The sequence below is a fragment of the Cyrtonyx montezumae genome, unplaced genomic scaffold (assembly GCF_038088225.1).
Source record: "Cyrtonyx montezumae isolate F1298 unplaced genomic scaffold, pur_monq_1.0 scaffold_3, whole genome shotgun sequence".
NCBI lineage: Eukaryota > Metazoa > Chordata > Aves > Galliformes > Odontophoridae > Cyrtonyx > Cyrtonyx montezumae.
In genome coordinates, this window is record NW_027072034.1 from 74,762,514 (window position 1) to 74,906,692 (window position 144,179).

A 144,179-nucleotide genomic window follows, 5' to 3' on the forward strand; every position below is an offset into this window, starting at 1 on the left:
GGTATGTGGAAGCATGTTATTGCAGAAGTCCTCACAAAGAACACAGGAATGATCTCTCGCATGATGAATGCACTTCAGTGCCTAGCTTTGCTCTAAATCAAACTCTAACAGTTCTTTTTCATAAATTACTATACTACAGACAGCAGACAGAACCTCAGAACTGTACATTAAATTAAAATACTTAAAAATATCTTATACTTAAAAATTATCACTTATGCTTTTAAGATTCTCTCCATTTTATCAACACCTGTATGCATGGGTTTGTATTTTAGGCCAAAATCATACATTCACACACAACATACACATTCACTTTGGTTTTCCTCTCAGAATTCAAAAAGTTGGTTGCCTGTTTTTGAAAATTCCCTCAGAGTAAAAGAACCGAGAGCATGAGTTCCACTTGAGTTCCCTCTCCATATTTCTGGGGAGAAGAATGGGTTTTCAGACACTTGTCAAAACTGATCAGAGCAAATAAGAAGCATTTTAATAATTTGAGTATGGTAGGAACACCCTTTTGTATAGGAGTAAATGTTGCATTCAGAGAAATCTATCCACCCACCTTCAATCAGTGCTTCATTTATTCTGTTGTATCCTTCAATACGGAGAGCTGACTGAACACAACTGAATTACTCACCAGACACTTGCAATTCATTTCATAATTTTACAGATAGTGAGATTAATTCAACATCCCAAATGTAAATAACGATATAGTATCACATTGAAAACCATTAATCTTCAAAAGCAAAACATAGGTTATTATTTAAAATATAATCAAGATATTTCTTTAGCATTTTATGAGGACTTTCCCACCTGCATTATGTAGTTCTTCTAAAATGTGAAGAGTGCACAACTTAGTGACACCTAATTAGTTCTCAATATATGCAGTATGAAAATACTGTATTAGACTCAAGCAGCTGTCAAACTATCCTACCTGGCAGCCTGCAGCACTTCTTGCATGTGACGTAGCTAGATTAACTATTCTAAGAACAAAACATTAAACAATGAAGTAAAGATACATTTAACTAAAATAGGAGATTGCATGCAAGTTCATTGAGTTTCCTCTTCAGTTTTTTTTTTTTTTTTTTTTTGCTGTTGTTTTTGTTTAAGAGTAGTTGATATATCAACACATGATGTCTGAAATAAAGGATTCCATGTCCATTTAAGACCTAATCAAATGTCAGTTAACTGCCTGGCAGTGGTCAAAAACATTTCCACTTGTTTCTAACAAGGCACAAGCACAGCTATTTATCACTCAATATTCTTAGATACTACTTAGAGGAATTCCAGCATCTTATTCATGAATCACTACCTGCAATGCCTTAAGTGAAATCATTCTTTGAGTAGGGCTAGCAGGCATTATAGCACCGCAGAAGACTGATTCCTGTTCTAATGCCAAAAGGTCTGCTGTATGGCACTAGCTCCCTTGGGGGCAGAAGGGAGTGATAATAGGAACACTACCAGGGCTGATAATGGCAGTATTACTTGCAGATTCAGATCCTAATTTTCAATTGCAGAGGAAGATTACTAAGAATAGTAGAAAGCTGAAATAAAATGGATTTCTTGGTGTGTGTGAGTTAAGCAAAGAGTTGTAAAGGTGATTAAGGGGCTGAAGTGTGTGACTTATGAGGAGATGCTGAGACATCTGGAAAGACTCAGAGGGACCTTATCAATGTGTGTAAATGTCTGACAGGAGCTTGCAGATAAAATGAACCCAGGCTTTTTTTTTTGCAGTGAGACCCAGTTAAATTTATACAATCGATGCAAATTGAAACATAAAAGGGTGATCAAACAATCAAAAGTTACTCAGAGTGGTTCTGGAGCATCCATCCTTGAAGATGCTCAAAATCAGACTGACTACAGTCCTGCATAGTCTTGTCCAGATGAACATACTTTGAGCAAAACAATGAATTCAACAATCTCCAGAGTTTCTTTACTGTCCACTAATTTGAAATTATGTGAAATACCATAGACACAAGTACGTTTGAGACCTCTCACTGCTAATCCTGCTGTATCTTTCTCACATATAAATCAAAGCTTCATGCACAAAAGAACCAGACCGATGTCTTTCAGTGCTGCAGTCACAAATGGAAAACAAACAATTGATACAAAACCAAACACATTTAGGTGATATATTGATGACAGTTCAGTATTTAAGCACTAATATACAAAGGAGTAGAAAAAGCTCTGCTCAGTGATTCAGGCCATGACTCAGCAGACCCCATGCAAGAGGCAGGAAGCCTCTCTTGTACATTAAAGATGATACCCAATTAGATGTCCTGAATTCTCACACAGTCCAGTGGAAAAACCAAGACTCACTTAGAATAAACAGCAGTACAGAGATAAATGCTTTCAGTTAAGATTTCAAAAGTAGTAGATTTGAACGTCTGCATGCTTTTTCCTCTCCTTTTCTTCCTCTTTTCTTTTTTCCATCTTCTTTCCAAGCCAATTTTTATTTATTCTTCTTCAAAAAATAATAAATAAAGAAATGAATAAGGATTATCTGGGTGAAAAATAAAGTAAGGAATAAAGGGCAACAGAAGCTAAACACATCAGACAATCTAAACAGGACAAATTTTGAAATTCAATTTGATCTCAAAAAATTACTGTTCCCATTCTGGAACTATGTTCCAGACACTGCACTATGAAATTCTGTCCTGTCCAGGAACATCCCCGCCCTGCTATGGACTGCCAACCCTTTTCATTAGGAATCACACATTTGAGAACTAAACATCTCCCAGCTATTCTTCTGTCCCTTCCCAATTATGTAGTTATTTAAAGAAGAGGAAGAGGATTTAAAAACAACAATAACAAAAAACAATAAAAATGCACGCTCTGGAAGTTGTAGATATCCTTTAGAGACAACAGGAATTATCTACATCCAGTTTTCCATCATGATGAAGTGACCAAAGAAGTTTTTAAGTAATGTCAAAAATAGGAAAATTTCTTTTAAAGATGCTTTAAATAACTAAACCTGGCAGACTGCAAAATTGCTTCTTCAGCATTTGAGCAAAATCCTTTGTTAAATGCACCCACTTCCTCACACGTCTATTTCATACATCCTGAGCAATATCATGGAAGGTAAACCTTAGTATCACTTGTGAAGGGTTTTTTCTTATTAAAATAATTTTTATTTTAGTAAAAGAAGCTTTAAGACCTGGACATGAACCAAATTGTATTATGTTCAAAATCTGTGGATAAAAAAAAATAATAATCATGAACACACACAGTAAGAAGTTAAGATTTAAATTTGTGCATTTAGGAAATGTGGAAAAGAGTTCTGATAATAAGCATAAGAACAACAGCTTTCTAAGGTCTAGGCCAACATGTTGAGCCTTTCTTATTAGGAACATCCCTTTCTGTACTCCATAAGGGATACGATCATGATGACTATGTAGTGTGATTTTTTCATGAGTCCAGACTTCCTCACAGAAGAGAATCCTTTTTAGCAATCTGTTTAGTACGAAAGCTCATCCACGCATTGTCCATTGTTACTAGAAGTGTCGACCACTCCAGGTCCCTGAAGTTTTGTTCTGTTGCCAAAACTGTCAGAAGTAAAATTTGAAATACTAATCTAGCAGCAGTACATAAGTACGTGACAAGTCCCATTGATTCACTGCTATTCAAAGTGCTTAAAATTAAGCATTTACTAAAGCATACACTGCCTTTATTGGACTTCAAAACTGACTTCAGCTTTGTATGACCATAAACCTCTGTGCTCAGGATTTTCTACCACATTCTGTGCATTCAGAGGTGCTAAGGCACTAAACAGCATTAGACCCACAAACTTACGTAGGACTTAGTTTACAGAGATGTGAGCATTAAGAGCCATATGCCAAATCCTGATGTTTTAAATACTTCATCCCATTAAAAGATATAGATCCCACCCTTCGACACTGTTCTTTGCTGGGCCTGGAGGTGAATCTGTAAACAGAAATCTAGTTTTGATACAGCAGCCTGGGTAGTAATTATGGTCAAATAATGTGCATCTACTCTTTCTTCTATAGTAGGAATAGAGCCAATTTTCACTTGGAAATAAGATATTCAGAAAAACCCTGTTACCAAAGAAATATATGTCCATCAGTGAGGACATATTTACATCACCCAGGTCTTTGATGCGCTAAGTAAAAATAGCTGCAGTCATGCACAAGATATTTTGACTCCAATGTGAAACACTGTCCTTGTCAGGTACTGTCAGAGGCATGTTTATGGCCTTACTGTAAGGAAATACAACATTTGTATGGTGTACACCATGCATCCACTTTTGGCTAGAAATTTCAGCAATGCTCAATGGAGGCCTTCAATTAGTTCTTACCTAAAGTGACACCCTTGCTAAAAACATGTACTGAAAACACACTTTGACAGAGAAGTCCTTATTCTCTGACCTACTTCTATTCGCTCGCACCCTCTCTTCTCTACTATGGTTTCTTGCTGCTTATGTCTTGTTCCCTTGTTCTTGACAAATGTGGGAAGGAATCTCCTCCCTGGATCAAGGCAGGCCACCAGAAGATGCAGGTGGCAGTTGTGAGCATAGGATGAGAGAAACCCAAAAGAGAAAGCTGTTTTGGAAGTAACGAATACAAGCACTAATTTATATTTTAACGATTAAAGAGAGATTAAAGCCAACAGCAACATTTTAACTCTGCAGCTGGTGGATTTCTTTGTCTTCTGGTCAATGAGGCTGAATTAGAGGACTGAGGGAACTTTAAAAGTGTTAAAAGATATTATAATAATAATAATAAGATGAGTTCTATAATTATAGAGAGATTATTGCATATAATATATAAGTGGCTTGCACTTAAAGAGCCTCATCAAACCAATTTCTACTGCAACTCATTGATGCCACAGATGAGGACTTCAGGTGTGAGGATAAGCTATGGGAATGGATGCACACTTAAGAAACAAAGTCCTCGTTTTCATGCTAATGATCTTGTGCAGTTTAGAAGAAGGGGAGATAAACTGTCTTTTTAAAGCATTGTGATAACAACCCAGTGTGTGTGTGTGGGGAGGAGGGGGGAGGAGGAGGAGGAAACTCCTCTGGTGCAGTGATCAACTGTTTCAAATGCACACTTAATATAGTTGTTCAGGAGACAGCAGCTGTAACCCTCCTGCAATCCCAGCATATTTTATTATGATTGCACAAAATAAAAAAGTCAACGTCTTTATGGTATAACTAGAATGACAGAGTCAGTGGGGATTGGAAGATTTTCATGTTACTGTCTTTTCATTCTTCTCCTTTAAGGCTGCAAGAACAAAGTATATTCTCATGCTACTGTTCACAAAGACTTGTCTTTTCCCATGGGTAAACATTAGTTGAACTCACTGTAGTACTATGAGGTGATGTTTAAGCTTTATGTAAGAATACAAAATAAGTTCTCTCCTCAACAGCCTTCATGCTGAGCTTTGGATGCTCTCCACCACTGAAACACATCTTGGCTTGACTCCTCCTCCACATTACCTTGGTGAAACCACTCTGTCTGGCAAAGACAAAGGCAGGTTAAAGACTTCACTCCTTGTTGGAAATGACTGGATAGACTAATTGTCAATGTACAAAAGATCAGCTAGTCACAAAACAAATTCTGTATTCTGAACAAGGGGAAGAACAGGGGATTAAACATCTTGACTTCCCTCCCCACTTTTCAGAGCATTATGATACACTTTGAGCAAATACTTCAGCTTTCCTACTGAAAGGATAATGCTATTCCTCATGGTATTCCTCTTTGTTTTTGCTGCTGCGTGCTGCAGGCACACAAGTACTGGAGGTAAACACAAAGTAGAAGTAGTGTTGAACCACCCTATCACAAAAACCTCAGTAATTTTGAGCCTGGATCCAAAGAACAACACTTCGGTTTAAGATCTAGATTCAACCTGTAAGAAGACATTTTCTGACTTCAGGACATTTCTAGTCTAATATATTGTTATCTCAATTTCAAGATCTCATGAAATGCAGAGAGAGAAGCAAGTACCAGAAACAATCCAAAGTAATCACACTAAATAGTTGTCTTACTCTACTAGTTCTTGAGGATATCATTTACTTTCTTCATAACTCTGGAACAGGAGTTCAGAAAAATCAAGATTTCATTCTTCAGAGAAAATGCAGCATTTATTGTCCCACATAAGCTAAATTCTTCTTTTACATTTTTTAGTTATAGTAGAAGTGAGGTGAGTCTTTAATTATGATCGTGCTACAACTAATTATGCTTCGTATCATGTTTGGATCTGTGCAACTTTTATATGCTCAGAAACCACTTTCTGAAACCAAAGATCTCAACCTCATTCAGCAATTAAGCTAGACAATGCATACCACCACTGCTCCAGGTCAAATATCACCCAAGCTAGTGAGACTCCACATTGTAGATTTATTTTTACAGGAATGCAAGTAAAGTATTGGGATAAATTCTATTACTAGCTTTAGTCAAAATATGGGTTTAATAAGCAACTTTTGTTTTGTACATTGAGCAGGACACGCTTCTGTCCATCATAGCACACTAGTTTACTTTTATATTTTATATACCAGAGGTTTAGTTCACACCACAAAAACTCCCAGTTGAGATTTTAGATTTTTTTCTGCAGCCTCTTACCGAGTAACACTGATTGTTCTCATGAGAAAAATTACACGACCTCAGCTTCAGTAAAGGGACAAATTCTCAGCTGCCATAAACTGATACTATACCAAGGTCATTACAACTGCAAAGATTTACAGCATTGTAATCATTCAGATACAGGACTCAATCCCATCCATCAGTGTATTGTATCTGGCATCATCACTTAACACTCACTTCTGAAGACAAAATACAAAGATGAATTAAGCCCTCTGGGTTTAATAGCTACTAGAAGTTGCTCTACATAATGATGTAATTAATCTTTCCTATTGTTTGTCCCACACTGTCCCTCCTGCCCCCACCCTGAAATAAAGGAGTTGTTAAAGCATTAATTTCTGTTGCTAATTTTTTTCCTCTTTCTGTCTTGTCCTTTGTGTTTATTTTCTAGTTTAAACTTGATGTTCATTCCTCCCAATTTATTTCATGCTCTTGTTAACATGCTGTCTAAAGTCAAGCTTCAAATGTCAATAGCCATACTGAGACAGTCAGTTTAGTGGGCTGAAAGATAAATTTCAGCTTTTTGACAACAACCAGTAGAGTGGTTCTTAAAGACCACAACAATAGGCTGAACACTGTAACACAATCACATTCATTCAAATACTTTCTGACCTTACTTTTACTAAAAGACTGTAAAAAATCACTAGTCATAACAAGCATTTCAACTATTTCACTTCATATGGGGTGGATTGCAATCCACACCACAGTACTAGTCTCAAGGAGTTTTCTTTCCACTGCTCTGTACAACAACATCTCGAACAACAGTAATGTAAGAAAAGAACACAATCAGCTCAAGGTGGGCCTATTTTTGGCACCTTTTGGTCTTTAGATTGATTTTGAAACATCAGCTTTCCCTTCTCCTTCTATTTTATACTATTCAAAGAGATGCCAGATTCCGCTTGCAAGGAAGACAAAATGCAAAAAACACCCAAAAACCCTGCAAAATAACAGTCAAAACAATTTCCATCATCTAGCGATTCCAAGGGTCATATTCTTCAATATATTACCAGGCTTATCAGATTTTTACTGATGTTCACAGATAGACCTCTATCTCAGCAACGTTTATACATTTCCTTATACCAGTGCCCATCCATTAAACCCACAGTGATGCTGATAACACACACAGAATTAAGCCAATGCTTAAGTATTTGCAGCAGCTGGGCCTTAGAGCCAATTTCTCTCCCAAGGTATTTAAGCATCTCTCTTCCTTAATCATTTTTGGCAGCATACAAATATATGCAGATTTGCATATATTTACGAAAAGCATACAGCAGCCTGCAGCTACTGTAACTTTATTTGCAGAAAAGGTATACAATTTTTCAGAATTGCAAAGCATCTCAGCTACCAGATGCCTTCGTGTATTTAACAAAAGCTACGCTTGAATGAAGTATATATAGCAATTTGCAGCAACTCACTTGACACATACTGATGTATTGCCAATCAAAGCTATCTGTAATACCAGCTTAATCAGTTAGTCCCCAGCCTTGGAGAATAACTCATTAAGGAGAGGCACAAAAGAGAAGGCAGCTCAATAGTGTTTCTATGATACATAAATAAAGCTTCCCTGTCATGGTAAATTCCATGTAACAGGGAAAATGGTATAAAACCTGACATCGATCTAGAAGCTTGGTACCTCAGGGCACAGAAAGGGGAAAAGCCATTTAATCACTGATGCTGACTGTCTCCATGATCTGGCAAGAAGCTTGTGCCAGTAGCTATGACCCATCAAGTGACCTTAAGTCAAAGTGGATGAGCTCTACACCTGAGGGAGCATGGCTGAGCAATAATAAAACTGGTTTGATGGAAAATGGAAAAAGAAACCCAACGAGATTTAGCCTATATTCAAATACAGAGACATTAATTCTCTATCTGTGCTATTCAACCCTGTGGTTATAAACATTTCTGGGGGGGGGGGAACCAAGAACTTCATTGAGATTCTGTTTGCAATAATAAACTTCTGAGGCAAGTTCTTCGTGGACCACCTATGTTGCAAGTTCACTTTATGCTGAAAGTACATTCATTAGCATATTTACCAAATAGCCTATTTTGACTTTTCAAATGCTATTTATTTCCCAGAAAACTTCCAAACTTGGCATAGAGGTTTTGAAATATTACACGTACTGATTGATTTCTCTCCTATTCCAAAGCCTTCCTGACTAGCTTCTATGAACGTAGTTTCTACAGTTAAAGACAGTAGATAATTAAAACTAATTTTTGCTATTCTTAGTTAATGACACTTAGCTACTTATAGTTTTTTATTCATTTGATTTTAAAGTTACATATTTCTAACCATTGTCACATTCTTAATGTATTTGGTTTCCCTCACCTCAGGTATTTTATAAAGCATATAACAATAGTATTAAATTACAGCCACTATGACAGGATAGTAACAAGGGAACTGGAAATTCAAGAAAAAAAGAATCAGTGAAGAAATCTGCCATTCACTGGGCAGAAATATCAGTCCTGAAGCAACTATACTAAGCATTTATCTCCCCCCCTACATTAAAAACAAACAAACAAACAAACCACCATGCTATCCAGACAGAACAGCAGAGAGCCTCCTCTACAGGACTGGTCAAACATACAATGACTAATACAAGCCCTGCATGTCTAAAATAAGCACAAAAGAAGAATGCCATCTACACTCTGCAGAAAGACTCTTTATAAAATATGACATTCAGAACTGACAACTTCAGGTCCAGAACTATAAGGGAAAACAAGACCAAAATTAGAGTAAAAAACAAAAGCTTTGTAATGTGAAGGCTGAAGTTCATGCAGCATGTGTTGGTATCAATGCTGAGAATGAAAAAAACAAACAAACATGGCTCTGGGGTTCAATCTTATACATAGGTATATAACAAGACCAATGATATAAATTTTAGATTGACAAATCTAACCTCTACATGAAATGCAAATGTCATTTTTGTGAGGAAGAAAAATTGTCTTCCCCTTATTTGTTAAACCTTTACCCTCATTCAAAAGGATCAATTGATGTATACCTTCAGTTGATCTTCCCAGAAAAGTGGAAGATGGGAAGACAAGCACAACTATCTCCTATAACGTCAGAACATAAGTTGCACCAGCGTGGATTCTTGGTGCCTCAAGTCCAATTTTAAACTATCAAATAGTTTAATTCTCCTCCAATTCTGAATCAAATTCAAGTAAAAATAAATAAATAAATAAATCACATACTAACTTCTATGCAAGAAACAAGATAATTTTCTCATCACTGTAGGCAACAAAAAGCCTTAATTAGTGTAAGACTACTGTACCCCATTTGAGTGAAGGTCAGACTAGAAGCTACACAACAAATTAGCAAAGTCAAGGTACTCAGCACAACAGTGGGAACTTTGAGCTCTGAGCCTTAGAAAATCATTTGATAGCAGAATATTCCTGCAGTACAAAAGCTGTAAAAGTACTGGTTACTTCTTCAGACAAAAAAGAGAAGGTTCTTTCTTCCAGTCCAACCCCTCTAGATTCCTTGGTAAAAAAAAAAACAAACAACTCTTGCTTCAAATATAAAACTGGGAATTACACCTGAATTACTAACATAGTACGAAAAAATCACAGGATGCAGCCCACCAGGGTGCAGTCTAGAAGACAGATACTAACTTAGTGTTAAAAATGGAATTCCAAATGTTTTCTGTCATTAGCGCATACATGACTGGATACCAAGCAATATTGAAGACCAGGTATTGTAAAGTTTTTTTATTGCTTGTTTTTTTTTTTTTTTAATAATCGTAGAAAATATTCCCTTTTATTTTTGCTTGTAACAGAGCTGATTGATTAAATTTCATCTTGTAAACAGCTGACATAACATGCTGCACCTATCTGCCATAATATTTTAGGTGACTTATGAGTACACTTTCAAATCACGTCTGCTAGTCAACTGCATTCTCTGAATTTTGATTCACATTGCAGTGCCCATAAATAGGAAGGTATAATTAAATACCTTATCTAATGCAGTCTAATTTCAACGAGCAATCAGGTCAGCTAGTATGAAGCAGCTTCCTGAAATTGGTAGAGAACAGACTTCAAGTTGACAGCATCAAGTGTTTTGCTCTTCAGTAGATGCAGCTCAGTATGAGCAGCACTTACTAATGTACTTATACATGAACTGATGTATTTTCTTTCCAGAAATGCCCAACAGAAGTCAGCATGTAAGCAGTCTATGGTGCATTATACAAGTACTTCGTAAAGGCAAAAGCTCCAGTCACTCTTGTGACCTCTCATCCATTTTCTACAGAATATTATACAGAACCAAACCACTAAACTGCTTGAAAATGAAAGCACGCACTTTGAAGACTACAGGAGTCTGGGCATAGGGTTTGTTTTGCATCATGAATAAGCATGGTTAAGGAAAAAGTTTACCATACATTTAAAAGACAAGTTTGTGACAAACGAGAGAAAATAAAGAACATCAAAACAACGTAACTGATTGTGAGCTTTAGCTGTGATACTTAGAACACCCTCTCCAAATTTCATCTTGACTCAAGGAGGGGGAAGGAAAGAGAAAAGCTGTCTTTTTCCCACTATTATTTTTTGATTATGCTTTGGTCATTGAACAGAAGTTGCCAATAGCTGCTCTGTCAGAGGATGCATAAAAACAAACATATTTCTCAATCACCGTTTTCTAAATTTCTCATTACCCAGTTTGAAACTTATAGCAGTTCAGCTTTCTTTTCAAATATATCTTCAAGTTGGCTTTTCACTTCAAAAGGAGCACAATAGAATGCCAGATCTTTCTGAAAACTCATTTCACTGGATTATTTTCATTATACATCATGTTGGATTGCTTAAATGTCTAGTCTGATATCAATCTCACCAGAGCCCTGCACGGTACTGATTTGCTCCCTGACATTACCTACATCCCCAAGGCTTTTAGCAACAACAACAACAACAAAAAAACCATGCTGCTGTGTATATGGGAGAAAGTGACAGCCTAAGGATTAACCTGCTTGTTGATATTCATGTTCTAGCACATCCTCTGACAAACAGAATACTCCAGGGGTCAGGCTTCATCCTAATCAGAAAAGAGAGAATACAGATTGTTTTGATCAGAACTACATGTGTCTGGAAGGTTAATCCAAAATTAATTAGATATGGGCTGCACAATATTCATTTGGATTTGTAAACACGATGACAGGGGTATGAGGATTTTGCTGATAGAGAACAGATAAGGTAACTAATTTGTAGGTTGATGATACTTTAATAATGTCACAGATGTACTCCTTTGTCTTAATAACTGCTAAAAATAAGGGACATTTTTTTCTGTAAATTAGTGTGTAGATAGCAATTCAGTCAAAAATGAAGACATTTCAGCAGTAATAACATAGGAAATTCTTTCAGCAACAACGCTCAAATGTTTCCACTCTGTCACAGTAGTCAGTTTAGAGCAGTGCAGCCTTTTTGAAGACAGAAACCTTTGGCAAAAGGAGATAGATATTGAACTATTTTGAAGTTATTACTTTCTGCCTTTTAAAAACCACAAGGCTGACTTTCACATGCTGAAAGTTGACATAGAACTACTGATTTCAGCAATTACAAAATAGTTCAATTCTTAAGTGGCTTCCCCCCACCCCATAATCAATCTTCATGTACCAATAAAGAAAAAAAATGCAGTACAGTGTTTAATGATTTAAAAAAATTAAAAATACGCTCAGTTACAAGAGCACCAAGGTTGCCGACAATACTGTCCAGAGAAACAGACATTGCCTGCCTAATTTCACATTGACAGGGAGGGGTGGTAGGGAAAGAGGTCCTCTGCAGGACTCACCTGAGGAGATGAGATACGCTGCAGACAGGTTCACAGTCTACCTAACACAAAGAGTTGATCAATTTGGAAGGAAGGAATGGGAATGAGAATGCATGAAAATGGAAACTGGGAGCACTTACAAATTCATTAACTAAACTGCCTTTCTACAGACCAAGGTCATCCTTATTCAGCTCCTAGATTATACATCCTCCCCATTGCTATCAACGTGAGCTGAGCAGGATAACAATCTTCCCTCATGTTATGAGAATGTCACAAGCAGACCATTTCTCATTTTCCTTTTACAAATGGATTAGCACTGTGCCAATTCACGACCCTATTTCAATCTGTGCTGCAGGTGAAGACTTATCTTATTAAAACTAAACCGAGATTTTGTTATGTTTATACAGATATATTAACTTTCAGTTGTCCCACACATGGATTTTTTCAGTTGAAACTACAATTATTAATATTTCAGAGGGGAACGACTGGAAGCCACTTCAGAGAACTGCATGTTTGACAAAATGTCAGACAATGGCCTTGAAAGCTAAGAGAGAAGATGATATAGATAAAAATGCTTGCTTAATGAATAAACCCTCTGGAAAGGAATTTTTGCTGTAGCTGTTACAATCCTAGTGGTGCCACTGTGTCCCAGCTTGACTGCCTTCATCAGTATGAATGCAACAAACCATTATTTTAGAAGAAATCCAAGCGTCAAAGTTTCACATTAGGGAACTTGTATCAGAATAATAAGGAAGTGATAATATTAACATAGGAGGTGCTCCCTCCGCACTCCCTGCAGGGGAGAAGAACTGTAATTCGGAAACCATTTTCGGTATGTGACCACAGTTCCCCCACAGAATTTGCTTTTGGGAAAATGCATTCCTCAGCGTTGTTATACACATTGTCAAGAGGCCATTTCCTTCCTTTACTGCTTACTGGAGTTTGCTTCAGCACTATCTTTGTAACCAAACAGTTTGTAGCTGACCTCTGAAATACATGCTTTGGTTCATTGCAGGCTCCAGGCAGAAATTGTATAAGGTATGCTTAAAGCAGAACACTCTCAGAAATAAATAGAAAAAAGCTAGAACAAATATTTGCTATTTTAACATCAGCAAAGTCAAGAAAGTATGCTGCTGTGATATTTAATACTGCTCAACATAATCCAAAGGGGACTGTGCAGCATCTGAACAGACTGCTAACAATAAAAGGGATATTTGCAAAGGAGAAAAAAAGACTGGAGATGGAGGAGTGCTTACTGCGTACTTAAAAAGTGTTAGTCAAATTCTGTCAGAAAGAACAATTTTACAGTCTGTTTACACCCATTAATTTTACCCTCTGAAAGACAGTGGATATCAACTCTTAATTTACTTACAGCTTGCCACCCATTTGCATACAGTGTTTTCTGCCAAAGATGTTTAGAATCACACTCAATGTTGGAAAAGACCTCCAGGATCATCTAGTCCAGTCATTCACCTGTCGCTGATATTTTCCCACTAAACCATGTAGCCAGTACCCTCAGACACTACTCACAATGACTGTGCTCCAGATCCCACACAACTTCATTGCCCTTTTCTGGACAGGCTCCAGGGCCTGAATGTCTTTCTTGTAGTGAAGGGTCCAAAACTGAACAAAGCACTCAAGGTGCAGTCTCATCAGAGCTGAGTACAGCGGGACTATTCCTTCCCTGCTTCTGCTGGCAACACTATTTCTGATACAAGCCAGAATGCCATTGGCCTTCTTGGCCACCTGAGCACACTGCTGGCTCACATTTAAGTAAGCATAGACCAACAACCCCAGGTCCATTTCTTCCACGCAGTCTTCCAGCCACTCTGCCCCAAGCCTCTAGCATTGCCTGGGGTTGCTGTAGCCTGGCACTTGGTCTTGTTGAACTCTATCCCATTGGCCTCCGGCCAACTATCCAGCCTGTCCAGATCCCTCTCTAGGGCCTTCCTACCCTCAGTTCAACACTCCCTCTAACCTTGGTGTCATGTGCAAACTTACTGAGGGTACACTAAATTCCATCCTCCAGGTCATCAATAAAGATACTAAACAGAATGTGCCCCAATTCCAACCACTGGAGAACACCACTCATGACTGTTTGCCAGTTCAATTTAACTCCATTTATCACTACTCTCTGGGCCTGGCCATCCAGCCTGTTCTTTATTCAGCAAAGAGTGCATCTGTCCAAGCCACATACCACCAGTGTCACCAGAATACTGTGAGAGACAGAGTCAAAGGCTTTACTGAAGTCTAGGTAGACTTCAAGTCAACAGCTTTTCTCTCATCCACTAGGTGGGTCACTTGATCGTAGCAGGATATCAAATTGGTCAAGCTGGACCTGCCTTCCATGAACCCATGCTGGCTGGGCCTGATCCCCTGGGCGTTGCACACATGCTATGTGATCTCACTCAGGACAGTCTGTTCCATAACATTCCCTGGCACCAAGGTCAGGCTGACAGGCCTGTAGTTCCTTAGATCTTCCGTACAAACTTTCTTATCGCTGGAATCACATTGGTAAGCTTTCATTTCTATGGGGTCTGTCTGGTTGAACAAGGAACATGATAGATGGTAGAAAGCAGCATGGCAGCCATCTTCACCAGCTCCCTCAGCACCCTCAGGTGGATTCCGTCTGGATCCATGGGCTGGTAATTATCTCTTTTTCCAACCAAATTGTGGGTGGTTTATTCTGCTCCCCTTCCCAAACTTGGTAGAGTACCCCAAGGATGGTTGGATTTTTTAAAGACAGATATGAGGCACTTTTCCTTACCTTCAGTGGTCACAGTCCCTGCTATATCCAGTAAAGGAAGGAGATTCTCCCTAGCTCACCTCTTGCTGTTAATATATTTGTAAAAATAAAGGCTTTTAGTTCTCTTTTACTACAGTGACCAGGTTGAATTCAAGATTGGTGTCCACCTCTCTAATTTTCTTTCTGTGTATCCTAACAACTTCTTTGCGCTCTCCCTGAGCTGCCCATTTTTTCTTCTGCAGGAGGTAGACTCTATTTTTCTCCCGGAGCCTCAGAAAATGTTCCCTGTTCACCCATGCTGGTCTTATTCCGTGCTGGCACATCTTACAGCACAGGGGGATAGCCTGCTCCTGCACCTCTAAGATTTTCTTCTTGAGGAAGCATCCAGCCTTCCTAAAACCCTTTACCCTTCAGGACTGTATCCCAAGGGATCCTCTCTACCAGAGTCCTGAATAGTTGAAAGCCCTCCCTCTACAAGTCCAAGGTATGCTTACCTCCACGTGAAACTGCAAACAGAAGATCACAAAGCAGCTCTGACAACGACAAAGGCTGCAAAGTGCAGAAGCTTTGATTTGTGCTAGTGTTATTCTACATAGCTAGCAATACATAATGTAAAATTAATCCCAGCAGATATCCCCAAACATCCATACAGTTTGGAATAAAACTTAAAGATTCAGACAAGAACCTCAAAGCTCATCAGAAATATCAAAACCTTGGGGATCAAAATATGCTCAAAGTAATTAAAAATGTTTTGCCTCTTTGGCCTAGAAAAACTGCCAATTTAATGTCAAGCAAGTCAAAAGCAGGAAAAAATATGATGGGGATTCAGTGTCACATTCCTTCACTTAAACACAATAGCCCCAGATGGAGAGACAGGGTTCTGCTCTGAAACTGTGAACTTCTTTTGGGAAAGAAAAGACTTCTCATCACAAAGACTTTTACACTAGTCTAATGTGAAAGCTATAACATCCCTGTGAAAATGGAAACTAGTAGAGAAATAGTTCTTTAAAAGCGCAAGCCTTAATCACAGGTAGGACAAGCAGCTTAGGAAGATAAAACAGACAACAGCATTCCCTTTATATTTGGTGTAGGAGGAGATGGATCTTATGAAAGACTTTACTCTTCCTCTTGAGCAATAAGATTTAGCAACCCCAGATCCTACCACTGCAACTTTGGAATCTACTTTGGATACTGGCAAGTACTTGCTAAAAGGAGAAAAGAGGTCAGTAAAAACTACTGGTCTCCTTTGAGAAAACTGCCTCTGAGCAGGCAGCTGTCAACCTCCCCATCAAGCACTGACAGGTTTACTAAGGTTATGCTTATGCACTCTAGAGCATTTGCCCAGAAAACCCACAGAGTTGCTTTCTGGGCTGCTTACGCTTTCCAAGCCAAATCTATCTTCTAAACTTGCACTCTGCAAATCTAATAATATATGCGTAAAAATAGCCTAAACAAAAGAGATTTAAAAACAGCAACAACCCCACGGACAGCTGTGCTCTCCCAGCTGCACTGGCTTTTCCTCTGTGTCCACACCTCTCCACGTGCATGCAAGTGGAGCCAACTACCTAGCTGTTACAACACAAACAATGTGAGCTAGCTCTAATCTGGACAGTTGGGGAATAAAAAACTGTATGAACTTACTGCAGTTACACAGCCAAAGTAGCTGTGAAACCCCTCACTTTTCAAGAACCTCTATTTCCATAACATCACTGCTCTAAATACACTGCACTTAATAATCAATGAAAGCACAGACACACTTCAGAAAGCCACTCCCAGCCACCACTCTCACCAACAGAGAAACATCAGCTGTTACCTTAACTTGGGTAAGTGATAACAGCAATCATCTAATGCCAGTGAAATGGCATATATCAGTTTAAATAGAAGAAAAAGAAGCAAAAAGAGCACAAACAGACTTTACTGAGAAAAGTTCACAATTTTACTTGGAAAGTTGAAAATATAATAAGGGACAAAGTCATGTAGGACTGAATGTTGGTTTATGGCAAAACACAAGGATTAGAAAGAGAAAAGAATAAGGATTAGAAAGAAGTCATCAAGTAACAGAAATGATCCTGCTGAAAACCATGGAAATCCAGCACACTCGCAGAAAATCCAGAATTTAAACAAGATAAAGAAAATCTAGCCCCTAGGGAAGCCAGGTCGGTAGTCAAAGGTGAAGATTTAAAATAGGAAATCACATTACAAACAAGTGCTCTAACATAAAATTGCATTAAATACACAGTAACAGTGAGGAGGATATAGACTTCAGCGTGGTTTTCTTTCAGAAGCACAGTCTTTTGTTGGGAACATATGGGAATCAACATTTCCAGCGAACCTTGCCAACATATGACTAGATCTATCCAAATAGGATGCATTACTCCTACGTATCTTTTTCTAATGCAGCAACATTATAACAACGTGATAAAGTACTTTATGTATGCAAGTTAACTTGGAGAGTGTTATCCAGCAAAACAGTTTACCCTCAGATTTTGATTTTTTACTTGTTATATTACTTATTTTTTTCTGTATATATTGGGAAATAGAATTATACGACAATGAGTTCATTGCATTTGAGAAGGCTTGTGATCCTAGATCAACAAGCACCACTGAAAATTCAACAGGTAAGGAAAAATCACCTTCTTCAATGAAAAGCATGAATAAAAAAGGAAAACAAACAATACAAATGCTTAAACACCAAAGGTAGTGAAATGGAAAACCACTTCTGACTGAGTACTATGAACACCAATGAAAGTATTCCAAACGAAAACAAGGAAAAAACAGACTCATTACATATGCATTATGCACAACAGAACATAGTACTAATCTTCACCATTTTTTTTGAGACAGTGCAAAGTTTTGCATGATGTTATGTGCAGTATAACAGCTGTGAGCACACATTGGTTTTGGACTCTTTAAAAAGAGAAATAAGCAACACGGTACAGTAGAATTCTCAAAATTGCACAGTGTCACATTTAATAAATAAAAAATGTACTTTTTTCCTTTTTTAAAAAATAGAAAATCCTGATTGTCACAAGCAGTAGGTTGAAAATGGGGCTAAACAAATGATCCTGTTAAAATTTGATATTATAAAACAATTTACTCCTGAAATGCATTACAGGGTCCTCTAAAAGCAAAACAAAAATAAAAGTAAACCAATATAAACAAAATAAACCAAAGCAACTGAACAACGATAAGGAAAAACACACAGTTCAACAAGTGGGGGAAAAAAAAGACACCAATCACTCAAATACATCCAAGAAAAGAGAAACACTTCCCAGGGGAGATTGCCTTCACACTGTTTTATAGACAAATCTTAATAGCCTTATCTATTTCTCTTGAATACTTTCATAATCTCAACTGATGAATGCTACAAGAAAAAAAAAAGACACTTTACAAGTAACCCTCACTCCACCATCCTTCTATTATCAAAGTCTATGGTCATATACATACATATGATGTGATTGAGGAAAAAATACAACAGAGCAAAAATGGATTAAATCATTATGAGCAAAATTACATAACACTTTTTTCTTGTCCTCAGAATATTTTTAAGTTTCAAAAGTTATATATCTTACACCCTTGCACTGAGAGAATTGAGATATTTTTACAATATCTAGTTGAACCAGGACAGCCAGTTATCTAGTGCTACCAAAAATCCCAAAAGGGAAACATAAAAATATCTCCAAGCTTCAAATCATTTTTCTTCAATGTGATTTTTAGCAAGACTACCTACAGCTAGGCTAAACACAGAAGAACAAACTATAGTGAGAGAGGAAAACGTGCAAAAGATCACTTACAGTCCTTGTAGGAACAAGAATCCCATCAGTAGAAGAGGAATCAAGACCTTTGAGAGACTGCTGCTTGCATAATACAAAATTCAGGAGCACCTGGTGAGTCTGTCCATGTTAAAAAGATTCTCCTCAGAGCATTTTGGGCAATACCCTCAGAATCAACGTTCTCAGGAGTCTAGCTAACAGCTAGTGAGCTCTCCAAAGGGCTCAGAGTGGATTGAGCACTCAGACAAGATGCAGAAAACCTGAGTTCAGCTGCTTTCCTATAGGAAGGGTAGCTTATTCTCAGCTGGTAATCTGGATGGGTACTCCCAGTCAGCTGGTATGTCATCAATCAACAGCTTCTCTTCAAATCAGGAATACTACTGAAAAATCATTCTTGAGGAAGGATCTCATACTTCTACATGAAATTGAAATTATTTTCTCAGAGATTACTCTTGAACTGAGCAACTTATAAGCAATAAAAAGAACAAGATCTCTAGGGCAGCCTAGGACTGCTGGATGGGGACACCCAAAGTATGTATGAGGATGGGGTGGAGGGGCAGTACATATTACTTGACTTGAAGGCCACTATGAGAAACCTGTCCTGAAATCTCTGCCAGTCACTCTGCAGTGGTAAATGAAACATCTCCAGCTACAATGGTTACTATGAAATGGCTAATTAACTCTCAGTAAAGCTAAGACTCCAGTTCTCAAATTTCAGCAGAGATAAATAATTTATTAACAGATCAGGCTGTTTCCTCTAGCCTAAGGAAGAACTACTAAAGAACCTGCTGCTTTTCTGTTTGTAATTAATCAATTTTAAGTTTTATAGAAAACATGATATTGATAACCCAGAGAGGTAATGCTTATTATTCTTTTTTCTTAATATACTAACATAAAGCTTCCACTGCCACATAAACCAACTTATTTCACTTCTGCTTGTAAGCTTTCACTTCTACTGCAAATATAAAAGACACGGAGAAGAAAACTCACTTTCATTAATTTCTATACCATTAAAAATAATCGTGATATCTACTTTCAGTCTGTACTGGCAAATGAAATGGCATTCTGCATCAGTGAAAAGTAAAGTCTGTCTTCCAAGTGCTCACTTGTACTTTCTGTCCTTCTGTCACCACCCTGGCCTATCCCCAGGCCTCATCTGGTATAAATCGTGTTGCTTAGACATCAGTCTCCTCTTTCACCAGTAATGATACCGGGCATCATTTACTTTCTGAGGAGGAGTTTGCCATGTGGTACTTCTGTGAGAGGATTCATTGGAGGAGAGAGGTTTTGCACTTAGGCTCATAGCCAAGCAAAGTAACCAAGCTGGATTGCAAAGCAAGCCTCATGAAGGATAGGTTCTATGGCTGCCTCCTTCTGCTTGTAAAAATGATGACTGGAATTAGACTTTTAGGTAGAAACTGGTCCTGCATTTATATTGACCAAACATCTGATGGTGTCTTCAAGGGCTTTGCTCAGTGAGGATGCTCTGCCACACCGATAGGTAGGGGAGATGCACATCAAACTTGAAGGCGATGGAGATTTATGTAAGTCACTCCAAAAACAATGCTTTCAATTTATTTATATTGAAATAGAAAAAGCAGAATAATGCTATTTGTTAGAGTAACTTCTCAGCTAATAAGCAGTCTTTTTCAATGTAATCACCGCCTTTAACTACGTATTTTCACCAGCGATGAATCTGCATGCTGTACTTGTAAAAATTAGCACCAGTGAGGGTTATCCACAGTCACCACTGCTGAAATGCACTACCTCAGGGTGTTCATATCCACTATTTGCTCTCCGTAAACATTCAGCAATCATCAACGAATGTCAGTGCCATTTTTTCCACACAGAAGAATTAAACTCCGTACCTTTGCTTCATATAGACTTCCGCTTCAGACACTGCCTCTCCACTGCCATTTATCACATGGCAACAAAATGTAATGGAATACTGGTGGATAGCCGATATCCACCTCTAACATTGCGGGCAAATATAATAAAATAGGAGGCATTACTTTCAGAGCATCCCTCGTAGCTCCACTAGAGACAATTGCTGTTTCTGCCATTTATATTTCTCAAATTGTATGTCACTTGATCACAGGAAGAACAGCGCATTGACTTGGCTTTGAAATGAAATAGGTACAATAGCTTTAGGCTTAATTCTTTTATAAACCATGTCTGTGATTAAATTAAGTACCGGTTATGAATGAAAGAACAGTTGAGAGTATGTAAGTCAGTCTTTTCTAATTAATATTTGATTCATGTAAATTTATTTTACAGTCTCTATATGCAAACAACTTCTAAAGTCACAAGGTTTCATATAAAATAGGAGAGGAGTGGAAGAAAAGCACGAGGCAGAAAACATGCCTAGCAATTTTAATAATTTTATATAGAGACTGTAATTTGATTTGTTTTCATAACTGCTGCTTTGCTGCATAGTACCTGAATTACTGGAGTGAAATAGAAACGTTTTTCTGTCCTTGTCCAACAACGTTTTATTCTACTTAAAAACAACTGAAACAGTCAATTTCTAGCAGGGTATATTTCTATGTAAATGCTAATTTAGTTAAAATTACATCTTCCTGTGGCAGTTATTTTTAGATGACATATTTTTTGTTTACAGATAAACAGCTGGTTTTTGATCTCTATTTAACTGTGTGGGGTACACTATATCTCATAATTAAAAATAAAAAAAATAAAATGTTTTATTTATCTGAGTAGAGTAATTCAATTTATCCAAAAGCGATTATGATTTTTTTGAAACATTTTATGAAAAATAGACATTTTAGTTTAAATTCAGAATAAGAAGCCACACAATAATAGTGCATTTCCTGCGAACTGAAAGTCTGTTTCAGCTATTGGTAAAGTCCAAACTGGATTCTCTAACAATAAGATGAAAAAGCATATAAGATTCTATTAAAACAAACAAAAAAATCTTCTAAGTTACAAGAGTAGTGATGCTCTAAATACCTGGTCCCCACTTGTAGAAAAAAGAGCTATTTTGAGGCAGCCTTATTTATCTTTCTACCCAAGGTAAGTGCACCACAAGATCCAGAATACCTTTTCTCAGTCTTACATCAATATATACCCATTGATCACTCATGGTGATCTCCAGTGTGCATCAAGCATTCAGCTTTTCTCCAAGATTATTCCAGATGCAACACAGTATTACGAAATGAATAATTTAAGAAATCACGAACACATTATCTTTCCTCTTTTTTATTCACATAGAAAGTGGAAGAAAATTAGTTTGATTGACCAGAATTTCATAGACAAAGTCATAAAATGTCTGAGTCTTGCCTACTTAGATGGTGTTGAGAAAACCATATTGACTTCATTAATGAGATCAAACTTTGACCAATGGATTATTCAGTGCGAGGTTAATGACCTTCACTGTGAGTGGATATATACTGTGCATATCAGCAGAGTTACCAAGGGCACTCAGTCTACAAAGTAGACCTATTTTTTTTTCCAGATGTTTAAAAAAATCCATTCACCTCCATTCTGGTTCTGCCTTTTAAATATTAGTTACACAGACAAAGCTGGAAGTGGTCTCCTGGGTCACTGCAACTAGATTCTGATTACTCTGAGCCATGTTATAGAATTCCTTTCACAAATGAGCAATATCTTAAAACAATAAAGGTTTTTGCTTTTGATAATATTTATGCAGAATTTTAATTTAGCACTGAGGCTGGTATAAATAAAATAAAGACAGGTAAATAAAACTGCTTGAATTTTTCCTAGTATTTTGATTCGTATCTCCTTAAGCCTCTCTCAGCTACTTAAAACATATAATATTTTCTCAATTGTACGTATTCTTGCTGTTATTTTCATGAATTTCAAATATTTCTAAAATCCTTCTAAGCTCAGTAACACATACTAACAAATTCCATTAACTATGCTGAAGTAGGCTTTCTCTCTGTTTATTATGGAAATTGAAATGAAAAATAAAGAAACCTGCCGAAGTATGTGGCTCTATGTCACACAATCATTCATGGACAATAATCATTTAAAAACTTCAAAATTCAACTTTTTTTCAATCTATCTGTACTCCTTGTACATGATGGGGACATCATAACAAAGATTATTCCAAATTGTTTATAGAATTGACGTAGGTTCACAGAGGGAACTCAGGGAGGTGTATTACATTTAAAGACCCTGTAAATTCTTTACCCTAAAGCTACTGCAGGGCTATGAGGCTGATTTTAGCCTTATAGCTAGAATGAGTGCCAACTTTGAGTATTATAGCAGCAAACAAAAGACAATTAATTTTCAGTTTGTCTTCATAAAAAAAGGCAAAACAATCTTGGAAGACTTAGTGGATTAAAGGCCAGAAAATGAGAAAGTCCATGACATTTTAGCAGTTTTAGGCACAGCAAATTCTCATTCCTAGATATAACGAATCTTTAAATCAACTCCTCAGTATCCCTCAGAAGAATATTACTTAAGCCAGAAATTCAAGGAAAACCTTCCACAGCATTTTGGGGAACTTTCCTTTCTACTCCCAGAGGATTCAGTATTTGAAGTTGGGAATGAAGTACGAAGCAGTGTTTACAGAATGAGAACACATACTCTTCAGACAGTCATATGCTTTGTATTTCACAAGGGCAGAGCAGAATGTGCATTGAGAGTGTACATGTACACACACAAAAAAAGAAGAGCTAGACAAATAATTCACACCATTGCAAGTATTCAATCGATTAGTTTCATTTCATTATATATAAATTATATTACTATTATCTTGACATTTTTTTCACTTCATAACTAATGAATTTCAGAAAATCCTCTACTATTACCATCAGTTAACCCAGACTTCCAGGGATTTCTACAATACACTCTCTAAATCCAGCCAGACCTCCAATTCATTTAATTCAACTGGAGATAGAAGTGTAGTTTTTATATCCTGGTAGAAATAATAATTCCTTAAATTCCCAATTGTGTTCAGCCTGAGTTACTCCCAAACTCAACACTTCCTCTTACACAAAAGCAAAGAAAAACCCTTTGCTTGTCAGTTCAACCACTTAACATCCAAAACACCATATTCACAGCTAGACGAGACTTCCAGTTCTGTATTTTGTACACAAGAATCTAACCAGAATGGAGATAGATAGTTGCATAAGTTATTTGTTGAAAACAGAAATTTAAACAAATCATGCACATTCTAGACAGATACTCTTAGATTAAATGCACTTTTCTGGGGAGGTTAGAAATTTGTTCTATACAAACCTCAAAATTCTGAACATTTCCTTGATGTGGAACTTTGCCAAAACGGCTTTTATCAGATTAAAAATTTCATGCCTTCAATAACTTCATTCCTATTTATTTTTCTTATGCCATTTGTATAAAAATCAGATTGAATCCTCCACTTCAAAAAACACAAAGCTGACCTCAAGCTTTGATCAAATGACCTAGAAAATATTTGTGTATGATTAAATATTACAATATGACTAAAGCTTATCTATTTGATAGTGCTCTGTGCAGCTTCCAAAGCTTACAATTTTCCAGCTTCAGTAGTTGATGATAATTCTTTTGCTTTTAAATTCTCACCCGTAATGTTGTGTTGTTTCTTTTATTAAGAAAAGGATATGGCTTTTCTTTTTAATGTGCAATTGTATCATCATTTGGTAAACAAGGTGAGAGCAATACTCCAAAATCTGAAGAGCATTTCTTTGATGCTTCAGGAGCACTTAGAAGAAACTAGACAAACAGTAAAATGAAAGATGCTATTTCTTCTTACTTCTAAATTCAAATTCCTTTTTTATTTTAAACTTTATTATTTACATATTAAGTAATAAACTGGTATCTCTGCAAAAGACAAAAATGGTCCCAGAACTATGAACTAATATTTAATAGTTTCTGCAGAGTCCTCCAGTCACAGCTGTAACTGCCACTGCCATATCTCTGGTCCTTCAGTTAAATTCCTCTGAAGAGAGCTGAATGCTGAGACTTCTGTCTCTCACCCCTCACAGTTCCCCAGGATTTGGGTTGATAATGGAGGATATTAGAGGTGTCAGCACCTAATGTTCAACATGTTTTCTGTCCCTGCTTTTAAATGCCTTATTGAAAATAGTAACATTTTCTTTTTTATACTTCTTACTGCTTTATACGGTTAAATACATGCCCTTTTAGATATGAAATTAATGCTTTAGGCAAAGTGGAATGGACCAGTTTTATTCAATGTTAATACATAAAAGCTTTTTATGGCCTACACCTGAAGTTTGCAAGAGATAAAAAGATTTATTTCCTTGGTATTCACATAGCGAAAGAACTTCCCTTATCTTGTTCTTGTTTAGCCTTATATCTGGGTTTATAACATCACAAAAGAACAGGAATGGAAAAATGAAACTAGGATTATAGCCAGCTCATGGGACTATGGCAATACTGTGTTGGGAAAAAAAAGGAAAATTCCATTCTCCCCTTTGTCCTGGTGAATCAAAGACCCTCTGATTGCTGGTGTCATGTAATACTGATCAGAAAGGAATTAAGTGGCTAGTGAGAATGTGCTTTCTATCAAAGGGCTGGCAAATTGCAAAATGTAAAAGCCCAAAGGTCAGTGTTAATCTCCATATCAGAAACAGCAGAATGAAAAGAAGAAAAAAAAGGGTTGGGGGGAATTTATTACAGTGAGTCCAATCACTCACATTCCGATCTCTGTGAAAATAGACATTCATAATCCCCTCTCACTTTCCCGTTATACTGTTCTCCATTTACTGGTTTTTGGTGGATTTCTTCTTTTGGGGGGTGGGGGTTGTTTTTTTGGTTCTTGTTTTTATTTTGTTGTTCTGTTTCTCCAAAGACATCACTTATTTTTGTTGATTGTTTTGTTTTTATCTTGCAGTCCAGCTTGAAGATGAGCTAAATTCAGTAGGATAGTTACCTGTGTAGCTGACAGTTCTCTTAAAAAGATGACTCACAAAACCCTTTTAATGCAAGAAGTCTGTCACCTTCAGAGTTCACCAGCAATTCATTCCTTTTCCTTATCCTTGAGATAAAAGACATGCTGGGTCCAATAGGGAAAGTGTGGGTGAGAGTATGACTATGGGAGGACTGGATCTACAAGACTGTTAAATCCAGAGTACTGAATACAGAGTCAGAAGAGTCACTTTATACAGGTCACTTGTAACAACCAAAGGCATGTATCTATGTGACTAACTGCCCTTTTTCCATATGTAAGTACACAGCAAATTTAATATTTGATGACCTTCATCAACCAAGTTGGGAGGATGTGTCAAACTGCCTGAGGGTAGGGAGGCCCTTCAGAGGGATTTGGATAGGCTGAACAGCTGGGCTGAGCTCAATGGGATGAGGTTCAATAAGACCAAGTGCCGGGTCCTGCACTTTGGCCACAATAACCCCATGCAATGCTATAGGCTTGGGGCACAATGGCTTGAAGAATGTAGAGAGGAAAAGGACCTGGTGGTGTTGGTTGATGCTCGGCTCAACATGAGCCGGCAGTGTGCCCAGGTGGCCAAGAAGGCCAACAGCATCCTGGCCTGTATTAGAAATAGTGTAGCCAGCAGGAGCAGGGAGGTGATCATCCCCCTGTACTCAGCTCTGGTACGGCCGCACCTCGAGTACTGTGTTCAGTTTTGGGCCCCTCACTACAAGAAGGACATTGAGGCCCTGGAGCGTGTTCAGAGAAGGGCAACAAAACTGGTGAGCGGTCTGGAGCACAAGTCTTATGAGGAGCGGCTGAGGGAGCTGGGATTGTTTAGTCTGGAGAAGAGGAGGCTCAGAGGAGACCTTATTGCACTCTACCACTTCCTGAAGGGGGGTTGTGGTGAGGAGGGGGTGGGCCTCTTCTCCCTGATAAATAATGACAGGACGAGAGGGAATGGCCACAAGTTGCACCGGGGAAGATTTAGATTAGACCTGAGGAAGCATTTCTTTTCTGAAAGAGTGGTCAGGCACTGGAATGGCCTGCCTAGGGAGGTGGTTGAGGCACCATCCCTAGCGCTGTTCAAGAAGCGTTTAGATGAGGTGCTAAAGGATTTAATTTAGTAGTTGGGTAGGGATAGTGATAGGAGGATGGTTGGACTAGATGATCTTATAGGTCCTTTCCAACCTAATGAACTTATGAACAAAGTAGTTTCAGACACCATCAAGAAATCTCAATTATTTCAAGTATTCACAATTTAGGGGAATAACCAGCTAAGTGTACCTCAGATCCTGAGGAAGTTTTCTCCAGCGGAAGTAGCTGCTAAGACCAGATGAAAAATAACACTCCTTTGCTAAGTCGTTTCTCAGTTACAGACTGTTTAAAGCTCTTTAAGGAAACAGCAAAGCAATTCCTCGTATTGCAGAGAATAGAAGGATCCCCTATGACTTGAACACTTGGTCATTGGTTTATGTCCGAGATAACCAGCTTGCCTCAGTGGACCTTCATTTCCCAAAGATTAATTTTCTTATTCTTCTTTAAACTGAAGTCCACAGATCCTTTATGCTGAAATTTGCATAGCAGTGTGTTGTGTTCATGGCAAAAGAATTGGGCTTTGAATATGAGCATCTAAAATTACATACTGTCTGTCTAAATTGCTTCGGGGAAGAAAAAGATATCTTCTGCCAAAAAATAAAAAAAATAAAGAATAAAAGAAAAAGAAAATAAAAAAGAGAGAGAGAACTTACATTTGTTAAGACTGAGACTGGGTAACCAATATGCTGAAGTTGGCAAATGTATGTATCAAAGCTTCTTTCAGTAGGAGGCAATGATTATGTCCTGGAATGATTACTGCCCCCATTTTTGGGTTTGGACAGTAAAGATGGAAGGGGCACCACAAACATTTCCAGTTCCTCCCACAAACCCTGCCAAAGTATCTTTAGATTCTGCATGTTGGTATGTATTTTGCACGTGTTGCTAACAATACAGGCAGCCAAGCAAGATCATATCCATACATATGGAGCTTTGTTAAATGCAGATGGTGGAGTTTAAGTTGTTCATAATTAGGAGCTATGTCACTGTAACTTGTATGCCTTTCATAACGGAATATAAAGCTTTCCATCTGCTTTGAAGCTTACTAATGTAAATAACTTACTGGAACATCCATTTTGTTTGTTCCACTTCAGTAATAGTAAGAAATTAGCATGGATGCTTTGAAAGGATCTCTTCATAAACACACAACACATTTTCGTAATGATGTGGTCATCATTAGTGAGCTACAGCTTTGCACTTGTCTTTCACGCATCCCCATCTCAGCCTTTGTTTCAATTCAGTTGCTCACTGAGGACAAAGTTCATTCTCAGGAGGGAAACCCCATTTATTATAGGGAGCACATAGTCATAACTGCCCACTGGGAGCAGAGCTGAAGCAATAAAGGCTACACACATTTTTCAAAACTGCAACAATCACTAAAAGAACAAGGTTCCTACTGTAAACTGGAGAAGGATCTGATATCATCTTTAGAGATGACATCATTACCTCTGAGAGTGTGACTGCTTGGCTGGATTGTGTCCCTGCATTGTATCTACACTCACATTTGTTCCATTAACTTCAGTGGAGGCAATTATTATACTAATTTAATTGCATATAACATCCTGTTGAATAACCAGCCACTTGTAAAATCACTAAAATGCTGACTTTTTTTACACTCCTTAGGTGTTTTTCACTTCCTCTCTCACTGACTTCCTATAAGTTTCACACTTTTTGTCAAACAGCTGATGTTACTGGGACAGCCACAGTGTGAAAATCAAAAGTTCAGGCATTTTACTATGTTATTCTTACAAATATTGCAATTGGAAAGAGCAGGATTAGGCATGGTAGAGGGGGAACAGAGGAGAGCTAATGTGAAACACCTTAGGAATCAATATAATCTGTTTTTCACATTGGCAGGATCAGCTATTGGTGAAGGCAGTTCCCTTCTCTATAATTTAGCTTCAAACAGAACGAATAAAGTTTTGTAAAAATTCAATGCAATCCTCATAATCTTCCCAAACACATTTTTCTTTTAAATAAAGGTGGCCTTTCCAGACGTTAAAAAGTCTACATTCCGACATTCTGTTTTTTTGTTGTTGATAAAATCTTGTGGACCAGCCCGTATATTCTGCATAACCCTGCAACTAACTTCTGCCTCAGTAAAGTAATCACAGTGCCAATGTTCTTCTCAAACTCTAATGCCTTCAGTCAAGGCACTATTTTCAACACCGAATGTCAAGAACACCCTGTATTTTTACAAACGTGAGACAAAGGTATTTCAGACAATTTCCTCATTTCACTGTGTCATTAGCTGAATGACCAATAGTTCCAGATATCTCATCAGAGATCAGACCACAGCCTGCTAGCAAAATCTGGTTTGGGACCAGAATCATAGAGCATCACCTGAAAATAAGGCATACTCAGTGTGTGCCCAGATATCCTTAATAAAAAAACTGAAGACTGTCTCGATTTTGGACATCTGTAACCTATAAAATATTTTTCAACTGTAACATCACCACAGAGATGTGTAAGTGTGATGTTCGACAAGGAACAATAATCCAGCAGTTTTGCATAACTGGTCTTTCTTCCCATTCACATGTGATCATTTCCTTCCTCCACTTTGAAATCTGTGTGTAGGAGTGTATTTCTGCATTTGAAGGGAAAATCAAGTGCACGGAGTTCTATATCAGACTTCTGCATGGAGTAGTAAGTGAAGGGGGACTATGTACATTTATGAGGAGAACTAAGGGAAAAAGTCTCCTAATTCTGATTGTTGTAATATTCATCTTACACTGCATGAATATGTAATTTACAAAAGATCTCCATAAAGACAGCTACTCCTGTATGGTTATACACAAAACCCACAATAGAATATTGTATATATTTCTTAAAACGAAGGACTTAAGAATTCATATAATGCCAACCTACTATCCCTGATTTTGTTAGTCATTTCATAAATGTTTTGTTTCACAATGTAAGAAGAAACCTGGTACACTATCACAAGTGAAGTGGTAAACTTCTCATCATATGTGAGAGCATATTTTACATTCTTTCCTACAAATTTCGTCCTTATCAATTGATTCAAAGCAGAGAATGTTCCTTATGGAACAAAGAGAGTTAAGATCTCCATAACCTGTTATTCTGCTTCTATTTACAGACAACTATTGCATTTTTTTTCCTGTTAAAAAAAATTCTCATGCTCACTTAACCTCAAAATAATATGATAATTCTTCATCTGTCAAAGTAACATAAATGAACATCTTTCAAAACGGCTAAAATTCTCTGAAGTCAGTACCAGTGAAAGAAGCTGGACATGCTCTGTTAGAAAGCACATGCATGAGTGACATTAGGTCATCTCAAGCACTGGCCCATTTATATTTATGGCTACTTTCATTAGTTTTGATTGATGCAGTGTTTCCATGTACTTCTGGACTGTAACTTTTAAAGTTAATTACAGTAAACTGCTGTATGAACTTTTAATATCCAGTCATGTTACCAAATGGTTGAATTGTTCTAAAAGTGAGGGAATTAAATGTTGACCTACTTGTGTGAAACTGAGTAGGCGGTAGGAAGAGACTATTCAAACAACTGTGGAGTTTTAACAATAATAAATAAATTCTACTTCTAATGAAATAAATAAAATAAAATAATAATAATAAAAAAGAAAACATCTATCCTCTAAACCTAAAATAAAGAACGTAGGAGATGATGAAAGAATTTGCCCACTTGCACAGAAAATTTGTCAGATGTCTTCCCCTAGGTGCAGCAGATATTCTAATTAACAGTTCCCACAGAATAGAAAGAATGAGTTACATTCATTAGGAAGATGGTTAGATACTTTTTCCACACTGAAAATAAATGAGCATATAACAGCAGGGAGCAAATGGCAGTCGTTTGTTTTCAAGGTTTTCCTTTTTAAGCAAACAACTCTAGTGAAAATTAGCAATTTCATAGTCTTTTGTTAGCAACACCTGATCTGGGGACAAAGCACACTCAGAGCCAAACACATGACACCCCTTGTTGTGAAAGCTTCTAATCAGCAACAGAGATATGAAGGAATCTAAAAACTCTTCTAGGCCAACATGAATTCTTAGGTGTCAGATGCAGCTTTTATTCTATAAGTCAGCACCACTGAATATGCTAAAATTCAGATCCTAATATATGCTATCCTGAGATAGCACTGAGTGGAGGCTCAGGGAAGGAAGAAGGGCCTGCTAGTGCCCTTGGGCCCCTGCTGCTTTTTTATGCATCGTATCAGGACCATGCTAGGACATATGTCTCAACATCATCAGATTTGGACAAATACAATGGTGTTTACTCCTATTTTAAGTGCATCAAACCTCTTGCAGATAAGATTAAATATTTTTCCTGTCTCTACCTTTTTAAAGAAATACATATGTCCTTAAAAGAATATAATCTGGAATTTTAATACTTATTCTGAGGCTCAGGGGAATCTTTTATATCTTAGTTTCATACTGAGTAAATGCTGCTGTAGGAATTAATTTCTTGAGAATCTGATCTATCATTTTAAGAGAACTTATTAATAGCATGAGATGAATCATGAGATTCCCCACGTTTCTGAAACGATGTGTTCTAAAAGAGGTCAGATCTTCAGATTTGACCAACGACAAGCTGGGCCCCAAGGAAGATGATTCTTCTGGCATCATTAAAACAATATGGACAAGGCACCACATTGATCCAATCCTATCCCTTCTTTAGCTTTTCTGCTTATATGGTACAATTCTGCTGATTTACTGCTCTGTGCCTTACCGACCTGACAGCCCCTCATGGGGAGGTACTTGTTTCTATATGTAAAAATTCTCTTCCCTACAACTTAAATTTACAAACTGATAACTCCATTTAGACATACAGCACACCTATTATGACATGGAATAAAATATGCTTCCATTGTATGGAAACTGAAAGAAAAAAAATCCTATTTCTCAAAAGGAACAGATATTGAAGCAAACTGAATTTGAACGACAATATTACTGACATAAATCCACATGTACTGCAATCCAGTACAACCAATGGTTAAGAAACTTATACTTTTTGTCGCTGTACTGACAAAACCAGAATGTCTACCTTTCAAATATTGCCTAATTCATAAAATAATCCAATTTGCCCTGATACAGATTACCTTTTCCAAGGTAATGAAACTGAATTCTGTGAGACACCCAGTACACAGGGGATTTAATCCTTTACATACAAGTGGTAAGGGTCAATATGAATGACCTGAAGATCTGGCAGTAAAAGAGAAGAAAAATAAATGTACCTAAATAGTTAAGTTAGATCTGTGATGTTGTTCAGTTGAGGTCAGATGTTCTGAACTGAGATGGGCCTCCTGCAGTGGTTCATCAGCAGGGGAGTACCTGGGTGAAGGTCCTAGGTAAGGCTGCTCACAGTCAGCAAAGTCTTTCTGGTGTCTTCAGGGCTTTGTCACTGAGTTTACAATGTCATATGCTAGATATTTAAGGATTCTTGAATGGACATTAACACATCCCCCCAGACTACGTACATCACAACCTGGAAACTTTCCATTTCAGCTGTGATTGTTTCTATCCCCTCAAACTCTACTAACCTTACTTTTTTTCTTCTCATTTTCAATATTTCTACTGAAAGCCAATGTATTCATACTATTTCAGGGCTGCATTCAGAATATCTTTCTTCTCTTCTTTGTTCTTACTACACGGTTACCTCACTAATTTCCTTATTCTTTTTTACTTTATGTTTATTTTTATATGCAAGCTGAAATAATTATTTTCCCAATTTAGAAGCCTTTGTGATGTCTAGCTCAGCTTTATTTTCAGAAATTCTATTTTACTCATGAACCACTAACCTCTACTACATACCTGTACTTGCTGTTGCTTTTCCATCATTTGTCAGCTTTCTATTTATCCATTAATATTCTTCCAGGGGTGCTAAGACTCATAAGACTTTTCATCCTTTCTTTTTTCCTGAAAAAAGATAAAAAGTTTTGTACAGTTTTAATATCTTAGTTGAAAAACACACTCACAAAGAAATGCCACAAAACCCCTCAACAAAATATAACTCCAAACTTCCTCCACATAGATTAATTTACTCATAGTAAATTTAGTTAGCTTTTTTCTTTCCTTTTCAAACAGGAGCCTATAACAGACTTTCCTCTGTTCATCCTTCTATTAAAATTTATCCAGGGTTACCTGAAATGATTAACCCTCATATGGAATACAAATTGTTTCTGAAGCCAAGTATAAAGTAACACAACTTCAAATTAATTTAGATATGATTTGGTGAAGCTATTGTATCCAGGATTAACCAGATGCTCTCAGTTTAGAAATCTGTACACTCCTGAAACAAACTTGACACCTTTAGTAGTGACAGTCCCTGCTATTACCTCTACCTCACAATAATGAGATTACAGTGACTTCTTAAAATTTTAGCCAGAATTAAACAGCTTCTTAAAAGACTTCAGTTTCAACAGAGTAGAGCATTTTTGTTATCCACAGGAAAGCAACTTCAGCCCCCAGTACTTTTTTTTTTATCTTAGTTCTCCTTTTTTCTTTTTTTTTTCTTTTTTACAGTTTTCCTATCAGTGTAGAATGTTGCAACTTGTCCAGCTCTTGTGATGCCAAATGCACTTTTGATCATATAAATATAGAAGTACATACTGTACTAACAGATGTCCATCAGTCATGATTGGCAGTGTTGCATTTCTGCTAGTAGGCAGAAATGGCAGGCACTAGTAATTAGTTTCTCCATTTTGTTGTCCATACTCTTTTATTTAGGCTATAAACATTTCTCTGTTGTAGCTTTCTTGCTTACTTGTATTTAACCTCAGTGATTCAAAAGCTAACAAATCTTTTCTATATGCAGCGTTTTTGCTTCCTAAGAAGTATATAGAACTTTGATGCAAAAACTGTTCTGTTTGGAATGAAATATTTCATTTGTGTACAGTAAGTTAAATAATATCTGCTCACACTGTAGATGGGAAAAATAGTAAAATGCTACCTGAGATAAACAAAGACACCATGTAATTTTTTTTTTGCTGGTGCTTTCAGGAAACCTTTTTTTTTCCAAAACTATGAGTTTGTAAAACAGTATTTCCCTCATATGAAATTTAGGTGACTTGTTATTCTTTTGCAACCTCAAAATGGAAAGGAAAGATAAAGCAAAATCCCTTTGTTTCAGTATTGCTGCTGTCCATAACTCTGACATGGATTTTTGGTAATAAAAACTGCATTCCCACAGTACTTCATATTCATTCTAATAAATCCACAAAGCAGTGTTGAGTCTACATTGGCATAAGCACTATGAAAAGTCTCCAGCAAAAAAATATTTCTTTCTGAAGGGTTTTGTCTTGGCTACTGCTCATCATGCATCTTTAACATTTTTCTTTTTGTTTCTGTGTCATCTTGACACATATTATTACCTCAAATAAAATAATTCTGTGTTTTTCTATATTTCTCCTGGCTTTCTACATGCCAGTGCCTGTTTTCACTAGGAGCTTGATATAAGAAGGCTGACTGAAAACCCATTTATGCCTTCCAAAAGGGAACAATTTCTACAAGTACTGTGAAAGCACAAGTGATTCTGATAGCATTATTTTGTCAGGACTGAGGCAAAAAACTAAACAAAGAAAAATAAAAGTGGTAAATTTTTCTCAAACCAATTAAAAACAACAACAACAACAAAGTAAAACAACAAGAACTAAAAAGCAACCAATGAATCAGCCTAAATCAATCACATAATCAAATAGAAAATTCAGTAACAAAAAAATCACAAGTTTCTGCATACCAGAAGGGTGAATACATATCTGGAAGGTTCGTCAAGACGTTCAGTTTCAGACTATTGAACCAGGACTTTTGTTATGACTCAGCTTTTCTACTTTTAATATCACCTTATAGAGATAACAAAAGCAGAAAGAGTCGAAAGAACATTTCAAACATCACAATTTAAAGATATGAAATTTTTGCAAATTTTCAACTTTCTTTATTCATACTTCACTGTTTTTTATTTCATCTGTTTGTGATTCTTTTTAGTGCGTTCTTTTTAGTTATTGTATGCATGAGAGAAAAGTTATAGTGAGTGCATTCATGTGCTTTTGGAAAATCTGCCCCAGTATCAACATAACCATGGCTGTAAAGAAGGATGTGCACCTGCAGAAACAGGATATTGTGGTTAAACACAGAACGGGAAAAATGTATGGGGATGGGGAGCTTAAACTAATTGCATCTGATATAGGGAGAGGGAAAGGGAAATAGATGACAGTAAGGTAGTCGCTTGTAGCACTTTGTCATTTAGTCGTGTTTAGCTGACATGTCAGGCAGCAAACACGTTACGCTAAACTCAGTTCCACATAATCTGTAACATAAGGCAGAGTTTTATCTTCACCTGTTTACCACCCTCTACGGTCATGCTGGCACAAATATTTTTACAGCCATGCAGACAACTTAATCAGGGAACTGATCCAGGTTAAACTGAACCTTTTTAGTTGATAGGATGGAAAAAAAGGAGAAAAAAAAAGAGAGAAAGATGGCAAAGGGAAAAATGCGATCATTTCTTCTGACGACCACTATTTCAGTTTTGACCAGCTTATAGAGTTCAAGTAATTGATTCTTGAACACTGAAGGGAAAAATGACACCCAGTAATCCTAATTGCTGATATAAAAAGATGGATGATTTCTTCTGTCCCTGGAAAAGTAAAGGTGTATTGGATTCTGTAGTTATTCAATGGGTATAGGTCTATCAGTGCAGGAATGATAAAAGCAACCAAGGACGCTTTCTCACATTTTCTTTTATGGGGGAACCAGCTAAGCCTGTTTCTTCCTTACCTTTTCCATAAGAAGAGATACAATTCCAAAAATTTCATTAAATGTCACCTCTTTTTCTCGTGTTACAGCAAAAAATTGTTTTCTTATTATTGGTCAAGAAAAATATACCACTGTGTGTTAATATATTTTTCTCCTTTTTTCCTTCCAGCTATCAAAAATAACCTTTAAATTTTTCCAGGATTTGAAAGAAAGTTGGCTGTGACTTGAGCCCTTCCCTTTTCCCCCTTTTTAAACAGGTGAACCCAATTTTTGTCCCTTATAGCATTTTGAGCTTCCCCTAGCTTTCACAAAAATTAAAAATAAAAATTAAAAATTAAATGCAAAGTTTCTGTCATTGTTTCAGTCCATGGATTGTTATAGACAGCTTGACTCAGATTGCCTAAATAAATATTAATCCTTTCCTTTTTCCCATTGGCTTTATTTCCCACTTTCTTGTTAATGTGTTAGCTACATTAACGTTCTCATCCTATCCAACTCTTTAATGAAGACTGGAGAGTCTGGAGTACTTCTCATACTCATATAGCACAGAGTAGTTTTTTTCTTCTTTGTAGTAGAATCTAATGTATATATGCATGTACACACACACAGAATGAGACTGTCTACAGACAAAGATTGTTTTTCAAGCCCTTGCCTTGACCAACTATTAAAATAGGTTTCAACTTCCCAAAATAAGAGCACAGTGGTGCTCCAAGATTTTTAATCAAACTAGTTAACTACAGTTAAACACCAGGGCACAGTAAGAGCTAGCTGCTTCATCTGTGTAGGGAACCCTCGCCAGCTGGGGCCCATCCTAGCAACCCAGTGAGGTGAGTAAGGCAGCTTTGATGAGAGCACTCAGGGTTGCTTGCTCAGAAGTTATCACCATGTCTGTATTAAGCCAGGTTATCAAGTCAGTAAGGCAAGTTTCTGCCACAGCATGATATATTGCTGGAGGAAGGCAAATGCCAACACCAAAGCTGGCCTTAAGCACAGGCAGCCCAGCTTCTTGGGAAGTGGAAGGGACAAGAGAGACTTCAGGTGTTTTTGGATCCTGGATGAAACCAAGAATGAGCTGGCTCCAACAGGAATTGGTCAGATTTGGCAAAGCGTTACAGATGTCAACCCATACATGATAACGGGACAAGATTAGCTATTTCACAGTCTAGTTTTTAGAAGGTATAGAAACTTTACCACTACCATATTTTCAAATACCAGCTCCCATGAACTTGATCAAAGCCCATTTGAATTATATTATAATATATTAACTAAATTTAATCTCCTTTTATCAACAAAGGGCAAAATTTTACCCCACCTTTACTTGAGGCACAAGGTTTGTCTATAATGACCTTCCTTCCCCCCCTCACTTCCTCCTCATGAAGACATTTAACTTGGACTAGTTGAGAGACCTATTTCTCTTCTTTCACTTTGGAAAAATACTTGGACTCAGGCTTGGATGATATTGTCTTTTCTCTAGGAAAAACAGCCGAAACTAGAGAAGAGAAAGGGAGCGGGGCTCCAGCTCGTATGTCCTGTATGAATAATTTAGTCTGGGATAGCCTTGTATAGAAATTCAAGTACTGCCTGGACTATATCACCATTTTCACACTGGCTGTCAGAGAAGAATATGTATCAACACTTGAGGAAATAGTAAGACTCTGTAGGAGAGAGGTTCTGACAGTAGAAAGCACATACTTGGATAATATGCCAAAGTCAACTCTCTCACAGTGCACTGCATTGCAGCAAACTTTCAGAGAGGCTGTTCTGTCAGTGACTTATTTTCTCGAAATTTTCCCATTTCCTTCCCTTTTATAGGCATCTCAGGTGACATCCTTTATCTGTAACACATTCTTCTCTAATGTCAAACAATATTAAGCTTAACTAGATCCTACAGAAGATTCTCTTCCAGGATATTACTTTAATAGCAGTTCAATATTCATTAACATTATCTTATATGTCAGGGACCAAGTTATTTCATCAGGCAAATAAAGTTGGCTTGATTTAATCAAAATGTATCTAATGGTTGGAAGAGACGGAGCTTTTGAAATAATTTTTCAAGACATGAGCTCTCAGATATTCTGAATAAAGTTCAGCTTTCACAGTTCACAAAGCATGAGAGCTATCTGGCTGTTCAATGAGGAACACTCACAGTCTCTGGTAGAAGGCTTCCGAGGAGGAACTTGCCAAGGAGTCTACAGAGGCAGCTGTCATCAAAGAGTAGTCAGTCAGCTACCTCCTTTGCTGAGTTTTTAGAGTCTAGAGACCTGGAGTTTGCTATCCTCCCACTGGGCTTCATCTCTAGTAAGGAAACTTACAGAAAGAAATGTCATGAAACACAAAGATATCAAACACAGTTCCCCTCTTCCCTCCCACCATTTCAACTACACTCTTTCCTCCAGTATAATTCACACTTAAAATAAAGAAGAGCTCTCATCCCTCTCATGTTTTTGTTCTACCACTTTGGATCTGAAAAATAGCAAGTTGTAAGTATTTTTTCTCATGCTGAAAATGAGCTTCTACTCTTGCAGCTGCCAGAGATGTTACAAGCAGCATTTTATTTTAAACAAAATCAATACAGCAGTATTAAAACATTTCTAATAGTAGAACAAACAGAATTAAGTTAAATGACAATCTCATTACTGCTGTAAGAACTTCAATAAATGGTAACCTTTCTTGCTAACATATAAAACAGTGAAACCAAGACAAAACAAAACAAAAAAACAAATTGCCCAATTAAGAGCACTGCATCCTTAACACAACTGAAAGATCAATACCCCTTCGAATGTACAGATGCAATTGCCCCCTTCTGCCTGCATAAACAATTCATTATTCAAGATGTTATCTCATAGCAGGATTTTCAGGCACAATTAACTTATCATGGTTCTTCACTTTTAAAACTACAGTCCTCAATGCTGGGCCTGTTTACCAACAGGACCCTTTGATCCTAAATGAAATAATCTTATTCTTGCTCTACAAGAAAGAATCTTCACAAGTAATGTATTAAAACCCACATATTTTTATGTTACCTCACCATGTGAAATACAACATATTCTTGTGAAACAGTATTGATAATGACAAGTATGATAACTATGACAGTTATTCAGTTTTTCTTCTCACTTCTCCATTGTTTCCTAATTTGATGAAGATTTTTATTATATTAAATGTTTACTCACAAATCTTTTAACTGCAAAAAAATTAATGCAATTTTAACAGCTGAATTCAAGAACTAAAAAGTGAAGTGAAGCAGATTATCTGAAGAAAGATACTAAATCACTGTAAGTGTCACAGATTGCACTTAGCTTTGCAAGTCACTCTGGAAAATCTTGATTTAAAGACCTTTAAAGCCCACAGGGCTCTAGGACAGGGAAACAGACTTTGAGACTCTCTCTACATATTATCCATGTGAACGGTTCAATATTCAGGATAATATAAGCTCTCTCCACCGTATATATCATAGAAGGTATTACTACCTGTGATACACTCTGTCAAGACTGCATTTCTAAATAATTTCATAAATCACAGGGTATAAAACTAGAGGCCAAGCCCGAGCTCAACACCCTTTTCCCTCCTAAGCATCCTAATTCCCTAAGAGGTTTGTGCAACTTCTTGCAGTAACACACCTCTCATTTTCTGTATTAGCTGCAGCCAGATGGACATATATATTCCTTCTGAGGGAAAAACTGATCAAAGTTGGGTACTTTTTTTGAAAAGATTGGAGAAGTCAATGGAAAATGGGACTCTGCCTTAGCCAAAACCTTCAGCAAACTCAGGGTGGAAACAGTAAGTAACATCAGTTGAAAAATATGGATGGGAAACTCTTAAATATGCAAAAATATTTGCTTTTAACTTCTGAGGATGGACAGAGTATTAAAAGCATTTTGAAGTGCAATTTCTCCTTTGGAAACTAATCTTAATAAGAAAGAAAAGAACAAAAAGCAAATTTATTTTGGACTAATGGAAATTTTTTAGTCTAAACTGAAAATAAAACTATGTAATTTGTTTATGTCATAAAGCTCTCTTTTCCTCGTCATCTTGAATAGTTTCTCTTTCTACCTAAACCAATGTTTTCACTTATTTTTTTCTTTTCAACCAACAACCATGGAAAAAATAATCCTGTCCAGTTGTACTTGTCATACTACTAACTGGCCTCAAGATTTTTTGTGTAATTAAAAGGATAGCACCAAGTAATTGTTTTTGTAAGCCATCCCAGTAACTTCTCTGGAATAGTCAAATATTAACATGACTCACTGCTAGCATCCAGAATGAAAGTGGAGCTGGAGAATGTATACCCTTTCAAATTTTCCAAACCAGTACTCTCCAGGAATTGAATGACTTTTTATTATTCTTAAATTGATTAATATTTTTTTGCTGGTAGCATGCCATATTACTTTTTTTTTTTTTTGCTATTATTAAAATGTTTTTAAAGATTCAGTATTCAAAGAAATACAATAGTCTTGCTTAAACTGAAATTTAGCTGGAGAGGGTCTTGCAGGGAGGAAACATAAGGAAAGCTCAACCTTGCACAAGATAGCAGTGTGGCTGTTAGCTCTTTCTTCCATGGGGAAGAAAGCATCTAGCCATTCTACCACCTAAGAGAGATAGGATGGGATCAAAGTTTTGCTCTCCTTTCCTTGTTGCAGCAGTAACTGAATATGGACCACTGCTCATCAAGGGAACTGATCAATTTCTACATGATATGCATCAAACTTGATGAGCAAACACCTTTCCCAGCTTCCCTGTGAATATCATTTCCTTTTCTGCCATGTCTGGTAAACATTTAGGCATTGTATTCCTCTTGCAACAGCTCGTAACACTGTGAACACATGCATATCAGGGAGTGTAACCTTTCCTTGCTTTGTTTTTAGTGTTATTGCTGGTGTAGTCAGATTTTACAGGAGAAATACAAAACTGTACACAGACATGTCCCTTAAAACATCTTTGCTTCATATGTACTTCCACGTCAGACAACGTTTGTCAGACTGCCCCACTGCTGCTATCTATTGCATGGCAACATGTAACAGAATGTTGGTGGGAAGTTTCAACTTCTACCAACAACATCCGTGTCCAACGTTGTGGGCCAACATAATAAAACAAGAATCATTGCTTTTGGAACAGTCCTTGTATTTTGCTTTCAATGTGTATGTTTAACCATTAAAGCATATGAAATAAATAAGTCACATGTGGTCTGCTCATAATCACAAATCCTCAACCAGGCTGAGTAAGATCTGTCTTTTACCTGAGTGAAGACAAAAGGATGAATGCATCTTCTTTTTATTTTCTAATAAGGATTATCTTCCACTGGCAGTTTTCAGACTGGTGCTGACTGGCTATTTTATTCAGTAGCTGTAAAGCCAAAAACTGTCATTTCATTATACAGAAATGCAACAGACACCATTTGAAGAATTCAAGGTACAGACAGTGAAAAAGCGTAAGCAATTGTTGAACAACTGTTTTTTTCCTCTTGAATGTTTGCCCTAATATAAAAAAGGATTAAGATTTGACTTATTTCTTTAAAGTAGTACTTTGTTTACACTTTGTTTTGTGGGGATTCATTATTATCAGAAATGATACAGAAATTTGACACAGAGAATAGAATTAATTCTCAGAAACGAGAAGGCTCTGTGTTGATTTTCTGTGTCCTAAACTCCAAATTGTGTCTGTGCACATGACCTACATTTCCTCAAATTGAGTTTTTCTTGCTGATGTATAAATTCCAAAGGTTAATGTTGGAAACTGCATGTATTTAGACTGTCTATCTGAAAACAAGGTCATCATCTGCATATTTCTATTATTTTGTTTTGAACCCTTTTTGAACAGACAACATGTGTAGAATTATAACACCAAGGTTAACAATAGAAATAAAAAGAGTCAGGCTTTCAAAAGTAAAAAATTTAAATAGTCAAAAATAGTACATCCATTCCCAAAAACAGGAAGTAGTGATTGAAAGAATTAATTTCTGAGCATAGAAAAGAACAAGTTCTTCTCAGTCTTGAATATTAGAAAGTAGGGGAAAATGCAAATAAATAAAGAAAACAAATCTAAATCAGGTACTTCCTTTTTTCCAGAAATCCAGGAGTAAGGAAATGTGTTTACTATGTTAAGGTTTACAGTCAGGTCAGAAGATGTGGCATGCAAGAGTTCTCTAAGAAGGATAAACCTTTGACTTCACACATATTGGGGAATTTGTCTCTACCAATAAAGTTAAATCTACACATGCTCTAGGCAACTATGGTAGGTGAATGTTATTATAGGAACCACAGCATTCTCAAAATCTGTTTCAGTGTGCAATTTTGTTATATTTTTCAGTCTGCTTAATATTATTTAGTTTTGGGTTCACTAGCTGATGGATTTACAACCACATTCATGCGCTGTTAAATGTACTTAGAGTCCACAAACACAAATACAATCAAACGAAAATGAAATTTGGCTTTACATTTCTCTTGTTCCTTGCATTCCAACCTGACAGAAACCTGAGGCTACATTTCCTCACATAAACAAATCTGTTCTATTATGTCCAACACAATCGTAGATAGCAATGTTATTTCTGAATGTTGCTACTGTGTGGATATTTATGTTGGTAACTGTCTTGCAAGATTCCCTTTGGTTAAACTGAAATGCTGACACACAAATGTTAATATTCTAATGAGTGCATCCCTGTCCTGCCTTCTTTGCACACATAAACTTTCAGCAAAGCGAAAAAGAAAAAGAAATCCGAAACATTAAGTACAGACAATCTGTATTAAGGCTGATCTGGACCAACAGCTCTCTTGCACAGTCTCAGGATCTATCTATCTGTCTTGTTATTGCTGGTTCATTTTCCTACAAGCAATTGCAAGTCTGTTGCCAGAAATCAGTGCAAATCTGTTCCCAGAGAGAGTGCCCCTGAAATACAATTACACTACTGATAAAGAAACTCAATGCCAAGATCCATTAAATGCTTCAGAACAAACAAGTCAAGAAAGTCTCACCTGTAGAGAAAAAAAAGGTATGTCATTAAAAAAGGATAGGATAGTCTGACATCATCAACAAAGCATATAACCTATACCTAATCATTCATTTACAGTTATAAAGCTAATGAAAAAAAAAAAAAACTATTCTATTAATATGAATTGAAGTCTGAAGAACTATGTATCCTTGCCAATTTAAATTGTTGCTGTAGAGACATGAATAAAAGAATCCATAAACCTCTTCCTAACACAGGGGTACTAAATCATACTACAATCAATATCAGTGTTTTGGTTCAGTCATTGCTATTGGAGTTGAAGAAGGTTGGCATTTGTCTGCCAAGTCTGTGGCAGGCTAAGAGGTACAGCTTAAATAAAGTGGAACAGAAACTACGCCAGCTGCCCCCATATACATTTTTAAATCCTGACAAGAGTCAGTCTTGGAATGCAAGGATTATGCCAGGCTGAACAAATTAAAAAGAACGCTGCTTCTGGAGCATATGTTTCTTCTCAGTCTAGAGGTGGTCTCTGAGTGGGCCTGAATTTCTTTGTGCTTTATGTTTGGCATCAATAAGCAGACTCCTAAGGTATTTTTAACAGACAAAAAGAAAGTGATTGGGAAACATGCCTCCCACACAAGATGACACTCATACTGGCCACTCTCCTAGAGAATTTTCAGATCTGCTTTACATTTATAATATGGATGATTTCACACACAGTATTTTACATTTAAATTTCTACAAGCAGCAGAATTATTTTTGATATTTCAGAAGAAACAAAGAACAGTGCAAACACAATGATGTTATTAGTGGAAACATTTTTAAAAAGGAAAAGGGAACAGGGAGCATAGAATTTATGAGCTTTCTGAAAGGGAATGCAAAAGGAAAATATCATCAGTCTGAATACAGTTTTCCATTCAGCTGAAATGCAAAAAAAAAAAAAAATCAACTTTCATAAATAACGTAATAGCTAGTTTCAAAAGTGAAAAAACAAACATACAAACAATACTCCTCTTATGACACAAGACTCCAATATCTGACACCATTTGATATTGTCTTTCTATTCTACGTTAATCTATGTATTTGGAAGCAGTTAGCAAAACATTGGACTTCAATGGATTTAGTTTAATACAATTAAAAATTGAAAATTAATACAGAGTTTATGACCAAAACCATGAAAGTAAGATCAACTAAATACTGTACAGTGACTTACCAATACAGGGTATCTATCCTGTGTCCTTCACTCTTTGATTGAAGCTACATTATACTACTCAGAAGCTGTTGGATCTAAAATCTAGAATATTGTTGTCCAATGTATTCTCAACTTTTAAATCCAATAATAAATGCAAATCTAGAACCAATAAAAGCTGTGAACTGACGTCAGACTGCCAGTAAGGGCTGTTCCTACAATGCTTGTGAAGATATTAAAGAGAACTTTGGTGGGCTGACAGTTAGGACAACCCTCTCATTGGCCCAGAATCTCTTAAGGAAATTGGAAATCTAAAGTTTTCCTACCGCTGACTTCTATTTCTACTGGTCACCAGTCTTCATGTTAGCTGTGATTTTATGTGTCCTGAAGAAAAACCAAACTTGAATTAAGGTTTTGTAGAGCTAGAGAATTTGCCACAGACTTAAAAAAAAATACTTTATGTATGAGTTGATGAAAGACTCAACATGAGTCAGAAATGTGTGCTTGCATGCTGGAAGGCCTTGTATCCTGGGTTGCAGGAAAGCATGACTGCTAGGTCAAGGGAAGTTATTCTGCTCCTCTTCTCTGCTTTCATGAACCCCACCTGGGGTATTACATCCAGTTCTGGGGCCCCCAACACAAGAAGGAAATGGAGCTGTGAGAGTGAATCCAGAGGAGGGCCACAAAGAAGTTTAGAGGGCTGGAGCACCTCCCCTATGAGGAGAGGCTGAGAGAGCTGCGGCTCTTCAGCCTAGAGAAGGCTCTGAGGAGACCTTACAGTGGCCTTCCACTACCTGAAGGGGGCCTACAGGAAAGCAGAGGAAGGACTTCTTATAAGGGCAGGTAGTGACAGGAGGAGGGGAAATGGCTATGAACTGGAAGAGGGTAGATTTAGACTAGATGTTAGGAAGAAATTATTTACCGAGAGGTTGGTGAGACACTGGAACAGGTTATCCAGTGAGACTGTGGACCTCTCCTCCCTTGGAAACATTCAGAGCCAAGCTAGATGGAGTTTTGAGAAATTTGGTCTAGTGGATGGTGTCCCAGTTTATAACAGGGGGTTTGGAACTAGATGTTCTTAAAGGCCCCTTCCAATCCAAACTATTCTAAGATTCTCTCTCATTCCATTTTCTTTTCTCCTCAAAGGCTCACCTTCATATCTAAATTTTCTATGTGAAAACTATTTTGTCTTTTTATACAAATTGTATTATGCTACACACAGTTAAAAAACAAAAAAACAAAAAACAACCAAAAACCTTCAAAATGTTAGTCACATTTATATTCCATGCAACACATTGAGTTTTGGAACAGTCTCTCAGTTATGAAAGCACGCTAAAATATATCTATGACACTAGGTCAGTTATCAGTTCTGTCTTCTCGATAGTAATCGGACTTGCTCTGTATTCCAGCCTGATATCTACACTGCACTCAAGAATGCTGCATTTGAACACAGCCATAACATACACTTCATCTTCAATAGGTTTCATATTTCAGCTGTGGCACATTTTAATGTTGTTCATATTCAGGCTAATGGCCATAGCAAAAGGGTTGTTTGCCCTTATGAATAATGATATTTCAAACAGTAATTTGAGTTGAGAGTTTTCCATCATTTGCACTCATACTTACAGAAAGGTCTTTGAGAGAATTCCGTGTTTTTTTTAGTTTCTTTTACTGGTAGTTTATTGATTCCTAAAGATAACATGACTTGAAAGATCAGAAAAGGTTAGCTAGTAAAAGAAACATGCATCATTTAAAATGCCTCTGTGCATCTGGGAGTTCAACAAGATCTTTTAGTGTTACTTAGGACTTACAAGAAACAACTGCTTTTAGCGTGATTTTTAATCCAGATCTTTTTCTTGCAAAGCCAATTCTTGAGTACTAATTTGGCTATCTTTCTTATTAAAAGCTGGAAGGCAACTTGGACATGAAATAAGACATATCTGTTCAAAGTTAAGTAAAATAACAAATTTTGTTCAGCAACTGCAGAATGGGAAGATTGTCTGGAGTCTTCAGTATGGATTATTTTCAGTGTTTGAAATGAGGGGGAAAGGAATACAAAATCTCTCCTGCCTGCACTGTTTCTTCCACTGCAGAAGCAGAAGAATCATGACAGGCTCCACTGGCAGTGATTATTCCTTCCCTGGGTGCCATCAACAAGCTACAAACATCCCCATGTCCCTAGGGCGTTTCCTTCCTTGCACCTGATACGGTCCATCCCTATGTTACCAGTGGCTCACTGGGGCTTCCTACTAGCTCATGCTAGGAAGGGCTTGTAGGATTTTAGCAGTGCAGAGAAAGAGGTAAAGCAGCACTGAAGAGCCCTGTATGAGTGTGGTCATGTCAGAGAACCTGCAATACAGGACAGTCAAAAACAAACAGAAGACAATGGAGACAACTCAGCAGTCAGGGACAGCTTGCTGCCTTGTGGTGGGGACTCTGCAGAAACTGCCAGTTAGAACTAACTCTCTGGACAACCATGGAAAGATTTTTGTTTTTCCTTCTGTAACCCAGCAGTAAGGTGCTGCAAAGTGCCTTCCCTCTGCACTGAGTTTTGCTTTTCTTTCTTGCATACACTGGCAATAATGAAAAGAGCAACTCACTTTATAGGGTTGTTCATTGCAAAACACAGCACTTGGGCGTAAAGAAAACAAAGTATTGTGTGTGCCAACTGACTCAGGCCACAAAGAGGAGCATTTCTTCTTTTCGAACAGTTTTTGACAGAGCTTTAAGGAATTATATATGAGCAAGTGAACAAAAGAATTCAGTTTATCAGAAAGGTTTTTTTGCTTTTTTTTTTTTTTTTAACATGCCATTGACCATGTTAAGAGATCTTTACTACCTTGGCCTTCTGTGAGGTGGAGGGGCTGGTATTTTGCTTCCTGCTAGGAGGAAAAATCCATTAAACTTATTGAAGAGAACACAGAAAACTTGAAAAAGTGTTTCACTTATACAATCTTTAGTCAGAGCTGAATTATGTTCATGTCTAACAAGTATTCTATGTGTTCAGGGAAGCAGTATTTTTAAATCACAGATATACAAGGAAAATTGAGAATATTCATTTTGTTGTGACTGTTCTCTCACTGTTGTATCAGACTCATTTACTTCACATAACTCTCTCTCGTCTTCTCCTCACTACTCTTTCTGCAAGCCCCTGCAGTCATCCCGTGTGAAATTCAAACAGCACACATGTCTAAAATTGGCTTTCTTAGCTATGATATAGTTATTTTCTACCAGAAATGGTGCCTTTATGAATTCAACTTACAAACATAAGATGTAAATTTAGAAAATTGTACAATGCATACAGTATATATAGACAAAAGGCCATAAATATTCTCTTTACAAACATTAAAACATTCAGTACTTTACTAATGGGCTCACTTCCATTATCTATCAACCTATAGCAACCTTTGCAGTGCTATAATACCAGAGATAATTAGTGCAGGCTTGTTAATTTGATTTTGGTTAACTTTATGGCCTTTTTATTTTATTCTTTATTTTATTATTCCTATGGGAGATTGTAGCTTGTTCATTGGCCAAGCAAAAAACACACATATTCTGGGCTAAACAATGCCATTGTTTAATTAAGAGGTGTCATGCTATTTATTGTATACTTTGTGCTGTACCTTTGATGAGGGGCTATAAAAGCAGAAGGTTCGTCAGATTCAATTTCTCTGCTATAATTTCCTACCAGAGAAAATGTGACACAAGACAGAATCCAATTTCCCATTTCTATTTAGCATTTATATTGACAGAATTAATGATTTTATCATCATCTTTGGCCTGCTGCTAAATGGAACACATCTATTGCCTGGTGAGATTGTAATTCTTCCTCAAAATTGCATGTGTGTGTGTGTAAGTCCAACTTGATGGTTCTTGAATCACATCAGGACATGCATTTGCATGGCCAGCAACAGTTTAGACACAGATGGTGGAAAGCTGGGCAGCATAGCTTCTCTGACTTTTGGGGTTTAAGAGTCAAGATAGGAAAGGATACCCTTTAGAAAGATACAGCCATAATACGTGGGTTTGGTCCTCCTCCCTTGCTCCTACAGTAATATGTACACGTATATATATCTACACACACACAAATATAAATTATATAACTTATTATGTGGTGAGGAAACCACACCTTTTCTACTACACCCATGCTCAGAAATAAAGGGTTAGTGATAGGAAAAGTAGTTAGGAGGGATAATAAGAGTGATCTTAGACAATGTTTCTAAGCAGGCGATGATGATGAAAGAGTTCTTTGTATGTTTGCTATGCCAAATGATGCAGGAAGGCCTAAGCTGATGAACTCATGGCGTATCGACAGAACTAATTTCATTTCTGAAGTTCTCCCATGAGAATGCTCTACAAAATATATGCTGTACATTTGTCAAAGTTGCCATGGAAGAAATTTCAATTTCCTTTGCTGAAAATAATTGACCAAAGGATCACAAAGTTCAAAAGACTAGGGGGAAATGAATAAATATTATATAAAGATATAATGTATTGTAATCATATTGTATATGCTATTTTAATAGAAATCTAGAGAGCCCTGTTACAATTCTGGAACCTCTTAATGGGGCCAGAGAGAACTATTTTGTAGATTCAGCAGGCTGAAATAGGGCTGAATTCCCTCTCTGCTAATCTAACCATCTTTATAATTTTTTTAGATGTGACAAGCTTTAATTTACTACTAAAATAATACGAAGTGGATGATATTTTAAACCCTTTTTCATGATTTTTTTATACTCTGGATAGCTTCTTTTGGAATCTTTTCTAATTAAGAGTCGAGGGCAGCCTCACTTTGTTTTAGGAAATGTCTGCTCACTTACCTGACACAGAGCAAGGGCTCATGCAAGCTGAGAACCTCAAGCTTCACAGGGCATGCTGCACTTTAGCCTGCTTTTGATAACCCTTTACAGTTGTACTAGACAGCATATCTAACTCATACAAAATGTAGGTATATCTGTGTTTATTTATGTTTATATTTATGTATATACAAGTCACCAAGGTGTCAGAATTTCCATGTCTCATCTAAAAAAATTCTCTCTATCACCGAGTAAATGATGTGACATGTTTGAAATTTACATTTAAATGGAGTGGAAACAGTAAGTTTCATTTTTGCTATTTTTTGTTGTCAGTGTAGGGATGTCACTCAGAAGCCTTCAACCCATACATGCAGGTTTTCCATACCAAAGATTTTGTCACTTCATAAGTTAGTAAATCCACAGGCCTCAAGTAAACAACTTTCTTACGGGGTTTGCCATGCGTGGTCATATGCCTACAGTATCTTAAAACAGCTCCTGTATTCTCAGTAAGACTTTCTCCTGACTATGCACCTGAGGTTGCATTTGCCCTTAATTAGGGCACTTAGGTGCTCTTTCTCCTCTACCCTAATATACTAACATGACTGAAAGAGCTGCCTACTGGAGCTACCCTGATGCCCCAAACTCCTCTTTTTTTTTTTGTCCCAGGCCAAGCTAGACATCTGATCATGATCAGGCAGAGCAGGAATGAAATAAGTGTCCTGCTTCAATTGTCAGCCATTTACTTTTGTCAAGGTGAACACTGCTGCTGGAGCCCTCTGAGCACACAAGTGAGGCAATTTCATATCTTTTTTTTTTTTTTTTTTTTGCCCATAGGGAAGTGGCACTACAGTGACACAAAATCTGGAGGCAGTGGCAATCTGAACTGAAACTATTTTATTTCTCAGTGAACATCTGCAGATGGAAATATTTTCCTCAGCACTAGAAACTATTCTAATGCTTCAACATTTTCAAATTAGCCTATTGTTGAAGGCTTTTCTTTTATCTCTCATATTTATATATATATATATATATATTTATATACTTCACTGGAAATAAGCACTGAAGTACAGTATTTTTTGTGTTTTCATCTCTTATTTTAAATATCTTTTTCAAACTCCAAATCTGCTTGGGAAAGCTATGAGGAGTAAATCCCTTTTAATATGGGCCAGCGCCCTAGTCTGTGGATTTATAGGATACAGATGTGTTCTGACTAAAAACACTTAATTGGTGGTAAGCATTTTAACTTAAACATTTGGCATAAAAAAATTAGCTTGTGTTAAACATATTCTTATGGGAAGTAGTTACAGGCAAATATTTCTTTATACGGGAATACATTTTATGTACGTTTATAAAAATTCATACTGTATGTCATTCATCTGGCAATCGTATACATTGACAGCAGGTTAAAGGCATCAGAAAGGTACTGTTAGTTGTACCACACACATTGGTCTACCAAAGAACTCACTCACTAGGGCACAGAGTTTACAGGATTTGGGTTGGTTCATTTCTTGCCTTATTTATATGCATATACATTTATTTTTATTTTTTACTAAGGAAGTGCAATCAGCATGAGTTCCTTTGAAATACAAGACTACTTCTCTTAGGTTTTAAAACTGCTCAGTTCTCTGTTGTCACTCTGGGAGTGCTGACATCACTCAGTTGGCTCAAAAAAGGTAAAATGCCATTTGCCACAATGCTGATTTTTCAACTTTCTTTTTAAAATAAAAAGACGTTATCAAACTTAGCATTTATAATGAACAAATCAAACCAAAATGTTACCTGCAGGAAATTTCTGTGTAACCTACCCAGAAGAGGTTGAACAAGTTCATCCAAACTTCATGTGCTTATCTAACAACCAAACAACACTTTCTGTACACAACGAAGTACAGAGCCTGTCCAGCTAATGCCAGCATATACAGTTCAGCACTTCAGACACAATCTGTACATCACTTCAAAGGCAAGGCAGACATGAAATGGGATAAGCATAAAGCCCTCGTCTTACATGGTACGCAGGTAGGTTAGTGATACTTTTGAATGTTTCCTAAGTATGAAATTGGTGAATAAATTTTAAAAGAACTACCTTGCCTTTAAGATGGGAATATATGATTCACTTCAAAATGCAAGTGAGGACATTTTCTTCTCTGGAACAGCACAGTTTCACTAAGTTTTGTAATGGTGGTCCCATACTAGGCTCCTCCCAGATGTCAGTTCCTGGCAGGTTTTGAAAAATTACTACGAAATTGAAAACAGAGAATTAGCATCTGCAGTTAATTTTCTTTTTTGAAAACCTCTTAGTCATTTATATCAGTAAAACAAACAGCATACTTAAAATACAATTGAAGGAAATGAACATCATTAAAGTTAGTATTATAATGGGAAGTTTATAGAAAAATATAACACATTTTTATATGGTGAATGGAATAAGAATATGCAAGAACAGTAGAAATAAAATCACATTACTTTTATAATGTAACCTACTAAAATTTCATACTGTACAAATTATAAAGGAATCCTATTCAATGTACTATTAAGATCCACTTTCTTTGAGGACATGTAGAATTCAGAAAGATGGGTAGCACTACTGGATTCTGCTGTCTGTGAAGTCATTTGCAAAAGACAAAGATGCAGTGTTTTTTGCCTATCCAATGTATTATGGAATGGAAATATGATCACTTTAGCCATTTACTGTTGAAATTAACCATATGAATGAAACTTTCAGAAACGCTGTAATTACGTACGTTCTGGGGATCTGGATATAGTCTTAATCTGGAAGGGCTCTCAACTGCACCACAAAAGGGGACATGTAGATAGGATCACAGCATCACCTTCTCTTTCCTCTAAAAAGCTGTGAGGAACAAAAACCAACAGTGGAAGCTGTGTCTGGGTTACAGGCTCAGGACAGAAAATGCCTGCCTCTGTTAAGATGTTCTGTTTTATTTATAGGGCTTCCTATGCTCTAATTTGAAATGCAGAATAGCTCACAGACCTCCAGTTCCTCTGGCCACAAAAGAAGCTCCCATGAGGGCAGAGCTCACAGAATTGTCCCTGGTGCCAGCTCCTGCTGGGAATCTCCAGCTCTGCTGTTGCTTGAGAAAAATACAAAAATGTTCACATGAATTACTTTAATCAAGATAAGAGCTAAAATTAAACTCCCATTTAAAAACCATTGAGTGTTATTGTTGATTTATGAGCTTTGAAGGCTTTAATTCATAGTGCTATATATAAAGCAACCTGCCTGTGTTTTTTTTTTTTTTTTTCCATTCATTCTTCTTCTGTGACAGCTTCCACCTTAAAAAGTGATAAGAAGTTTCTGGCTAGAAACCAGGGAAATTGAGTTTCTATCAGGAATGCTACATGTCAGTGAATGAGAACAGAGTTTATGAAAATTACCGCAAAAAGGTAACCCTTGTGCCATGTGACATAGTGTCAACAGAAGAAATCGTTCCTGAACCCTTTGCCATACAAAAAAATATATGTAATTTTTTTCTATGAACTAAAAAATGGATCACATTAATTCATCTTTAAAAACCGACATACAGAATAAACAACAATTTTAACAAAACAAAAACAAGCCCCATGAAAATCAAACCTGAAGCCATTCAGATAATTTTGCCAAGATGTTAATTACTAAATTGAAATCTTCAATTATTTCTTCTAGTGAAATGTTAAAACATGGTAGGGAATTGTTAGAAATTTGGTAGGTCTTTTCCATGAGCAGTACTGAATAGCAACAAAACCATAGAGACACTCAGCACTTCAGATATACCTCCACCTTCTTTTGGGAACTAAAGGAAGCGAAGAGGCCCTCTGAAAATGGAAGGCGATATGAGATTCAGTTGTACCTGCTCTGCTGGATAGTTTTGATGAAACTCAAGTAGCTATGATGCTTATATGGATTTGTTTCTGTTACATGGCTAACAGATATTAGAAAAGTAAGCACAAGGTGGAAGGAAAAGAAGGGAGAAGGACAATGGGAGGACAAGAAAAATTGGATTATTCCTATATACAAATAAAATCCATAGAAATGTAGAGCTTTTCAGAATTTTGTTTGGGAAATGGCACATATATAGTACTAGAAGTAAAGAATTTGATGACTTGCTCAAGGAATTTTAACTACTGACTGTTGATTCATCCCCTCTAAACACCTCTCTAACAGTAGACGGGTATTATATAGGAGCTGTGTACGATGGTTAGTGATAACTGTAACACACTACGTGTTAGATCCCTCACAGCAGAATACATTGCAAGAGAAACTAATTTGTGAAGAGAATGGTAACCAGTGCATTTTGCTTCTCTTCCTGCTCCATAATCAAACTACAATTTCCTACTATGATTTCATTATCAAGAGTTGCTCAATTAACTCTTTCAACTTTACAAACAAAGCATGAATTCTTTCTTCAAATATTCACTTGTTGAGGTGCATTGATTAGTTCACATTAGTTGGATAAGTAAACGGCAGTGTTTCTGCTCTCCATCAGGCTGATACTTATGGACTCTTGGCTCAAATTATTGTTTATAAAACTAGAAATATGGATTATGAGTACTCCAGCCTACAAATTTGACATTTGCTTTGCACAGACATTCCCAGACATTTTGATTTTTAAAATGGCACACCTTCATTGGATCTTTGGCAAGAATCAAAGCCACTGTGGTGGGCTTACAACATTTGACATTTTACCCTCTGAAATCAAAATGGCAAATGGAAATCTAAACTTTTACCTCACAAAAATTTTCTTTTTTTCCTTTGTTTCAATGCAGAACTTAAGAAACCACTTAAAACCTCTGTGAAATTTAAAGACTTGGGAGAAAGGAAAACGTAGACCAGCACGTGATTTTAAATTTCATCCTCCAGGTCATTTTTATACCTCCATCAATCTAGCCAGATCAGCAATGGGATGTCAACAAGCAACCTCAGTGCTTGAGGAGCATGATGTGGGATTCTTACAGTGTCACTTGGTAAAGAGAACTGGAAAAATGAAATTCATTTCATAACTTCACATTTTTCTTTTATTGTCCACAGTTTTAATCTTTTACTTCACTGAAATGGTATTCAGGAAAGAGAAGTGGGTAAGATACAACTATTAACAAGGTAAAAGAAGAATTTACTTTAAAATAGTTCTATTTAAAATGATTTTCAAAAGTTATATTTCTTGCTTCTCTTTTCACTTGGGCTGAAGCTTTAATTAGCCATGCTTTCAAGTTCAGTTTGAACACAGCCTAAGGATTAGCACTTTACTGACCTCCACTCAATAAGAAAAAAAAAGCAACCATCCAAAATAGATCATCAAATAATAACAGCTCTAGAATCTGAAGCATTATCAGTTTTGAAACCTGATGGCTGCAAACCAGAGCTGTCAAAAGCAAGAGGAGTCAAGTAAACAAGCAGACAACAGTATTTATCAAGTGTTGGACAGCAAAATACAAAATGAAAGAATAAGGCACTCTTTCATCTACGGTTAAGCAAAATCTAGAATTTCCCCTAATAGAAGTACTCTCTCCTTCACCCAAATTCCTATCCAACTAGGGCAGCTTCCTTTTTCAGAATGTGTTTCTGCAAACATCTAGCTGAATGGAGCAATCTCCTGAGGCTGATTAAAACCATTCAGTTTTTTCAAGTGAGTTTTAATCCTTACCCTCTTCCCTGGCCTGGTCTAGGCTGGTCTCTTCCTCTGAGTTTCAAAAAAGCTGCAATGGACAGCTGTGAAGATGAGACTAAACTTTCCCAAACTAGGCTTATCAATAGTTCACTGTCATGACAAAGTAGGAAACAGGCAATTCTTCCAAGTTGCCAAAAATTTGTAAATTACTATCCTGTTCACACTATACAAGAGTGATCCACAGGGCTGAATTAGACCTCACAGAATATCCAAAGTAGCCATAAATGCTACACAAAATTATTCCCAGCATGTGCAAACAAAGTCTTCACTGTTTGATTAAGGACAAGCATCAGTCCACTTCCCATGTTCTTTCTTTTCTACAGATTTCTGGATGTCTGTGTGCAAGCCATTTCACCTCCTTGCTGCTTACCTTCTTTTGTAGGAAGATAGTAGGACACAAGCCTCTACTGAAAGTGCTTTGAGATTCTGAGATGGAAAATATGGTGTAAGTAAAACACTGTTGCTGCTCTGTGTGCTCAACCCTGAGAATTTGCCTCCATACAGTGAATAAACAAGCATTAACAATTACAAGGCAGCAGACTGGATCCTGCTGTCCTTATGTGTAAAATAGGAAATTCTCATCCTAATATGCTAACAAGTGGGAATTGTCAATTCCTGATGACTCTGGCAGGCACTGAAGCACAGCCTCATTTCTGAACATAAACCTCAGTTGGCTTCAACAGGACTTTAAAACAGTTAAGTGCACTGAAAAACTGAGCCCTGTCTTATCAATAGAACGGAAAATGTCAAAACGTCCTAAAAATGATTAAAATCAAAGGATTATTTTTCAGCCAGAAACAAGCAAAATAGAAGATTTTCTCACAAGAAAGCCTCTTGTAGAAAAGTTGCTCTCCTTTTTACAGAATGATTATCTTCCACACACATATTTGGGTGCCTCTTATACCTATCTTGTGACATTACATTCTTCAGTATTTACAAATTTCAAAATGTGAAGCAAATACACAGAGTGATAAATAAAAGAAGTCCTCTGCTCTGCCATATGATTCATCACCATCATACTAACAGTGAAGAAATCCTTTGGAGAAATCTATTTGGCCAGATTCACGATGATGATAGAAACCCCTTGAGTTACCTGACAAAGCTTACCTAAGAGCTCCCAGGTTCTGTTATTAATTGCTAGTTTCTACCTTTCTAAATCTCTATGTGCTATACCGTATATGTTTTTTCAAAGTACACAAAGAAATTGAAAAATATGTTTTAGTTCAGTATTCTTACTCTAAGCACTGCAACAATCAATACCAGTGCCTCATCCCTCTTAAAAACACATGTAAGATACTACAGTGCAGTGAATCACCCCTTAGTATCCCACTGCTTTGTCAAGTAGAAAATGTGAGACCAATCCGACAGTTAGAAGTGATGGAACAGAGGAAACTGAATCCATGTAATCTATTAAAACATCTGCTATCTTTCAAAGTCGCAATCTAAGAAAAATGGTAAACCATTGCTCACTAATTTGAGATACAGAGAATCCAAACGTTATTTTAGATACATTAATATAGAAATCCCTTTTAATCAAAGGTGTTCTAAGCTAAGGTAGAATTTTTTTCCCCCAAACACAAGTTATTTTTCTGAGCTACTAAGCTACACACAAGGACATGGAAGGCTAAAAGGGAACCAAAATGCTGACATACTAATTTCTTATGCCAATACCTCAGGTAGCATTTGAGTAAGTAAGAGCTGAGAACACAAAGAACAGATAGGCAAATACTAGCTGTTTTCCAACAGTGACAGGTGCAAGGCTTGAGAAAAGTATGCATTATGGACAGGGCTTAAATTAGGTACTTAAAAACAGTGGCTTAATTTAGGTCATTTATCATTCTCCTTAAAGCCCCTTTTGTACAATTGAATTCTGAAGTCCTTCATTTGCTATTAGATCGTCATAGCTGCTCTAGGATCAATGAAAGATGTTTCACAGACAAAAGGAGCCCAACTAATTTCTACAGAAATGCAATAACTGCAAGTCCCTCTCTGACACTTCTGTCCATGGAAGCGGATTTGGCCACACAGATATCACCATGCTTGACCACCTGTGGGCAGTCTGCATGGAGGAAGTGCCAGTGGTGGCAAACTCCAAACTGATTCCAATCCTTGGACCCTTACAATGAAAGCTAGAGAGCTGCAGGCCCTGAATTTTCAGCCATTTCCTTTTGAATCAAGTGGGTAAGAAATCAGCTTAGATAATTATTGAGCAGTCTCAGCTGTCTGCTATGGACTAAAAATAAGACTCGGCAGTGTTAGAATTGTTCCCCATGCGGCACTTGTGCAAAATGCAGACTCATCTCACAGGCTAACAAACCATTCCTCTGAGACAGGAAACACTGCTCATCAGCCTACGGCTCTTCCATCTCCTCATCAATGTGCTGTTGCACAAACCTTCAAGCAGTGAACACAGAAAACACAATTAAGAAATTATTTCTTTCTTCCAGAGACTGCTGAGAATTTGCCTCTTCTGCATAATGTTTTAGTAGCACTGAAAATTTTTAGGTAAAAAAAAAAAACTGTATAATTTTGGAGGGTGGAGAAATGCTTATTTTGCTTATAAAAGAAGTAAAAGGGAATGGGAGCAATACATGCTTAAAACGAGCAAATGCAGCACAGGTCAAACAGCTCTTCTAAAACCACTCATTAATGGGAATTCTAGACTATGAGGCACCTAAAATTAGTTAAGTGCAAAATTAGCTCAGAACTGACAGATCAGCTCCATCTTGCTCGACATCTATTTAGTTCCTATAAGTACTGGGGCAGAGACATTTAGCAGATATTACAGTTCTCTATTTAGAAGGAACTAGGATGACATAATCATATCCATTGAAGGCGATGAAGTACTTTCTAGTCCATTAGTAACTGAGAGCAATGTCATTAGACAATATCCAGTAGGGAATTAGACATTTTAAAAAGTTTAACTCCAGGAGTGATGATAACTTTCACTCAAAATCCTGGAAGCTTTTTATGAGGAGATCTCTGGCTTACTATTATTTCTAAAAATTGAATAAAAACGTGCCTCAGGAAGAGTCACAAGGCAACACATATGATAGTAAGCCAGAGAAATCAATTCAAGAGAAAACAATGGAAAATGTAATAAGAACTTGAATTGAGGATTTGAACTGAAGAAGAGGTCATGTTTTTGAAGAATGTTATCCCGTGAAAAACAAGTGGTGTCCAATAATCACAATGTCATCTTTAATAAGATAACAAGTTTGGTCAATAAAAGTAACTGACCTGTAAAAATCAGGCTTTTGTTAGACTTTTGACCTTGCACCGCAGAACTCCCAATTATCAGCAGATACCAACAAAGCATATGTTAAATGCATTCAGATCTGTCTACTTTCTCAAGTGCCAAAAAGAACATCAGCAGTTAATCACCCCTGAAAGCCTGGGAATTTTCAGGACTTGTTTTTAGGCTGAATCTATTAAACTCGATTACCAATGGATTGGTTTAAATATGTTCACTGATGATAACATTTGTAGATTATACCACACATCATGATCTGTATTCCTGATAAAGTCCTTTGACAGTAAATAAAAGTCTTGAAATATGTTGAAAACAGAGAAAGTTTTGAAAGATACAAAATCACTGTAGAGCTATTGCAAACACTAGATGGCAAGACAATTAAAGAGGTCAACTTGTTTATCTCTGCTAAAACTTAAAAGTAGACAATCAAATAAATTTAAAATTAAGGATTATTTAATCCAGTTAACAGTGATATAAAAGAAACAATAATTGGCAATTAAAACAAATACAAAGCACTAGATCTATGTACTTGAAAGTATATCAATGTTAACCATCAGAATAAACCACTGAGGGAAACAGTGTGATAACCTCAAGTCACAAGTTCATACCTCTCTGGAAAATATGCTTTAGGCCAACACAAGTTACTATGCTCAACATGCAATTAACTGTGTTAAGCGTAATGGCCTGTGGCAAACAGGAGTTCAATCAAATTGATGTAATAGTCCCTTCTGGATTAGAACTCTGGGAATTAAAATCTAGGCCTGAAAAATGTTAGGAAGAAAAAAATACCCTCCAAAACTATTTAAAACAGACTCACCTAATATCCTCACCACCACTGCATGCTAAAATCTGCCACATGAAATTACTAACATCTCTAGAGTCCAGATTGTTAAATAAGGGGGAAGAAGCACTGGCTGTGTGCCTAGAAACCCTCAGCTCTTCACAACAGCATCTCAGGCAATAATGCTTTTAGTTGCCACAGACTTTAACTACAGCCAGTTCTTTTACCCCACTTTCCAGAATTAAATAAGGATGACGTTGATATTCAACAGAAAATTTGAATTTCCAGTCACTATGATCTCTTGCAATAGTTGTCAGTTGTGGATGAAGCAAGGAATTTACCTGGATCCTTATGAAGTCCTAAAACAATTGTGAAAATCATTTCCTCTGCTTTCTAAACCCTCAAGGAACAGTTTCTCAAAAAGCATTTCCATATGGTGGTAGGTACAGCAGAAGTCTCGTTTGGCTCAAGACACCTTTTCTCACACAGATAGCATAAAAGCCCAAGATTATAGTTATTAGCTCTTGAAGATTAAGGTATATCGAGGTAATGCTTTTCCCCTTTACACTAGATACTCCCATTTCAGGAAGTTCCCCAAGAATGTCTAGAAAAGCAATATATAATTCATTAAGAATGAAGGCTTTCAACTCTTTTTGGATGAGCACTCACTTGTAAAAGAAAAAGGGGTATTAAACAGTTTTCATTCTTCAGAAATGTGCATAGAAATTCCTCATGTATCTCCAGCAGGAAAAGAGAGAATCAAGATAGTACAATACTTTACTTAACACAGTGCAATGAGTTAAAGGTGTAGAGACTTAGACCTCTCAACATAAGACAAAAGTCACCTACTGGTCACCATATACATTTATAATACTTCATCTTGTCTTCGTAGACACTAAGTTCACTAATAGATGAGGATCTGAAGGCATACAGTTTCAGCATATACGGAATTTCTAAACTGTACACATAATTTATTAATGTCTCTAACCACAACACAGTGAAATCAGAAGATTTTGTAAAACAAAAATCACAGTAAAATTAGGATTTTTTTTTAGATGAAAATGTGACCTAGTTTCCAAAATGCTGCTACTGATATCACCTTAAAACACAGTAACCTTTGAGCAGTTGTATCAGACCGATCATTTCAAACTGAAAATTGATGGAGTGTGATTTCATTCAAAGCCTTATATGTAGTATGAATCCATTTATGAGTGATGGAGAAAACGATGAAATTTTCCTTCCTCATTTACTTAATCTCTGAATCCTATTCATTTCACAGCAGGGATAAAACCTAGGCTCTGTACAAATTATTTTGCATCCTGACATCAATCTAGTTGGGGTCAGCATGTTAAGCATTTCATCAGGTGCTTTGCCTTGAGGATATCGAGGCAGGTGGGAAGAAAATCCGATTTTCTTAACAGCCAAATGGATGATTTTGGCTCAGATGGAAACCAGTAGGGCAACAGGAGGAGATTTGAGGCAGCCCTGGCAGAATGGGTTGGTGGGATTAACCATGTTTCAGAGGGCCCAAAGTATGGTAAAGATTTTAGACTGTGTATTCAGGTAAGAATTATTGCCTCCTGCAGCTTCTGGTTCTGTGCTCTTGGCTGGGAAAGAAGATCAAAATGAAGGAAGGAAGACACAACCCTCCACCTCTCCAAGTCTCCATCTTCATTTGTCACTCAAAATACAGAGAATCTCCTTATCTCAAAGAATAAAATACAGTGATCATTCCATTGAAACTAAACATGAAATGGATTTATAAGTAGAAGAAAAAATATGTACATTTTTTTAATGCTGTCTCATTTTTAAATGCATCTGTTGCTTGGCTGCTGTTTTACATTTCATTTTCAGTTACTGTGAAATAATTTTCTCTTTTCTTCTAGCCTAAGAAACTGGGAATGAAATAGATTTTTTTAGAACTTAGTAAGGCAGAACTGTTGCATAGAATTCATAGTATCATTAAGGTTGGAAAAGACCACTAAGATCACCCAGTCCAATCACCATGCCCACTAACCATGCCCCCCAGTACTACATCCGCATGGTTCTTGAACACCTTCAGGGATGCTGACTCCACCAACTCCCTGGACAGCCTGTTCCAATTCCCTGCCACTCTTTCAGAGAAGAATTTTTTCCTATTATGCAGCATGAACCTTTCCTGTCACAACTTAAAGCCATTAGTTTGTGACAAGTTTACCTTGTGTCAGTTTATACAAAGGTACAGGAACAAGCATAGATGGTGCAGAAAATCTCAAAGCAGGGATTCTGATTGCTATTAAACAACAACAACAAAAAAGAATTCAAAATGAATGACACGAATGAGAACAGGCTTCATTTGAAGATTTTAGAATTTATAAAGCTGGAGAATCATCCTTCTGTATATACAAGCTTATTGCAGTTTATTGCATACTTTGTGGCTGCAATTAATCAGAGATAGAGACTTTGATTTCTTTTGTATAGCAGAATGCATTAAAATTGAATCACTGGGGAGAGGTAAGGAGAAGATAATAATAAGATGATAATTTTTGCTTGAAAGATTCTTCCAGCAAATTGCATGAACCTGATCAGCATGGAGTGACTCATAGAATTTGGCCAGCAGAGTTGAAAATAAAATCACAACATCTGGCTGATATTTAAATGTCAGCAGTGAACACAAACTGTGATCCCAGAGAACACTAAAACCAATCTCAGGTACTTAATGTGATACCAAGGATTTGGTGTTCATACACTGGTTGAAAAGAGCAAGAGGAAGAATTTAGTCTATTGTCTAAGAGTACTGATGTGCTAAATGCTGCCTGAAATTGACAGTTGCATCAACAAATGATTATCCACTATAGCAAATTATTTTGGGGTGAAAGAGTAATAGAATAATATAACATTTTTGTACTCAAGGAAGCTCATTCAGGCACTGCAGCTCTCTCTGAGTAATTCTTTTTTCTTTAGTGTATATATCAATTTTCTGATCTATGGATTAGAGCGAACTATCCTTTTAATCTACGGAACAGTCAGTAAACTTGGATATTTACTGTGATAAAAATATGTCAGGAGCTTAATTTTCTCAGTCTTGAGAGGTTAGTGGAGTTTCTCTCTAACGATTATTATTTACCTTGCTGATGCTAAACTAATAATCAATTATTTCTGCAACATTTAAGGCATGAAAATTTATTTTCAGACAAAACTAATCTGCTTCTCGTGTTCACATAACTAAATTTCAGTAATATCCAAATCTGGTACAAACTGCGGTCTTTCCTCACATTATTAGTTACCTCTGGAAGAGTAATCTTTGCTATGATCATGGGAATGGGCAAAGTAGGGCAGTCAGAGTTGTTATCAAAAAACCTGGGCTTAACAAAGTAGCAGCCTATAGCATTGTAAAACGCAGCTACTGAGAAAATGGACAAGCAGCAACTTGGGAAATCCAATGGTCGAATGAAGTGATGTGAAGTAGTAGGGTAGGTCAAATAATACATAAAGACCACAGGCAGTGGTCTTATTAAAATATTTAAAATAAAGAAAATTTTTCTTGAAGAATTTTTATGTAGAAATTTAGGCTCACACTAAACACAATTGCACAATCAGCTTGCTAGGGTAGGACATGATGCACTACATGACCAATAGAAAATGAAATGCTAATTTATAGTTCCAGATCATTGTTTCCTACTATCCCAGATACTGAAAATTTACTGCAGAAAAACAAAAAACAAATAAAAAAAAAAACAGATCACCTAAGCAGATGATAATATTATGAAGCAATTGTGACTGGCAATCAATATCAACAGGGGAGAAAAATTCCATGTGCATCATATCTTCTACAGTGATCCACAGAAAAGACCATCAGCAATATCAATTAAAGAAAGGGGAATGAAAACACTTAAGCGCATGACTGAAAGAACCAAGCGTGGCTTTTTCTATGCCCTGCTGTAAATTTGGAAGCAATTACTGATTTCAGCAGAATGATTCCAATTTATACAACAAGCAAAACACAAAAAGGGAACTGATATTTCTCTTTTGCTTCATATGCATATTATACTGAAAAATAAATTGATTCAGCTAAAGCTACAGTAGTTTTGTTAAAAATCTGGTAGAAGAGGAAAGTAGGAAGGATTAAAAACTTGCAAGCTTGTGCTTCTAAATGTAACTCCACTATTTCAGTTTACAAGAATTTTATATTTAAGCTATTTACAGAACAAACTAAGAATAACAGACAATTATGCTTGAGGTACAACAGCCTTCTCTATGGCTGACATTTCTAAACATGATATGAATGTTAAAGTGACTTCCAGAAATATTTCAACCATACACTTTTTTCCCCAAGTACTGGATACTTCTATGCTGAAACAAGCAAACAAAACACAGAAAAATACACACGGTGTATAACGCCAACATGATGTTTCTAAGACCGACTTCTCACAATTCAAGCAGTTAGCAGCAGTCCACTGTTGACTCTGAAGGTACATAGAATTAAGAGCTGTTTAATTAATTATCTCTACAGAATAGAAGTAATTATAGACAGTTTATTCTCTATTTGTATTTCTCTGGCATAAGTACCTCTGGTGTGAAATATAAGATTTTTATTTAAAGGTATGTGATTGTCCTAAACATCCAAGTAAATTTCAAATTTAATTTATTTTAAATCATTAAGTTTACCGTATTTCTTTTCCTTCCAATACTGAGTTGTGGAACAAATGCCAAACAACTGTGGGAATGGAAGGAGGGGGGAAAAAAGATTCAAAAGTCATTAGTAGCTACATAGATCAAAGTTTTTACCTCCATTACACCTATATGAGTGAGATTTTGAAGTTATATCAAGCACTAGGAGATAAAGGAAAAAAGAAAAAAGAACAAAGAAGGAGGACAATTAAGTACTTGATCAAATTTTTATTCTTACGACTTAGCCTCCTCAATTTTTCAAGGTTTCACAACAAAATACACATATGTTTTTTATGTCTACTAAGACTTCGTTGGGTGTCTTACCGAGTCTAGGCACTCCATCTGCTTTCTTTAGAACACCTAATCAAATACTCTCCCCTTTTAATTATTTCCATTAAATTTGATCTGCAAAGTTGAGCTGAAATTTTAGGATTTGGAGTGAGATTTATTGATATCAAAATTTATCTCTTTTATAATAACATTAATTTCTTCCATCAGTCCCAGTATCTATACATAGGAAGCATAAACATATGAATACAGAAACCAAATGTTACTTAAAAAATAAAAATAAATAAAAATAAAAAGCTATGTTTTCAAATATAATTCGTAGCATTTTGGATATTTAGATTGATACATTGGGTCAGATAGATTGTTTGGTAAATATTACAAAAACTAGAAAGTACTAAATGTTAATTCCAAAGACTAGAGGGTGATCAAGGTTTTGCATTATATTTTGAAGGGGGGGAATGTTTTTGTTTTCTTTTCCCCCAGAGTACAAAAAAAAAACACAAATCCACACTATGGAAAGCAGCTCTAACTTGTATTCTGTTAAACATTTAAGACACTTTAAAATTTGTTTAGTCAGATAAACAATAAAGACAGAATCCTCCAGTAAACACTATGCAATTCTAAATGAATCTACATAAATGAAAAAAAAGAACACTTGATACTGAAAGTTTTATGTATTCCTCTCATAACAAATGAGAAGTATTCTTGTACCTCACATGAGGATGCAACAAGACAGCGCTCCCATACATAACATTACTGTGTTTTCAGAACTACACATTGTGCAGACTTTTTCAAGTTTTCACAGTAAACATGAAATTCACGCATTGGAATAGCTAACATCATATTGATTTCCTATTCTCTTATCCTCTTACATTTTCAGTCAGCATTTCCTCTGGAATAATGCAAGATATTTTGGGACTAATCTCTGAAGTTTCTCTAATTTTGACCCAAAGGATACTTTTCTGATAGCAATTTGTCCTTACTGACAGGTTTCATTAAAAGCATGAGATTTAAAAGTAGCTTGTCAAAAAAATTCTCAGCTGAACTTATTTCTAAATCATGTTTATTTTCCCCTTGATATACCCTTGCACCATGTGTTTTGCTGTCTACTCATTTCTTCATCCTCTAGCAGTAAAGATACCCATATTTTTTGTTAATTCCCCTGCTTTTATACCTCCTTAGGTGATTGAATATTACTGCTCAGAGTCTTTTTGTTGTCTCTAGCCAAGGACTCTAGCAAAGCAGTTCCACTACTTGGTTTTTTGTTGCTTTTTTTCTTTTTTAAAATGCTTCTAAGATCTCCTCTTTCCCTTAAAGGGCCCAAAACAGGTGTCTTCTCTGCCTCTGCTGTTGCTGGAGGCCTTCCTCCACTCACTTCCACCAAACGCATGCCACAGTATAATTTCTTCTCTTTCCTCTCACCTTTATCCAAATCCCATTTGTTACCATCTCATGCTTCTTAAAAAAAGCTAAATAAAACCTTTCTGTGCAGTAAGATCTTTCATTCCTGTTTTCATATTCTCAGTTTAACAAATGGTCTTTCTTATACCAATGTCTACGTGGCTCCAGTTCATAATAAACTGATACTCTACTGCATATTTTTAATTAAAACATCTTTTATTGTCCTGAAGCACAAAGAAGATGGATCACTTATTATATTTGCATGAATTATGTATTTTTTACAGTTTTTCTCCAGTATGTCCAACAAGATTCCTTAATGTTGGAGGATGGTGCATATGACTCTGTTTCTTTGTATTTGGAATTTGTCTTGGAAAATGTTTATAATGAATAGCCCTGAACTTTTCTCTGTAGAAAGAATCAACTCAAGCACTGATCTTCCCCAGTCTCTCGATTTTCTATTGTCTAGGAGCTGGGCAGCATTATTTTCAAGGAACTACTCTAGAATTTGAAAAGTGGTTCAATTGCAAAAAGCTGTTGAATTATCACAGAGAAAGATTGCTTCACTTCTCAAGAAAGATTAGGTGATGTCTCATGGGTTGTTTTGGCAAAATCATCTACTTAGATTAATACCAGCTGCTCATTTCCTCCTTTTCTGACCCAACTGACTACTTTTAGGGATAGATGCATAAGAGAATTCTTGTTTTCTTGAGGGCTTCTCTGTTACTGAAATTATATCTTGCCATTTGAGACCAATAAAACTAAAATTTTGTGTAAATTGCTCTTGGATTTGAAAATGACTGATTTTGCAAGGAAAGGATGTGACTTTATATGGTAAACAAACATCATTCATCCTGACATAATCTAAAATACTAAACAGGTTTTAGAGAAGAAAAACATACCCAAAGAAAAGAAAGCCAGGTGTCCAGTAATGGACAAAAAAAAAAAAAAAGAAACCACAAAATGTCAAATAGATTTCATGCAACGCAATTTGCTTCCAGTTTACCAATCACATTTGCTGAAGCCACTTAGGAATCTGTAGGCAGTTGTTTGGTTTTAGACTCAAAGCTATATGTAGCTCCATGAACATTTTCACTTGCTAAAGGCAGTCCAGCTCCAGACACCCTACAGTCATCTTAGAGCTACCTCCACTCTGTGCTGCAACTGCAGAAAATCCCATATCCCAGACATTGGAAGATTCATTGAAAATGTATTGTTAAGCACTGCACTCACAAAAGCATTTCAGCAATAACTGTAATTCACTTTCCAGTACAATCGCTGACTTAGTTTTGAGGAAGGGTGATAAATAATTTCTTTTGCATGCATAAATTCCAGACAAAATATTCAGATTTTCTCTTCAGTTTGTTGTTCGATGATAATTTTACTTAATAGCTAATGAAGCTTTGTGTCATTTTCTTTCACATAAAAATAGCTATAGTTTCTATGACTTAGGATGAACTTTAGCCTAAGATATCACTTGTACAAAGATCAAAGTAATAAAATTCTTTATCACTCTTAGTGGGAATAAAATTTCTTGACCTCTTTCTAAAGTGTTAATTTTGGAAAATGAAGTGGAGTCAGCAATGAAAATATTCTTTCTTATACATGAAAATTTATTTCTTTTGCAAATTTAGGGGTTTGTAGTATTTAACTACTATTACGACAACACATTTGTCAAGCCATCTGAATTCCCTCAAAATGGTAATTCAAGACTGTCAGTATAAACTCCTGGAGTTTTAGTATATCTATTATCTTGCTATGAGTGACTCCACTTCAAGGGAAATTTGAATTTTCTATTGTAAGACACTGTTTTTTGGCCAATGCAGATATGCATTCCCAGGGATGACTGTTGTGAGGAAATAGAAGAGCATATACCTCCATGGGCATCATCTGGATTGTTAACTTCATCACTGGACAAATTAACATACAAATAGTCCTGCTGAGAGGAATAATCAATTTCTTTCTCAGAAATTCTTTGCTTTACAGGCTCAGCAGCTGCACTGATTTCTGTATTTGCCTCCTTAACAGTTGGACCAAAATCTGTTCCCAATGTAGATTAAGATTCACAGCTTTTTCTCTAGTTTTCCCATTACCCTCCTTTTGCTTCTCAATTTCTGTCGTGTTCTTCCACTTTCATTCACCTCTTTGGAGTTAGCTAGACTAAGCTCTACCATGAGGCCAGAGTAAAAGACATCAGCCTGATAGCGCACTAGGAGCACAAAAATGTTTGTCATGAGTAAGCTATTGCTGCAAAGCAAACAGACATGCTAGCAATTTTTTAATCAAATGAATAACTAACTGGTCATGGGATCCACCAATAAAGACACAAAGAGTAGCTTCATTACAATCAGAAATAAATCTTAATATTTAACACAACACAAGAAAAATCTTTCTTTTTGGAAGCTTGAAATCCGTTTTCCTTAATGCACGGAGAAGTTATTTATTTTGGTGGGTAAAAGTAATCTCACACAGAGGTGGGGAAGGAAAATTCTTCAACTAGGGAAGAGATAGAAGAAAAATCTTCAGGGCATATGGCAGCCTGTCAACACATAAATGAACAGCAATACAAAATGGACACATGGTCCTAATCCCTCAAGGCACAGATACTGCATTAGCGAGGCAAAGTCTGACTGTCTCGTCATGCCAGGAAGGTGTGAAAGCAAATTGGGACTAAACCCTCTGCTAAGAGTACTCACACTAGTTAGATTTCAGTTTTTCACCTGCTATTTCTAGCCTCTGTTCCTCAACTACTGTCAGTGCTTTCCTGAGAAGGGGAAAAAGTTCTCCTTGCCTTGCAAGGTGTTTTGTCTTTTATTTACTTTGTTTTTGTTTGTCAGAGAGTCTGTCCTGCTGTCTGTCCTCTCCCTCTGCTCAAAATGCTCTGCCTTGAACTCCTGCCTCCTTGACCCATTCCTGACTATAGGACATATCACATCTTTTTTCTCTCCTTAACTTACATGAATGATTGAATATAAAATTTACAAAATCAAAGCTGCCAGTCTTGAAAAAGTTTCGTCTTTCAAAAGTATTGACTCCTCACCTCTGGGAAAAAGCAAGATGTCTTCTGTTTCTCATAGATGAGGCCCTCTGAAGTATTCAGATAAAAACAAACAAATAGAAAGATAAGAAAATTGACGGTCTCTTTAATTTCGAAAGCAAAGTTGGATGACAATAAATCTTTTTCAACCTAGTTCTAATGCAATTTTTATCCAAAACCATGTTTTAGATTTCATAGTTTTTCATTTTCTTTCACTGACAACATGCAAATATGTGACTAAATTAGGATCTTGACTTTTGTTGCACATAACAATTTCCCCAACAAGATCCCAATTCGCTGTACATATAACCAGTTCCCAAAAACATACAGAGAGCTACTAATATATGTTAGTTATCAAGATGTTAATGTTAAAAGGTCAAGAATAACAAAAGAGAATACTAAGACCTCCTGAAGTCTTAAGCCCAGCTCCCACTTCTGTAATGACTGCCCTTTGCCATCTCCATGACTTCCAGAAATGGCTGTGAGCTGAAATGAATCATATCATGTTTTCTTTTGTTGGCTTCCTCAGGAAGAAGATAATCCTATAATTATAAATTACAAGAGACACTCCTAGTTCAATGGTCTCCATTGATTTGACAAAGTGAACATTTGGAAAAGCAGCCTGTATTCGGATTTGCTTTGTAAGGGAAATAGTAAAAATAGTAACTGAGACATGTAAAAATATTTTAAAGAGCTAATTAGAAAAACTTTAACACCAAAGACAAAGTTGCCATAAAAGTCAGTCAAGGAAATGGTAAATCACTGAAATGATCAAATAAAATGAGATGGACGTTTCTGGCTGAGATTCTTACTGCTTAATGGTCTCATTCACTCCTGGTCAAAGAGGTTCCTGACAATGCGTTTTCTGGACTTTTATTCACCCTATTCTGAAATGACATAATCAGTCACAGTTACTTAGAATCACCCAGTACCCTGGCAGTAATGCTCACACGTAATGGGCATCAGCATCACCATGCTCAGATTCTTACGCAAATTTGAGACTGGTCAGTGACAGGTACCTGCAAGAGACATATTTTCCCTGAGCCACCATATGAGGACCATGGGTCCTTATACGCCTCACTGCTCAGGACTGCCAGTTAGAGTACCTTTTCCTTTCAAGCACGTGCCTCTATACCTTAATAATTCATGACACAGATTAACAGAGCAATCAGTTCTTGATTTTAATATCCTACTTTCCACTATTTTACACCATACATCTCAGTCCCTGTACAGAGCCTCTATGTGAACCATCAAAAGAGCATGACGTGAAAGTAACTACTACTACATTTTGTAATCCATAGGTGGAAAAAAATGAGGAATGTTTTTTGCTTCTCAAAAAACTCATTATTCCCTCTTCCATGTGCAAACTTCCAAGCCTCAGCAGAAACATCCCCAAGAACATATTATGTCTAAGATGTAGAGCTTGAAGAAATTAGTTTACAGATACCAGAGAAGCTTCTGTAAATGTCTTCTACAGAACTGAAAATCGAGTAATAATCTATGAGGTATCAATGAACTACTTAGGGTAGTATATTGAATAAATTGTTTGATTGTTTAATCCTATTACATTCCCTGGCCCATTATAATGACCAAGGCATAGTGACCCTACCATTGTGGGGCCTCACAGACCAGGGTCCCTTCACTCAGAAGGAATATAAAAGACTCACCTCTCTCACAACACACCAAGTGGGATGAGACAACAAACATGTATGATTCTTCTCCACCTTTTCTCCCTCCATGAAAAGAAGAGAGTAGGAAAAAGAGTCTGCTGCCTGTAGTCATCTAAGTGCAAACAGCATTTAAAAGAGAGGAGAAAAAAGCCCAGGACTTCATTCCAGGCTAGCAGAAGTAGCTGCTGCCTTAATCTCCAGAGGACCTTTCCCCAAGATCCCTAAGTCTCCTGTATCGTATCAAGACCCTATGCACTTAAACTGTGAGAGAAGACAGGTTGATGAGTCAGGAGGCCTAGGATATCTGGGCCCCAGCCCAGACATTTCCGAGAATACTTGAGTAGTTACTCTGAATTCACTGAGTATAAGATAAAGCTGTTCATAAAGTGAGAGAGAAATTTTCATTTTATACTTCTTATCAGGGAAAGTTTGACTGCTTTTCAATAGAGATTTAAGATGCTTTACATCTTTGAAGAAGCTTAAGTCAGAAAATTGCTTGGGATACACATCCCTCACATGGTCCTGGCAAATCATGAGTGATTTAGTCAAATAAGACAGGTCATAAATGCATGCTTAAAAATAGCAGTACATTTTGAATCAGACTTTTTGTTGAAACAGATGTGCAGAATGTGTATACTTACACTCATGCATCCAACCTTTTGTCTTACCTGGGCACCACTGAGTGAATAAGAATTGTTTTGGACTGCAGATACATATGTTTCTTGGCTAGTAATGCCTCCTGTTTGTTTTCTTGGAAACTTCAGAAAATACAAAGAGCATAATAACATAATATGATAGAGGAAATTCTCAGCCACAAAACACCATTTTCCAATATAGTCACCTTTACTAGCTATGCATTTTTGCCAGTGATGAACAAGAGGTTGCATGCCATGCTTGTCTCCATCTTGTTTGGTCCTCATCAATGTTCAGCAAGCTTCAATGAACGTCAGTGGGTGCTAGTTTTTCTTCATGAAGGAATTCAATGACACACTTTTGCTTTGTGTGCACACTTCCCTGTCAGACACCATTTTGTCAGACTGTCCCTCTGCTGCCATCTGTCACATGGCAACAAAATCTAACAGGATATTGGTGGGAAGGTTCAGCCTGTACTGTTGTACTACAAAAACCTACCTCTGACACCATGGACCAACATAGTAAAACAGGAAGTGTTACTTTCAGGGCAGCCCTCATATACTATGCAATATAGTAAATCTAAACAAAACTTATTTTAATTTTAAGAACATAAAAAAAGAGCAAAAACCCCCCATAAAACTAGTGCAATATTTGTCCTTATTTTTATGGAACTAATGCATCAATCTGGATAGAGGGTAGTGGTTGTCATTCTTAGAGAGTTTTCAAAGAGTTCATCAGAGATCTTTGATGACAAATTTACTCTTCCTGTGCTTCATCCTTGACAGTAAGTGTTCACAAATGTGTATACTGCCAAAAAGTGATGACATGAATACATGAATAAGGTGTGGTTGTGAAGTGAAGGATATTTCTTTCTGGTAATACAGAGATTATGAAAGTCTAGTAAAGAGACATAAATAGGTTTTTGAATTGAATATTTGATTGCAACTCTATAGATTTAATTTGAAAATATGAAGGTAATGTATTTATATATAAACTGAAAATGGTGCTGCAAGCATAAATTGATGATTTTTTTTTCTGATTTTGAATCCTCTTCTCAAACTCCATTTTCAAAGTAGAAAGCATAGCTACGTATTTTTGCTGTTCAGAGCCCTGGGTTTAGCTAGCATATCAATATGCATACAAATATTTGCCATCACCTGAGTCAGCATTGCAGAGCGCTGCCCCAACCTGGGTTCAGTCAACACTGTGTTAATAAAGCACTGATGTTTTGGTTCATAGGTTCATAAGGTTGGAAAGGACCTACAAGATCATCTAGTCCAACCATCTGGCTGTTGCTGAGAAGTGGATGCACACCTGGGACCTCTCACAGGGCAGAGGGTGACTACATTACCAGTCACATACAGGCTGGCTGTGGGTTCAAGTGACTCCCTATTGTGTGTGAATTTGAGAGCATCTCTTGAACATATCTGTGGAGGATATTCAATAGTGCCATATAATAAAGATCTTAAACAAATGTTTGGGACATAACATGCAATTAACAGTTAACTCATATCAAATAGACAACACATGCAATCCATATAGTACAATGCTCAAAGAATCTGAACCAAATCTCTTTGCATTTAAAATTGTGACTTACAAATTGAACGTTTCAGTTCCTTTAGCACAGCTTGCTAATTGCTGGAAATATCCTAGGAAAGCCCTTTTTATACCTTAAATTTTCATGTATTTTTTAGAGGAGATAAACTTGCATGGGGAACACTCCTTCCAGAAGCATTCACTTAATAGAATAATTGAATGATATGTGCTTGTTTTATTACTGCTGTTGGCATTGGTGCTGATGTGACCCTAGATATAAGAGGCCCTTCAAGGAGTTCTAGTCACTCTGCTGAACTGACTTTAAACAGAAGCAGAAGTACATTGTAAATTGTAGCCTAAACATTATTTGAAAATGAAGGGGCTTCACAGGCTGCTTCAGTCCCTCTGAAACTCAGAAGAAAAAAAAAGAAAAAAAAGAAAAAAATTGGGTTTTTTTTAGAAGTAATCTGAGAAGTTTCTTGCATGGAAGGTGCTTTATGGAATTCTGTAAATGGGAAGCAAAATGGGTGATACCACCTCAGCTTTAATTGTAGCACAAGGCCTGGAATACTGCTGCTTAGCAGTAAATAGTGTGCTATTTTCTTTAAAAAGGGGATATAAGCAGACAACTCATAGTTCTGTGCAGGACTTTGCATAAGATTAGCTTTTTCACTTCGTATTTTGTTAGTTCTGGCAGTGGCATATACACCACCAGGTGGCTGTCAGAATCAGTCAAGATTTTTATTTGATTAAACAGCATTTCTTGATAATGGGTACCACTATGCTGTGGGTCTATGCTATTCTGGATGCACCAAGTTAACTTCATTACCTTCTGCTCTGTCAAATATGGATCCATGGCTGGAGCTGAGGAATTGCTTTAGATTCTCTTTGTCATTTAAATTCTTAAGGAGAAAACAAAGCCATGAGGTATCCTCAGGCTTGCCTCGACAATGACACATGCACAGAGACTGAGGACATTGGAGAACAGGGGATACAAGGGCATTCTGTTCTTCTACATCCCCTGGAATTCATCACTGGTGGTGTCATATATCTTACTGCTTCAGGGAATTAAGAAATGTCCTTCCTGAAGGACATTATCAACTGTTGTTAATTTAACAACACATGCTGACTGAAGGACTGAGATTGTCCTCATAATATTTGGATATAGTTTTCCTGATCATAAGTCCATGCAAGTTTCAGATTCTCTGCCTTCTGTTTCATACCCACATAACTCCAAAACCAGTGGTTCATTGCTGAGGCACACAGCCAAACCTCCTAGCAACACTGCCTATGCACACCTGGTCCCTTGCAGCTCCCCGACCTCACTGGGTGGGACAGCACACACCCCCCACAGGCAGGCAGTGCAAGGCTCTGTGTGAACTCACACCAAGTCTCAAATTGCTTTTACATCTTTTAGGGCATTGCCTCAGTGAAGCTTTGGTCTCATGATCAGAATTTGCATGCAAGATGGGGATGGACAGAAGCACTTAGTGTTAAAGGCCCTGAAACTCTGATGAGGCTTTCACATCATTCCTGTTTCAGTGTAAATAAACCCTTTGCAAACCCAGAGCATAAAATAACTTGCTATTTAAGATAAACACATAAAACTGGTGTTTCAGAAGGAAGAGTGACACTTGGGATATTGGGAAATTTCAGCACTCAGGTTTGCAGCCGCTATTGCTTCTTTCTTCACTGTGCTGCACTTGCCCATATAGGTATTGTGATTTAGCCTATTGTATGGACTTCACCTCTACACTTTTCAGAAGAAACAGTGTTGGCCCTTGTACGTACAAGTACATTGCTCGTATTGCTTGTACCTCTGAAGTACTGACTTTAGTAGTGGAGAAAACAGAAGGGCCTGGCCCTACTAGTATGTCATGCTACTGAGTGGGGCTGGGGGGACAAGGCTATGAAAGCCCTTCTTGCTATCAGAGCAAGAGCAGAGCAACAGCAAGGTTTCATAGAGCCTCTGTAAAGAGCCCTTGTGAAACTAAATCTTTGTGATACAAGATTTCTAAATTTCAACTTTCTACATCTGATTTTTAATAGCTATGGTACTGCAGTGAGCTTTACAGAAGAGAAAAACAAGTTATCTCCCACAGAAACCCCACACAGTAATAACAAGGAAAGGAGTGTTGAGTTTGATTCCAAAATGAGGAAAGTTTACAAACATCTCCCAAGTTAGATGTTTGCCATTAAGCTTGTCATTCTATCAGTGTAACAGGAGACGTGCAAATCAATATTGATATAGCATCTGAAAAGAAGAAGCTTTGAGCTTATTTATCTGAAGCATGACTATGTCACAGCCAGCTGGGAACTGAAGAAAAAAGTCAAAAGGTTTGAACATTCAGAAAAATTTGGACTTCATCTTAGATTATGGATCAGCCTATGTCTCCATGATGTGACTGGCATTTATAACTCTCTTTCCTGAATTTGCTCTGCACTGTAGCTATATATACAGGAAATTACTTCCTCAGGGACTTTCCATGAAATCAACTACACTGATGTTATAATTGCTTTTGCAACCTTAGTAAACTTATCCTTCATCTGAGTCTCTGTTTTACCTTTTAAGGATGTCTATTACCTGGTTTGCAGACGTGCAATTTTCCTGACCAGAGACAATCCCTAGGGGCAATCAGAAAGAAGGGGGGAGAGAGGCAAAGATCAGGGGAAGACTTAAAGGCTGGTACTGTTACGTGCGTAGTGATGGTATTATCACTTATAGGGTATAATGCAACATACACCCTAAACGTATACTACTCTTCTCTATCATATATTGTGGGTGCATTGCACATGAAATAAAGAGCTGACTCAAGCAGCATTTTTCCATGCTCTGCACGTGTATGGCCTGTACTTGGCAGTGTCAGAAAAAAAAAACCTAAGGCAGGTCAAACTTGGAGTATATAAATGTATCATCTTAATGGAAGATAGCTACCTTTAATCTGTAAATTAAGACCAACTTAATGAGCTGGAGCAGCTTCGCTCTCAGTTAAAATTCTTGTTTTTCTGATGAGAATCTGACTTCTCTTCCTGCCTAGCAACAAGGTGAGCTAGGAAGCAGAACACTTACCTGTCCCACCACGCACTGAGTAGCTTCTGCCAGCTGCAGCATGAAGAAATACCACTTCTGCACAGCAGGTGCATGCCCTATGCCAGCCAGAAGCTGCTCTTGCATCCACTGCCATCAGCAGTGCTTCCAAATACTGACATTCAAATAGCCAACACTTAGGAGTTGGGTGGGAGAAGAACAGAGAAGAAAGTTCCACGGACATTTATAAGGCAGATACAGAAACAAGTGGGTGGCACTGGTACCTCACAAGCAACACTTGCTGGATAAAGGGTTGCTGATAAATGACAATTGACTTCTTTTTTTGTTGCTGACCAACATCTTGGTTGCCAGCAATTGAGCTGTAATGTACGTTGGCTGCCATCCTAACAAACTGCAGGTGGAGCAGGGTTGAGGCAATGCCATTACAAGTTATTGTCTGCTAGATCAAAGTGCATAAAGAAGAACTGCAGGTGTGCTATGTTAACACCTACATCTGTCTTTCAAGTCATCTCATAATCAAATCTAATGTGGTTCCATATTGGCATGGTCTCTTGGACCTCAAACATTTTGATGAAGCTTAACACATCACATACTGTCAGTATTCACATGCTAGATGTGCAATGCTCATATTTTCTTCCTAATACTCATGTCATCTCTAAAAGCAAAATACATAAGATAATACTACATGCGTACTCAAATGCAAAATATACAGGCACAGTGGTTCTGGGAAAACTTAAGTTTTGTCTTCTCCTTTTCTTGCCTTAAGAATGCAAATATTGAGTCTAAATGTACAGTCTTGACTAGATTTTCACTATTTTTTAAGTTACCTGACTTTGACAGCTTATTCTTACTACTTATAACTTCCAGATCTGTGAATTTATCCCCCCCAAAATTCTAGTGAAATACAAAAATGTCATTTATTATCCTAATTTTATATGATGTGGAATGGAGACAAAGGCAACCAGTCATATGCCCTCCACCAGGAAATAGTCCACAGCAGAGGAGAGACTAAATCTATCAGGTTCAAATGAGTCCTGTGTTTTCAAACTGTCTCTCTCTCTGTGTATGTCATCAGCTCCAGAAAAGCAGGCAAATGGCACTCTGTGTGCCTGTGTTTCTGAGGACCCAGGTTCTCTACTAAGTTTCACTCATCTGTAGCTTAACAAATTACCAGAAGTCAAACAAACCACTGGTGTCTGTGTACATGCTCTTGGCAAACATAAACTAATGTTTAATCCTTTTTCTTTGGATGTTAAATGATCACGCATTGTTTGGATCAGCCATAAACTGAAAGCATGCTCACAGACAGTTGGTGAGACCACTGAAACGTGGTAATCTGTGGACCTGCAGTAACTTGTTTAGGAATTAGAGCCAAGAAAGAGAGAGTATAAGTATAAGGCTGATCCATTTTCAGCTTCTTGTGAGTATGCTGACCTGCTGGAGAAGAACTCTGTGGAGAAGGACTTGGATGTCCTAGTGGAAAACAGATTGGCCATGAGCCAACAGTGTGCTGCAGCCAAAAAGACAATAGTACCCTGGATTGCATTAAAAGAGTGTGGTGAGAAGGTGGAGGGAGGTGACCCACCTCATCTACTCTGCCCTGGTGAGGTGGCATCTGGAGTACTGGGCTCCCCAGTTCAAAAAAGAAAAGAACCCCCCAGAAAGAATCCAGAAAACAGCCACAGAGATTATGAGGGGTCTGGAGCATCTCCTGTATGAGGAAAAGCTGAGAGACCTGTGGCTGCTCAGCCTGGAGAAGAGAAGACTAAAGGCGAGTCTTATCGACACTTATTATTTAATCAGTGGGAGTAAAGTGGATGTGTCCAGGCTCTTTTCAGTGGTGCCCAGTGACAGGAAAAGGGGCAAGAGACAAAAACTGGAATACAGGAAGATTCATACAAATATGCAAAAGATCTTTTAGTGTGAGGACAATGGTGTGCTGAAACAGGCTGCTCAGAGAGTTAGTGGAGTCTCCTTCTCTGGAGATGCTCAAAACCTATCTGGAAGCTTTCCTGTGTAACTTACTGTGGGGAACCCATTTTAGCAGGAAGGTTGGAATCAACAGTCTCCAGAGGTCCCTTCCAGCCCCTACGATTCTGTGATGGTGACAATTCTATGATGAATACAGTAATACAACATTTGCTATTTGGAAAATTAGCTTTCTTGTACTGTCCTGTGGGCCTTAAAAATATTTGATAGCTTTTTTAGACAACCTAATGAGTACTTTGCAGACAAAAAACAAGAAAAAATCATTGAATAATCACAGAATTGTAGGAGTTGGAAGAGACCTCCAGAGATCATCGAGTCCAACCCCCTGCCAAAGCAGCTCCCTAGCCCAGGTTGCACAGGTAGGTGTCCAGGCGGGTCTTGAATGTCTCCAGAGATTAAGACTCCACAACCTCTCTGTGCAGCTGTGCCAGTGCTCTATCACTGCACTGTGAAGAAGTTCCCACACACATTTGTGCAGAACTTCCTATGCATCACTGTGTGGCCATTTCCCCTCATCCTGTAGACACTTCTGAGAAGAGTCCAGCCTCATCCCTTTGCCTCCCTCTCCTTAGATATTTATAAATGGGGATCAGATCCCCTCTGAATCTTTTCTCAAGGCTGAAGAGACCCAGGTCTCTCAGCCTTTCCTCATAAGGGAGGTGTTCCATGTCCTTTATCATCTTTGTAGCCCTCCACTGTACTCTTTCAAGGAGATCCCTGTCTTTTTTGTACCAGGAAGCCCAGAACTGGACACAAGGTGAGGCCTAACCAGAGAAGAGTAGAGGGGGAGGATCACCTCTCTTGACCTGCTGTCCACACACTTTTTAATGCACCTGAGGTTACCACTTCTTGGCCACCAGGGCACACTGCTGGCTCAGACAGCCTGCCATCAATAAAAAAAATGAATCTGAATAAATTTGCAGCATTTTCAAAGGCAGGAGGGGACTGTAGGCTCAGATTTCATGATGGTTCAGTGCCTTAAGTCTGCCCACCTCCAGGCAGTCTCATACCAGAGTGGAACACTGCTGTGATGGCAAGGTGCACACCAGAGCTTAGACCATCCCTGTGCATAGCAGGCAGGGGACTGGCACCTACCCCAGGGGCCATGTTACTTCCCACAGGTAGTGGAGCTGCATCTTCCTACCATGGAACACAGCCAGTGAGCTGTTCACGGCTGCAGCAGCAGATGTTTCTGCTTTTTGAGGTCCAAAGGAAACTTTATAAGCCTTTTCCTCGTTTTCGGGGAGGGATGCCAAAGCAGTCAAGAAATGGGAAATGTATAACATTACTCACATATCAAAACCAGGAGGGAAATGCTATATTTGGATTGGTTGAAAGTGCATACAGAGCCAAACTGTCATTGGAAAAAATGGGAATTGCACCTGTGCAACTCAAATAACTCTGACTGCATAAAGGAGGAAAAGCTTCTCTGTTTCAAAAGATAACATATAATTATTCAAAAACTTCTTCAGAAAAGGATATAATAGCAACTAGAAAGAAATAATTCTGAAATAGAGTGAGGAACATTTTCCTGCACACATCTGGCACTTTATCTTATCACGGTGGGATAATAGCATCATAGTCGTCTTCAAAACAGATGCAGACTATGATACTTAGTCAGCCAATTCTTTGTTTAAATTAGACTTTAAAATGAACTATTGCAAGCTTGTTATCAGTAAAAAATTTCACTTCATTTTTGACAATCAAATTAGGTTAAAATAAATAAAAATATCCCATGAGAAGGGGAAATATTTCATCTGTTGAATTTGGTATTTGCAATTTTTGCTCTTTTCAATCCTGCACAAAAACATTTGTGGCTTTATTTATTTATTTATGGAAATAATTACAGCCTGTCAAAATCACTGTTTTTAAGTGCTGAATTTATGAAGATTACAAACAGCTTGTACATTTATGCTTCTGTGGAACTATATGTGTAGACCTCTGCAGGACTAACTTAGTAGATACACATTCATCTGAACAATTAATTATTTCATTGAGCAGTGGAACTATTCAATTTGAGATTAACTACCATTAGCGTTCAGAGAACAGTCCCTGAAGGCAGAAAACTGAATGCATCTGTTACACCCTTAACCTATACAGCGGAGGTTTTGTGGCTGTATATGAGTGCATCAATAAGACACTATATTCCTGTTCACAGTAACTTCAAATACAAGCATAGCAAGATTACTAAGGGAAACTGAAATACTTTAAACTCACAGGATGAAAGACATTTTTTTTTGCTTCATATCCCCTCACTCTTATTCACCTATTTCTTCATCTACACAGCATCTTCCCTAACCAGCAAATACTTGGTACCAACTTGCATTATCTATTCTCACATCTATATATCTGTCACTAAAGTGCACTGACCCTCTTCATTATCATAATTTATGCCATTCTAATTAGTAGCTGTCCCAGTAACAATACTCTGTCAAATAGCCATTTCTGCATTCATTAGCTGTCTCTGTGAAGAAGGGAAACCTGCCTCTTTAGAAGATAATGGAGATATCATCTCCAGATATGCAAGGAAAGGTTTGCTTTACCAAAGACAGTTTACTTTCAGCCACAGCAGACTGAGATATTACGCAAGTAGAAATGTTATGTGTACGTGCATGTACAGAAGTAATCACAAATTTGTGGGGAGAAAGGCAAAGCTGGTTTTGGTAAAATATAAAGAGTTAACATTACAGCTTAGAATTAAAACTGAGTCAGTAGGAAGCAAGAGCAATTCCAATCTGGTGAACTTCACTGACACTTCAGGGACAAATTTTGAGAGAGTGATCAAGGTGAGTGCCAAAAAGTGTATGACAGTACACTGGTGTTTTTCATCAACTGAAAAAACTGAAACACACACCACATCCTGACAGACTGCTTTATATTCACCCTGTGCACTCTGAGGTGGGACTTAGATCTCTACACTTTATACTTCTCCTCGAAGAAATGTAGAGCAGTACAGCCTGCATGCTAGGGTCTGAGAGCAACACAGGGCAGGGATGCAGCAGCCAGTGAGAAGAGGGAAATGATGTGAAATACAATCAAGGGCAATCTACTTAAGCTTGGAAGATGTGGTGCACCAACACCTCTGCTTTCTCCAATTTTTAGTACTCATTCTGAAAGAAAGAAAACTATGCTTTCTTTTTCCACCCACGTGGCCATCTGCAGCACCACCTCAAGCTCAGCTGAGTGCAATTATTTTTCCCCTGTGCACTTAACTCTCTGTCTTTTAATTTCAATGAGATGCTGGCAGGTTAAGATATGACTTAAGCACACTTACTCACTGCAGCTTGGCACGTTACCCTTGAGAACCTGATACATCTCCAGCATGTGCCATATCCTACCAAAACAAAAGATCCACAGCCAATGCAACATTCAAGAAATGTATTTCAAGCATATGTAAGTTTCTCCCCTCTACACATGTTATGTGGGATGAACAGCAAAGCCAAGAATGAGGGTACAGTTGCAGTAAGTCATCCATTGCAAAAAACTGTCTTTTCCTATGTTATTCTTAAATAACTGCAACATCAAGGAAGGTACCAAACTACATCAGTGGAATCAGACAGCACCCCTAGGAAAGCAGAATTATTTTACCAGTCTCCTCACTCTGAGTTAATTTATAATTAGCTTAAGCTTTTTGTTTGTTTTCTTTTATTTTCAGTCAAGTTTGTTCTTTATGTCAAATTGGATACTCTGGGTGCAACCATATTCTATTTGTTGTTATTAAATTATTTGTTACTTTCTTAACTTGTGACTTTGAGGACTTTCCATTAGGAAAAATTGTTTATCTAAATCACTTTGCTTTGTTATTGATCCAAGATTTAAGTCAAGCATTATAAGACATCTAGGGAATGGCTTGTTTCAGAAGTTTCTTTGGTTATATGTATTTGCCCAGTCTGTAACTCTCATTTTCATTAGTGAGAGCTGTGCCTCCAATTAACAGCAATACAATATATATGTTGATTGGATATGGATCATACAGCTAGCTAGTAGTTCTTATTTGAGTAAGCACAAACAACAGATTACACAAATATTTTCTGAGAAACTATGATTATGAATGAAGGTCTGTAAGATTTGACGTCTTGATAACTTGGGAACAGACAAAGTTTAAATCAGAGATGTCATCAGTAACTCATAAGGCTTTCTACTCTATATGAATTCACTGAGCAAAAGCATGCTACGGTTAAGCATGGAAGCCCATGATGCAAGGAAACTTATGTTAAGTGTTGTTAAGTGTTGTTAAGTATGTTAAGTTATGTTAAGTGGTCAGTTTCAGAAGTGTATTTATCTGAAAGGGGAGAACAAACAGCTGGGACAATGAAAACTTGCGTATTTCAGTGAATGAAAGTAATTTCTGTGTTTGTGGCAACAAAATAGTTATTACTAAAAGACTGTCCCAGTCTCACCAAAACATCTGGTGACATTTCTCTATCTGTTCTCTAACTGTGTATCTTTTCCCTTTTTTATTTTTCTTTGCTCATCTTGGGTCTTGTGAAGGTTAAACAAGCAATGGCAATGAAAGTCAGTGGAAAAAATTTGATGGTTTGGGGCACAGCCAAGAGGACATTGTGCAAGCTGCCCTACACTGACCTTCAAGTGCCTGGAGTCTCCATCAAAAGAGATCTTCCTGTGAGACAAGAAGTAATTCAATCTTTTTCTGGCTGGCTCAAGTCTTCTTACCAAAGGCTACAAGTTCATCTGTAGTGTACACAGTATGTCCTTAATTGAATGAACTGAAACTATCTAATGCATAATCCTTGAAACATCATCTGCAGTTTTAGTTTTCACTTGGGAGTTTGCATTACTCTGATTTTGAACTTCATTCCATCACTTTTTTTTTTTCCAGAGCAGAATGGATGAACATCATTTCAAAAAATCAAGGCTTCCTTTACCAATCTTCCATTGAGTTTGACATAATAAATCCAGCCATTCTACTCCATTAAAGGCATTTCATAAATGCTGTTTGAAATTTTCTTGAGTGTTTATTTTCAGTCTTACTTTTCATTCTTCTATCTTAATCCAGCAAATAAATGGATGTATGTTACAGATGCTATATGATACCAGGAATATTTGTTGAAAGCTAACAAATACTCTCAGATATTTTTAACCTGGTGTGAGGGGAAATTGCACCTAAGACAAGGTAACACTTGTTCAACAAATGCTGAGGAGCACGCTAACCTCCTTGGCATTTTGCATCTTGAAAGGAAACACGAAATGTTTCAGGGCAAACAGCACCCTGAGCTACCTGAATGAAAGTAAAAGGAAACCAAAAGTTTTCTTCTACTTATCCTTTAGAATGCAGTATCTGACTTTTTCCCTCTGATATAGGCAAGATATTGATAAACTAAAGCAAGATCATCAGAGGGGCAAACAGGATAATCAGCAGCTGGGGTACGTATCCTGGGAAGAAAGGATGAGGGACTGGGGCTTTTTCAGATTGGAGAAGACATAGTTTTGAGGGGACACAAAAGCTTCTACCACTGCCTACGAAGAGGTCACTGAGAGATGGAGCCAAGCTCTTCAGAGTGGTATATAATGGGAGGATAAGAGACAATGGGCAGAAGTTGAAACAGGAGCAGTTCAGTCTAGATCAAAGAAGAAAGTTTTCCTTTGGGGACCACTGAGGCATCAGAGCAATTGGCTCAGTACAATTGCAAGTCTTAAAAGGTTTCAAGACCTGGCTGGATCAAGCCCTGAGCAACCTGCTCTTATCCCATGGATGTCTGACCTTACTCTAGACAGGAAGTTGCAGATGAGTCTATGCGAGGTCTCTTACAAAGTGACTTTTCTTATGATGCCAGGATACCTATGAAAATCTATGTTCTAATCTATGTCATAAGCCTTTCCTCCATGACTTTTCCAGAATTTGCAGACCTCTTAAAGGGGCATTGTCAGTATTACAATAGACTCTTGTTGCTACTACTGTGATTTTGAAGTCCTGTCGTCACCACTTAGCTATGTAATCATCATCAACCATCTTGTGAGAGTTTCACATACCTTGTGCAGTGACAGAGGACCAAGGTACAAATTCTGTATTACTATGTCCACCGGGATAATCAAAAAAGGGAATAAACAACTTCTGCAAGTCTTAATCTAGTAACGTTCTCTCATGTTTAATAAATACATGGAAAGAACAGCATCCAGAGTACCATGAAAAAAAAAAATACATTTGGGCCTCTGGAACACCTGCAATCCTTAGTAGAGGTGACAGAGGTTTAGCAAGACAGATGCCGTCACCCTCACTCATTTCAGCTCAAGTCAGATGTCAGGGCATGATCTCCAGTGCCCCAAGGGAGCCTGGTCCTGCTTCATCCCTCCGTTATTCATGGAACTGTCTCTAGGCTCCATTACCACCATTCTGTCCACCTAATACTCAACCTGGTTTGGGAGGTTACAGTTTGTATTGGGTCACCAAAAATTCTGGCCTGGCTCTCTTGTGGCACAGCCTCACTCTGGCATATAATTTAGGATGCAGATTTCCTATAACTTCCATATAGTTTTCCTGAAATTGAAGAGTCTAATCAACTATACTTTCCAATGTGATTTTCCGGGCACTACATACAAGTAAAGTTAGCTTCATTAGCTTGCTCCCAGAGGCACAACTGACAGCCCCAGAGCACCTAGCACAGCAAGTACAGGCCTAGCATTTGAGTATGCTTGGTTTCCCTTCAGTGATTTTTTAGAAGTAGATGATGATGATGTTTTGAAAGCTCTAAGAACCTTTGTCTATGACACTATAATAAGAGGAAACTACAGTAAAACAAATAACAGTAGACCTGTTAATGTTTACTTAACTTTCTGCAACAATCTCTGTTTAGAAATGGGTCACTACAGAAGCATAAGCACACAACATATTTAAGTTATACTTTTTTTTCTCCTGAGGAGTCTTATATATAAAATTATTTCAAATGGTTATCCAAAACAGCTCACGAAGGGCTGCAAGGAAGGAATATAACACATGACCTTTAGCAGAACTATCACAAACTCCTCTAAACCTCTATGTCCAACTATATATAGGAACCTGAAACTTTCTCAACACTTAACAGCCAGACAATTCAGTAAAAGTAGAATTCAAAATAAATAAATAAAAATGTATAGAGCTGTCAAATCACTACACAGATCTCACCAACATAATAAAAACTCATTTCTCAAACTGAAAAAAAGCAGGTAAAGCATAACTAAAGGAGGACATTCCCTGAGTTGCTACCATTTATTCCTTTTGAAGTCTGTTAATACCTTCCCATGTGTGTCTCCACGATTCTTTCACAAGTCAAGCAATTTGTATCACCAGTACAATACACTAGGGAAAACAAATGCACTTGCATAGTCTTTTAGAACATTTTAAAGGATGTCATTGAAGAAGTTTGGCAAAACGACTAGATCAGCTAGCTCACTATGTACTGATATTATCCAGTAGGTAATTATTCCACAGGTCACAGATGGAAAACTAGAGTAGTAAAGATGACCAGTGTTCAGAAATTGACCAACTCACTATCAGTATTGTATTTTAAAGTTTATGGGGTTTTGGTCTTTCTTAACTGAGTCCAAGTATTCCATTATTGATCTGTAATCTAGGCCATTTTACAGATCCCTACAGAGTGGCAGGAAAGATAAGGGTCTCTGGCAAGTAGTAATTCTTGTCCACCTTTAATTTTGATATATGTCTCCAGTCATCACCCTTCCAAAGGCACCTGTAATAAAAGCTTCCAGGCAAATGTAACTTTGGTCCCCTCCCGAAGACAGAGCTAATACAACACCATAAAAATACTTCTGAGGATTTACAGGCCAAAGAGAGTACATGTAGATTGCATAAAGAACATCTTATGGGAATACTTCCGAGAGAGAAACGTGGAAAACTCCTTCATTTTATAGTAATTCTACATTTTTTTTCTTACTAGTTAAAATGCTTTTCTTTTCAGAACTAGAATAACCTAGAGAAGCTTCTTAGAAATTCTACAGCAGTGACATAATAGAAATAAAGATTTATTTATTTTTTCTAAATAGAGCATCAAATGCATTCTGTGCTACAGAAGAAATCTAGTAAATGTACAACATCCTTGTTTAAGCAATTAGAATTAATGTGGCACTTCAGAATAGCAAAAGCATTCACAGCACAAACACAGTGTAAATGTAGAGGAAGGAAACAGCAGAAATCGCTCAAGATGTCTACACAGATGTACAATGTGGTCCTTCAAACAACAAAATTTGAACACAGAGACAATTGTTTTTTGACAGTTGGAAGTCTACCAATTGTCTCTTGATACTCAGCTACCCTCTATATTTGACTTCTTTCTTGGTGACCAGGCAAGCAACTATGAGCTAGCTCAAGAGAAAGAAGACTCATAGGATGGCCATTGGCATAAGATTTAGCAATACAGCTTTCCAAGTCCAAGGACAAGAAGAAAAGATTGAGGATGAAGAGTGATTTCCCCCTGCCATTCTGGCAGGGCAGAAGTTGCCTTTGAGAGTCTGAGTCAAGGACTGCTGTAAGTCTCTGAGAATTTAGTTGCTTCAGCACCCTTTAAACTCATAGAGTACCTTCATCTGTCATGTTTCCAATTGTGTGTTCTATTCAAGGTTTAAAGTGTTTTTTGAAAGAGGGTTTTTTTCTTGGAGAAAAAAAAGGTAAGGCTTTGGACATTATGTTTTTCAGTTAACACTGCTATGCTCAGCAACTTTGTTACTCTGGATAGAGACTGATCTAGAGAATAATTAACAAAAATATACTGCATACCCCTTTTGATTTGATTGCCTCCTCCTGTTTTTAGAATCTGGATTTGTTGTGCCCCCCCTACGTGGCTTACTTGCTTTTCCCTATTACCAATTAGGAAACATGGGTGCAGAGGTGCAATATCCATCCTGCAAAATTGGTTGATGACAAAGAAGGGTGAGCACCTTGAACTCATTAAGCGATTTACCAGTACCTTAGCATTAGTTAAAGAAAGAGTGAATATGAACAGACAAATCTATCCAGATGTTCCATCTTCTTTTCTCTGTGTGAACTGCAACCCCTGACTTATTCATTTCCAAATCAGTAAGCAAATCAGCATCTGACATTAACTTTTATTCCTGACATGTTTCATTAATTTAATTTGTATAGTATTGCAAGTTCTTAGCTTTTAAGTACATTGCATGTGTTGATAGTGCCCAGTCATTCTACATTAAAGAAAAAATTGGTGTGAGAAGTGTGTTGGCACAATTTTCTCTCTAAAGGTACAAATGTTATACGTTGCTGCAAAGAGAGAAATTATCATCTATGTAGGTTCACTACTTCTGAATGATGCACAGTTCACTATGGAGTAGGTTATTAGCTGGAGAAGGAAAATTTTCTTTTCTCAAGGGAATTGATGAGGGTTTACGTAAAATTTACTGCAATAAATTTGCAGAGGCATCACTGAGGGTCCACCAGTGGATCATCCTTCGACTACATTTGAAAGGATTTACTTCGAAAAATATACTAGCTGCTGTTGGTGACTAGTAGGCTCCAAAATATTCTTATTTATAAGAATTTAACTAAGGAAGCATTTGCTGTTACCAGACCAAGGCATCATGAGGAACTGGAAAAAACAAATCAAACCAAAGAGATTTTTTACAAGACACTTAAACTCTCCAGATTGTACCTAGAAGTGGAAAATCAAGAGCTAATTGACAACTTCTGACTACAGGCATCCTTATAAGCATCTACTTATATTTATTATTATTATTCTGTTCTGGGTCCTGATGGACTTGCAAGCATAGTTGAAGTAAAATAACACTTACTAAGCCCTGTTCCAGCCAGTGTCTGTGGGGATCTATTTGAGTTCCATCTTGGTGACACCCTCTGGTGGCACACAGAAATACAGTCGTGACAATCCAGCAATGTACCATAAATTCAGCCCCAGTCAACCAGCTAGTAGACAGGAACGCTAAGAAGAAGGTAAAGGCAATATTAGCTTGAGAGCAAATGGCTGCCAATTCTCCGTAAATGATCATGGAACCATCACAGTATGGCTTAGATTAGAAAGGACCTTAAAGATCATCTAGTTCCAGACCCCCTGCCATGAGCAGGGTTGCCAACCACTGGATCAGGCTACCCAGGATCCCATCCAACACAGCCTTGCATGCCTCCAGAGATGGGGAATTCACAATCTCTCTCAGCACCTCACCATCCCCTGAGTAACATCTAACCTAACATCTAACCTAAATCTCCCCTCTTTTAATTCTAAGCAATTCCCCCTTGTTCTATCACTATCAGACCATGCAAAAAGTCGGTTTCCCTCCTGCTTTTAATCTTACTGGAAGGCTCCATTAAGACCTTACAAGAAGCCTTTTGTTCTCCAAGCTAAACAAGCCAAATTCCTTCAATCTTATATCATAGAAGAGGTGCTTCAGCCCTTTGAATCTCTTCATGGCCCTCCTTTGGACCCACTCCAACAGTTCGACATCCTTCTAGGGGTCTCAGACTTGGACACAGTAGTCCAGATGGGGCCTCATAAGGGCACAGCTGGGAGGAACAGTCACTTCCTTTTTGATGCGGCTCAGGATACTGTTGGCATGCTGGGCTGAAAGAGCACTTCTGGTTCACGTCCAGCTTTTTATCTACCAGGACCCCATGTCCTTCTCCACAGAGCCTCTCTCAACGAGTTCTTCTCCCAGTATGTACTCATATCTGGGAATGCTCCAGCTCAAGTGCAGCACCTCACACTTAGCATTTTTAAACCACATAAGATTCTCATGTGCCCACCTTCGAGCATGTCCAGGTCCCTCTGGAGAGCATCCCTCCCTTCTATTTTGTCAGCTGCATTACTCAACTTGGTGTCATCAGCAACCTTGTTGAAGCTACACTCAATTTCCATAAAGACGTTGAATAACACCAATCCCAAGATAAACCCCTGGAGGACACCAGTTTAACAGCATCTGTAGTACTATGAAGATCCTAGGAGCACAGGAAACAAGAAGCTTAACTGCTTGTAAGAGAAAGCTTGCTGATTTCTTATGAAAAAAAAAAATAAAAAATGTAAGTACCTGAATTCAACAGTCCAGGTAATAATTTAAATTCTGATGGAGGAGCCTAACTTCCAACTTGCTTGTGTCTGTGGTTAAAATTTCCATGTCATGTGAAAGTTGATGCACTTTAAGTTAGAACAGTCAGTAGATCAAAAAGTACAGTTTAGCTATATATATTTAATGTAGCTGACACAAATTTACAGTCTTTAAGTTTAAGAGTAGCTTGTTTTTCTTTATAGCAAAACTATCTGTGTGACAGCAAGCTGAGTAGAAAAAGCAAGCCCATGTTAGAAAGATAAGAAAGCGCTCACATAAAAACTTTTTGACATCATTGTTGCAGGCAAGTACTGCAGCTAGGTGGTACACAAGCCCTCAATTGCTTAACATCTATTCTAACAGCAAAACCTTCTCTGGGGATTCTGTCTGGAGGCTGCAATCACCAATAAACGAGACGTCTCTGTAGGACTCACAGTACTGCAGACCCTATACATAGGGATACCAGCCTGGGAAGGCACTGTTTGGAATCACTGGTGAGCCCTTCTTGTGTGGCTGAGCTCTTGTAGAGCTGCATTAAGCAACCCCTCCTCTTATAGACCATAAGCCAGGATACTCCAGGGTGCTGCACTGTCTCATGGCCTCCTATACATCCTACACGTGATTCCCTGCTGTTGGAGAACTGGGAAAATTTATCCTAGACCTTTTGAATCCAAGTGCTAAAGAAATAAAATCCCTGGCCAAAAGAAATATCACATCAACATTTATCACATCAGATAAATGCCAAATTCAAACTCTAAGATTTTCACTAGTTTTCTAGAACTTTAGTTTGCATAGCTTTAGCACTCTGAAAAATAAGAACAAAGGGATGAAAGAATGGATGGGCAGATGTATGGCACAATCTCAAACCAAAGCTGTATCCTTAAATCTAAAGAAGATAGTGGCTATTCACAGAGGGAATTAAAACCATGATCTGAAGTGCAAAACACTAGAGATGAACTCAAGGAAAATGCTGTCCCCTCAGAGAATATATTTAATTATATCTTCCAAGAAGAGGAAATGCTCACAACATCTTCTAATTGTCGTTGATAAAATATCAACAATGCTGCGAGAATTGCATGTACTACATTAAAAAGAAAAAATGCATCCAGGAACCTGGTGGGTTTTTTTTTAGTTGACATCTGTTGTAAGTGCAGTAATTCCAAGAAATTCCCTCATCATCCCCAAAGGAAACAGTCAACACTGTCAAAACTTGCTAGAAAGATTTCTTTCAGGAAAGAAAAGTTGCAGAACTCAATGAGGTATCCAAGAGAGCAAAATGGGTTGCCTCAGAAAGGACATCTCAGAGGCACAGTGTACCTGATAACATGAAGAGCAAACAAGTCTGGAAGACATGATATGGCAGACTCACAGAAGGAAGCTGGATTGCAGAACTGTCAGCAGAATAAACCCGTATGCTGCTTTACAGGAACCAAAGCAGATTTTTCCCTTTGGTGAATCTACAGTTTGGCTGAAAAGACAAACTTCGTCTCTTATACAAGAAGCAAGCTAAAGAATTAAGTTCCCACATGCTTATCAGAAGATTTTCAAAGAAAAATCTTCTATAACTAAGAAGTTATTTGAGAGTCTTTTATTACTTCATATCACACTTTGGCTTGCAGTGTCTCGGTCACTTTGTGAAACAAGAGTTAAAATGCTGAATCTGCTCTGATTCTATTGAAAATTGGTCCACATGAGTCTTAAGCAGATCTTAAATAGATCTCTACATGCTGATCCAGTACTTATAAGAAGAATGTTAAAAAGATTAAAGAAAAAAATAAAAGAAAGTGTTAGCAATACTGCCAGATTATGCAAGAAGAAACTTTCAGAAAGTCTGTAAATGGGGAGAAGCGTGATCATGGATAGATAAACAAAAGCACTAAAGAATACAAGAAATAAAACAGATTAAAGTGGTAATTACAGTTCAGGTAAACATGTAAATTTGTAAAACAAAATGTGTCTTCCACATAGCTTAAGTACATGTAGAAAAGTTACAAGCATCCCAAAATACGAAAACTTCTTTGAAACTTCTCAGACTAGAATCCATGAAGCAACACCCACATCCAAAAAGCTATTAAAAAAAAAAAGTCTTAAAGCGTGCCTTTCCTTTCTCATTTTTCTAGTTTTGTTTCCATTTTCAGTCAAAACAGTTTCCCCAGGGCAGGGCTTGATATGAGTTAAGATGTCTTATCCAATTTTACTGCAGCAAAAGCTAGAACTCAGGACTGACGTTGGGCCTTAGAGGCTGCAATGCTCTTAGAGGCAAGTTGTGCAGTATAGGTAAACTGCTCAAATTTGTAACCTGCGTAACTACAGTTTACTTTCTTTGTGCAAATCAGTAAGGTGTTACTACTTTTCAAAGCACTTTAATGCATGTAATTTAAAGATCTACTATATTTTACTTGTAAAGAGCATCTGGGTGGAGGATGATTCCCACACAACCCCCTGTGATGCAGAAACACAAGGCACTGTTTTTATTAATTGTTAGGCAATTTGTCTACTCCACGACCAAACAACAACTTTCCCTCGTGTAATGCACAGCCCTGCCAAGAGTCCCTTGCCAAATCACCACTCCCTTCACCTGAAAGTCATTTTCTTAAGTTCTTGTTTAAAGTAGAAACCAAATGGTTATTGCATTTTTTTTATTTTTTTTAATGTAAGGCAGCTATATTATAACAACCTGTGGCAGATACACAAGACTTGGACAATCATGCTAACAGATGTTTGAGAAGGGAACAATGCTTTGTTTGGTTTGTTTGTGTGCCAGCAGACCTTGTGCTGAATCTATATAAAAACCATCTTCTTCCCTCCTGAAAACACATATTAGAGAAAGGACTACATTAATCCCTTGTGTAAATCCACTGAAGTCAGCAGTGTTACATCAGCAGTGAATTCGACCCACTGTGGTTAGTTTACATTTATTATTTAAAAGCATAGTCATGAATCTATCTTTTCTCTGTCTGCCTACCTTCCTTAGGAGAGGATGGGCTACACCAGATGATGAAGTGGATTAGTCACGGTGGCTTTCTCAGTACGCATTGAACTTCTCCCGTTATTTAAGGATATGGTTTCTTTCATATGTTTAACTTTCACATTTGGATAAAGGGATTACACCATGAGTAATGTCTAACGACCACTGCATATGGTTTATTTGCTTTGCAACATCTGCTGAATCTGCTAAAGATCAAATAAAAAAAATTAATAACTCAAGTTGCAACAATGTACAAAATTAGGAAGCCTGCCCCTTCGCTTGAAGAAAAATGTTCCCATGTCCATAAGCATCTCAAATGGTCCTGCTCCAAACACATGCACTAATTTTCATCACCAGTACAATTGGAAAGCACAGTGAAAAGAAAAATAAACAGCAGAACAACAAGGGGTAGAGAAGTGAGTGTGGGACAGGGCAGAAATGGAATTTCAATGAGGGCGCCAAGAAATATAGGGAAAGGGTGAGAATGGAAACAACAGAGAAAAGGTTTTGCTGGTGAAGTAATAATACAGCAGGATAAATTGAAAAGTGCTGTTGTGCACGTGGCTGTTGTCTTGGACCTGCTCTCGGTATCTTCAAACAAATCTTCTATTTGAAGAAGGCTTGGGTGGCCTGGCAGTCTCTTTCCTGATTTTCCCCATGAACACTGACATGTGGGATATGCCTTTGAGAGTCAGTGAGGAAAATTACCACATTACAGATGGATTTCCGTGTTTATTGGCAGGTCCAGGGTAATGACAAACAGCACTGCTGCTATTACCTTTTGCTAAAGTTATTTCCTTAATGAAAGGACAAGTTCATTTAACAATTCCAAGGAAGCAAAGAGCAGGAGCACCTTTTTGCCTTGATTTGCCTTCAAGAAAAAGGCATCTAACGTGTTTTTTTCTTTGGTCCCTGCTATCTCCTATTTTTCTTTCTCTCACTTTTATTTGTTGATTTATCTTTAAAACATTTAATAGTGTCTGTAATCCCTATATCCCATCATGGAAATTCATGATCATCAAGCATTACCATACTTTTAGAGACTGGAGTAAAACTGAAATCTTTGTCTAATACTCTCACTTGATTGCAACACAATAAGGTGTTTAAAATAAATTCATCTTGAAAAAAGAGTGTTTTCATAGATACAGATATGCTTTTATTTTTACTTATACTGAAGATTAATACAATAAATGGGAAAAATATTTTATTGATCCTCAGTGGTTTGTGGTCCAAGGGTCACTAGAACATGGATCAGAAAGTTTGGACACCTTGTGATCAATTGTGGTCAATTCTGTATCCCTAAGTGAACGTTAATTTAGGCTTCTAAATCTGAAGGTTACAAAACAGCAGAGCAATTTGATATGTGTGAGATCCCATCAGTATGTACTGAAGAACCTGCTGGGAAATATTGAGGAAGAGGAGAAAGGTACTATGTGTGGAACAGAACAAAACAACAAAAAGAGCTCAAATAAGCTGGAAAAAAAACAGAGGCTATTTAACGTCTTTAACTTTCTCACATCATTTAGGGATAAATCATCTCAGCAATGTTTTCTAGTTCTCTTCCACTTTCCCCTATATTAGGATCTCACATCAACTCAAAAGATGACTGTATAGACCATGAGCAATTCTGGGGTTTGTTATCCAAGCACAGCAGTTTTATGTGTGCCATCATTTTGAAAATTGTCAGCCATGTCAGCATTTCTCTGAAGTGTGAAATAAGGACCCTACTTCACTGTTCAACAATACTTATTTATAGCCCCTACATTTCAGCTGAACTTTGGAAATCTTAGATGAATTTTCACTTTGCTTCACCTTCTAAAATATTGAACAGGAAAAAAAAAAGAAATAAAAGAAATAAATTAACTATCTTAAGCGTATGACAAATACCAAGTTAACGGGAAAAAAATATGGATAGTTTAACAATATTTAGTCAGCAATATTTATTCTAACAGCCACCGAACAGTTTGCTGTTCCATCCCAGAGCAACCATCAACTCAGTTAAGTAAATGAGAGAATCAAGTTATTTGGAGAATGTATACCTCTAATTAGCTGGAACTATTTGTGCAGTTAATTCATTTATGGATAGATTTCTCAGCAAGCTCAAGGCTTCCACTGCTTTTGCACTGCCATACCAAGCTTAATTGCCATTCAGTTTCTCTTAAAAATCTTAATGGATAATTGAGTGCTGCTGGGGAATGCAGGTGGTGAGAGTTAAGTCTGTAAAGGACAGGCTGTCCTCAAAACTAGAAAACATAGGCTGCAAGCCCCCCTTCCTTCTTGTCAGTGTGACTGACAACTCTTACTGCCCTACTGGTTGTTCTACTTGTTGGTGCAAGTATTCTCCCAGTCATGCACCAGTCTGATAGCTACACAAACACCACATCAGAGCAGCTACTGCACCTGGCTTTTCACCCAAAATCAGTCTTCTGCTGACCCCTTTTTGCTTTAAAGCAATTAGCTTTCCTGTAAAAGTTAGGAAGTAATGACCACGATGTTGAGGAGGAAAGACACCTTGAGCAGAGCTGTCATAAAACCCACTGCTGCAAACATCCACACTGCAGACACAAGAGCACAGAACACTTCAGCTGACACGTTAAATTAACTACAATTGATCATTTGATCATCTCTGGTTTGGTGGAGGGTGCAACCACAGTTGGATTTGGGGAAACACACACAAAAGAAAAATAAATAAATAAATAAAACCCAACAAATGCCAAAGCAGGAGATTTTGTTGTCCGACTCCATGAGGGAAGGGAAGAACCTTAGACACTGATTTATTTTTTACTACAAAGCTTTCAGGGCAATTTTTTTTCCTCTTTCTTTTAGTGACTACTGCACTTTTGATGCTGAATGAGCATGGATCTGTTGGTTTAAACTAACAGCTAGCCAGCTGACCAAGTCACTCATGACTAGAGCTATCCAAAAATATCCCTGGTGAGGACTATTGTTTTAGACTAACAAGAACATTGCAATCTTTTACCAAACTATAGCAGTTACTACTTCAAAATAACCAGAATCATAACCACTGAGTAGAGATACATTTTCAATATATGTTATTTGATATTACACTTTATTTTGTATTTAATTTATATGTTATATAATATTTATAGTTTTTCAATAGCTGAAAGAAACAAAAGAGCTGCTAGAAATACTGAGAAAGCAACTCCCTCTTTTCCTGCTAACAGCCAGTTTCAGTTGTGTTACACAGATGAACTTCTTCAACTGAGGTACCATTTTTGACTTTGCATAAACAACAGATAACACCATAACACCTCATAGAAGCTACTGTGTAATGGTGAAACTCAAGAACCTTAGAGTGAAGTTGCTCACTCCCCTGTGGCCTATTCTTATAAATGTCATTTCAACACTTTTTCACCTACCTTTGTCTCCTGTCCATGCTTGTTCAGATTGCAAGGCACACAAATCAGACAGACAGACGCTGACTGTAGGGTACAGACCATAACCCTGGTCCCAGATGAGGTTGCTAAGTGCTGAGGTAACACAAAAAAGGTTATGGCAGTATGCAGCTGCCTGAAACGAATGGACTAGATGGGAACTCAGGGACACAGTTTCATTTCATGGGTTTTTGTGAAACCTTAGGATAGTCACCTTTCTAGTCCCAGCCTCTCCATCTGCAAAACTGAGATTAATAGACTGACTTCATCTGAAATTGCTTGGGAGCCTCTATGGAAGCCAAACACTAACAGCAAAACCATGTCCATATCTCAGAAGCTATTACCCAGTCATTTTAATAATACTCAATAATCTGAACTAGATTTAAAGAAAAAATACTCATTCATTTAAATATTGAAATTACCCATGCTACTACCTTTGCTGATCATGTAAGTACACATTATTTATTTGCAGGGGAGCTCATATGTGTGATTTGTATTTGTACACAGAAAAGATTTATAACAGGCTACCATTATAGTTATCAGTGAAAGATTATTCATACTCTCAAAATTAAACTTGAATATTTCTGAAAGAAATGCAGGTATGAGCTGTATGATTGATTTTTAATTAGACATTTTAGGATGTATTTATTTAAACTGGCTTCAAGGACAGATCATTAGTTATTGCCACATCAGACTATGCTGGAACCTGGAGGCACAAAATTCATTTACTGAACTCATTGCAGGCAGGAGGAGGGATAGACAACTCTCAGCCCTCAGCCAAGGGAATTTTGGAGGAAAGCTTTTGTTGGCAAAGTGATCCCAGAGAACAAACCCAAAAGAATCAACTGCAGAAGTAACAACATGGAGCCCACATGGATAGACAGATAACAGCAGCCTCAGGGAAGCCAAGCACAGAGCCATGCTCCCTATCCACAACCCTTTACACTCTTCTCCCAGCCTATGTTGCCTAAAATTACAGATTCTTGACCTCAGAGGTTCCTCTCCCAGCCCAATATCTTCTGGAAGCCACCACCTCCTTGGGCTATCCATGGAGCAGCCCATCAGCGCATGTAAAGGGGCCACCATCCAGTGTTCTCACTTCAAAGATGCAACTAAGCTCTCTGGTCCTCTTGACAAAAATCAACTCAGGGATGAGCAGAGCTGCAAATAGGGAAGCTTTGAACAACAGAGTGGTCCCCTCCTCTCCTGATACCAGACTGATTTGCTTTGCCCAGAAGACTGGAGTTAAGAGGGAGAACCGAGGACTGTTTCCAGATGGCTATCAGAAAAAAAAGTTATTGCTTCTGTTTTCTGGCAGACTTTCAAATGTCTGAACACAAGATATGAGAGCTAAAAATCCCTTTGGACAGGACTCTGTGGTCAACAGGGGCAAGTTTGGGAAAATAAACTCCAACTCACCTCTTTCCCTCTCTACTATTCCCTAGGCATCAAATAGTATTTCTAGATAAGCATCTCTCCAAGCACTGTCCCTGGTGATTCATCACTGCTTATACCAGAGCCCTCCCTCAGAGCTATAAATCTCAGCTTCAAATGGTGCAGAAGCGCCTTGGCCACAGCAGCTTTGGCTGCTTGTCTTGCCTCTTCCTTCCCTTTTCCAAAAGGAAATTGCTTTGGTGATTTTTGTGTAGGGAAGAGAGGGCTAGGTGGGAAAAGAAGGGGGCCCAGAAAACATGTCAGGGGCTATAATGAATAGTTGAAGGAAATCACAGGTGGAGAAGTCCAGCCATTCATATTTCTCCCCAGATGCAAGTAGCTGAAGACTGAAGGTGAAAGGCCCTATAGCACAGAGGAAACTAGCTACTTATTTAATCAAGTCAATACATCCCAGAAGTGGTGAATTTATTCAACCATTATATCTGTCATTGTTTACTAGGCACTGAGAAGATGTATTTTCAATGAAAGCTGTTTAAGTGGTGTTCTGCACTGATAAGCTATTGGCATGCATTGTTACTCATGCACCAGCATTTCATTCTTGCCAGAATTTGGAAGGAAAAGGTTAAAATTTATAATTACCATGGTTGCTTCTAAGTAGTGTAATCTTTCAGTAGTACAACTCCCTTCCCCCCGCATCCCTCCCCCACCGAAAAAACAAACAAGCAAACAAAAAAAAGAGCAAGGGAAGCATTTAACTACAGCTAGTCCAGAATTCCCCTTAGCTGAGGAATATGGATCATGCCTTCATAGAAAGACACAGCTGACTTTAGAGGAAGTGAATAGATGAAGAATCCACAACATCACATCAAATAAGAGCAATTAGGCAATCTGGTGTTTACAGAAAAGTGATCTGCAGTTGTACTCTCTCCTCTTTGCATCACCAAGTGCCAAGAATTCAGGCATGGAGGCAATGGGGGATCTTACTGAGGATCCCCAGAGGGCAAATTACTGTATGACTGCAGCTTGCTAGTCCAGAGGTGTTCCTCCTCAAGCAGTTGCAACGGCTTGAGAAAAGCAGAAATTCTTATTCCATTGGTCACGGATGAAAAATACTGTGCTTGGAAGCGTTTTGATTTCTTTCCAGATTAACCTAGTGCTTTCAGAATTGCTGCAGAAGAGTCTGTGATAGACATTAAACATAACATTTGTATGAATGAATAAATAAGGAGTAAGTGCTGTAGGTCAGTAAGTCAAAAGTTTACCACAGCTGCTGCCATCATGCTAACTACATTTTTGCCAGCCTTTCCTTTCTCACTGTATAAAATCACATATTCACACCACAGTTTTAGTTTGAGTCAAGCAGACACCCAGTATTCAAGAATGTATCATCATTAGCATGCTTAAGATATAATTGTCTAGGCAGCGTGCTGAATTTTTTTTAACTGGCCATTTCTGAAGTCATCAGGAAGGACAAAAGAAAGAGAAGAATCAATCTCCAAGTGAAGCCTTCTTTGCCTCAAAAACATCTAACATCCCGTTGAGGATTTGACTCTGGCCTAAACTACCTGACATTTTAATAACAAAAGCATTCCAATGTAACAATCTCCTCATACATCAAATGAGCTATAGGTAACGACAAACATATTAGATATAACTCCTTCACATTCCCCCTTATAAATATAAACACCATGACTACTTCAGGATGTCAGGGGCCTGCTTGCCTTTCCAGTCCCCCTAGAGCTGCCTTCACCACCCGAAGTGTCACTGATGCTAATGTGCCTCTCTTCTGCATTGCAACTGCAATGTTTCTCCTGATAGAATTTGGAAGAAAACATCAAGTGTTTTAAGGATTATGGCTCTTTTTCCACGGTCACAACAGGTCTGCCTTGCTGCCACTCGTGCTAGGGGCAGAAGACCTAGGAAATTCCAGCTTCCAACAGATTGCCAGTGTCCATAAGTCACTCTCATTCTCTGATGCTGTATGTCATCTTTCAGGTTTTTGCAAGTCAGTCGTCAGAGGATTTGTTTTGTCATGAATTACAGCAAAGGAAATAAGTACATACACAGTATTTCCTTCCACTCCTGATTTCACCTTGAAGATTTCTAAAACTAACACTTTCACCTCTCAAATACAGAAGTAGTTACAGTCTGGCAAGTTCCTTGTCCAAAGTGATGTAACCAGCGGGACCAAGCTGGAGGAACACTGTTCCTCTGCAGATGAACATACAATACGCATTTCTGGGCCCATCTAATCCTTTTTCTACTTTTTACAGACCCATAGTCCTGTGGGGATCATCACAAAATCACAAAGTGTTCCCAAGTACTGAACTTTACATTTAGGGATTGGGCTTTACTGACAGATGTGAAAACACCTAGCCAGATATTTTCCAGCAAATGCACTAGGGGATGCTGAGAGAATGAGAAGTCCCAGCTAAATTCAAGAATAACAACAATTTAGACTGTTTTATTCCAAGCTGACTTTTCTTCTGGTGTTAGTTGGTTTGTTGTTGTTGTTGTTGTTTGTTTGTTTTTATAAAGAGTTACTGCTTACTGATCTGACTGGAGTACAGACTTGCTGTTTTCTTGCTGTAGAAAGACACAAGACAAGACAGCATTTGAAATGCATAAGGCCAAATGCATAAAATTTATGCAGTGTTAGAACCAGGAAATAGGATAACCTGGACCTTACTGTTATGATTTGAGCTCCCAAGTATTTTCATTTGCCATCAATTCATGATTGTCTGTGAATAATTTTACTCTACACACTTTTTTCTCTTGCCTCTTCCCAGCACCTAGGTGCTGATCTTCACATTTCCTAAAATTAGTCACAATTGTATTCTTTCTCGCTTTCATTCATTTCCTATAGTCATCCAATTCAGCACTTTGTTTTAATATATTCCTCCAAGTTTGAAGCTTGCCACAAAACGTCAGTGTGTATAAACCATAATCAAAATCAGCTTGACTGTTCCTGAATAATTTATAAAGCTACTCACACACTGCTGGCATTTCTTTACTGTGGTAAGAAGCGGTATGGTATAGCTCAGAAAAGTGGTGTCACTGTACACAGGAATATCAACACACTCTACACAAATATTTTAAAAGTATATTTTAACAACACAAACAAGAACTACCAGTCAATGGCATTGATTCTCCTCTAAAATAGAGTAGCAATAACTTCCCATTAAGTACTGTGACCTTTCATGTCTGTCATTCTTAAAGCACTACTTCTCTTTCCAGGATGCAAAACCATCACTCATGCTCTAGCTCTGTAAAGAGTTAGCAAGCATCCTAAATACCCCCTCTATTTGAAAGTGCACATGCATAATAAATTTGTAGAGCATCAATCTTCTGCTAATCTTTCAAATGAAGCTTGATTCCAGTGTAAAACATATCTATGATTATTTTTAATAGTGAAGTTTTCACTTAGGTTTCCTTTTCCACCATCTGTTCTCACGAACTATGAAACTGAGGTAGTTAAGCCTTCCTTTATGACCCAACTCATCTTAATAATTTTCTCTCAGTTCTGCATAAACCTTTGTTCAATAAGGTCAGATGTTTTAATCATTTCGGAATTTGTTTTGAGCTAGGGAATCACAATCAGGGTTGTGCAGGAGGAAGTTAGAAAAGAGAATCTGAAGCCAGTGATACACTGTTTTCTATTTTAAGAGAACATTTTAATAAAAACTCCTTTCTGACTTCAGAGTGACTATTTATAAGAACACACCAGAGAGAAGTATGAAGGAGGAATGTGGGGCATCTCAGGTATTTTGTGTGGGTTTTTTCATTTTTTTGTTTGTTTTAAATATTCATTAAAGTCTTTGCAGCAGAGAATGTTTATGAATCTTAAGTCTAACCTCAGGATGCTTTATTCTCTTAGCCCTCCTCAGATGACTTGACAATAAATAATCCAAAGCTCCTTAAAATCTCTAAAGATACCTTTTCTATTTTGCCATGTTTCATTTCAGTCTTGTTTTGTGATGATTTATACTGCAAGTCCTTGGAAATAACAGGCTGGTGTATGGCTCACTACCTACCTAGCTGTTTACCTGTGTTTGCACTTGCTTTAAAGGCTGCACTGAATAAAAGCTGCTGATAAAAGATGAATACTACTCTGTTTGGGTAGCAAGGCACGTCCAACAGGTGCAGTGCTCTTTGCTAATCATGAAGACTTGCTCAGGGAAGAAAGTTCTTTCGCTGTTCACTCCAAGTTCAATTAGGAGGCAGCAAATGATCTTTTGCCATGAGAAGCACCACCTCAGACAGCTATGGCTATCTAGCAGCTCTCCTACATTGACCTTCTTTTCATCACTAGAACAGTGCTGCCAAGTCAGAATGAGAGTCCAGCCATGATTCCTGCCTCCCAAAATACTCCTTTAACTTCCAGTTATTTGTGCTTTCTGAGACTTATTTGATAACACTGTGTTTATATCAATTATTTTATAGCCTTTAATGTTTATCTTGTATGTCATCTTGAAATGCACACTGTGCTTATGTGAAGATTGGACACTTCAAGCATTACAGCAGCACTGAGAGGCAAAATTTTCTTCAAGTTTTTGGAGTGAAAATATGTACTAGTACTATGAGGAAAATAAGGTCTTAAAAATAGTTGGTCTTGAGAGATGTGCAGCACTTCAGTAATATTCAGCTCTGATCTTCATCTAGGCTTTTACCCATTCATTATTTGAATGACATCTATTTAATCTAGAGACCACAAATCAAAGAACAGCGTTCCTGTTGCAGAGGTACTCTGTCATTTCTTTACTGATATTTATTGCCTTGTTCCTACAAGCTTACAAGTATTCAATTCTGAAATTCTTAAGCTCTGCTAAGCATTTCATTGAAAAATTTGTCAAGAGAACTATTTCTCAATGGCAGACTCAGCAGCAGGGCACAAGTTTATTTGCCTATTGTAGGAAGGCAAAAATACTTTTTTTTCTTTTGTCTCCACTGTTTTGAAAGCTTTGATATGTTTAAGTCTGAAAAAAGAAGTTGTAGTTACTGTTGCTCATTCAAAAGATTAAGATAATAAAACTGATAAACAGATTTCAAGAAACATTAAATTTTTGAAATCATTTCATTTAAAAACACTCCCTTCTTAGCATATACTGTAGATCTCTTCTAAATGTGTAACATGGTATTAGCAATAGACTTAACAACTAAGATGACAGACTACATAGCACTCAGACTACATAGCACTTCTGATAAGTCACCACTCAAAGACAAATAGTGATCTACATAGATAAACCTCACACTGTGCATTCTCAGTATGAAACTACTAAAACCATACAGAATAAAAGTGCTGCAAACACAATTTTCCAATGTATAATATGACTTCATATTCCCCTTTTCCAACAGAAAGTTCCACTGATGTCAGTAGGGCTAGAATAGCACCCTGAAACCAACATCTGCTTATCAGTTTTTGACCCCAGCACTAGTGGAAGGTGTGAGGACACAAAGAAAATGATTGCTATTTGAAATAAATCAGAGCAGCGTACTCGCATAAATCACACAAGGAACTAGGTGGATTTGTTCACCCCAAGGTACCCTCTTGAGACAGAGCTGGTGAATCAATCACTGCCTTCCCCACAAGCAGCTGCCACCATGGAGCTGTATGGAAGCTATTACCAATACAAAGCAGCATGGCTAATGCCAGCAAGGCAGCACCCTGCCACGCTGGAAAGGCATGAAGAAGGCAGATACCATTACCTCTTCTACCATTTATGACTGATATCAAACCTCACAGCTCCACCCTGATGGAAGTGGGAAAGAAACATTACGTGCTATGGGATCATGAGTTACACCAAAAAGCCAACCCTTGTTTCATGTGTAAATGAAGGCGCTTGCAGCAGCAGTTACCCCTCAGTTTGATGTCTGCCACCTCAGCTTGGCCCACCAAACCCTAATTCTCAGGCAGAGGAAATCATTTTACCCATTAGAATCAGGAAATCATTTTACCCATTAGAATCATCTTAAAAGTACTATTTCTTAGTACTCAGCAAAGAGCATACGGTATTTACAGAAAATGCATTAAAATAATGTACATATTAGGTGTTGAAGGCTTGCAGTTGAAACTTTCTGCTAAGAATGGCAGCAATTCCCACAATTTCACTTGGATTGTCACTTTGGTGGGACCAGGACAACCTTCTAGCGATAAGGAACCATCACATTTACTTACTAAATGATACATAAAACAATCAGGAGTTGCAATGTTCTTCTTCTGGAAAAATGGGAAAAGTGGAAGAAAAACATTAGGAAGATTAAAAGTTTATTTTTATCTGAATGAACAAGCTCAAAGTTCAGGACATGAAAATCTATCAATCTATTAAATTTGTAGGTTGATCTGAAAGTAATGCCTCTCATTTATTTTCATGGAAATTACAATGGCTACAAGAAACAAAATAACAATTTGATAAAGCAAACTCTCAGCTACAGTAAACTATTTTTCAACATAGTCACCATTGTTAGCTATGTATTTTTGCCAGCGATGAACAAAAACCCGGATGTCATGCTCATAAAAATCAGCACCAGTGGATGAGACCCACTGTTTCATGGATACTAAGACAGTATCATTGCTAGGAAAATGTTGCCCATGCAGTCCATCTTCCGTTGGTCCAAACAAATGGAAGTCAAAAGGCATCAAATCTAGACTATATGTTGTGTAAGAAAGGACAGTTCAGCTAAGATAGGAATGTGCTCCACGGTATTCCAGCTGGTATGGGGTCTGGCATTATTGTGTTGCAAGAGAAAATTTGTTCTCTTCCCTGATCTGACTCTGGAAGTTCAAAGCCTTCAGCCTAGTTAGGGCCATAATGTAGTAGCCATAGCTAGCTTGTCCAGATTCCAAGAAACCCAGAAAGATCACTCCTTTCCTATACCAAGAGATAGCGTACATCACTTTACCCACTGAGGGCTGCATCTTGAGTATTTATTTAATTGTGAATTCACAGATTGCCACCCTATGGACTTCTTTTGGTACCAGCTTGTCAATAGTCATAATGCAGTCTAGGAAACTGTTATCTTCAGCCTCATGTTGGTTCAATAGGTCCTGATGGATTTGCACGTGACATTCTTTCTGTTCCTCTGCGAGCATTAGTTCATAGGTACATTAGGTTGGAAAGTGAGACCCACCTGCTGCAAACTTCACAATATTTCAACATTGCCGCTATTGTTTCCAACACATTGAAGCCAATATTGTACTCTACACACAGTTCCCTAGTCATACTCCACTGATTAACATGGATGAGCTGATTAAGATGCTCTTTTTTTCATGATCTGCGCAAGGCTGTCCAGAACATGGCTTATCTTTCACACTGCTGTCACCAATGCTGAAATGCATCACCCACCCAGCTCACTGTACTCATATCTACTGTTTGGTCTCCATAAACATTAAGCAAACCTCATTGAATATCAATGGGTGCTATTTTTTCTGCATGGAGAAATTCAATGACACACTTTCACTTCATACACACTTTCACATCAGATACCATTTTGTCAGACTGCCCCTCTGCTGCCATCTATTGCACAGTAACAATCTGTAGTAGAATATTTGCAGGAAGGTTCAACCTCTAGTGACATACCACCATCCATCTCTGACATCATGAGCCAGCATAATAAAATAGGAGGCATTACTTTTGGACCAGCCCTTGTATACTATTTGTAGCTCTTAGGTGAAGACCTAAGACAGCATAGAATCATAGCATTGACAATTCCCAATCAAATCAGATGGTTCACTAAGCCCCCTCAGATTCCTTTTCCATTCTTCTGAAAAAAATCTCTCTACTTCAATACCCTGCTACAAATATCTCATCATACCTTCTCAAAAGTATGACTGACCCAGTCATCCCTCCAAGCAAGGCAAAAAACAAATTAGTTATTAATTTGTCCCTGCCATCTTATTTCTCTCCTCAAACACAAGTGATTTTACAACCATGACTGCTACTCTTGTCAGTGACAAGTCCTTGCAGGAGAGTTTCAAGTACAGCCTTTAGGTCTAACATGTGAGCCTTGACAAATGCGAGGAGTGGCCACAAGTTGTTTTGGGGTTCAAACAATCAGGTAAATTATGGTTTCTCTAGGCAATGGTATGGACAATGTAATGGACGAGCCAGTTAGACACTAGGAGAGATTTCAAATAAAGACACATATTGATAAGGAACCCTAATTCTTCAAAGTAAGGCCTCATGTGAAGTTGGGGATATTGGTAGTTCAGTAATTCAGGTACCTTTCCTGGAGCATGCAATTAGTTTTCCTCAAGCATTTTACAAAAAAAAAAAAAAAAAAAAAAAACAACAACAAAAACAACAACAACAACAACAACAAAAGATAAAAGAAAAAAAAATTTTTTTTCTAGCCACAGTGGATGTTTTGAGGAATCTTCTCTTTTGAGGAAACACCTGATGAAACTTGACAGGATAGAGATAGATATTTCGCTCACCTCATACTTTGTATGATGTTAAGGGAATTGATTATCACTTGCAACATGAAACACCCAATAGCCATCTGAAGATAGCACAGCTAACAACGAGAATACTGGTTGTAATATGGTTAAAATCTAGACTGAAAGTTGTAAATAAAAGGAGGACAGAATAAAGCCAGAAAATCCTGCACTGATAATTTATGCGTGCTAAAGAGAGGACATTGAAACTTGAGTACAGTCAAAAACCAAGAGCACAAAATGAAGCAGAACTCGGTGAGAGAAACAAGAATAAAATACTAGACAAGCTATCACTGGGAGATGATCCAGGTGGGACACAGGGAAGGACTATAAATCACAGTTCATAAAACATTCACAGAAAAAATAAAATCATTTTCACTTACTTCCATCCAAAAAGAAAGTCCTTATACATTACAGCAATCTCCTTTACAGCTCAAGATTCGTGCTTATTTTATTTCAGCTACAGTTTTATCACAAGCCATATAAAATAATAGTGACATTGGGGCTGGGGAAGTATATACCAATGTATCAGAAAAGAGTTTTTTTGATTGTCTGTTTGTTTTCTACTAAAAATTCTTTTAATCTCGTGACAGAGACAGGGTAGGAGGTGATAAAAGAGAGATTCTAGATTTAGGAATTCATGAAGTGATCAGCATCATCATCTCTATGCAGAAAACTTCATGTATTTGGTAAGGCCTGTTGAGTATACACAAAACTACAATTTAAGAAAATAAATAAATGAATAAATAAATCCTCAACACATACTCCAGTTTTCGCAACACTGCCATTACAAAATCTTCAATGCAAGCACTGTAAAACTATTCTGTATGAGGTACCACCACAGAATAAATATTTTGACATGAATTATTATCTTTTGACCCCTTTTCACTCTGCTTTGTCCCTTAGGATATTTTGTTTTCTGAAATGTATGAAGGCTATCAGGTATCCAGATGGAAAGAAACTGTGGTAGAATTCAAAGCATGTCACAAGTCAGCTTGTTTTTTTTTCCTCCCAACTTCCAGCTTCCTACCTGCTTTTAGTTAGAACCACCAATCCATCTATGCAAAATAACACACCCAGAGGCTGAAACCCAAAAAAACTAGATTATGGGAGCAACTGGTACCCCCAAAAGAGGAAATCTCACCAAGAGAAGGATTAAACTCCATTTGCAACTTTAGTGATGAAGAGCAAGCCTCCCACAAGCTTTGATGTGGCCTTTCTCAGGTCACGATTTTTGTCTTCCTCATTTAAATGGTGATTCAGAGAACCGTTAAACTAAAACACACTGCATGTAAGAAGAACATGGAGAATACCAGGAAAGTTCTGAAAAGTTTCATAGCTCACCTTGCTGACAGGCTCGAAGCAAGATATATTATTTTACTGACACTGGCAGCAGCTATGTCAAGAAAGTACCAGTAAGCAGGAAAACATGTGTCACTTCTCTGCGTTAATTTGCAATATCATTTCATATTCTTTAAACCCTTTCCTCTCCTATGAAATCACCAGTGTAGGGGAATGGAGCAATAATGAAATTCTGCTCTAGTGAAGAAATACCAAAAAGTGCTTTCTGTCTGCTTCATGAAAATTTCAATTTACTTTAAAGCTGCTCACTGAGAAGAGGTCTTGATGTAAAAAAATCTGCACAGTACCTGTCCAAAGAACTGCAACCATTGCATTTTCAGATAAATTATCTCGAGAGGGCAGTAGGTTTCCCCCCAACCAGTTCACAACCCTCTGAAATCTATATTTCAGGCTTTTTTCTGTACTCATCAAGATTAGGGAACAGTGAGTACTCAGCATCCATAGTTCAGAAACAATTTGTTAATTTTGAATTTATTTATTATAACAGAACATTAAGTGCCTAAAATCATACAAGGCACAGGTTCCCTTATGGAGCCAATACAAAGTGAAAAGCTATACAAGGAAGGTACTAGTTCAAGACAGATACATACTAAACAAATGTTATTATGGAAAAATGGCAATTAAGATTCTCTTAATTAGCCTGTCATTTTGTATTTATCATCATAATGTTTGTTTTACGGTGCTTTATTAAATCTGGCTTTATGACAAACAGTCTGCTGGCGATGCATCCTGCTGTGCAACATATGGTGTTACACCTAATGAATATTAATGCTGTGAAGTACAAATGGTCCTCTGGGACAAGGGTTGATGGCTGGGAAACTCCTGCGGATGGCATTATTATTCACAAAGGTTAACCTCACGTGTTTCTCATCAGGTCTCTTCCATAGCTACCTAGGATTCTGCCTACCAGTTTTTAAGAAAAGATGGTAATACACTAAGGAAAACTCACAGTTCCATGCCTTCCAGTTCTCAAGGCTTTTTAAACAGTAAGTTAGGTTTTATACTGTAAATTCTCTTAAACGTTGATAAAAGAAAATACAGCCACTTCCCCAAGCTGAAGCTATCCCCTCATTCTGGGTTTCCTACTTTGGTGAAGGGACAGTGTTTGTTCTAAATTGGCCTGCTCATATTTATTTCTTTTATAATCTCCAGATCATAGAAATGCAGAGATCTTTCCCCTTGGTGCTCAGTGGGACCTTTGGGACCAACAGAGTGATAAGTCAGAGCTGGAGGCAAAGGGGTGACAGTAAGGAGCAGGTAGCTGCTAAGTCTTGAAGGCTGTAGGAAAGCTCCATGGGATACAGCATTTAACGCAGTTCAGTCACTGAGTATCTGCAGTGAGCACAGGTCACAGAATCAACATTACACAAGAGTCCTGTAGGAGTCTTCATCTTAATTTGGAAAACGGATATACTTCAAGTTAAGCCACTTCTACCAGAGAGGAGTTCCAAAGGGTCTTGCCTGGCAGCTTTCTTTAGAAAGTAGAGCTCGTCCTCCCTTCTTCCACCTACATCCTACTCCTGTCCCATATTCTTCAGTGTGATCCACTCAATTGGCAACTCAGTGAAGGGAGAGGTGGCTGTAGTACTCTCCAAAACCAGCTGCCCAGAAGTCTGGACAGTACATGATTTGACATTGTATTTATTGAACCCAGAACGTCCCTTATACTGACGACAAGGTGTCTAAGACTCTCCTAGTTTACTCCTTGATGTGGAAAAGATCAAAATACTCTCTCCATTTTCCATGACTAGAAAATCATCACATTAAGAGCAGTTGCCACATACATTTTTGAGAGTGGATCTATTTATAGAACTACAGCAAAAAGAGAGATTCTTACTCTGAACTAGGTTACTATTTCTTCGTGGTTTCAGGAAGCTAGCTCAGCTCTGGCAAATTTATGACCTAAGAAGTAACTTACTGGTCTTTTAACTACATTAGTTTTTTAGGATTTGATTACTGAATATGGCTGCTTTTTAACAAAAGAAAGTTGCTTGTTTTAGAAATCTTCTAACCTCATAAATAAATAAAATCTACACATACAAAAGCCCTGATTACATGTAGCTTGATTACTTCATTTTACATGCACAATTCTGGCTCCAAATTTGTTAGAAATTAAATTTTGGACAGTGAAATTAAGAGTCTGAAGGAAAAAGTGCTGTATCTTGATCAGGAAAGTGATTACAGTTTTCTCCCCGTGGAGATGAATACATCATGTTTGTTTGAAACAAACAAACAAAAAAACCTCTAGACTCTTCTGGAAGCTTCCAAATAAAGAATTTGGAAACAAACATACCAGATTTCTGTAAGAGGTTACTTTCAGATTCTCCACGAAGTCTGACTATAAAACTGACATCTATGCTTGCCAGTAGTCATTTTGTTTATGACAAACCAATTATCCAGCATATTCTCCTAAACAGCTGGGCAAAACAAGTTTCTCCCAGTGCCATAAATGTTCCAGCTATTCACAGAACCACCCCCAAAATATGCTTTTGGCTTCTTCCTGCTGAGAAGAAGAAACATCACAGTTTGAGTCAAAGAAAAGAAAAATAAATATAACACTAGTTGCCAAAAAGTGGATCATACACTGTTGGTTCTTCCTAGATTTATTTTGAGATTATTATGTTTATTTTAGTTTTTCCAGAGCCTATTGCAGCAACAAATAAAAGATAGTTGCAGCACACTTATATCCAAACATCTATGGATAAGCACTGCAGAGTCAGTGCTGCCTGGAACAGAAGGGAAATGGGAAGCTTGTTGTAGGCACTGTATATGTTTGTGGCTTTCACAACGTTTCCCAACTCAAAAGCTTCTACAAACTTCACACACAAACAGCCTAAAACAACAAGAGATCAGCATCAAGCCAGCTTCCCTCCTTCACAGTGAAGTAGCTCCCTAGGAAAGCATTGACCCACAGGTTAAATCTCACAAGCTCAGGCATTAGTTCCTTGGACATCACTAAACTAGCTTTGTTTTTTTTTTTTTGTTTGTTTGTTTGCTTCAGTTTTGTTCTCCTCACTATTATGGACAGAGCAGCAGCCAGTTCTCCTTTCCCTGTCAAAGGATCACATCCTAGCTTGGCATTAGCCATTTCCTCAGGGAACTGTTAAAGAGGAGTCTCAGTTCAATCACATAACCTCCTATCTCAGGGACCACAGAATCACAGCATGGCTGAGACTGGAAGGGACCTCTAAGTCCATTTGGTCCAACCCCAGCTCAGGCAGGAACAATCAGAGCAGTGTGCACAGGACCACGTCCAGGCTGTTTTTGGAGATCTACAAGGAGGAGACTCCACAGCCTCTGGGAAACCTTTGCTAGTGCTCCAGCAACAGCACAGTACAGAAGTGCTTCCTGGTGTTTAGAGTGAACCTCCTGTGTGCTAGTTCATGCCCAAGTTACTTATCACTATCTTATTTTTTGTATGCAACCAAGGCCATGGAAATAACAGTTACAGTATCTAATGCTCTCAACACCCAAACTGCTCAGTTGATTGAAATGAACCAAGTACCCTACATACTTGATGTATTTGACAATATCATGTGGGCAGTCTGAGCTTGTTTCCTGCCAGCAGGAAGGGCACGCAATGAACTCAAGTTCCAGCTCCATTTCCAGTTCCTAAATAATTATCACCTCCAGCAAACACCTGAAGAATTAATTCAACTGACAAATTAGCACAATTCGTTATTGCAGAAGAAGCAGTAGAGATAGCTATGTCCTGTTAAATTATGGGGAACAGAACAGTATGCAACAAATATTACTGTGAAAGAATCACAGAAGAGATTTCCCAGTCAGCAGATATAGTTCCACTTCAGTGCTTGAGAGAAATCACCTGCAAGCTACTGCAAGTCTGGTGTGGTGTAACTAGAAGGGGAACAAATTGAAATAGCAGTGTATTTAAAACCTATTTCCATCTATCAGCAAAAATTATGAAGTCTTGGCAGGGTTTAGACACAAGGTTAGAGGCTGTCCTGCCAATGTCCTCCCTTATTCCTCTGCTTTGACACATACCTTCTCCATTTGGCAGGGACCATTCCCCACCACATGCTGAGATCAAAGCAGGGGCTAGACTGCTGCCCTCTTACTTGTTTTCCTGTTTGTTAAAGGCACCATCAATAACGTAGGCAGATCTCTGGGAATAAGATTTATTATTTAGCTTGTAGCTTTTTTTTGCAACTGAATCCAGAAATTGTGAAATATCATAGAAGATTTTCTGCAAGTGAATAAACAGTAGCCACTGCCTTATGGATGTTCTGGCTTAGGAGTGAAGCCTCTCTGAAGAAAGGAATTCTTCTTATGGGAGATAGGGAATGGATCACACCAGATTAGACAGTTATAAGGTAAATAGAGACATAACAGGCCAGATTGTTTAGCCTTGACATACAGATCAGGCAAATTCAGGCGAATCAGAATAAGGAATATTAGAAAAATCACACTGTCATATTGCTCAACACAACAACACATGGAATCACGGAATCATTACCATTGGAAAAGACCACTAAGATCATTTAGTCGAACATCTAGTCACCACCATGCCCACTGACCATGTCCCTCAGTGTCACGTCTATCCATGAACATCTCCAGGGACAGTGACTTCACCACTTACCTGAGCAGACCATTCCAGCACCTGATCACTCTCTCGGAGAAGAAATGTTTCCTAACATCCAACCTGAACCTCCCCTGGCACAAGGTCATTCCCTCCCATTGTTATCACTGTTACCTGGGAGAACAAGCTGACTCTCTCCTCACCACAAACCTTTCAGGTAGCTGTAGAGATCAAAGAGGTCTCTCCTGAGCCTCATCTCTCCAGACTGAAAAATCTCAGTTCCCTTAGCCACTCCCCGTAAGATTTGATCTTGTTGAACTTTGTCACAACAGGCTCAACTCATTGATCCAGACTATCCAGATCCCTCTGCAGGGCCTTTCTACCATCAAGAAGATCAACACTTCAGAGTGCTACAGAGGCACCAAATGTAGTTCTCCAGATCCTTCTTCCAACCCTTCTTGTAGATGGGCATCATGCTGACAAGTCTACAGTTGTCTGAGACCTTCTCAGTTGGCCAGGACTCTTGATGAATAATGCAAAGTGGCTTGGCAACCATTTCTGTCAGCTCCCTCAGTAAACAATTCCAGTTTTCTTAAAAGTCATGGTGTGTCATGTGTTCTTTTAACTCAAAGGAACAAGGTATTGGAAATGTTGAAAATAACAGAAGAGTTACATTCATTTTAGCCTGATGAATCTAACTCAATTTGACAGTTTTAAGGAACTGTCTGACAAAAAGGAGTAGGAATCTCTCAAGCTGTTTGTCACATAAGGACGTGAAAGTTGGCTGTCCCTGCTCTACAGCTAACAAAAGAACACAGTAATTACTCAGCAGTGAGGTGTTCATAGTTACAGTGCAAAGAGAAGCACAGCCAGTACCACCCTACCAGGCTCAGGAACACCTTCTCGAATGACTGCTGCTATATGGTCCTGAAATGAAACTGAATACTAAAATGATGAGATGTTGATTTTCTTGTTTGTTTTCATTACAAAAATCAACTGAAGGGGAAATCACAAAAGGATTTGCAAGCATTTTGATTAATTTAGTCTTGATCACTGATTTCCTATTATCTACCAGCTGAGTTCCTAGGTGATGACTTCCAAAATATTATGTTTTACTGAAGTACGAGCCCGTGCACGATTAACAAGTACCTAGGCAATTCAAGCACCACTCAGTATTAGGCATCTACTTTCACCACCCTGGAGCATCAAGGCTGAACCCCCAGTGTCCCTCAGCACCCAGCACCCATGAATGGGAAAAGGTAGAGGAAGGAGATGAGAAGAAACATAACAAAGCTCCTGGCCCTTCTCCCTGTCCTGTGCTCAAGGGGACGACTGCTACCTGCACTCAACCTCCAAGCAGGTGCAGAGAACAGGGACTACAGGTCCAGGGGTAGGAAAGTGCTTTGAGTGGTACAGCCTTCAGCTGCTGGAAGAGAGGATGCTCAAGAGTACCACTCTTTCACTGGTGAGACCAGAGATATAACTGTTGAGAAGGTCTTTGTCTTTCTCAGGGCTGCAATTTTTTTTGCCAGAGGCAACTACCTAATTTTGCCTATGCCCAAAGCCCATTCTGTTTACCCTGGAGATGCAATTAACAGTATCCCCTGTGCAAAAAATATTTGAGTATCAGTTTTTGATTGTTCTTTCTGCCTAGTGGCTTAACATATGCTTTATTAACCTTTGCTGAGTTTTTAAGCTAGCAGTGGCTGTATTCTGTCTAGCACACGGAATGCAATTTCCATGGCAGTTAATGTTTTTTTTGCAGCAAAACTCAAATTATTCTATAAGCAATTCAAACAACCAAACTTGAAAACCTCATCTTAAAGGCTGATAAGAGTGGGATGCTATTTCTAATAGCTCTCATTCACGGTAGGGATCCTACAAAGAAAATGCAGCCAAAGTAAAGATTTGAAAAGCTTTCTATTCCTCCTCAGGTAGTTTGGAACCAAACTCAAAGAGCATCCGCTGAGATCAGTTTGGTGAGTGCTGCCCCAAGTCCTTCCAAAGGCTGCATACATTTCCAAGGAAGTTCATTAAAACTCAGCAGCAGAAATGGAAGGAAAGAGCTACAGTAGTTTTCATGGACAGAACTTGCAGCTGCAAGGTGCACTGCAAGAGCACTGAGTTGACATTCCATGGGCTGCTGCGAGAGGCATTTTTCAAAGCCAGAACAATATTTATCTTTAGAAGTCCACCTAGTCCATCTTCAGTCTAACAGGCATTAAAACAAACAAATTACCACTCGCTACTTGTATACCAAAGTTTTTTTCTCCTCTTACAACGTAAACAAGAGTATTGAATGTACAACTTCCTTACTGCTTGGTACCTTGACATCAAGAACTCTCTGTTGAACACACATGGCTAGATGTGTGTAGAACAGCATAGAAATTAGTGGAAAGTGATAATTAAGATAAGCCAAAACTCAAGCTGCACTAGGACACCCAAGCCCAGGTCATCTTAGGGTTCTCCTTATACTTCTGAAGATAGCCTACAAGCAGTAGAATAATTTTCTTCAGAACAAACAGCCAATACAAAATTCCTGCTGCATCCTTTACCATGGCACCAGTATCACTGATACCATAGCCTTGCTACCAAATGAGAATGATGACCAAAATGTCTAGGTTGTTTGCAACCTGCATGCTAAGCACATTTCCCCATGATGATACCAATAGCCAGGTCAATTTGCTTGGTAGAAATGAGCAGCATTTTCAGGAGATGCAAGCGTCTCATCAAATGTTATATCCTTAAGCAAACCAGCAAAGGTTAAAACAGCATTAACATCAATGACTTTCTTATGAATTGTTTCTCGCACACAAAATGTAAGCAATTCAAAATACTGTGCTAATTCAATAACTAGGTTAGCTAGGAATCTTGTACTAGGTTGTATTTTTAAATTAATTGGTACTGCATCAATCTTAAATGTCAAGTACCAAGTTTCTAAGAGCCTTGTGCCATTCATGAACATAACAGAACTGGCAGATATAATGCATCATATCTTGCACACTAATAAAAATACTGGCTGCTATGTTTTATAAGGTCATGGCTTACTGCTGTCTCTCAACAAAAAAATCTTAATGCAACACTGGTCTCTGCATGATCTCCATAGTCAGACTTAATGAGGAAGAATCACAATTAATGGTTTTCTACAAGGCCATGGATCACAAGTGACAGGAGCTTATTCACAATTTATGAAGACCTGATTTTTCTCTTGGTGGGAAGAAGGGAAGAAAATTGCAAAACGATAATGAAAAATAACTATTACACTGAATATGGTAATGCAGGTGTATAACCAGAGCCCACAGACTCATGGGGGCACTTACAGGCTTCAACCTTACACCTCCTGCTGGGATAAGATTTAAGACAGACTGCAGCCCAACAGAGAAGTACGTTGGAGTCCTTGGGGTAGCACTTCAGAGTAAATCACCACTGTATAAAATGAGCACAGTGGGTAAATAGAGACCCTGGGGTCTCTGCAGCCATCCATTCATAGAATTGGTTAACCTATAGACAACATCCTTCACAGGGTGATTCTAGACTCCTCTTAAAGGTCACCTAGACGTGCGAGTCCCTGAGATGTGGAGCACAGCTGCCCCAGATCTTACACCAGGAGCTTGAGCTGCTCTGTGCCTTGAATCCTCAACATATCCGATCCATTAAAACCACGTGTGTCAGAAAAGAAAAGGAACGTGAAACCCTCTATCAGCTTTAGCTGGAAAAAGAAAGAAAAATAGTAATGGAAGGGCACTGCTGAAGTACTAGTAGCAATTAGAACAAGCGGAGGTTTGCTGAGCTCCATTAGCTGTATCAGCTATCACAGTTCGGGAGAATTAAAACACCTAATTTAGTAATTACACCTCACGTAAAGGCTCCTGTGCAAGCAAACATAAATGCCTACAGGCTCTTCCCCTCATCACTTACAGATAAAACAAGCTTATGTTACAGAGGCAATAGAACAGCCCACAGCCACATGCAGCAGCAGCTCAAGCGTCTGTACCCTATGCCCTGGAGCAGCCATCTGCACTGCTGGATGGTGCTGGAGGAAAGGTGGCTCATGGCACAATGCTGAGGGGGTTGACCAAACTACTCAGTAAGACATGCTACGCTTGCTCACCTTTAAAACAAGCTGGAATACGCTTGGAAGAGTTTTGTGTGTTAATGTAAAAATACTGATGTCAGTCACTGGTTCAAAGCTTCCATGTACTCTCCCCTTCTATCTTTCTCCCTCAAGAAAACATTTCTAGCACCTAACCTTAAATGTGCTTTCCATACTAATATTTAAGTTAGGCAAACCCACTGGCTGTTTTGCCTGTCGAAGCCAGTTACCAGGGAGATACAAATGAAGGCAGAGTTATGAAACCTGGCACAATAATTCCAGCTATGACATAGATTGTACGCTCTTAGATTAATTATTGAATTGGAATGATTAGCTACAAAGAGAACTCCTGTTTTCCTTCTGCAGCAATACATGCAAATGGGAGCAGGCAGCTGCTGACATCAAAAGGCCTGGCCAGCACATCTGATTTTCTCCTTGCATCTGCATAAGCCCACTGACTTCAGGTTTAGACTGGTGTGGAACAAGGAATAATCAAAGCCAGTGTGTGCTATTTGAGTTAGGGTGGAAAATGTCAGCAACCTTAATCTTTATAAGAAATCAATCAAGCAGGACTTTAATCTAGTCTTGATGTTGTACCCAAATCTGCTATTGCATAATGATAAATGTATGGTAGGCAACGCAGCTTGAAGGCTGGGAAGAGATAATTGAAATACACGTGTAAACTATTAGGCAATTACTCCCTGTGGAGGGGGAGGGGGGGGAGAGGAGTGGAAGCAGAATGGCTTCCAGGTGAAGCTCATGGAGCTGCTGAATTGCAGTGGTCCCTAGAGAAGGCACGTGGCAGGGAAGAACAATATGGCTCATTTATTGACCTAAAATAAATAAAAATAAAGCTACAGAGACACCAAATGTAGTCACAAATAGGAGTTGTGATGTAGTAGTGAAGCAGATCCTCGTTAGGATCTTGGAGCTGACTAGCTGCTTCCCTTCAGATGGGTCACAGGAGGCAGGGAGAAAGGGGGAGGCTGGGAGGAATCAGGGAGGTGTTGAGGTCAAGTGAAGACTCCAGCACCACCTGCACCCTGCCCATCTTGCAGTTTGACAGCAACAAAAGTGACCCTAAACTGAACAAAATCCATGTAAACCCACCCCTCCACCACTTAGCTGCATAGAGCCCATCAGCTGAGTCAAACATGCTGGTAATTCTGTTCTGATGGGAAGAGCCATTATAAGTGCCAGTGCAAAGAAATAAAACAGTCAGTATAACTTAGACAGGGTCTAATGGATTCTCAATTACCATAAGAGCAGAAAAATACCTCAAAAATCCTCATCACATCTGCTTCTACAATACACCTGAGGATCCAACTTATCATTTTCACTCACATGGTTATTTTAGCCTCTGATGTCATTCCTCTGGGCACCAAGGAGACCACTGAAAAGCAGATCAGTTCTCAGGGACCGGTTTGCATTGTGTCTAATTATCAGAAGCGATAGAGAATGGGGCTGCATCTTTATGTATAAAGATAAACATCAGAGCTGTGCTTAGCTGCCAGAGGATAATTAGCTCAAGATACAAAGCTGGAATGTTCCGCATAATCACCAAAATGTGCAAATGGAGAACTTGTTGTAAAACTGTGTGCTTGTTCCAATGCCATTGAAAGTAATAACACAGGCATAATTAATCTCTGTTATAAATGTGCAAAAATCCTGTGCATTTACCTGCCAGCCACAGCATATGGTCTGCTGGCAGTTGTGATTTCCTCCTCCATACTCCAGGTCCAAGTAGATTTTGTTCTTAGCCAGTTCCCATAAAACACAGATAAATGCTTGACCTCTCTCAAACAATCATTCCACCCTGACAGCAAATTTGTTTCTGCTTTACACCCCTGCATTGGAAATACAGCTGAGTGACACTGTAAGTGATGACATCAGCATTAGCAGAGACTCAAATTTAGATTATGTATACAACATTTCTTCAGCAATTTCCCCAACAGCATCTTTCCTGGCCTCTGGTTGCTATGTCTTAGCCAAAAAAGATAAGTTCATGTGATGTACTTTGAGAAAACAAGTTCTGGAGATTTTAGTTCCAGTGATCAGTTGAAGCCTTATACAATGTAATCCCTCTGCGCAAGGAGAAGGGAGCACTGCAAGCCAACCTGCCACCTGCTCCTTTCCTCCAGCACCAAATGTTGACACTGATCTCCACAAACCCATTTCCTTCCTTCACCTCCACTTCCTCCCACCCTTCAAAGAAGGGTAAAGTTTAAAGCAAAGGCGAGACTTGCCAGACTTTCACCAGTACTCGAGGGATTCAGATCCCATGAGGGCTGGCTGCTTCTACCATGAGCTGCCATTGCGTAGGCAGACAGCAGCTGGACAGCCAAAGCAGCAAGGTATTCAGCCCCAGCCCATCCCAAATTTCAGGAGTATGCTGGCAGGTTTAACCTGAAGATGTTCTGCTTTTGTAGAAAAGTGCTTTTGTCAAGACTTGGGCTATTTGATGCACACATGGTTCTCATTAACAAGGGATGGTTTGGGCTGTATGAAATGATTAACTTCAGTGAACTTGCTCATTGGGTAAAAAACAACTTTCAGATGCAGAACTTCTGTGATCCTTACTTACCCAGAATGATTTTATGATATGAAATAAACCAGTTGCAAAGTCAAGTCTTGCTTCTCGCAGACTCTGGGAGTGAACAGCAATAAAGAGCATATTCATCAAAGGTTGGTGCTTGGAGTGAAGGACTCCATATGGCCTCAGACTGGAGGCGGAGAGGGGAGAGGCCAAAGAATAGGGAAAGGGGAAAATTTCACCGAGGCCAAAAGCCACGAGAGCTGCTGAATGTCTGAATGAGGGCATTGCATCAGAAGGCCTGAATGCTATTTCCAGAGGCAAGTCCAATAGACAGAAACTTTCTTGAATGCTCTGAAGGGAGATAGAAGGACTTCCAACACATATGGTAGGGCATTTACTATGCTCACTGAAGTGGCTGAAGAAGTTAGAAATTCTGAAAGTTGAATAGAGAATCTTTAATTTCAAAATATTTTAGTCTCATCGTGTATGTATTTCAGAGTTGCTCTGCATTTTGCAAAACCTCAAAAACAAAACATTATGTAAGTACAAACAGGAAGAACATTACTGCCCTCAAAGGTTCTTCTAGTTATTCCAAAGTCATGTAGTCTACACCTTGAACAAGTGTTGAGAGCATTCTGCTCCAGAAAATGACCTAAAGCCCTGGGTATTAAAGCTGGATATTTAAAATCATCTCAAGATCATAATAAAGATTTAATTTCATAGAAATGAAATTCTCTCACAAAATGGGAGGAAAGAAAAGGTGCCTGTTCATCTTAAATACAAAAAAATTACATACAGGAAATATGCAGAAGACCTCAGAAAAGCAATATCTGTTCTTCATCAACAGTGAAGAACAAGGAAAAGGAAACCGAAGGTGTGGAAAAAGAATTTTGCTTTTCTCACTACTGAAAATAACACCTATAGTTCCTACAGTGGGAACAGTTCACACTTGGAGCTAGTATCCCCAAAACTGTGCTCCCCATTAACTCCAGTCTGCCAGCAGCCTGATACAAGCAGCACTGGGACCAAGCACACAGCCCATCGTGTGGTACTGCAGTGCAGCCAGCATTCCCCTGTATCTACTTGTGTCCCAGATAGCGCAAAGAGGAAAAAAAAGTCCGAAATGTCAGCAAAAATATTTATAGGTGACTAGGCTTCAGTTACAGCAGATTGAATGCATGCCTGCATCTTATCAAACCAGGCCCGAATTCTGCCACAGATCTCAAGTGAAAGGCAGAGCTCACAGAGCAGACACGCTATGCGTTTTCACCCAGTACTCCAAGGAGAGAGCCAGACACAGGGGGTAAGGTGAAGTGTCCTTTATCCATAGATGTTAAATCCTGATATCAATATGTGCCAAGGGAATAAACAAGTGAAGAGGCCTATCTGCAGCTGCTGGGTAACTCAATTGCAGATCCACCTCAAGGAGGGATAAATTCCATCATGCTGCACAGCTGTAAGTGACTTTTCATCATGATGCATCTGATCACATCCTTGAGCTTCCCAAAGTGGTAAAAGGGAAAGCTTTATGCAACTAAAAGCAGACAGACAGCTGATCACTTTTTCTCCATCCTAGTATATGCTGCACAACCAAGACAGAGATTAAATTGGCAGAACAGGCATTCATAGAAGTTTGCAACACACTACCAGAACTCCCATGGCTTCTATGCATTTTCTTGTGCTGAAGCAGAATGGATGCCATTCCAAAGAGTGAGAAAATGTCACTTTAAAACATGCCTGTGAGAATTTGGCACCGGCTGTGTTGCTGAGCATTTTCACTGTAAATTAATTAGCCCTTCCATAGGCAAGTTTTCTATTTTTAACGCTTTCCTCTGTGACATTGATGCTGACTTCTTCCTGCCTAAATATTAGATGCCATCTGTGGGTTCCCGTTGTTTCACCTACAAGTCAAACAAACAAATGACAACAGAAAACACTGCTATCTATGCCTTCAGAAACACCACTAATGTAATCTTTTAAGCTTAGCCATATGGAAGGGGCAACATGTATACATAGAAAAAGAGTAAAAGCTATAATAAAATGCAAAATAAATAAAAGCTATGGGAAACAGAGTGATAGATAGAACATACTTTGAATCTTTACTTAAAACCCAAGAGGCAGAGCTGCCATGTCCCCATAAATTTCTTGTAATCCTCCTACAGAGAAATTATTTTAAAATTTACCAAAGAAAAAAAAAAAAGCATGGCAGTTTGGAATAGGAGGCTGCTATGTTTCAGCTGAAACAGCTACACAAGGGTGTTTTTTGTCTCTTTTTTTTTCCCCCCTATGAGAACCTAATTGAGTTCTATCACCAGAAATATGTTGAATAAGACTTACATCCCCTCAAATTAAAAAAAAAGAAGAAGAAAGAAGAGGAAAAAAATGTTATGTAGCTCACATGGGGATACTGGGAAAGGTGTCAGGAAAAAGAAGGCCACAAAACCCTTAGAGACAGGAAAGAGTGCGAGAAAGGGGTACACCTGAAGAACATATATTTCTCTGCAGTGACTTGTAGACTCCAGGGATGGGAGAACCCTGCAAGACGCAGCCAGAAGATTGTTGTTCAAGCAAGCATAGAGATTAATGTTTTGCACCAAAAAGAGTATGAAGAAGCCTTTTAGGAAAAGCTTTTTTCAGTTTAATGATATTTCCCTTTTTCCAGGGATACTACAATAGAAAAGGAAAACTTACTGCTGACAAGAATTGATGAAGGTAATTATAGTGCCCCTATATACCATGCAGTAATATTTCCACACATTTAAGATGTGTGAAAGTGCCCCTATACCACAAACACTCAGCAAGCAGCAGAAATTCTTGGAAATAACTGGTCTATGACATCATACATTGAATAAACATTGCTCTATGATGGTTTTCCCTAAAGCTTCATGCAGCATCCAAAGATCTGTTTTATTGGGTGCTGCTTATAATCAAAACTAAAATTTCATGCCAGAATCTCAATCATGTGAGCTTGATTCTGTGAAAATGTCACATTTCTCTCTTCACATTCTTATCACCATTTCTGATTTAGCTCCAGACAGGAAAAATATACATCTTAAACATTTTTGCCTGGTTTGCATAAGTACTGACAGATTTTATACTTCCCAGTGGCTTATAATACTAATTCAGTTGTAATCAATTTTTCATCTTGGTTAGCACACAATGAAGATCACTAGCCAGATAATGGGCATATCTGTTTCTCTCCTTCTAAAACTGGGAGATGCTAACAAATACAGTTGTAGTATTGAATAAGTCTTCAATGTCACTTTCAAAGACTGCATCCACACCAGCTAGAATCACAAAGCTATCTTCACTAGCTGCAGCTTCTTCAGTTCTTCAGTAATATTTTATACACAGCATTTAGGCAAAAATAAAGCCAGTATTTTCCCCCAAAAAATCCACAGTAGCTTAATATTGCTAAATGACTAATTAAATAATCACTGAGATTGTAAGCAGCCACATTCCAGAGGCATTATAAAAATAACATGCAATTTCTGAAAGACTTTGAAGCTATAGCATTTGTTGTGCCTATAAAATTCAGCAGCTTTCTGTTGATACAGAATTCATACTACATTAAGTCCATCAAATTTCTACAAGGTCAATACAAGATGTTTTTGGCCAAATATACTTTTTAACTTTTGCATGTTAACACCTCAGAAGTAAAAGAAAGTAGAATAAAGTTTCATGATTTATTTTCCACTATATTATCTTCTGTCTCTGGAGGCACTAAAGACCAGATTGGATGGGACCTGTGAGTAGCACCAAATGTGGAGCCACAGGTGGCTCTTCCTGATGATCCTTGAGGTCCCTTCCAACACAAGCCATTCTATGATTACAGATCACATCCTCTTCTGCCAGTTTACCAGAAGAAATTAATAGAGATGTTTGATTTTTACTGTCTGGTTTTGGCTTTGTTTTGTGTTATTGGCTTTGTCACTCTCCCTTTCCCAAACAGAACAAGTAAAAAAATAAACAGAAAACAAACTATCTGATGCATGAACATATGTAATTATGCAATGTATTTCCACAAAACTTATTTATACAAATAAAAGATGAAGCAGGAGCCAAAAGAAAATTAAATGCCAAATTCCTATCCAATGACATATAGTGGAATGAACTTTGCAACATGACTCCCAGAACAAAACGGACATACTAGAGTCACTTAGAGATACTAAGGATTCTTTCTAGGGAAAACAGTTTTATAATGAAAATGGACAAATTGCATACAGGTCTTCCTTCAGTGACAAAGTACCAGCCTTGCCCAGACTCAACTTGGAGTTTGTTTAGCACAACATCAAAAAGAATTGGGTACCCATCAGGTCTCCTAAATGTCCTTGGTTATTAAATGGGGAAAGCAGTAAGTACAAATAAGAGGAAAATGATGGATCTAAGGAACTATTCTTTTGACATTTATGTTAAAGGTTCTTCCAGAAACAGTTCATATCCAAGCAACTAGTCTTACCAGTGCCCAATAGCTTCCTAATCAAATTAGAAAGATTGAGTCATTAGGGTCAAGTGACCAACCACAAAAAGATTGAAGACAGTAATCAAGAAATCAAAACTAATTAGTACCTAAGCCTATTAAAATGGCTTAGAAATAAATTACTTCTACAAGAATTCATGTCCAGAGGTCCAATTATAAAAAGTAATAAGAGAAGTTTCAGAAGTCAATAGGTCATAGCATTCCCAAGTTGAATAAAGTACACTGGATTTCACCGGGACTCAGAAGAATAGGATTGAGGGCAGCTCTTGGCCCCAGGTCAGCATTTGCAGTTGGATGACCAGATTTTAAAGGACTGAGTGTGATAGGGCTTGAGTAGTTTTCCACAGGCCTTGTTGTTAACACATTTAGATGAAAGCAACGTATCTTTAAATACCTAATTTAAGAAATTTTACTCAAAAATATAAAATTGTTCTCAGAAGTTTTGAGATGCTAAGGGGAGAAACCTAGAGAACAAGTAATCCCTTTCAGTTTGTAGTTACTGGAAAAGCTCCATGTCTGAGATCTTGGTTTATCTGAGCACCCAGAAGCTTGAGATGGTTTAGGATGCAGAACTAGATGAGGTCACCAAATTTTAATCTTTACTGATCATTTCTGCTACAAATACACCCCCCAACACAGTTTTTCAGCATGTTTACGTTTACTCTCCATTACGACCAAGAAACAGAGATGAGCATGAAAATTAGAACTTACAGAGAAGAGAAGAGAGAAACATCATCTGCCTACTTTAAGCCAAGTTCAATTTTGCTCTCACTTAAGAGAAGGATTTGGACTTGTTTTTATTAGAAGCATCAATCCAAAGATTTGTGTGTTCACTATATATGTTACACATGTGCATAGATAGTGTTTTTGGAGACAACACAATGAAGGAGAGTAAAATTAAGCACATTAGTCTTTCCAAAACTGAAGCTTTCTTCCTACTCAAGTCTCCATTGAAAGCTGCCTGAATATTTTAAGGGACATGCTTTCTCATATCTCAGAATATCTTCAAAGTACATTTGAAGAATTTTTTTCTCATGGGAACAAGAAAGAAGAAAAATCCACAATGTGAGTAACTTGTCAAGACTAACGATATAGAAAGCATCTGTAAGTTCAAAATTAATGGTTTCATAATTATAATCAAAAGAACAAAAATAGACTATTTTATTCTCCACAGTTAGTCTACACCAGACCTTTCCTTTCTGATTTGTTTCTCTGACAGCAGCATCATAAAAAGCTTTCTATGCAATTCCATAACACAAACATACCTACAGGTACCCACTACCTTTTGAAAGAAGCTAACATCTCTTCTTACGACACAGCAAGAGGCTAACTGACATGATTAATTGCATTGCTTTTCTTTCTGCTTACCACAAAATGTGAAAACAGTATCCTCCTTGCCAGAAGAGCAAGGGAGGTACAGAACTCCAATTCACTGCACAGGCAGTGAAAACTCCCAGTGAAGTTGTGCCAGGAGCATTTACATAATTATGCCAATTTCATTTTATGACCAGACCACCTTTTCTTCTTAACATCATCAAGTCTTCAAGGATGTCTATTGAACTAAGTCCTAAGCCACCATTTTGCAACTACGTGAACTCACATATAGCTGAGCATGGATGAGATACAGGAAGCGTGGATCTCTGTCAGAAAAAGCAATTTCAATAAAGTGAGATTATTTTCAAGAAAAACCTACTTTCCATGGAAAGTTTTTTTAATATCATGTGCATATACTTAAAAATTATGCATATAATTGAAAACTAAGCACCTCTACAAGAGGAGCATAGGAAAAGAAGAAACTGGAGATTTCCTCCTACCTGTCCTGACAACGCTCTTCTCCTTTAGCAGGAGTTAGCAACAGGAATGTATTTTAGCTTTTAAGAGAATGAAGAACTTCCAAACTTCTCTCCTTTCTCTCTTGTTTATGCAAAACTTTAGCATCCTTATTCTGCTCATTCAACTGCTCCCTCAGCTCATTCATCAGTTCTCTGTGTCTTCTTTTTCTATTTGTTCCCCTCACAAAATTACACTAACTCTTTCAGAGCTTTGGCTGCAGTATTATCCCACAACCCTCCCCGAAATCCTCTCTCCTGTCACTCACTCACCCTGGAGCAAACAACAAGGCTTAGAACAAAATGAACCTCCTCGTACACGTTAAATCAGCTGAGAGCTCACTTGCATTGGTGCCCACATGCACAACTATGGTTTGTGTTCAGGTCAGTGGTTTGAACTACCAAGACTACTTAAAAGTTATTGCACGTGGATTTCTGCAAGCCCATCATGAACCACATAGGACAGTATTCAGTTCTGTCAGATTTCTTACCCAAAAAGAATAAAAAAAATTACATGCATAGCACATTTCTCAGTGTTAAGCAAGATAAGCAGCACGTCTGTCAGTAATTCAGTTTGAGCTTGTTATATTTCTCAATGTGTGCATTTGTTAGGGTTTGGATACCAAATGTTGTGCTCTAATTATCATAGCTTCCAGGCGCTCTCCAGCCCCTTCGAGATATTTTCACTGGATGTATTGGGCTCTTTGCAGTAGCAGCAGCTGCTGATCATCACCTAGGTGCATTCATCAGGGCAGGGCTTCTTAGCACCATTTCAATCATTTATGCTGGAAAAATCAGTACTAAGTAAACACAAATCTCCCTTGTTCTTCTTGCTTAAATTAAAGCATTTGGTCATTCTGGTTTTAAGATATGCACGTCAATTGCTTTTTAGCACTGAAAGTTTTAATCTGGATCCACTGGAAAACAAACCCACGCCTAACCAAAGAAAAAGTTCCATTACAGTAGTTACATCAAACTTCCCAGATAAATAAGAAAGTATGGTCCTTCATTTCCAGTTCTATAATTAGTTACACATGTTGAATTTTTAAATATTTTTCCATGATCATGGACTATACGCTCTGGGAAAACAAACATCTGGGGGAGGGAGAGGAATTTGCTGAAGAACATTTCTCTAACAGTAGTTTTTTCATCCACTGATTTACAAGCTACTGATTTACAAGCTGTGAATGAATAGTAGCCTTCAACAACAGGAAGCCTTGCCATTGGGAAACCCTATAGCGTCAGGTGGAGCCCGGAGACAAGCCTGTCTGCTTGCAGGGAAATTCACTACAGGAGCCCCCTGTAATCAGAGCTGTTAACCAGAAGGAAATGTCTTCAGTACTCTTACATGGCCCTTAATCAGATACTGACAGGGTCCTTTTGATCAATGCATTTTCAAAATGAGGGTAGCTGCAGTTTATAGTATGTCTGCACAGATTTCACAGCCAGCTCCCAGCGTGCACAGTTGGAGGAATTGTTCGGACTTCGCTCTCTGCTCTCCTTTTTCTTTTGCTGTTTCAGAACTTGGAGTCAAAGAGACTTAGAAATTAGCAGCACGGAGTGCCATGGATGCTTAATAGCTTTGCTGGTCCTCTGGACACGGCAGGGAGGCAGCTTTTGCTTGTGTGTCTCATGGCATTTAACAGCCTTAGGGTGGGGCAGCAGGAGGGAAAAGCTCTCAGCCAGCTGCTCTTGAAGGCTTCATGCTTATGGGGAGCTGGGGCTGGAGGGTCAGGCTCAAACAGCCTTGTATATGTTTAATGTGGTTTAAATAGTATTAGAAGAGATGGTTTTAGGTCCCATCCCATTAAAAGAATGTGCTGCAAGCTTAGAGATTGTCAAGTGAAATGAGAACGTATTAATCAGGCAGTCATTACCCATCCTCTTACATCACCTGGTTGTACCTTGGTACAGCAGGGGTCCGAAGCAGTGGGTGATCATACATAGCATATGCAGTGAACTGTGTAGCACATATGGTATATACATTGCAGAAACACAAGATAAAAGCTCACCTGCTGTTCTGTGGCTTTCTTAATAGAGTACCTATGCACCACCGGGTGAATTAAGAGTAGAGTAGGAGCTTTAACTCTAAATTTCCTCACTTCTTTGTTAGAACACTTTTCTTGTTTAATTTAAGTTCTTATTAAGTCACTGAGGAAATGAGGAATGTGATGTTAAGGCAGAGTGTAGTTTTAATGGAGCAAAAGAGCCCTCTCAATTTTACACAGTCTTTTTACATAAAAAAAGGATACCCCCCACGCAAACCAGGTATAGTAGTCCTATATATATTTTGCAGATATATTCTGCAATATTAATAATGGCAGTAATTGCACGCATGAAAACAAGAGGCTCAAGAAGCTGAATGAACACTGGTAACTTTTGCTCACAAACACACCGAGGAGACAAGAACAAACCCTACATTTGAACACCGTGGAAGTCTGCACATTTTTAACAATGAAGAAATGAAAAGACTGAAACATCTGAAAATAATAGTATCATTTACAGTTTGATATTGAACTCATATGCAATATACATACATTTTGTTAGCCCTGTTGTTCATTCTAGTAGCACCAGCATCCAGAAATATTACAGCATTTTGTGACTGACATCTCACCTTGGGCACTTCTTACTCCATTGTCATAGAGGGAGATACATGAACTATACTGCAAATTCTGGCTTTAAAAATTAGGTGTGAGGAATCTGCTGTATAATTATTTTTGTTTTAAAAACAAAATAATAAAATAGCTCTGCATCCTGAGCTGGACCAGATGCAAAACTGGAGGTTTTGTTGGTTCTTATTTTGGTACTTTTGCAATAGAAACCCCTTCTCCCTGGACTCCCACCCCTCCCCACCATCTTCTACTACACCAGGCACATCATATGATCTTAATTTAAGAAATACATTTTATGTTACCATTTATACATAGCTGACTAATCACTGTTCCACAAGATGTGGCTTGTTGTAAGAATGATCTGCTGAATAACTGTTTCTCTCTTTAAGGCTAATTTTGCCTTTTATCTCTTGCAAGTTTGATTTAAAAAATCTGAGATAGTTTTCCATGGTTTCATGAATTATTCCATGATAGCCAAACAAATCCAAATGTCTGTGAGAACAGTTGTTTATTAATATTTTCTATGATTTTGTAAAGAATTTTTATCCACACTGTCAAGCATCATAGCCAAAAAATAGTTTTATGAGCTATTGTAAGATACAAAGTAATCCTACTCTTAAATCTATATCTATAATGCATGCTTTCATTCATCCATATATTCCCTCTGCTTATGAAAAAAGAATGAAGAAATAATATAACAGGATGAAGAGATTCAGCACGTGCTTCAGAAGGCTGCCTTACTGATAAGCAACCAAACATGTATAGTATACTACCAGGAATTAAAATCTTCCATCTCTGCATGAATTCATTGTTCCTATCTCGAGTTTTAAGAGTTAAGAATTTGGAACTGAAGCTCCTGCTTCCTCAAGTTCCAGCCCTCATCTCTCTGCTGAATTCCCAAAGTACCGCACAGCTTCAGCACTCACACTTGGCCAACAGCAGCAGAACAGAGCCAATGCAGGGTTCAACACTGCCCTGTGGAAAGTAGACCTGTAGGACTGAGCACTGCTCAGCACATCACCAGCTACTGAGCAGGAAAAATAAACATCTATACCTTCTACCCCTTGTGAGATTTCCTTGCATCAGTATCCTTACTCCTGGTCTTATGGTAAGCACTTCCATTAAATTAAAACAAAGTTTTCCCTTCTCTTTCCCCAAAATTCCTAGTTATCCCTTTCAGGGAAGGATGTCCTTCAGTCTTACCATGAAGTCTTTTGTCTTTCTTTCTGCATGAATGGACAGGAACATCAAGAACATGAGACACTTCAAGGAGAAGCAAGACCAATGCATGGCATGAGAGATGTAACCATTCTTCACTACACCCATTATATTATCTTCAGATTTCATTCAGTATAACCTTTTTGGAACACAGAGGAAACCACTCAGAAATTGGAAGGGGCAAGTTTTATTCACGTGTCTAAGCAGTTGAGTTCCTCCTTGCTAGGCAAACACAGCTGATGCAAAACAAGGAAAGAGAATGACATTCATGAGCCCTGACATGGCTTCAGCAAGTTTGGGTAAGGTTGGAGCTCTGTGCCTGTTCTGACAGAGCTCAAATGTCCTGAAGAGAAGAGGAATGGAAGTGGATATCCTTCCTAGTTGCTGTGTGATGGATGTCAGATGTTAGGACATTGTTGTCCTTGTGGATGTTTATACACATACATTGTGAAAGCAAAACATAAACAAACAAGTGAAACCATGGTGTAAGCCCAAATACAAGAGCAACCTTGTGTGCTAGCCCGTAGATTGAAAGCAGATGTAGGACTTGTAATTAGGCCTGATTCAAGCTGCCTAAAGAGCATAAAAGCAGTTGTTTTGGAAATGAAGGGAGGGACTAGGGTAACATAAACACAATTTGTCTTTTTGCAGCACATGGCAAGAGATTAAAGCAATGCAAGTAAATTAATCACGGAGAAAAAAATAATCTTCAGGGAGGGCACTTACACAATTTCATCCTTCAAAAATGAAATGTTTAAATGTTTCAGAGCTAGTATTCTAATTATTCGGATCTGCAACCTGATCAAAATGCTGAGCTATTTGTGGAAGTACTATATTTATTGAACACATGCCTCTGAAAAGTGTAATTGAAGCGAGTGTGAATGCACCAGGAAGAAGTTACTGATGGTTGTTTGACCCACTGGTTAGCGGGATATCTGCATTGCAGGATTTCAATCAGGACCTTGTGCTTGGGAAAGATTGAATGCTAGCAAAAGCTTTTTTCCAGGTGAACGACAACAATACATAATGATGCTTTGAAGAAAACTCTGTAAACATATAATACAATTTTAGGCATTTGATGGCTTTCTTTACAGACAATTGAAAGATTTTCCACTCTTTACGCAAAGAGAAGCTCAGCTGCAGTGCACAGACTTCATAGGTTACTCTGACATCCTTTCAAGGTGAATAGGACTCTCTTGTGCTGGATCTAGTTATTAAAGCTCCTCTGACACCTCTGCCTGAACATGGAATTCCATTGTTTTTTAATCTCACTGCAACCCACTAGATGCTGTCAAATCACACAGAGCACACAAATGTGTGTTATCAAACAATGAAAATGTTACAATACGCACTGAAGTCATGTAGGATAGCAATCCATTATTTACAGTAATATCGCAGATGAGAAATCCAATTTTTGAGAAATAAGATCTGATGCTTAATGCCCATCCATATGGAGGATATCAGTATTATAAATGTTCACCGTTGCTAATCTTTGCTTACTGTTTCTCCTATCATAATTTAACATTGCTATTACACGGAAGCAGAATTTCAGTGACATCGCTAAGAAGGCCCACACTCCTTTACGATTAAAAAATATCTACTTTCATAACAGCACTATTATGACTTGGGCTCACATTACATCCTCACTTAGTATATCAAAATCTGGCTACAATAAAGTGAGTCAATTGTTTGGAACAATTTGAGAAGCCAGTATCACATTATGAATCCACTGTATCTGCAAGTACAATATTCCAAGTGTCACCAACACCAAAAGCCAGTTGAAAAGGCAGAGGGTCTTCAAGCCCCCTTAGTGCAGTAGTATTTTGTCACCACAGCTCAGCTCCACAGCTTGATAGTTTTTTATGTTTGTTTGTTTAACCCCAAGGAAACTATAGAGATTAATTTATTTTAAGGGAATTGCCCTAATAGGCCTTGCGAGAAGCTTAAATGCCAGCCTTTCATTTTTCAAGCAATTAGAAGTACAAAATAGTGGGTAAAATTTAGAGAATCCTGTTTCTGTTCTCAGAATACAGGTACCAGAAGAAAAAAAAACACCAAACAAACACAAAAGAACCTGCAGCTACAAATGTTCCATCTTTTCCCTTCTCTCTTCTCCAAATTTAATTACCTCTTCCTGGAGTTTAACTGCTTCAGAACATGAACCACATGCCCTTATCTATGCATGCAGTGTTTTTTCTGGAAGGGGCTCCTTGACCAAAGTCTCCAAGAATGAATGACACAAGTAATCCTGGTTTATGCCACACAAGCTGCTCTGTGAATCCTCTTCCATGAAACCACACGAAGATTCTTGCTGTGGCCACAAATGCCAAGAATTTTGATGGAATAGAGAAAGGATGAAAAACAACATATGTAAAGCTCACTTTCCTATAGCATCACTTAATTATTTTTACTGATGTGGTTGGGTGTTGTTTTTATTTTATTTTGGCTCAATAGTGGGGGCTTTGTACACTATTAGGCTGAATGAAAGCTCACAAAAGCACTTGCTGCACTGCTGAGCATACATGCTTACACCAGACTTTTCCCTTGCAAAGAAAAATGTTATATTACATTTTTAACTTCTCTGAAGTTTACACATTTCTTATTAACAAGAAGAAAAATACCAAAGCAACTTCAATGCAGTTCCATTAGAACCTTAAAGCAGGATATTGAGCTAAAAATCTCTTGTAATTCATATAATTAGAGGCTTGAATGCACTTTAAAGTGTTAGTGATTGGTGTAGTTTTTGCCTGAATACTGCAGTAGGGGCTAAGCATGTAAAAAGGAATCTGGCAAAAGGAGGAGCTCAGAGGATGGCAAGACCGAGCAGCATGCAGCTACTCGACTGCATGGGTTTCCTCCGTATCCACCTCCTGCCCTGAACTAACACCAGCTTCTGAACTGTTTGGACACTGAGTTGCAGCACCCATATATAGCACCACAGTTTTTTGTTTTTTTTCATCCCCCACCTATTAAGTCTAAGGCAGCCCAGGTAGTAAGGATGGGAACTCTCTCCCTGCCCAATAGAGGGCTCTGTGCTTCCTTCCCACAGTGAGCAAGATTACCACAGCCATACAAAAGCCATAGAGAAAGTAAAATTTGAAGGCTAGAAGTCTAAAAATGGACAGTTGTTTTGTTATTACATTACAATTTAAAGGCAATTCAAGAGTGAGAGCCATCATTTCCAAGCAGTCAGCCTAGTGGTTACAGAAAACAAGGAATTCCAACCCAAAGTGAATATTTCCATCCCACCCCTATCTTAGACCCTGGTAGGGCTGCAAGGACATTTTAGGGGAAATTCAGTGCCCTGCATCATCTCTGAGAGGATTTTCTCTCAGATTATGGGAATGCCTACGACAGGGAGATCTTTTCCTTGGCAAAGGAAAGGACAATTTCTCCAGGATTTCACAGCAATATCCTCAACTCCTCCTTCAAGGAACTGTGGATACTGCAGAGCTCAGCACAATTACTCAGAATAACAGTACCAGGCATATGGCTAACAGACATTTCCTTCTTCTAAGAGGATAAAAGGAAGAAAGAAAAATATGTCTTAATGTCTCAAATTCTGTTTCACTAGTTTATTCCCATCTTACTGATATTTCTCTTTCTCTAATGAAGAGGCACTGGATTAAAGACTATTTTTAGTATTTTGCAGTATTTCTTAACTCATAAGAATATGACTAAGGTTATGCTGAACTATACAGGGATTTTTCTCCTTCAATATTCCAATACAAATGAGTATTTCACCAGTTCACAATCTCCTTTTATTTAAATGAGCAACACCAGGCTCTAGAGTCATCCCTATCTCAGAGCAGCATTGCTCCAGAAGATGTCAGTATTCTGCAGAGATCTCCCTAGAAGGCTCAGCACCTCAGCAGTCTGTGAACAGATATTAATGCTATTCAGATTCTGTTCAAGAAGCATTTAGATGAGGTGCTAAAGGATTTGATTTAGTAGTTGGGTAGAGATAGTGATAGGAGGATGGTTGGACTAGATGATCTTATAGGTCCTTTCCAACCTAATGAACTTATGAACAGATAACTGAATGGATTCTCAAAGTCTCTGATAAGTTCATCTTCTTTCTTCTGTGAACACAGCTGACCACATAGGTAGGCTTTTTTTTTTCCCCCATCATAATCATTAGTGTCTTAATTTGACACATGAATTTTAACCGCAGACCATTTCCTGAAGTGTATAGAAAGTGAATTTTAAACACCTTTTCCCCTTCCAGGATGCATACCTTTCTCCAAATATTCCATTAAGGATAAAAACCGTAGAGAAATGAGGATATGGGGCAAGGGAGGGGGGCAGCTCCAGACAAGGTGACAGACAATCTGCTTTTTCAAATGCAGTTTTTACAGCATTTCTCTTTAAGCCCAGGCAACAGCCAGCATAGTGAACTCCTTCATGTGTTTCAATACAGTTTATTAAAATACCATGAGATTCTGGAGTTCAAACAAATCAACACATTCTTAACAACTTATGCTTGTTAAAGAATCCTCAATCTGAGGGCAAACAGAGAATCCTACTAAAAACAATCATATAGTTTGTCTACAAGTTTGATGTAGCAAATCCTCGATCTTATTTTCACAGAATCACCAAGGTTGGAAAAGACCTACAAGATCATGCAGTCCAACCATCCACCTATCACTAATAGTTCTCATTAAACCACGTTCCTCAATGCAACATCTAAACCTTCCTTGAACACCTCTAGGGTCAGTGACTCCACCACCTCCCTTGGCAGCCCATTCCAGTGCCTGACCACCATTTCGGTTAAGTAGTATTTCCTAGCATCCAGTCTGAATTTCCCCTGGTGCAACTCTTGAGATCATTCCTTCTAGTACTATCACTAATTACAAGAGTGAAGAGGCTGACCTCTAGCTCACTCAACCATTAGATAGTTATATAGAGTGATAAGGACTTCCCTGGGCCTCCTCTTCTCAAGACTGAACAATCCCAGCCCCCTCAGCCATTCCTCATAAGGCCTGTGCTCTTCTGTGCTCTTCGTTGCCCTTCTCTGGACATGCTTCAGGGCCTCAATGTTTTTCTTGCAGTGAGAGACACAAAACTGAACACAGTACTTGAGGTACAGCCTCACCAGTGCTGAGTACAGGGGGACAATTACTTCCTAGCTCCTGAAGGCAACACTATTTCTGTTATAAGCCAGGATGCCATTGGCCTTTTTGGCTACCTGGGCACTCTGCTGCCTCATGTTCAGCTGAGCATCAATCAATACCCACAGGGCCATCTCCTGTACACACTCTTCCAGACACTCTGCCTCAAGTCTGTAGCCTTGCATGGGGATGTTTAGGCCAATGTGCAGGACCTGGCACTTGGTATCATTGAACCAATGGCCTCAGACCATCTATCCAGCCTGTCCAGATCTCTCTGTAGGGTCTTGCTACCCCCAGTAAGATTCAAACTGAAAATAGTCATCTTCTGAAACTTATCACCACTTCCTCAGAATTTTTTCTGAGTGGAAAAAACCTGGCGTAAGGCTGAAAAAAAAAAAAGAAAAAATAGCAGGCACCATAAAAGCTCAATTAGTCCAGCCTAATTTAACAGGTACACTTCCTGGTCAAAATAGCCAAGCACACAGATTTGTCATTGACTTAGGAAATGATCTGCATTTGTCACTTTTTTAATTAATTATTCTTTTCTCTCTGTGTGCATGAAAAATGCATTCAGCCCAGTCCAACTGACGTACAACTGCTTTCTCCATAGACTGAGAAATCCCATCTGCAGGGCCTAACATCAGAGGTGATAAAAAAAACCCACCTCACACTAAATAGTTCCCTGTTCAGCATCAGCTTTACTGCTGGTCTGGCGTTTACTTGTTTTTAGTCTTAAGTCATACTCATCCACTCCCTTAAACAGTGAGGCCATGTCCTCACTAGGCTTTGCTCTGTGACTGATGAGGTCTTTCCTAGGAGTGATGAAACTCCTAGAAAAAGCCCAACTGTAGCTCCTGTAAAGCCAACATTCACCACTAATTACACTGTGGGACAGCAGTATAACTGCTGTTGGGAAAGAATTGGTACCATCATCTATTGGGAGCTATGATAATGTAAGGACATGTGGAAATGCAGGAAAAGGTAACTGGATTACTATCCTTTATGCCTCCTCTTAAATAGAGAGGTCCAAGATTTTGGACAAGTAAATCCATATTCTTAGATCCCATCACCTATGCTCTGCTGTTACTATGTAGAATGAAGTGAGATTTACTGCATAACATGAGAATAAAATCTGAGCTAAACAAGCTAAATAGTGGCATCAGCTTCCTAAAGGGAATCCTGAAGGGACTTCTGTCCTGAGGTTCCCCTAATCCAATTTTAGTGTTTTGGATAATTGAAGATATCACCACATTTAAAGAGGCAGAGAAAGAGGTACAAAAGTGATTTCATGATAATACAAGTATTTGTACTACAGACACCTCAGACATTTCCTATCACCTTGTTCCCCTCAGTGGGCAGTTTCCCACGCACTCAAACTGCTAGTGCTCCAATTCTAGTTCAAAGAAAAAAAAGCAAGCAACCAACCAAAACTACCAAAATATACTCCCAAATCCCAACACACTTAAGCATTCCCTCTTGCTGGGAACTAATCAAAGGCAGAGTAAATAAGATTTTCTATTCTTCCTTCATCCATAGTGAATAAAAAGATGAGTAGCCATGGATGGAGATGTGTTACTGAAACGTGCAGTAATGTAAAAGGTTTTAAAATTGAAACTGCTGGCCTTTAAGTGTCTGTAGATAATAGCTGAGCGGCAACCATGCTGCTTTTAGTCTCACAGCACTGAGTGACAAATGATAGCATGAGAAAAAGAATGCTCTTCAGTAAGTTCTTAACATGCTTACTAATCAAATATGAAAATAAGCATGCCATCAACAGAAACTTCTAGTTTATCAAATGATTTGAAATAAGAAACTCACATACATGCTCACAACTCTGATGTAGGGGAGTTAGAAACTGTTGAAAGGTGTTCTGTCTGGAAATTATCATTTGCTGTACAATTTTTTTTTTATCAGAACACCAAGATTTTTGTATAAACAAGCTATAGCACAAGAGAAGTCATAAACATTATGTGAACTTGGGATATAAAGAAGTTCTTCATCTCGGCCAAGGTGGCCTTCTAGCCCCACAGCTCTGAAACGCTCTACTTCAGTGTTTCTCCTACTCCCTGCTGAACCCCTATGGGATTTGTCCTGCTCTTCTCTTCGTGCCATTCTTGTTTGGTCTCATCAACTCCCATGGTTCCAACCAGTCTGGTGATGATAACTGCCCTTCTGACCCCGATGCAAACTAGTGCTCAAGTATGATTCCTCAGACATCATGCCATCTAATGTTTTCGACTTCAAATTAACTGTAATTCAGTTCACACTTGTAAGTCTTGTATATTAAAACATCAGAATTGCACAGGAGTAGTATCTGCCAACCATAACTACAAAACAGGGTGTTAAATAAAGTTCATGCAACCAAGCAAAGCAAGATTTGCAGGGAACAGTAATATTTTTTAAGCCATCTGATACAGCTGGAAAAACTAGACTAGCTTTTTGGTACGTAATCTACAGGGACATATCAGTCTGGGTCTCTCAAGAGCCGTAAGAAAGCCTTGGGGAGGAATAAATTGCCTCACTCCTCCCACTAAGAGGCTTACATTTAAATGAACACTAATCCTTTTTTTTTTTATAGTAGACCTTGGGAGTGCACCTCAAAACCATGTGTCTATATTAGATCATGCTGATACCAGCTACATTTTGTTTTTATCAACAAATCAACTGATTCAAAGTCATCGCAGCAAAAAAGCAAGTGGTGCAGCTTCCCTCCATAGGAAAGCCTGGCTTCCTGGTTTGGCAAAAGAGAACAGTATGGCTGCTGTTCCAAGACTATGCTGGTCCCAGGTACAGCAAGGACATGCTGCCAGAGACAGAGAAGTGAAGCAGAACCCCAAAGCAGCCCCAGCTGAAGAAGGTGCCACAGCTGATCAGTGACTTCAAGTAGGATAACACCACAGGCCAATTCCCACCACACAGGGGTAAAGCTGCTGCAGTAGGACAGAAATATTCATCACTCTGCTCCAGTAAGCACTGCTTTTTGCCACACGCACGATCCTCTACATATGATATATTGCACTGTGTCAGAGAAAGACATGAAGCTCTTCATCTGCAGGTATAGTTTCCAAGCATTTAGTGTGCTTCTTCTGTTACAGAAAGGGTAAGTCAAAGCTCTGATTTATATGAAGCTACAGCCACTGCTTTGCTTAGTGAGAGGGATTCCAGTGTATGTTTTAGACTTTCTGTGCATATGACAAGCCCAAAGGTGATAGTATTGAGAGGAGCATAAAGACTCACACTCAGCTGCCATTCACTGGCAGCAGAGTTCAGACACTCTACCTTCTGCACAGTTCCATCTGTTTAGCTGTAGCTTAATAAGTAGTCTGTTTGGAACCTCCTTCTCAGTGACAAACTGAGAAAAGGGACACCGTTGAAAAATAATATCAAACTCAACATGTTTCTGCTATTTTCTACTTTGATTTATTCCGAAAAAAAAAGCCTTATGGAGTTAAACACAAACTAGCACAATTCACATCAGCTCTGCTGTGGCAAAGACTCACTAGAGAAGAGTTTGAAAGAAGCCATGGGTACAAAGGTGACGTGGATATAGACCAGCGCTGGCACTGCCCAGAACACATCTCTGGCAATATTTTAATCACTAGAACCAAGACTTACCCCATCAATGCTACTGAACAAAAGCTTTAATCAGAAGTCAGGTTTTACATCCCCAAAAAATGGCCTCAATGATCTCCACCTTTATTTAACCAGCAGACATTCCTGAGAGACTTAGTTGACAGAGTCCAGTTTCCTAGCCCTCACTAACATTCCAGAAATGGAAACTTGACATACAGAAACAGATATTCAAAGCCACCAGCCTTCTTAATTAAATGCCGCCTGCCTTCAGACTTCTTTCAAAACTCATCCTTTCCTTTAGCTGATCCAGACCTCCCTTGCGGCTCTTCTTCAGTTGCTTCAACTTAAGCTCTGCAGCACCTTCACAAGAAAGTCTATGTGGCAAGATTGAAAAAGAAAGCCTGGATCTCAAAAGGTTCAGTTAGATGAGAAACAGTCAAGACTGATCAGTAGAGTTTAATTAGTACAGATGTGGTTGTCTCTCTCTTCCTAGCATAATCAGCATTAAAATGTGCTAAAATGAGAGGAAGAAAGGATGGGCTAGGGACAGAGGTGATCATCTTGAAGAACCATCTAATGATTCATAACCTTGATTCACAGATATAGTAAATATATCCTCTTCCTTCTCATCAGCATGTGTTGACACCTACAGTAATTACTCCCAGAAAGTTAACTCTCTGAAGCAATATTTCTATCCTGCTTAATTGCACAAGTACTGACTTACACTATCAGTGCTGATGAGCTGTGACATCCTCCTGTCAGCCAAGTAATTTGTTGGCAGAAAATGCCACAGACGCTTTATTCTCCATCTTTCAAAACCTCTCATGCAAACGAGGCAGAGTAATTAGCACTGACCTTTGCCTAATACTGGTTGCCAATCAGTGGAGTTCCCCTACTCGTCTGCAGAGCTTCTAAATCTCATTGAACAGCCAGGAGTACAAAACATGCATGCGGCACTTGCACCAGGCAGCCAGCAGCACTCACAGAGCAGTTACCGTCAGAGAATGGGGTACTTCCCTACTGCTCCTAGGGACAGTCATTGCAGGTGTACAAGGGAACAAGAACATAGAGTTGTTTGGGCTGGAAGGGACTCTTAAAGGCCACCTAGTCCAACTCCCCTACAATGAAGAGGGACACCTACAACTAGACAAGGGTACTCAGAGCCCCATCCAGCCTCATCTTGAATGCTTCCAAGGATGGGGCACCCACACAAGTTTCATGATGTTCTACACCCCACAGAATTAAAGGCAAGTTCTAGACTGAAAGCAGAACAAAAGAAATCACAGAGACAAAACAAAAAAAAAAACAAACAACAACAACAAAAAAACCACTGCCATCCTGACAGTTTTCACCCAGAAATTTTCAATGTAAGAAAACACAGAAGCTTGAGAGTTGAGGGAACACTGGCAAACTCAAGTATTGCCACCTCCTCTGGCCAGACCCGCTGCTCATCGTCTGTCAGCTTCATGAAAAAGGTTATTAGAAGCTTCAGAACACTAAGGTTCAACAGCTAGGAGTGATCATGAAATGTTCTGTTACTGTTTTCAGAAGTGACTTCCCCAGTGCACTCTCATGAAGGAGTCCCTCTGTCCATCCACTCCTCCAGCTTGTTAGCAACAAACCTCTCCCTCCACACCTCCAGGACTTAGAGCTCCCTGTTACAAGCACATTTATTACAGTCACATTCACTGTCAAGTGAATCCAGCTGAAGATAAATCACCCTGCATTAATCTTTAACAGTCCACACAGTCGTGGCACCATTACAGGCCCCGCTCCCCATCAGGATGCCCCCGACTCCTGCACTCTAGTCCGTCGTCACCAGTCACCCTGCAGATGTCACCAGGTGAAAAATGGTGCCCCTGGAAATGTTGTCTCCATCTGTTTGCAAGTATAAAGATTAATACAGAAGTCAATAGAAGTTGCTGGCGCCTACCAGGATGACAGAACAGGCAAACAGCCCTGGAACTAATGCATCCAAAGCTGCAACACAGGCACTCCCCCACAGAAATTTTCAGCTGGCACAGAAGTAAGAAATGCACTGGGATGGTGATGATCACAACTGGAAGACTTTAGCTCCCTGGTCCAAGTACCCCAAATAAACACCCTAGCATTTATATTTCTAGTTCTGATAAAGCTTGTTCTGACTCAAAATTAAACTGAAGACTGACTTCAGGAGGTCATCCATCAACAAGATGCTGCTCTCAACCCTCAGCCATTGGAATTAAGCAAACAAATGTGTTCTGGCATTGTCAGCAACTCCAATTAGCCAAGTACAGCAAAAACATTTGCCCAGTAACACATACTATCTATCATGGGTGAAGAGAGAAAATGGTTACTTAAGAAATCCATAACTAATAAACTAAGCCACAAGAAAAATATGAGACTAATCCATCCATCAGTGATCTACACTTACAAAAGAGGCAGCCATTACCCCACTGTAGCAGCCATGCCTTTTGGAATCTAATCATGCAAGCTGGAGCACATTCATGGTATGCTTTATTACAGGTGGTCAAATGGAAAAGTGAAATTGAGGTTATCCTTATTTTATCATTTAATTGCATCTGACTCCAGAAGATGCATCCAGCTCAAAGCACTTCCATTAGCTAGAAGGGCAGAAAATATCTAGAACTAAAACTGAACTTTTAATTTCTTTTCTTAAATCATGCACACTTTTCTTTGCATATTACTCCATGGAATAAACTGTTCCTTTTGGACTAAATATTCTTAGACAACTTTTCTTTAGTAGGTCCTGAGCCAACAGCTTCCTCTGAAGCCAAGGAAAACTGCACTTTCTCAACACCTTCAAGTTCGCCTGGTAGTTGTAGATACACTTGTGTGAATCATATATACATAACACACACAGAGCTGCAGGAAGATATTTGAAACAAAGTACCCTTTCTTATTTACTTTACAATCACCATGGGACACAACAAATTAACTGAACTAATCAGCTAATAGAGAGCATTAACTCCCAAAAATCTAGATGTTGTGGTTCCTGTATGTGGGAATTGATACCAGACAGTCTTTAGTCACAGACTGTGTTACTGATTATGTCCAATTATGGACAAGAAAAGGAGTCTGAAATGTTTGAGCTGAAGCAGAGAGAGGCATAATTTGTGCCTTATGTTAGGCAGATACTCTTGTATAGCATTATTCAATTATTCACAATCTATTTACAGTCAAAGAGACAATATGGCCGTGCGCTCTGTACCATTTACCATTTTGCCAAGCTGTCTGATGCTAACACATTCTGTTAATAGGGTACCAAGGGGTGATACTAAGTGAAACTGCACTGGAGTGGCTCAAATCACGTTCAGCCAACAGACAATTTGTCAAGGTGGGAGGTTGAGTTTCAAGCCTGGGATGTAATTCAATTCAGTGACCTGACAAGAGGCAGCATTAGTGCTTTCTGTGCACAGGGTAAGTGATACTCCAAAACACGCACCAGGCCAGGGACACAGTTATCTCATGCATTCTCAGTACAGAACATCTTCTGGGCCTTGGCACCACAAAACTGCTCCTTCTTTTTGCTAAAATAATGTAACTATGAGATCTTTTTTACTTTTGTCTGTGTATGTGGCAGAGTTACAGATGCCAGACACAGCATTCAGCATAAAACAAAAAACTGCTTACAGGAGGGATTTGCACAAGATGTTTCTTTAGAGGAACAACATGAGTTAGTGCTTTTCCACCATGGTCACCATCCTGCTGCATGAAGACTAATATCACCCCATCCCCCCAAACTCTAACAACTTACAGAAAATACAACTCATAGTAAGTTAGCTCAGCAGCTATCTAGACAGAAAAAGGTGGGAAGAGGAAGCTTGCAGGGGAACGAAGGAAGGCAGTTTCATTTACTTAAAGTAAGTAATATATATAATGGGGGATTTCATCACAACTTTAAAAGAACTCTCATTATAAAATTACACAGATATATCTGTAAACCATACAGATTAAAAGGTATTTCATTGAAGTAGAAACCATCAGGCCTGGCTAACAGGAGGAAGGACTGAGTACCCAGCCCTAGGTATCTCATTCAGGGCTCATAGCAGCACAGCAAGTTTGATACAAGAAAACTGAAGTCTCTCCGGCAGTTCAAGAAAAGAAATTCCAGAAGGACTGAACAAGTAAGTATGTCAGTTTGATGAAGGAGGGAAGAGAGAGCCAGGTTAAGCAGTATTTTCCTATCCACCTTCCTGGTGCATTAGGAATGGCAAGTAGATCTCCAACTCAGTATCTCCCTGTCCGCACCAGCTCTGGATGGGGATCCTAAAACATCTAGGGGCAGAGGGAGCGCATGCTCAGCAAAAAGAGGAAGGGAAAAGAGAGGAGAGGCTGCTCTGTGCACTGCTTCATATAAGTCCAACACAGAATCACCACCACAAAATCAGTGCACGTTATTGCCATTTCCATAGCATGGTGCAAGGCTTATGCCAGGAGCTCAAGAGGCCTTCAAGTTCCTTGAACAAAACTCGGCAAGGCAACATGAGAAAAATCCTCAGTATTTTTGGTCTATCCATCGAATCCTCAGTTCCCAGCAGCCATAGCATTTGTGCATTAAATCATGCGACGAGATTCAATCATCCCATGTTTTAGAAGACATCTGCCCATACTTTTTCCTTCAAACAAACACAACAACAAACCTTTCACCATCCAACAGTAGATGCTACCAAAACATAAGCTACAATACATACACTGAGTTTACACACATGCAGTGAGCAGAGAGCAGGACAAACCAGAGCCATGAACAAGCCTGCTGTCTACCCTGACAGGAGGAGCCCTTCAAAGGGCAGGGACACAACAGAGAGCTGCCACAACTTCTAGTTTGAATTCAGAATCTTCCAGGTTCTCCCCCAGCTGTAGAGGCTGCACAGCTCCAACCCCACCTTAAGGTACAGAGGGTTGCAGCCCAACCCAGCCTTGCAGGGCTGGACACCCCCACCCAGGGTCTCCTCCCATTTCCCCAGCATACCTACAGCACAGCAGCACACCAGGAAACCTCCTCAGTTACCACATTACAGACCTTCTTACCAGCTATCTAACATGCCATAGCCAATCCATACCTTCAGCTTCCAGACAGCCCTCAGCTCACCTCATATTTAGAAAGAGGCACCAACTAGGAGAGCATCAAGGATAGTCTTACCTTTGCTGGTCAGTAGAAAGCAGCCTTCAGGAAGCCATGGGTTACTCAGGTTCCTCAGACAGCCAGGCAAGCCTGCTACCACATTGCTTTAAGTATGTTCAGCTGTGACCAGGGAACCTCCATTTACAAATGCAAAGAAGCTGCCTTCAGATTAAATAGTATTTTAAAGAGGTGCTGAGCACTATACATGATAAAAGGTTGTAAAAAAGGACCAGTTAACACCAGGTGTTCTTTTCTCTCTCTCTCTCTTTTTTTTAACTGTTTTTAATTGGTTCTGCGGGACAAAAAGCCAGAGCAACCCATTAATCCCAATATAAGTTTCTCCCTGAGTAAAAGTTTGGACTGGATTTACTTTTACAAAGATCTGTCCCCTGTGTAATACTGTGGAAGACAATCAAGTTACAGTATGGGAAAACATACGCTTATATCTAAGTGAAAGCTCTCTGTATTATTCACTGCAGATGGATGCAGGTGTAGGCAGTGGCTACTGATACCGTTTAAAACCTCAGCTACACAGCTCTCCCTAAAGATAGGCAGATGTTTAAGGAAAAGGGCTGAAGCTGTACAGGTGAAATGTTAGGCTCATATCTCATAACAAGAGAAAGAGTTTCCTTTGACAGTAGGGTGAATTTTTACTTGCTCGTGTCTCCAGATTTGCTCCTCTAGGGCCACACAGTCCATAACAAGTGACTCTCGAGCAGCTTATGCACCAGGGAGTATCCATCTAGATGTCTGGGAGAAGTATTTGGGTCCCCTGGGCATATGATGTATATCCCTCTCACATGTCAGCTCATGAAACCACGCTTTCTCTATCAGCTGATCATTTTTTAAGGTTTTTTTTTTTTTTTTTTTGGAAGGATTTAAGTCCCTTAACTGCATAGAATAAATCTGCAAGGCATTACATGTCTCAGGGGCACTTGGGGCTCCAGCTGTGCCAGGCTGGAAAGCAGCGTTCCTTCCAAGCTTGGATAAGCAAGAAAATGGACAGATATCCTTTCACCTAAGCCTGAAAAAGCAAGATACAAACACAATACAGTGTTGATGATCTTTCATTTTTGTTTTCGCTTGGCTGCAGCCCAGATAGATTTTGTTTGATATGACTTGGGTGTTTTTGTGTCTTTTTTCCAGTCTCATCAGTTAACAGGAATTAAACCAAAGGGAAAGTCCCCTTGTGTTTGATCAACCCACCCACACAGTTTTGTAAACATCCAATGGATCTACATGTGGTATCACTCAGTTAATAAATAGAAGCTCATGCTTTTCACCATCCTGTCACTATGCAGTGTCCTGAAAGGCAACACGGTGCACAAGGTCTGAACAGGAAAGAAACAGGATGCCCTTTTTGCTGAAAAACCACATCTAATATAGAACTGGAGTTCGAAAAAGCAGAGGTCAGAAATAATGATTTCATTACATCCTCGGAGACACCTCTGCAAATACGCCCTCACTTAGATTGATATAGCAGTTTCTCTGATGTGCCTCCATTTCTCTGCTTCAGAGGCCAGTTTCTGTCCCAGAGCCACCATTCTGTAAAGGTGTTATGTCTCCTTTGTTTGAAAAACCTTGAAGACAAAGGAGCTTAAAGCTATAAGGGAAAAGCTTTGTCTCTGGTTAGGTCTTGGGCTGCTTGCAGCTCATGAACTTGCTTTGGACTGCCTTGCTGTGATGCCTAACTGAAAATACTGTTTTTGCTGTTTGTTAATGACTTCTCTGAAAATGTACCTCTCCTGGCTGTTATTGCTCTTCTTAATGAATGAAGAATTCCTTGATGAATGAAGAAGAAAGTGTCAGAACTCACAGACTCACTAGCAGAGATCTATTCATTCTCTTCATGTTTCCAGCTATAAGAATGCAGGACGTAGATACTCATGTGGGTACAGACAAAGATTAAGCACAGCAATTGATTGATCTTAAATAGCTGGTGCTCTCTGTTCTTTCCGGTCCCACCACCTTGAAGGTGCATGGTTTTCAGCAGGCTTGCTTGCAAAGCTCTTGACAAAACACCTTCTCATTAGAAAATGCTGATTTGTAGAAATTCAAATATTCTGTCTGCCATAAAAATGTTTCTCCCCAAAGTAATCTGATAAGCAGCTAATAACTTTACAGATGTTCCCACCTCAGAGTGTCTATACTACGAAAACTGTCCCAGAGCCAGGGAATTGGAGGAGCAAGGGAAGTCATATAAACTCCAGCTATGCAGGTGGCTTGAGCCCGGGCTCCTGGAAATTGCGTTTCCTGGCAGATGGGCATGGATCCCTGTGCTCTCCTTCCTTAGTCGAAGTAGGAGTCCTGCACGGTGGTAGTCATCCCAAAAGTTTTTCAAATCCTCAGCAAGGCTGAAAATTTCAGGTTTCTGGCCAACAGGATTTTTTGCCTATGGACCAGGAATTTCCCGAGGCCTTGAGAATCAAGATTGCCCCAAAAATCCTCCTGAGCTGATCTGGAAAATGCTGTGGAATCCACAGCCAGATGTGCTCTTTTGTTCTAAAAACAAGAAAGTGAGGGAGAGAAATGGATTTAAAAACCCCACACAAACTGAACAAAGAGCGAATGTTTTAGTTTCCGATAACTGCCTGTGTTTAACATCACCCCTCTGCAGGAAACAGACACTGATTCATATTTATTTTCTGATCTGGAGCACAAAGTTCTTCCAGAGATCCTGCAGACCCCTGTCTGTTGGACATGTGGTAGCTGGGAGCCCAGCTGGTCTTTTCCCTTCTTCAAGGCTGCTGCCAAGCCCTTCAGCATTTTCAGAACCCTCGGGGGAGGGACCCAGCCGTGCATGCTGCAATGCCCTGGGCATCTATGAGCTCTTCCTTGATCTAAAGGACAATGTCTGCTTTCCGCTCATGGCTGCAAGACACATGGTCCATCTCAACTACAAAAACAAAAACAAAAACAAAAACAAAAACACTTTCTGTGTTTCTGTATGTCAGTGTTCAGGCGTTGGAGATACTGTCAGCGTGGATTTTCACATGTTTTTGACTACGGCTTTAACGTGAGCTATTGAAAATGATGGTAAACAATCACATGTTGAGAATATTAATGTGTATCTGAGTTGTAAGAGATGTATATCTCTTGTGTGGCATTCAGCGCATCAAATTTTCTAAACTGATAACTGACAGAGAGGGTATTACACACTTTGTAAGACCGTATCCATTATAGAGTCCTGGTTCTAAATGTGGGAAAGAAATGAAACAAACACACAGGTATTCTGACCTTCCTGAGTTGCCATCACAATGTCTAAATCATCATTAAAATCTGCTCTTGAATTGCAGATGGAGATATTTCTGTTAAAACAGGACAATCCAACTGACTAAAGCACTCTCTATTTTTTTATTGCTTTCAGGATTTTCTTTTTTTTTTTCTATGCAAACATCAGAAGTTCAGAAAAATGAGCAGTGTCTCTAGCACAGGCTAGAGGAATTAGAATCATAGAATCGTATAATTTTCAAGGTTGGAAAAGGCCTCTAAGATCAACTGTCCCCCTGTCCACTAATATTTCCCACTAAACCATATCCCTTAGTACAATATTTAAACATTTCTTAACACCTTGGGGATGGTGCCTCCACCACCTCCCTGTGCAGAGGTTCCACTTCCAATGCCTGACCACTCACTTGGAGAAGAAGGATTTCCTAATGCCCACCCTGAATCTCCCCCTGGTGTAACTTGAGGCCGTAAAAATCAGTGATCTTGATGTTGCCAGCACCACAATTAGCCCTACAAAGGGACAGACATATGTTAAGCCAGGCTAGGAGACTGAGATTATTGCTAGGGGAAGGCAGCAAGACACAGCTCCAAGCGTTACAGCACTGTGATGAGATGATAACAGGGACTGTAACTACCGTGTGGAAAACATCTCTGCCAGTGGAGGGCCATGAGCAGATGCAAACTAGCCACTATTCCATATAAGCTCTGGACTATCTTCCATTATTTTGACAATGAATAAACACCAAAACCTATCATTTTATGTGAAGTATAGAATTCTATTAACATCATGCTGGCAGAAGTGTCAAGTGAGGACCTCCTGAGGTGCTGGTACG